The 113,652-nt window shown below is 35.2% G+C and overlaps 14 protein-coding genes and 1 non-coding gene across 24 annotated transcripts; 5 read left to right on the top strand and 10 right to left on the bottom strand.

The window, feature by feature from the left end:
• Window positions 1-2,701: 2,701 nt before the first annotated feature.
• Window positions 2,702-7,001, bottom strand: LOC117922714 (transcription factor bHLH87). Of its 4 annotated transcripts, XM_034840910.1 has the most exons (4): window positions 6,966-7,001; window positions 6,740-6,854; window positions 5,028-5,224; window positions 2,702-4,840 (listed from the first exon to the last, which is right to left on the bottom strand). In XM_034840910.1, exon 4 carries the CDS (start codon window positions 4,785-4,787, stop codon window positions 3,372-3,374), a length of 1,416 nt encoding a protein of 471 aa, XP_034696801.1. In that variant the 5' UTR covers window positions 4,788-4,840; window positions 5,028-5,224; window positions 6,740-6,854; window positions 6,966-7,001; the 3' UTR covers window positions 2,702-3,371. The 4 variants fall into 4 exon arrangements, with proteins under 4 accessions (XP_034696801.1, XP_034696802.1, XP_034696800.1 ...); XM_034840911.1 differs by lacking the exon at window positions 6,966-7,001 and having other exon boundaries at window positions 5,880-6,947; XM_034840909.1 differs by lacking the exon at window positions 6,966-7,001 and having other exon boundaries at window positions 6,740-6,947.
• A 1,710-nt stretch (window positions 7,002-8,711) lies between these two features.
• Window positions 8,712-17,240, bottom strand: LOC117921453 (piRNA biogenesis protein EXD1-like). 2 transcript variants are annotated; one of them, XM_034839315.1, is made up of 11 exons: window positions 17,153-17,240; window positions 16,978-17,048; window positions 13,840-14,015; window positions 12,855-12,986; window positions 12,714-12,764; window positions 11,838-11,934; window positions 10,891-10,937; window positions 10,371-10,587; window positions 9,833-9,962; window positions 9,308-9,381; window positions 8,712-9,198 (listed from the first exon to the last, which is right to left on the bottom strand). In XM_034839315.1, the coding sequence occupies exons 2-10, from the start codon at window positions 17,027-17,029 to the stop codon at window positions 9,327-9,329; spliced, it is 957 nt and encodes a 318-aa protein (XP_034695206.1). In that variant the 5' UTR covers window positions 17,030-17,048; window positions 17,153-17,240; the 3' UTR covers window positions 8,712-9,198; window positions 9,308-9,326. The 2 variants fall into 2 exon arrangements, with proteins under 2 accessions (XP_034695206.1, XP_034695205.1); XM_034839314.1 differs by having other exon boundaries at window positions 9,339-9,381.
• Window positions 17,241-19,398: 2,158 nt separating this feature from the next.
• Window positions 19,399-24,521, bottom strand: LOC117922160 (protein EARLY FLOWERING 3). 2 transcript variants are annotated; one of them, XM_034840195.1, is made up of 5 exons: window positions 23,540-24,520; window positions 21,920-22,797; window positions 21,347-21,398; window positions 20,167-21,212; window positions 19,399-19,878 (listed from the first exon to the last, which is right to left on the bottom strand). In XM_034840195.1, exons 1-5 carry the CDS (start codon window positions 23,753-23,755, stop codon window positions 19,851-19,853), a joined length of 2,220 nt encoding a protein of 739 aa, XP_034696086.1. In that variant the 5' UTR covers window positions 23,756-24,520; the 3' UTR covers window positions 19,399-19,850. The 2 variants fall into 2 exon arrangements, with proteins under 2 accessions (XP_034696086.1, XP_034696087.1); XM_034840196.1 differs by lacking the exon at window positions 19,399-19,878 and having other exon boundaries at window positions 19,997-21,212; window positions 23,540-24,521.
• A 1,939-nt stretch (window positions 24,522-26,460) lies between these two features.
• On the bottom strand, window positions 26,461-36,567 carry LOC117922618 (uncharacterized RNA methyltransferase CT0009). Its single transcript, XM_034840784.1, has 11 exons — window positions 36,151-36,567; window positions 35,574-35,816; window positions 34,488-34,649; window positions 33,219-33,328; window positions 32,507-32,615; window positions 27,994-28,149; window positions 27,738-27,853; window positions 27,494-27,660; window positions 26,997-27,127; window positions 26,788-26,920; window positions 26,461-26,692 (listed from the first exon to the last, which is right to left on the bottom strand). The coding sequence occupies exons 1-10, from the start codon at window positions 36,550-36,552 to the stop codon at window positions 26,813-26,815; spliced, it is 1,704 nt and encodes a 567-aa protein (XP_034696675.1). The 5' UTR covers window positions 36,553-36,567; the 3' UTR covers window positions 26,461-26,692; window positions 26,788-26,812.
• Window positions 36,568-37,642: 1,075 nt separating this feature from the next.
• Window positions 37,643-41,894, bottom strand: LOC117921548 (glycosyltransferase BC10-like). The gene is made up of 4 exons (XM_034839459.1): window positions 41,615-41,894; window positions 41,437-41,516; window positions 40,639-41,246; window positions 37,643-38,586 (listed from the first exon to the last, which is right to left on the bottom strand). The coding sequence occupies exons 3-4, from the start codon at window positions 41,155-41,157 to the stop codon at window positions 37,948-37,950; spliced, it is 1,158 nt and encodes a 385-aa protein (XP_034695350.1). The 5' UTR covers window positions 41,158-41,246; window positions 41,437-41,516; window positions 41,615-41,894; the 3' UTR covers window positions 37,643-37,947.
• Window positions 41,895-51,479: 9,585 nt separating this feature from the next.
• LOC117921651 (40S ribosomal protein S30) lies at window positions 51,480-52,514 on the bottom strand. Its single transcript, XM_034839601.1, has 3 exons — window positions 52,407-52,514; window positions 52,183-52,320; window positions 51,480-51,750 (listed from the first exon to the last, which is right to left on the bottom strand). The coding sequence occupies exons 1-3, from the start codon at window positions 52,408-52,410 to the stop codon at window positions 51,704-51,706; spliced, it is 189 nt and encodes a 62-aa protein (XP_034695492.1). The 5' UTR covers window positions 52,411-52,514; the 3' UTR covers window positions 51,480-51,703.
• A 4,575-nt stretch (window positions 52,515-57,089) lies between these two features.
• On the top strand, window positions 57,090-63,821 carry LOC117922237 (IAA-amino acid hydrolase ILR1-like 4). Its single transcript, XM_034840290.1, has 5 exons — window positions 57,090-57,592; window positions 58,333-58,458; window positions 61,612-61,926; window positions 62,687-62,815; window positions 63,073-63,821. Exons 1-5 carry the CDS (start codon window positions 57,245-57,247, stop codon window positions 63,478-63,480), a joined length of 1,326 nt encoding a protein of 441 aa, XP_034696181.1. The 5' UTR covers window positions 57,090-57,244; the 3' UTR covers window positions 63,481-63,821.
• A 1,647-nt stretch (window positions 63,822-65,468) lies between these two features.
• Window positions 65,469-66,411, top strand: LOC117922204 (jacalin-related lectin 19-like). The gene is made up of 3 exons (XM_034840249.1): window positions 65,469-65,527; window positions 65,640-65,864; window positions 65,995-66,411. Exons 1-3 carry the CDS (start codon window positions 65,525-65,527, stop codon window positions 66,283-66,285), a joined length of 519 nt encoding a protein of 172 aa, XP_034696140.1. The 5' UTR covers window positions 65,469-65,524; the 3' UTR covers window positions 66,286-66,411.
• A 2,015-nt stretch (window positions 66,412-68,426) lies between these two features.
• Window positions 68,427-69,518, top strand: LOC117922202 (jacalin-related lectin 19-like). The gene is made up of 3 exons (XM_034840248.1): window positions 68,427-68,548; window positions 68,673-68,897; window positions 69,020-69,518. Exons 1-3 carry the CDS (start codon window positions 68,546-68,548, stop codon window positions 69,386-69,388), a joined length of 597 nt encoding a protein of 198 aa, XP_034696139.1. The 5' UTR covers window positions 68,427-68,545; the 3' UTR covers window positions 69,389-69,518.
• A 1,903-nt stretch (window positions 69,519-71,421) lies between these two features.
• Window positions 71,422-72,427, bottom strand: LOC117922201 (ESCRT-related protein CHMP1B). The gene has a single exon (XM_034840247.1). The coding sequence runs from the start codon at window positions 72,291-72,293 to the stop codon at window positions 71,685-71,687; it is 609 nt and encodes a 202-aa protein (XP_034696138.1). The 5' UTR covers window positions 72,294-72,427; the 3' UTR covers window positions 71,422-71,684.
• A 2,393-nt stretch (window positions 72,428-74,820) lies between these two features.
• LOC117921457 (anoctamin-like protein At1g73020) lies at window positions 74,821-90,772 on the top strand. 2 transcript variants are annotated; one of them, XM_034839322.1, is made up of 16 exons: window positions 74,825-75,772; window positions 76,510-76,579; window positions 76,745-76,860; window positions 85,455-85,581; window positions 85,658-85,758; window positions 85,849-85,940; window positions 86,051-86,155; window positions 86,271-86,540; window positions 87,610-87,742; window positions 87,837-87,950; window positions 88,040-88,107; window positions 88,221-88,351; window positions 88,425-88,507; window positions 88,608-88,715; window positions 89,907-90,065; window positions 90,195-90,772. In XM_034839322.1, the coding sequence occupies exons 1-16, from the start codon at window positions 75,599-75,601 to the stop codon at window positions 90,324-90,326; spliced, it is 1,983 nt and encodes a 660-aa protein (XP_034695213.1). In that variant the 5' UTR covers window positions 74,825-75,598; the 3' UTR covers window positions 90,327-90,772. The 2 variants fall into 2 exon arrangements, with proteins under 2 accessions (XP_034695214.1, XP_034695213.1); XM_034839323.1 differs by lacking the exons at window positions 89,907-90,065; window positions 90,195-90,772 and having other exon boundaries at window positions 74,821-75,772; window positions 88,600-88,696.
• Window positions 90,773-92,392: 1,620 nt separating this feature from the next.
• Window positions 92,393-95,663, bottom strand: LOC117921458 (60S ribosomal protein L28-2-like). The gene is made up of 4 exons (XM_034839324.1): window positions 95,558-95,663; window positions 95,313-95,470; window positions 94,297-94,452; window positions 92,393-92,782 (listed from the first exon to the last, which is right to left on the bottom strand). Exons 2-4 carry the CDS (start codon window positions 95,463-95,465, stop codon window positions 92,642-92,644), a joined length of 450 nt encoding a protein of 149 aa, XP_034695215.1. The 5' UTR covers window positions 95,466-95,470; window positions 95,558-95,663; the 3' UTR covers window positions 92,393-92,641.
• On the bottom strand, window positions 93,169-93,259 carry LOC117922792. The gene has a single exon (XR_004652551.1). It is a non-coding gene; the product is annotated as a small nucleolar RNA R24 (small nucleolar RNA).
• A 1,817-nt stretch (window positions 95,664-97,480) lies between the features above and the next one.
• LOC117921585 (uncharacterized protein At1g51745) lies at window positions 97,481-104,585 on the bottom strand. 3 transcript variants are annotated; one of them, XM_034839509.1, is made up of 5 exons: window positions 104,544-104,585; window positions 103,768-104,184; window positions 100,794-101,845; window positions 98,894-99,076; window positions 97,481-98,776 (listed from the first exon to the last, which is right to left on the bottom strand). In XM_034839509.1, exons 2-5 carry the CDS (start codon window positions 103,956-103,958, stop codon window positions 97,935-97,937), a joined length of 2,268 nt encoding a protein of 755 aa, XP_034695400.1. In that variant the 5' UTR covers window positions 103,959-104,184; window positions 104,544-104,585; the 3' UTR covers window positions 97,481-97,934. The 3 variants fall into 3 exon arrangements, with proteins under 3 accessions (XP_034695400.1, XP_034695398.1, XP_034695399.1); XM_034839507.1 differs by having other exon boundaries at window positions 97,481-99,076; XM_034839508.1 differs by having other exon boundaries at window positions 97,481-99,076; window positions 103,768-104,109.
• A 262-nt stretch (window positions 104,586-104,847) lies between these two features.
• LOC117921586 (RWD domain-containing protein 1) lies at window positions 104,848-112,856 on the top strand. Of its 2 annotated transcripts, none has more exons than XM_034839510.1 (11): window positions 104,848-104,890; window positions 105,927-105,992; window positions 106,095-106,162; window positions 107,706-107,739; window positions 107,940-108,009; window positions 108,911-108,968; window positions 109,371-109,499; window positions 111,044-111,135; window positions 111,683-111,767; window positions 112,252-112,330; window positions 112,461-112,856. In XM_034839510.1, exons 1-11 carry the CDS (start codon window positions 104,863-104,865, stop codon window positions 112,538-112,540), a joined length of 789 nt encoding a protein of 262 aa, XP_034695401.1. In that variant the 5' UTR covers window positions 104,848-104,862; the 3' UTR covers window positions 112,541-112,856. The 2 variants fall into 2 exon arrangements, with proteins under 2 accessions (XP_034695401.1, XP_034695402.1); XM_034839511.1 differs by lacking the exon at window positions 104,848-104,890 and adding an exon at window positions 104,894-104,980.
• The last annotated feature ends 796 nt before the right edge of the window (window positions 112,857-113,652 follow it).

Below are 113,652 nucleotides of genomic sequence, written 5' to 3'. Positions count from 1 at the left end.
ATTTCAGCATTTTCTTGTAGCAACTATATGAGGACCATACACAAGCAGAAAATGGAAGAGTGAAAAGCTACAGTCCAAGAATGGCCATGTTTAGAAAGTTGGAATAGAGGATGAAAATTGGAAATCAATTCCATTCCCATTCATTAATGTTTTTAAGAATGAGAACTGAAATCAGAAATTCATTGTTATGAAAACCAAATCCACTCAAACGAGGATTTTGATTCCCCTTGTCTACATGATATTATGATTGACCTTCATGCCCATCCCATTTCCATTCATATTCCCAAGTACCAAACACACCCTAAAGAATTATAAGCCGAATAGCCAATAGAACCCACCACACATCTGCATTCAAAATGCCCAAAAAACTGAAAGAGCAAGTGAAATTTTGACAATATGAGCACAACCCATATGGACAAATCAATTATAAAGAGGCTACAATTTTCACAAAGGAAATTTTACGAACAACTGATGATCATGAGAAGGCTTTTTGCAGATGACCCAACAGACACAAACACAATTGGTCATATTAAAATCAAAAGCTTGAGTAAATCATACAGAATGAAACATGAAGAAAGATAAATGCAGAAACAAACGGAGAAACAAACCCTTCTCAATGAAGTGAAATGGAAGGATTTGGGAATAAGGAAGTCCTCCGTTCGCTTCGACGACACCGTTTGAATCTCTCAGTGGGGCACTACAGACCATTGCATTTTCCGTTCATGTAAACGACGTCGTATTAAATTTCACATGCATTCTTCCCCTTCATTTAGATCCCAATGGGCTGAAGAAATTCGAAGTTAAAAAAGGAAAAAATTTTAAAATAAAATAAAATTTTTAAAAATAAATAATTATATTTAGATAAATTGTAATAAATAAATAAATAAATAAATAAATTCATTTATCATATTTAACATTGCTAAAATAACTATAAAAATAGGCGACAATGAAATACAACTTATGTGAATATAATTTGACTTTAAAAAAACAACAATTGTTTTGGTCATAAGTCAATAATCACGAAGCAATCATGACTTATTATACAGTTTGTGCTAACTAATCACTATTACTAAAATATATTTATCAGATCTCAAATTATAGTTTTCGATATGACTTAATAGAGTTACATTCAACGTTGGTCCAATGAAGTAACACTAAAAGATATTTATTAGATCTTAAATTATAGTTTTTGATCTGACTTGATAGAGTTATATTGGAGGTTGGCCCAATGAAGTCGAAGAAGGTTGATACATTCACTAACCAAATTATGGAAGATTTTAGGATACCAAATCGGTACATATTAAAAATGCAATTCCAATCATTGAAAATATACGATGAGATCTAAATTGACTTATTTGGTTGATACTTGGAGCGATGCTCTTAGAGCCCAGCTAATTTTAGCCCAGTCCAAGTTAGTGATTGAGGCCTATTGTGAGCCGAGCCCAATCCAATTCCATTAAGTATTTTTCCAACTCGTCCTTATGTTGACTCTCTCATGACAAGAATGTGTCAAACCTCCCTATTTTGACTCTCATGATAAGAACTACAAACATAACTAACTTTCATAAAATAAATATTATTCTATTTCTAATGGCAATTTAAGTATTATATAGCTTTTGAAAAATAAGAACCTATGAATGTGCTTATCGGTCAATTCCACCAAATTTTAGATTTTAAGCATCACGTTCAAAACCAAAATCCGTTTTAAAGTTTGTTTGATAGTATTTTTAAAAAATATAATAATTCATTCCCAATCGTGAAGATATTGCATGTACCGAACTTAAAGCGTTAGCAACTTTCTTTTCTCCCGACATATTTTCACTAGAAACATTTGAAAAAGAAGCATTTAGACAATTTCTTGAAGTGAACGGATAGAATTGTGTTTTTGCTTTCAACCTTCGGGTATCAACACCGTCTTTAAAACAAACATTAATAGGTCAAAAAATGTACAGGGAAAGTAGGGTGAAGAAGTCAACTATGACTGCCTTCATGCTAGTCTGTTCACAACCACACAACAGCCATATCACAACCGTTCAACAGAGTCAAATCTTATGCTTGTGAACATGGACTTGGTACACACACGCATTCTGTTTGTTAAATGTTTTCAAACTGCCTTGTTTTTTTCTTTTTTTTCTTGGGCAACAACATGTTGTCAAAACTGAAAACAAAAAACAAAAACAAAAAGGCAAAAGCCAAGCCTGAGATCCTGGTTGCTTTTTCACAACAGATTTTCTAAATTTAGGAAATAAGATCCTAACCACAAAAGCCCTCTTTGATCCAAACAAAACCACTTTTGCAATCTTTACAAGACAAAAAAGAAACCAAATATGGTATGACCCAGAAATCAAAAGCCATGAACAGCTAGCTAGCCCATTTCATCATCATCTGCTTGCATTATTTGAGGGTCAGAAAAACCTCACAACTGAAGCCAAACAGGACCCAGAAATCAAAATTCAAGAACAAACCCATTTCATCATCAACTAGAAAAGACCCATGAAAAACAAGGCCATATATTTTTCCATTTTCCCACAGCAAAAGCCAAACAAGACCCAGAAATCAACCCTCCTTTCATCATCTGCATCATCATCAACTCAGCTACAATAACAAAGCCATAAAATTGCATGGTGGGCTCACAATAATATTAAGAAAAAAGAAAAACCCAAACTGCCAAAAGAGAAGACATGGACATCAGAACATGTGCTGAGCAATAAGGTTGGGGTGCTTTCCAAGGGCACGCTTTGGATTGAATCAAGGAGACAGGACCACTGACTCAGGCTCACAATTCTTAAGAGAATGTCTCTTGCATTGGTTTTAGCTAAAATAGTACATTAAAAAAACCCATAAAGATCTCCAATAAAAGTGAGCTTTAAGTACATAGGATGACATAAAAAAGAATTATTAAACAAGATAAAGTGATAATCACTTTCTAGCCCCTCATCTTAATCATAGTGCTATAATTGCAGAGGAGGCTTTTTAGTACTACAAAAAGAAAAGTCATGCATCAAAGCCAAGTCCTTTTGCTACTTCCACTATCTATCTTATTTGGCGAAGTCTGGACAAAATGATAGTGGAAGCAGCAAAAACAGCAGTGGAGATGGGTCTGCCCAACAGTCTAATATTTTGTGCGCTTGGATGGTGGGTGTCCTCATGCTGCTGATAATTACCAGATGTTATCATAGAACGTCGTAATGATGAAAATTATGATGGGTCTTAGATTAGGGTTTTTTTTCCCTGTTTGGTGGGCTAGAAAATGATATGATGATGAGTATGATTAGGGTCTAGAGTTAGGATTTTTTAAACTGGGTTTGAGGGAATGATTCTAGATTAACTTAATTTTTTTCCCTCTGGGTAAGCTCTTGTTTTTTTTTTTTTCAACTCCTGGGTTGGTGGATTGGGCTAGGGTTTTGGAGTGGAAGATGGGTTTGCATGGGAAATGAGTGGTTGAAGGGCAATGCAGAGAAAGGAAGGTTTGTATGGACACAATTCACTGAATCAAGCTTGTGGCCTAGGGTTTCTAGAGCTTTGACTTGTGACCTGAGGAACTTGAGATAATTAGCAGCCTCATCAAGCATTGATGCAGTATCCATCTTGTTTCCACCAGGAACCAGCCTCTGCAAAACCCTAATTCTTTCACTGATTCTCTCCCTCCTTTGCCTTGCAGCCACTGTTTGTGGATCAGTTGATATCCTAACATTCTTCCTCTTGGGCTTCTCCACCGCATCCATTCCAAAATTCACCGGCCTGAAAGCTGCAGCCCGGTAAATAATCTCCTTCATTTGTGCAATGGCCTCAGAATCAGGTTCCTCCACTGAGGACGCCGATGAACTCGGCTGCTGGAAGTTGATGTTTGATGAACTTGGCGGCCGCTTTTCCGATCTCGGCTTCTTTGGTTTCGGTGAATTCTCAGAAATGAGTCGGAAACCGCCATCTGTGGTGCAAGCATCAGACTGGAGAAGATCAAAGCAATGATAATTTGGACTAACTTTGAGTTCATTTTGATCACAGCTTCTCTTCATAGAATTAGGCTTGGTTTCTGAACATATTCCAGGGTTAGCAAGTCGGTCTGAGGAACCCTGAGAGATTGTTTCATCAAGCTCATTTACCGCGCAATGCATCTCCTTCTTTCTTGTATTGAAGCCATTGTTCTCAGAATCTCCAGATGAAACTGCACTGCCAGAACCAAAGTTCCATAAGTTTCTGCAATCAGAGAAGATCACAGAAATTCCATCATCTTCAATAGATGTTTCAGTGTTACTGTTAGTTGCTGACAGCAAGCAGTCAAGAGACTCAAGAGAGCCCGTCGCAGAAACACCAGCTGTGCCATCTTGGAAGCCATTAACAACCTGAAATTGCTGGGTTTTTCCAAAACCAGCCATTAAACTGCCTAATGGGTTCATGATATAAGGCCTGTTGATCAAAGGGGAAGACCCCAATTCAGCTCTCAAGGCTTCTTCCCAATTGGTTCCAGCCACCGACTTAGCAAGCCCGGTATCTGCTGCTAAATTCAAGTTTGAAACAACATGTACGGAATCCGAAGCAAAAGCCGGGGCCAATTGCTGAGCCATTTCACTTACTTTATTAGAACTTGAAGTCCCATGTGAAGGCTGAGCTTTTTGGAGCTCTTGAATTGGATCAAACATGTCTTCCACCAGATGCATCCTTCCCCCATAACCGCAGCAGTTCAAGTTGGTCACCATCAAGCTTTGCTCGACCCCACTTTGCTGATTGCTCCACAAGGACGATGCGTTCGCAACCACTGGTGAGCCATCCCAACCCAAACTATCCATCGCCTGTTCTAAATTTTCGATACTAAGAAACCGTAGAAGCCTTAGACAAATCCCTGAAAATCCAAATTTGGAAGAAGAACAAGAACAGTCTCAGCAAATTAAGCAAAAACGATGGGCTGAAAGCCCATGAATCAATAGGTGATATATCAAACATGGAAGAAGAGCAAGTAAAAAGGGAAACTAGATCAAGAGCTTGAGAAATAGATATATATATAGATAGATATAGATATAAGTGTGTACCAATTCCAGATCCAGCTGCTACTTCCCCAAAGTTTGAAAATCATACAAAGAGCCAAGAGACCGAGGAAGTTCGGTTTTTTCGAGCCCTTTTATTGCGATTAACAGAAGCAAAGTTGGATCAAACCTCAGTTTGGAGTCGCCTTTTGTACAATCTGGTACTGGCACTAACCGCCCTCTTTAATTCCACATCAAGAAAACTGCAGTGAGCAAACAAAGCAGCAAGTGCTAACGTCAGTCTTAGTAAACTAAGTTTTGTCCGCAAATTGTAATGGAGAGACAGCCCATAGAATCTCAAAACTACAGCCCATATGAGTCAAACAACCAAACATGAACATAAGGAAAGAAGAGACGTATAGAACAAAGTTTAGTTTGGTTTTTGATTCTTATTGATTCAAAAATTGAAGAGTATAAAGTAGAGAGTTATTGAAGAAGCAGTAGTAACACTTTTCTACCTTGAACAGCCATTGGAGCTATAGAGTAGTACTATTTGTGATTGTATCTGTGCAATGTTGAAAAATATGCTTATATAGAATGGGGGAAGAGATGGTCCAATGTGTTATAACAGAACAAATACTGGTATGGTAGTGTACTTGAACGTATAAAATATGAGATTAAAAAGGGTGGCTCCAATAAAATATAGCTTCAAGAGTTGAAGGAGGTGTAATGGGTGTTATTAAAAAGATAAGGCTTCTGGGTCAGTTTTGGTGGGGGGCTGCTGTAAGAGTATATTTTTGCAGCTGGGGAGCATGAGATTTCAGAGAAGCATTTTGAATCTTAATTATTTTTCTATCTGTTGCCACTTTTTTTTTTTTTAAATATTTCTAAGTTGTTAAGTGGGGGAAAAGCTCTGACCTCCTTCTATTCCATGCGTCCTGTAAAAGTTTCAGTAAACTGCAGTTAAAGTGAGCATCTTCAGCAGTACCCTCCTCTCTCTCTCTCTCTCTCTCTCTCTCTCTCTCTCTCTCTCTGGGCTTCCTAAAAGATATCTATTAATCATAGTCTTAATCATCACCATTTTTGTTTTCATTTTCTATTAACAGTGCCTTTACTTGGTGAAAACAGTATATATATATAGAAAGAAAGAGAGAGAGAGAGACAGATGATTCCAACTACAAGTTACAACTCCCCCAAGGATAGCCTGATGTTGACAATCCCATCCTCCTTTTGACCATCCCACCCAATCCATCTCAACCATCTTATCTTGCTTGTCACCTGCCAATCCCCTTCAACGACTTCTTTGGTTGAAGATTATACTCCACCTTCTTCATGGTGAACTTGTAATATTGAGCATCTGATCATAGGATTATTTCCAACCCCACTCGGGAAAAAACCAGAGACCATGTTCCTATTACAAGTGTGGCAACTATATATATTTACTAATTCGTGGCTTTCCCTGAAAATCATGGTGGACTATTATATACATATACACATGATCATCTCACACATTATATACATATAATAATGGAAGTACATTCTAACAAACAGTAAGGAATCAAAACGAGAAATTAGAAAGAGATACACAGGTATACGGATATGCAGAGAATGGTTTCTTAGGACTCGAATTTTGAACAGAAAAACAGGTAGTGGGAGGTGTTTGGAACATGAGAAAAGATAGCCCAAGCAAGTTGTTACAGGAATTTTGTCTCTTCACAGTCTTGTAATATATTTTTTGGAGAGAGAAAGAGAGTATAAATCTGGGTTCTGAGTCCTACCCACATGCTTCCCATCATTACACAGCTCAGTGAATGGGTTCCCATTGCATTTCCTCCCCTTTCTCACCCCCTTATATTTGTCAACTCTCATGTTTTTCTTCACCTTCTCTGCAGTCTGCACACACACAGAGCCAAAAAATTAAAAAAAAAAAAAGGTAAGAAAATCAAACCCATTAGAAACTCAAGAGAGATCAAACCAGAGAGAAAGAGTGGGTTCTAGAAATACCCATTTCGGAAAATCAAAGAAAACTAATCGATGTTTCGGGTCTTCAACCGAGAATTAATTGATATATATAGAAAGGGTCTTAATTGATATTTTAGTCTGTTCTACGATTGACCACTGAATCTGAGCCGTTGGATAATGAACCGGAGCCCTGATTGACGGTCGTGATTGAGGGGAAGAATGTCAAAATCTCAATTAATGCCCCTCCGCCCTTTCCCGCGTTATTTCTGGTAATGGGACGTGATTTGTCGGCTCGGGTGACGCCATCACTTTCAAGGGGGGAAGCCGGCGCGGCTAGGCGCCGGGGGGGTGGCTGGTGGTCCCGAGCCGGGAGAGAGTGGGGGGCCAGGGGGTTCGATTGTATTATTACGGCTTACACGTGAACTCAACGCTCTTATTCACACGTGGCGGTAGGTGATTGGGGGGAGAGCTGAGGGGATAGGTATAAATCACATGGGAAATGAAAACAGTAGAGCTGGAACTGGGACCATCTGATTGAGTCCGAATCTCTCTTAATTAACATTATCTTCTGGAATTTTAATGGCGATCCATATCGCCTTTGCTGTGAATGTGCCGCACTGGATTAATATTTTTTTTTCCCCATTTCTCTCTTTCTTTTGGGGTTTAGCGGGGTTTTGTGAGGTCACGTCACGTGCAGGTCACGCACAGGGAAGTGGATTTGGGCCATTAATGTTGTTAGCCATTGGAGGGTTATGGGCCGTAGTTGATGGACTTTTGGCCTCATATGTTTGGAGCTTTTCCACCCTCCAAAAGTCATCAAATTCAGGGCCCACCTAACTTTCTAACTCTCTGATTTTTTTTTCATGACCCAAAGTTAAAAACTCTTGTCCATTTATAGTAAAATATTTTGCTAATTTAAAAGGTACTTGTATAATTAGGATCAAAATGAAGAAAAATATATTTTGTAAAAAATATTATTTTTTAAATAAAATTATTTTTTAAATAAAATTATTTTGATTTATTTAAGAAGTTCTTTTATATTTAATAAAAATTTTATAATATCGATCTTATTTTTAAAAAAAAATTATGATTTTGATTTCAACTATTCAAAATGAGACCGGAATTTGACCAGAATTGAATTATTTGAGTTGATTGGGAGATTGAAATTTTGGATTGATGAGTTGGATGAATCCGGAGTAAACAAAGTCGGGTCCAAGGTCAGAGAGAATGGACAAGTATGTCGGCATGGAAGAAGATAAGGAGAGGAATGCGACCACCACCACCGGACCGGACGAAATAGAATTTACAGTGACGGGGACATGTCGAGATGAATAGGGGCCGTTGGTGCGACATGTGGCAGCGAGGTTTTCATGTACATGCATGAACAGTGGTTTTGTCACATTCAATGGCCTTACGCACAACAACCCAATACACTCCCCCCACATTGAGGGGTCCCTTATCCCTTTCACCCTGAGCCGTCGCTTTCCCCGTATTTTCTAGAACTCGTACTCATCCTAGAATCCCCAAGCTGGCTAAGCCCAGCACCTCCATCATCTCCACTCCCACGTGTGCCACACTTATGCCCCACCAAACAAAATCCGCATTATAATATCTGTCTTGAGACCACCATCCATCATTGCAGCACTACCCGATCCATCCAGCCCAAATCAACTCAATGATTCGCCAACAATTAGGCTCGAGTCGTATTCAAAACCAAACCTTAAATAAATTCATGCTATGCACGTTAGTCTAAAAAGTAAAAACAACCTCCTTAGTAAAGAGGTTATATAGGTCGAATTTGATCCAATCTCGATTATACTCGATCTTGAATCGTATTGGCTAATTATATCAAACTTTGTCATATCTATCAACAACCCAGATGCGCCCGGGGCCGGGACTAATACCGTTATTCAAAGCCGAGCACCTCAAGAAGCAGCCCTTGCATTTGCCTACCTTGTAAAGGAAAACCCAGGAGAGCCAGGCTCACTGGGAGGCCAATGTGGGATGTGGGCAGCAAGGTTTTGAAACCACAAAGAGATTTTGGCACAAGGATGGCGTTTTATTAACAAACCCATCATCTTTGTACATCAAAGATGGGTAGGTGGGGGGGTTTAAGTTCATTACATAAGATGGTAAATACTGAGAGAAAGGCCAAACTCATGCATGCTTTTGGGATAAGTTAGCGCCATCTTCAGCAAAGAGCTCTCTGCTATATCCTCCCCCTCAGAATGGCCTCCGCCTTCCTCACTTCCTTCACCGGTCCAATTATAAACACCTGCACAATGATACGTGTGAACCATAATTAGCTCGGAAACCCGAGTGAATTGGTAGTATAACATGATATCAAAGTACGATAAATTCACATGGAAAATTTAGTGTGAAACCAGAGGCACTTGATGAAGGTTATGAACGAACCATGTCAGGTGGTCCCTTGGCTCCTCCGATAAGGATCTCAGCTCTGCAATATACATTTCAAATTTAAATTAAAAATAACGGTATTCAAAATATCAACTTTACCCTCATCTAATTTTCAAAAATTTAAAAAAAAAAAAAGAAAGGAAAAATTAAGTGGATAATTTTATCTCCCAACTGGTAAGGAAAAGAATAACAGGGCATGAGTTTCAGTCTACTTTAACAACCTCTCAACATCACATTCTGTGAATGCGGTTTTAGAGGAAAGTCAAAGAAAACGGTTCATCATTTTTTACTACACTATTTTGGGTTTCTCTGGTTTCAAGAAAACCGCATTCATTGAACACGGTTCTTAATCAAAGAAAGAAAGAAAAAAATAGCCGGCCTACCTTGTGGGCCATCATTTTTTACTACACTAGTATGGGTTTCTATCAAATTTTCAAATTTTTTCTTGGAAAATATTATTTTGGAAAGAAAACCCAGAGGGAGAAGCTTACTTGCAACATTGTTTTATGGAAAGGATGGAAGCCCCTTTCCTCCCAATCACACATCCCATTTTCCCCTGAGGAATCTCCAGCACTGATAGTATCTCCTCCTCAGGAGCCTTTCCATCCACCATTAGATTTTCTGGAGGGAAAAACAAACTTCAGTATTCAAAGAAAAAATTCAGCAAAGTCCCGGAACTTATATTCCAATCCTACCAAATAAAAGTTGTAGCACATGAGAAAGAGCTTCAACATAGGAATCAAAATAAGATGATTCCAAAAGTTCAACTTTTGTTGATCTTCTGCCATGCATATTGTGTATATCTAGAGTTGCACTACATGTTCTTGATCCAGGTCCAAGCAATGGATTCAAAAGCACCAAGTCTCATTTTCTTAATTTACACTCAGCCAGTCTAGTCTCACCAGTCAGCACCATGGAACCATGGAACCGTAAACATTATGTGCCACATAACTTGAAATTACAAAATATAAATATATATTCCTAGATTCTAACATGAATACATGAGCTTGTTGTATGTGTATAAAAGACCTGGCATATTGGGAAGAGATGGCCAATCTGCATATTCGTTGTCATTCACACAGAAACATCTACAATACAGCGCCCCACGAACTGCAAGTTTCCATAAGGAGTGTTCGTTGAGTTCCTCCATCATTTTGTAGTAGATGTATGGGAGAAAGCGGACATCATCAGCTGCAGCACGGACCATTAATTCTGACAAGGGCCGGTATGTCCAAAATTTTGGATCCTGGAGATGAAGATTGAAATGCATATCATTCTAGAATACAAAGCCAACAGCAAGGCATTTACATTAATACAAAATATCATAGTAAAGAAAACATTTTCGGAACTAGAAACACAAAAGATAAAACAAGGAAAGTGCAAACGGATTACACGAAACTTTTGCTTATGCGGAAATCCTTTTTTAATATTTCATAATTTGTAAACTTTTGACATGTGATAGCTATAAGGAGGCAGCTGCAAGTCAGTTTAAAAGTAATCACAATACCACCATTACTTCCAAACTAGTACCAAGGCTGCTGATACTGACCTGTTTCAGAAGGACGCGGACTTCCTTCTTCTCAAGGTATGAGATACCTACACCCAGATCCTAAAGAGTGAAACTCAAAACAACTGGATATGAATTTATATAGATGCTAATTCCATGCTTTTATGTATCTAGTAACTGATTCTAAACCAAAAAGTGTTAAAAGAGAACCATGTACATATGTAACTACACAAGACAAGGAAAATGTTCAAATCGTAAGTTCATATCATGGAACTTAATGATTAGTTGATTATCATACGAGAGGTTCTTGCATATACGATTTGGACCACTTTTCCATTTGATAAATAAAAAACTTGCAGCTGTGCAGTTCCAACTCCAACAAACTTGTATCTAAAAGTAACATAAATACTTAAACCTCACATATTTCCTGTTTGCTAAATGGCAAAATCAAGAATACAAATAGTAGTACTCTAATAGCGAAACCTGAAAAAAATGCTTTGAACCTTGACTAGGAGACAATAAAGGAAAAATGTAATGCTGTAAGGGTACTCTTTCCCAGGATTTCGTAATACTACTCTGCTGTTTCTCCAGCCATATGTCTACAGGAAGTCATGATGCATCACAATGGCAATCCATGCTTCACTACATAATTGTGGTCGTTGTTTAGTTTATTCCACATGATACCATAGGTTCTGTTTTTTTGACTCCTTGAGGTAAAAAGAAGTCCATGTATTGCATTAAGGACTGGTGAGACAATGACTCGTATATACCTATCAAGAGTGTATCATTACAATAACAAAACAGAAATATTTAAAGCAATTAAATACACATATGAGGCAGAAAGAAGAAAGAGAAGAATGGCTTGGATGTAACCTCAAAAAACATGTAATATTTACTTATTGAATTTAGAAATTTTTTCCATTAAAAAAAGAATAGTAGTTACATGACAAGAAATTAATGATGAAAATGGAACAGTCTCAATTTAGTACCACAATAGCGTGGATCTGCAAGGAGGCCAACAAAAGAAATGTAGTCGTCAGGTGATCTTCTTCGTCCTTGTTGTTCCTCTATTAGAGAATATGCTATCTGTTTGGACATGCAAGTGGAAATGTCAGGCAAAAACTGTCTCCTATTGATCACTCATGATGCAATTGACTGTGAATCAAGAAAAAAAGAAAAAGAAAAAGCATTTACTACTGTAAACGTGATAACTTAAACCAATAGAGGACCGCACAAACATGAAAAAATACTATTAGGTTTACTGCTACATAAAATTTGTTGAAGTTTTGATTTAAGGAAAAAAGAAACACGAGGAAAGCTTGATGTAGAATTTTATTATGAATGTAAAAGCAGGGGTCCCTCCTTTGAAACCCTAAAATACCCTAATATTGAATCGCACAGTATAACCACGGTTAACATTGGTTATCTCATTTATCAGCTAAGACAAAATACAGACACAAACAGTGAGCACTTATTTGAGGGTTAGAAAGGCAGCCTGACATGGCCAAAAGACAACTTTTTTCTGATAGCAGCATTGGACTCATGACTTATCAACAAAAAGCAAAAGGAAACTGATGGCATAAGCAAAAAATGTATCCCCAGTAGTCTTACTGCCATGACCAGGGCCACATGGTCTGGCTGGGATTGAGCAACCAGCATCCCAAACCGATGCCAAATAATATCCACCCATTCCCCCTGCCCCCACTGTCAAGTGCAGTCCTTTAGGCTTGATGAACCAGCCAGTCTCAGTTTAATGACTTCAAGATAAGGGGATATTTAGAAGTTCCAATGCACCAGGAAAGCATATGACAGTAAATGCTTGCAGCAAATTTGTCCAAAAACATAGTAATATTTATTAAACTTACCTGAGAATCCACAACATTATGCAACTTGATGCCAAACTGAAAATACAGTGCCTGCACAATAGGGAAAATAGCTAAAGATAAGCAGAAAATGTGAGAACATGTTATCTAGAACACATAAAGTAACCAACTATTTTGTGAGACCTCACTATCTCGTTTGCAGTCATGAATAACTTTAGTTATATAGGTGGACTCTAGAGCAGGCTTACAAGCTTTCATTAGCTTCTCCCCTCCCTGAATAGCATCAACCAAATATATAGCATCTGGAAAGGCAAGCTGAAAAGAACAAAGGACATTTTTTTATCAGTTCACACTCCACAGAATAATATCCTTATGACAACATACACAGAATGGAGAATTGTATAGGCAAATATATATGCAACATAATATCATAATAAGAACCTAAAAGTTAAACACATATCCGCTAGGTTCTGCCAACTAAAAATCAATAGAATGAATGCCATTCTTAAACAGTAGTTCCTCACAAGAAGAAAGTCATGTCTGAGTGGTAAATCTTCACAGCATTGAATCAAATATGAGCACCACTGGCTCTCAGCCTCAAATGATGCTCATAGTACATACATATTTCTCTCAAGATTTATATCACTTCCATAATCTATAAGACTATGTTTACAATCTGTGAGATATGCTATTCATTTCTAATTGAGGAAAGCACACTTCCAACACCTGAGGTTTAGTTTCACTACATGGATCTTCCCTCTATTTCCAAAAAATAGGACTAATAATCATACTAGATTAGGATATAATTCAGTAAGTTCAAATCCTTCAACTAGATACACAAATAAAACAACAATCTCTCAAATGGAAGAGCTATTAAGACTATAACAAACAAAATAGTAGAATTCCAAGGTTCAAAGTATTACTCCTGTATGTTCTAAGACATATCTGTAATTAGTCTTAATACATGTCTTACAGCACGCATTATGGTATGAGTCATGATATTTATAAGCAGTATTCATATGCATTTCTAAAATATATAATCACATTAGTGATGTTGGCAATTTGACTGGCTTAAATTATCCTCATGAGATTGAAGTTAGGGAATTCTCCAGCTTATGAAGCAGAATTTTGCTATCATAGCTGACATGGCATAAGAATGAATAATCACCTGCATGATGCAAAGACTTCCATGACGACAAAGGTCAACACCCTCACAATCAAATCCAATAACCAATTGCCTTACAGGGGATGGAACAAGAAAGTCTTTCGGCAGCTGAGATGCATGGGTAACTATATATATTGGAACTAGTGATAAAAGAGCTGCATGATCCGGGTGTTGGCCACCTGGAAAACATTTATAATATAGACAAGAACAAAGATCAAGACCAACAGATGGCATCAAGTTTTACAGAAATAAAAAACAAAAAATTCAAGTGCAACAAATATAGCAAAATTATACAGATTAAATGTACTCCCTGTCCTAATAAAGGACCTAATCCTTAACTTCTCTTCAATAACAACGGTCCTGGATGCACAACCTGCTATTCCTTACAATTTACACTTAACAGACGCCCATTTCACTCTGGTGCACTGTAGTAAGCAAGAACCATGACAAGTTACAAAATCATGACACATTTTATTTTATTCCTCTAAACATGAGGAACAAGATAAGGCTGATGCTCACAAGACATGAGAGAATAAGTAATGTTGTCGAGTGCATTAACAAAAAAATGATCCAGAGACCACATCCATAGAAATAACAGATGAGAATTGATGTAGAATGATTCAGGTTTTTTCTTATTGGTGGGTGAGAAGGTAGACAATGGGTGGAGAGGAGAGATGGGAAGAAATTAACCACAACTAAGAAAAAAAAATTGCAAAAGATATGTTAGTACACAAGTAATGATGGTCTTGAAGTGTTTTGCCCAACTGAGGCGAGGAATAAGCCTTAAGGTAGAACAAGGTATAAACCTAAACCTCAATAAATAAACAATAAAAAAATAAAAAATAAAAATACTAATAACATCACAAGAAAATTGAATAATAAAAAAAACATAAACTTCATAATAATAAAACTAATTCTTTGTCATTTTTAATAGTTTCTAATTTTAGTTTATTTTCCTCTCTTTTAAAATTTAGCTTTATATCATAAAAGATGGTCCTTTGACTTTAGTTGGTTTCATTGATTGGGTGGGTTCTCGTTGAGGGTGGGGTTTTTCTTGCTCCTCCATGTTTGATGGGAGAGGTGTATCTTCTTTGTATACTTTGAGTCGCCGTTTTGGTGGCTCTTTTCAATACAATTTTATCTCTTTTACTTATCAAAAAAATTTAGCTTTATCTCATGGGTTCATCAAATAATTGTCAACACTACTGTCACTATCACTAGTAGGATCCTTCAAGAAATATAATCATATCAAATTGCTATATTATCTTCCCCATTAGTGTTGATATCCACCCGTTATTATTCTTTATCCATCAATTGCAATCCTATTTTTCCTTCTCTATCAATAATAAGATAATGATTATATATAAACTTGGCCAAGGGTAGCAACAATTCCCCTATTCCTTCTTTTCAATCTTTTTGTTTCCTCTTTATTTAAAGGATTCATTGGAAGTCAATTGAGCCCTTATTTTGTAAAAAGTTTTAACCCAAATCAGGACCTAATAAAAAATTTAAACTCCATACCAAAAGCCCACCAAGCATATAACCCATTAAAATTCATTGAATATTAAGACTTAAGCCTCTTATGAAATATATAAAAAAATCCACAAAGTATAGAAACCCATTAAAACCCTTTGGATATTTGAGGCTTAAGCCTCAACAACCTGGAAGCTACAACCTCAAAGCTATAAGCCTCAATAGGGTAAGAATTATGCCTCATTTACACTGAAATGAGGCTATAGGCTCAAGGCCAGTTCGTAGAGCGAGCCCCCAAGCATAAGCCTCAATAGCTTTTAAAACAATGATCATGAGTAAATGAATGATTCTCCAACCAATTTATTGAGGAAGGGAAAAATGAAACAAACAAGCAAAAGAGAAATTAGTAATCCAGCAAAGCCTCAATCTAAGTATTTGATGACACCTACATGATTTTGCTTCACTATTTGATTCTATTTATGGCCATATTTTCAATCAAACAACAGGTCAAAAGACCTAAACAAAATAGCATAAAATTTTATGGTTTCCCAAACCTCAAATAGATGAAGCCCAACAATTAACCGTGCTATTCCTAAAGAAAAACTATGCCTTTTGTTTGGTTGTTAAGAAAACGAAAGAAAGAAAAGGAAAGAAAATTTAGTCTTTCCACTTATTTTTGCTTACTCTCCAATAACCAAAAAAAACTCAAACTTGATGTAGCCATATAATTGTTCAAAACAGATTTATTTCGCCCCTTCTGGAATCAAGATAAATATAAATATATAAGGTTCCAATTTTCCTTTTTGTTTTTTTTCTCTTTGGTTACTCGGCCGCCAAACAGGGAATTATGGAAAACTTAGCAACCAAATGTTACCAAAATCAGTTTGTTAGCATCTGGCTACAAACAATCATAGTAATTGTAAAGTAGAAAAAACCAAGCAATAAAATGGAAGTTCCTTAATCAACATATAAACAAAATAATTGACTCAAAAACTGAAATTAATAAAGTAAGGAAAAAAAATAAAATAAAATTATATAATACAAAACCATGAAAACCAATATGAAATCCCACAAAGAAAAATCAAAGGTTTAAGCAGAAAATCATACCCACTGTCAAAAACAAAACCCACAGACCAGACAATGCAATCATAAAAAATACTCCAGAAAGAAAATACATTAAAGAAACTCAAAAGATGAAATGACCCACCTCTAATACCAATAAAACAATGCCCCGGAAAATTTTTGAAAAAATAAATTAAGGCAAAAATAAGATTACCTAATATCAAAATCCAGACCCACATTCAAGAACTGACAATGATCAAAACCCTAAAATAAAAATTCCAAAGAAGCAAAATTTAACAATTAAACTATAAACCCACAAGCTGCAAAACCCAGAGAGCATATAGCCCCCCCAAAAAATCTAATTGAAAAGAACACATACAACACTCAGGTACATCCAAATGATAAAACCCACATGCAGACGCCAGCAGCCATAAAAACCCAGAAAGCAAAAAAATTGCACAAAATTAAGGGGAAATTAAAAAACAAAACAGCTACTAAACCAGAGAACCCACATTCAGAAACTGGAAATGAGCAAAACCCACGAAGCAAAAATCCCCAAAAAGAAAAATAAAATCAAGAGTTAGAACCAAACAGTGGTGAAATTACCCGAGTCAGACGGCAGAGGAATGTACGTCTGATGGGGTGAAGCAAACGCCATGAGACCAAAACCCCCCACACTGACACAACACACAGATCAAATGAGACATAAAAAATGCATGTTCTTTCTGAAAAAAATTCAATTCTTATCAGAATTCAGAGTTTGAAGGTGTGAAGAAGTTACCGGCCTGGTTCTTTCTCAGGCCATGCCTCTACTTTCTCGCGCTTTTTCCTCTGTATTTATAGAGCGTTTGGCTGTTCAGAAATTTGTGTTGTCTCACGTGTCGGTTTTATGTTTTTAGCCATGCATTAATTTCACCTCAAAAAAAGGGGAAAAAAAGAAAAAAAAAAAAAAAAAACCTTATACATTTTATTATTATATTCTTAATAAAGCTAATAATTTAATGAAAATATTTAAAAAAAAATACAATGAAATTTTTTTAAAAAAAAAGCAAATTTAAGAAATGTTAGTTACAATTATTAATTAAAAATAAAAAATGCAAATCATTGAAAGAGGTGAGTTAATGCAAATGACAATTTTCAGTGAAAATAGCAATTTAATGAAAATGTTAAAAAAGGAAAATAATTTGAAATAAATGGAAAAAAATGAATTTTATAGTGAAATTAATAATTGAATGAAAATATTAAAAAGGAAAATAATTTGAAATAAATGGAAAAAAAAAAGTAAAATCAATAAATGTTTAAAAAAATATTAATTTTAATATTTTATTTTAATCATATTTGTGAAAAAACCTAGCAAGTGGAGTAAATTTTTGGAGTGGACATCAAAGATGATAACAGGGTACATTGAATGTTTGATTACTTTATTATCAAATAAAATTATACAAATCGTTTTTATTATTTTATTGTTAATAAATTAAGGAAAAGAAAATGTGAAATTTTGATCAAGTTGAATCATAGCTTCTTTTGGTGATAGAGAAGAGTATGAGGATGGAATAGGACAAAAGTAGTTGAATTCATAATGCAACTTGAATTAAAATTGTATAAATTATTGTTTTTTATTTTTGAATTTTTATTGGAATATTCCACCATCCTCATGATAGTACATTTTTGTTAAGAACTCATGATTAAGGTGTGACGGTTTTAAGCTTTTGGGTCAAATTAATAATTTCATGTATTATCTAATCGGTAGAAAATCACGAGTTTAAACCATTCCAATATTATTGATGAAATTTAAAATTATGACAAATCTTTTTTATATTGAAAAAGGTTATCCATCGATATTCACTAATATTTACTTTTTTTATTTATTAATTTCATCTTTAAGATGTATTTGAGGTGAATTATAGTTTCAAGTTGGAGGGAATAATCAAAATGTTAGTAAAATTAGGATTTGATTTCCATTGCGAAGAATTTGTTTATGCTTGTTCACATTCTAAAAAATAATTTAAACACATTGATAAATAAGAATAAAATTGACTTTTCACTCTCATCCCCTATTTTAACATTCCAAACACGGCCTAAGGATAACAACTAATAACGTAAAGAAGCTTCATGAAACTCTGTTTGTTTTGGTAGTTTGCATGCATCGACAACATCCACAAACGTAAAGAAAGTTATCCATGGGCTAGGGCTAGGTGCCTCTAGCGAACTCACCAACTTAAATGTTCTTCACGTAAAATTACTTTGAGCGAGCTAAGAAATTATGAGTTCCCCCCTTACTTGTAAGAAAACATCTTGGATTTGTCGTCTATGTTATGGTTAAAGTCCTACTCATAATGATCGGGTCGAATTAGGAGAATCTCATTAATTCTAGCCAATTTTTATTTTTTATAAATAAAAAGGGTTATCAATAAGCTAGGAAGTCATGACTTCCAACCTCACTAAGAAGAACATTTATAAGAGTAAACAAATTTATCAATGAGCTAGGTACCACCTTTAGTAAGATAAGAAGAAATCATGATTTGGAACCTCACCAATATTTATTTTTTCCCATTTATTAAGCTCATCTACAAGGAAAACATCTCCAAATCTAAAGAAAATTGCCCATGACCTAGGAAGTCATCACTTCAAATCTCACCAATATTTGCTTTTATGACTTATTGAGCTCTGTCTACAAGATAACACCTGCTAATGCAAAGAGAGTTTACCATGAGCTGTTTTTGTCTAATTTAGGCAAATCTTTGAACAGACATCCCATCTACTAATTCCTCCATCTACAAGTAGGATTTACCCATATTCCCTCACCAATGTTTTATTTCCCATCATTGTATTGAATCCATTTGCAAGTATAAAGAAGGTAACAATGATATGGAACAAGGGAACAGAACTTTCAGGACAAGAAGAGCAAACAGGTGAATAAGTTACCAAGATACTTCCAATGCTCCATATTCACAGGTTTGGCAGACAAAACTGCTGTATTTAGGTGAGTGAACATCATCAAAAGGAAATTCGAAAAAGACATACATGTGAATGAACGGTGAAAACAACTTCTCATTTACATTTTACATGGTGAAAATTTCCTTTGTCGGGTTTGTTAACATCTGAAATGTTTGCTAGAGGGGGAATCTGTACAATTATTCATACTTATGCTACAACAAAATGTACAATCAAAATTCTTTTTACATAGTACTGCCACAAGGTCTTGTGGTCCAGTGAACCTCATTGAGCAGCATATTGGAAGGTTGCACAAGCATTTCAGCATATTTACAGCATTTTAGTTGTCGCATGTTCTTTCCTTTCAGCTTTTATTTTGAAAAAAGAGGGCAGAGGCACAGTTACGAACGAAAAGGACAATGACTAGAAAACACACGACTTCTATCCCTCTTTTCACCCTTTGCTATTCTCCTCAATATCCATAGACAAGTTAGACTAACTTACATGTGCCTTCTGCATTGCTCGTCCACAATACTGGTCATGTTTTAGTGGTTGTCACCTTGAGTACCTCTCCTGCATTGTGTATCAAAACCTTTTAGTATTTCTTAAAAGAAAAATCAGCAAAGAGGAGCATCAAGTGTATAATATAAATGAAAGAAAGGTGAATACAATAAGAAGGAAAAACATTCAATTTCTTGAAGTTATAGAAATATATTAAGATGTAAAATGTGATCAGAACAGTTGGATGCAAACTCTAAAACGTCAAACATCAAACATCTAATAATGTTCAAAAATATGGTTGTTTTCCACTTGTCGTCTCACTGAAAACAAGTTAATTTAAATAGGGTAAACTAATCATACTGATTTCTTTCTTCTTGTATAGAGCGAAAAATCCGGGCTGCTGATTCACTAGCTGATTTATGCTTGTGTGGTACTACTTTGATTGCTCGTGTTTGCTTCTCATTTCCATGAATTTGGTCAAGTTGATCAGATTCCTGAATTTTTGGTGCCACAGGAAAAAGAGGAAGTGCATCTGCTTGTGCTCTCTTTGAGGGAGTACTGGCTGTACTAACCTGTAACTCACTACTTTTGGAGGCCTGAAACTTCCCAAAACAACCTAAGATCCCTCCACTCTTTTGGCTTGGCATGTTACCTAAGCTTTGATAATGCACAGACTGTACAGTGGCATTAATATCCCCTACTGATACATTATTGTTCGGCCTGCTTGATTGATCTCCAACAGATAGGTTCATCTGTTCAACAGCAGAACCAGAAGTAGATGGGTTCACAAGTGGCTTGCCATATGGTGGAAAGTAGGTCTGACCCAGAAAAGGATTACTGGGAACAATCTCAATTCCTTGTTGAAGAGAGATTGGAATACCATAGGTTGTGTTAAAAAAGTCTCCCCCCATTACAGTTAAGTTTACTGGCCTATAGTTGCCATAAAAGGGAGACATTAACCTTGGAGTTGGAGAGCATTGACCTGCATAGGGCTTGTAAATAAGTCCTTCTGATGGAGACATCACTGGAACTAACCACTGATTTCCCTGTGATGGGTGGAAACACCACGAAGTTGGTTGTGTATCAGTAGCCATAGATACTGGTGGCTGATTTTCAAGAGGCCTCTGATTTGTTTGTTGAGCAGCATAGATTTTGTTGATATCCACTGGAGAAGCAAAAGGAGGGTTCCCAACTGCATCCTTGACTGCACCTTCATTGTTAGAGTCTTGCTTCTGAGAACCATTTTTTGGATCAACAATCTGGGATGGTAGTTGTTGAACACTTTCTGAAGGCAATTTCTTTGTGGGGGATTCTGAAGGCAATTTCTTTGTAGGAGATGCAGGTTCAGCTAGATAAAGGTTATTATCAAGCTGCCCTTCTGGCGATCCAGCAATTAATCTTTGCACCTGTTTCATTATCAAGTGATGTAATTCTCTTTCCACAAGCATGATTAAAGGAAGAAAAAGGAACAGAATAAAAATAAGTAAAAAATCTCCTCTTCAAAAACGACAAAGCAACTTAACTAGGTAAACCGGCATACCTTTATTAGTCTATGCAACTCGAATACTTGAACTGCAAATACTCTTTGTTGACTGAAATAGCAACATGGGACTTGGATCAAAGACTAACATAATTTTAAAGGAGCAAAGCTACTACTAGAGATACCATTTTCTTTTCTTTTTTTGAGGGGTGTCTACTACTAGAGAAGGTGCCTTTTTGTTTATTCTCTTCTCACATAGATTAGGCATATATGGTATGCATCGTGTGCACTTTGTGGTGTGTCTCCTATTACATGCTTTAAATACTGATTCTTATTTGCCTATCAAAAAAAAAGTTATGCAGAAAAGAAATGCTCACTCAAATCTTTTATTCAGTTTTTACAGCAATATGAAATATATTTGAAAAGCTTGATATTTTTTTCTCATAAGATCCATCAGGCTATTGTAATTGTCAATAGCAACAAGCATAAAAAAGTACTGAACTTTTCTACAGACAACCAAAATTCAAGATATTTTCAGACAAACAAACAAACAAAATAAAATATCTAATATCTGTTATAAAGGAAGATATAGGGATAGCAAATATACATTAGAACAACCACACAGATACTTACTTGACAATTGCATTCCTTGTTTTCCAGAAATGTTTGTGACCAATAATTCCTACAACATCATCAGGGGAAATGTCAAAACCCAACATAGATCCCACCATGTTGGCATTAGAGACATGACAATTCTTGTCAATGCTTCCCATTTGTAAAGACTCAGATTCTTTTTGTTCTTCAAGTTCATGTTCAAGCCCACCACTTCTTCTATGATCATCTAAAAGTGATGGTTTGGGAGATGTGGAAACGTATCCACCTCCTACAGCCTTGGAAGGATTTGGCAAATCAGCATTTTCTGGAAGAGTCATAGATCCTTGATGAAGCGAATCATGAATATCCTCCAATCTGTTTGTACCGACCACCACATTCCTCTTATTTTCTTTGGTTAAAGATGTCCGTACTCGCTTCGATGGTTCAAAAATCTCATCTCTAGTTAACAAACCTGAAGATGCGGTTGCTGAAATACTCTCTCTAGAATGAGACACATTTAGGTTTCTCTGATGCTTTCCACAAGCAGATTCAAGTTGCACTGAAGAGTTTAGGTCTAAGCAAGTGGCTCTTTCCTTATTGATATTCTGAGGAGCATTATAATAATCTGGAATTATACCTGATTGGCAAAAGGTTGGAACTTCAGAATCATCCTCACCTCTGTGATTTTTCAGTTTGGAGAGTGAATGTGGTTGAGAATAACTGCAATTGGCTTGTAATGGTAACTGCCCTGTGACATTTGGAATATGATAAAATGTCCCAGATTTCTGTTCAAGATTAGTCAACTCAAAGCTCATATTTACTCCACTTGAAGAATGAAAATGATGATTCTCATCCAAATGAGCACTTGTAGGGGTGTAGCAAAATGGAGTAACCACATTTCTCTCATGCCCACTACCCTACAATCCAAATTACAAAGAAAACATCACAAAAATCAACATTTCCTGAACTTCAAAAATAATATTAACATTCTTAATGAAATCGATATGCTTGCAAAGTAATGAAACCTCCACCAAAATTTTCTACAAGACCTCAAAAGTTTCAGAAAGGCAAGAAACTATAAACAAATATCATGTTATGAAGGTCCTTTACCAATTACCACCCTATCTTGGCATTACTCATGCAACACTATGTCAACTGTCATACCATATGGTAAAGAAAAGGCAATAAAAAAAAGGGTGCCATGACAAAAAAATTTCCATTTGGTTGCACCCTGAACAATGGCCACTCACAACAGACCATGACAGAAACTAAGGAAAGAAACAACATAATCCATTGAAACTGCAAAACACTGAAGCAGTGAAACTTGCCGGCTATAAACTAAGTGTCTAAGTAACAAATAAGGAACAAGAAGAAGCAAAAGAAAAACCTTGGTAATAAATTGATTATAAAGGAATAGGAAGATTAACCATCCCAAATCTTATTTGCAAAGAATCAGGCAAACTGAATTCATCCGTTGTCTAGGTGCCATTCTTGTACAGGCACTCAGGCAGTAAACCAACATAAATGTGAGATATATATCTAAATTTTAGACCATAGAAAAATATATTTATAAATCATGGAGTGGGAACAGAAGCCATAGTCATTGCATATATACTAATCAAACACCTTTATGAGCAAAAAATGAATTCTTCAATTCACCTGGGTGGATGGGGCTGAAGGCACCAAGCTGCCGCTGTTATTGGGTAGAAGAGGTATGAATGTTGATCTTGAAGGAACCTTCGGAACAGAAAGTTGTTCATAGAGAGCCATCTTGTTCCTTGGAGGTGCCCTTGGCCCTCCTTTCTCTGCATCATTAACATGAAGCCTAGGGAACAATGGACTCATCACCTTTCCCTCATCTTTTCCTTTTTTCATCTTTCCTTTCCACACCTATACCCACCTCTAGAAAGAAAATACTACACCAAACTCACTGTAGAATGGGATCTTCAAACTCTTTCCAACCAACTCCACTAACACAAATTAAGATATCCAGTCCTCCCTCATCCAATGGAATTCAAAGACAATATAATTTCAGGATTACCTCAAATCATCCCATTTCATAAACAGAGTTTTTAGCTCAACCCAGCAAACTCCCTAAAACAAAATTGATTATGTGAAGGGAAAAAAATTTACAAGTAACCAAATTTAACCCACCTCAAAAATGCAAATCCTTTGGCTGAAATTTGAAACCCCACACCAAGAACACATGTAACTGTAAAACTTTTGAGAACCAAAAACCCAACTCAGAAATCAAATTTTTGAGGAAAAAAACCAAAAGAACCAGAGAAAACACCAAGAATCCAAAATCAACTGACCTACTCAAACTTAATGCCAAGATCTAAGCCACAAAGAAAAGCAACATATGAAGTAATCTGACCAAAACTGCCTACTCAGGAGCAAAAGACACGAAAGTATGATAAAATAAATTCACCAGAAATCAGGGTTGCATTCAGTTTAGTATTCACACAGGATCTGTAACCCAAAAAACCAGAATAAAAATTAGAAGGAAAAAGAACATATAATATAAAAGGGAAAAGTGGAGTTTAGTGTAGGGCCCAAATGGATAGAACTTTGAAGGTGTTGAGAGCATAGCGATCTTGTACCTATCCCCTTCCCCATCCACTACTCCAAAGGTCACTGTGACCCACCAACACCACTGGAGGGCCATATTGAAGTCACTTTTTGTGGACCCCAATAGCAGATATGGGATTGAGATAGAAACTGTAACCCAATCTGTCACATGGTTGTGTGTTCATAATTAGAACCACATGTTTATGTTTTATCTTTCTAAGCTAAAATCTGCCCAATTTTAACTGATTTTCAGTTAAATATTGCCTTCAAATAAGACTGTCAAATCCTGCAGAAGTTCATCCAACCCATAGGCATATATGAGGAAACCCAGAGGCTAAGGAACTGGAGAGTTCAAAACACTTTCTAGAATTTGCAAGAGAAATGTGGAATGTGGCGGCCTGTATCTAAAGTTTGTGGAAGTCCTAGAAATATTATAATATATGAAAGACTCTGAAAGTTACAGAAGACGGTGGATTATACAAGATAAAAATATTTACTTGCCCAGAAATCTACAAGAACACATTTTAGAACTTGCATTAGAAGTACTAAATATGGGGTGTTTAATGTTTATCTAGGGTTTGTGGAATTCCCTTTATTAGTTGATTTCAAATATCTCTAACTAATTTTTATTGCCTAAATTACTCTACTTGATTTGTGCCTATATCTTTTTAAAAAGCCTAAATGGCCTAAATGAGTGACAAGGGCTCCTCTTGCAGCAAATTTCATATTTATATCATACTAAGACTTAAGATATTCTACTACATAACTTGACCTAAACCCGACATCAATAATAATCATGTCGAAAATGTAAATCAAAATTCTATCTAATTATTAAACAAGTAATACGTCGAATATATTTATATTTTAATTGACATATTTATTTAAAAACAAATTTAAAATGAGTCGAACATGGATGAAATGGTTTAAAACTACAATTAGACTAATAACAAGATTATTAAATAGATCAAATTCATATTATATAAGTTGACTAAAAAATTACATATTTATTGAATAAATTAGGCAATCGACACAAATTTAATATAGACCCATTTATATTTAATCAAAATCTAGAAAAAATAAAAAAAATAAAAAAATTATGCTTTGGGTTCAAACCTACTATTCATAAACCTTTTCAATAAAATTTTATCATACTCAAAAAAATTTACCATTTTTAATTCATTTAATTTTTTTCTCATCACTGTTATGATTTTTTCTATTTAAATTTATTTTTATTCTTTAAAATTGAAAATACGTGGCTTAATTTCATATTGACACGATACTCGTTTAACTAAAAATTTCCACCTGTTTTGGAGCCGGCGTGTGGAGAGCTTAAATGTAATGACAAGCTTATGCTCAAGCCAAAAAGCAACAAAAATCTAGGAGTAGACGTCTACATTAAGATAGTTTGGTTGATTGACATATGACACTTCTTGGGGTTGGCATCACTCCTCTAATGACACCTGGAAAGCTTTAACATTTATATGATGTTGAAAGTTTTGATGCTTGATGTTGAATTCTCAAGTGAATTACCAAGAAGGAAACAAAATGCTAAATAATTTTCCCCAAAATAGAAAAGAAAATTAAATAAAATTAAAATTTTATTAGAAAATTATACATTTTTAAATTATTTAATATTTATATAATATATAAAAAATTAAATTAAATAAATTTGAAAAAACATATAAAAATAATTTATTAATTTTAAATTTATTTTTTATTTTCCTTTGTCTTTTACTTCTTTCCCCTTTTCCTTTTTATTTCATTTCTTTCAAATTTTTCAAAAACTAAATATAACCTAAAAGACAGATGATTATTGTTCCGAGAAATCATATCTTATTAAACTTTGAGTGATACTGATTCTAGAAAATATTTTTAACCTTTTTAATACTTGAATGATAAAAAATTTTAAGTTTTAAAAATTTTAAAAGCACTTCCTAAAATCACTTTTGAACAGACTCTTTAGAATATTCTGAAATATGACTTGTTTCATTTCAGCTCTTTATTCCATATTTGTGTCCAAACACATTAGAATATCAACTTTAGCAAATTCTTCATAATGTTATATGATGTACAAGCCTATTTCAAAGCTACAAAAATAATGTTATTGCTATTGTTCTCAGCAACATACAGCCATTACTCATCTCAAAAAATTGTGTTGTACCAAAATACAAGCAGCCTACCCTTCTTTATTCTGAGTCTTCTTCCAACCAGAGCTACCTTCTGCGGCTGAGCTTGGCCATTCTGGGGAAAACATTTAAAATTTTGTTCAGGAAAAAAAAAAATCATCAAAGAAATACGACAAATTCACATCAAATAATGGGTACGAGCCTTTTAACCTTAGCGCTTGGCAACAAGCAAGGATCAACGAAGCTCCAACAGGCAAACACACTCAATATGTGGAGTGTGCGGGAACATGTCCACAGGCTGTAAGCTTTTCAGTTCGTAACATCCTTCAATATTTTGCTCCACCTACATTAAGTTCTCACCGGCTTAAACGATGAAGCTATGGAGATAAGAACCGCCAATAGAGAAGACAGATACATACCACACCATGACAAAGGTAATCAAGGTCGCGTGCACATGTGGCAGGATTACATGAGACGTAAACAATGCGTGGCGCCTTGAGCTTTAGAAGAAATTTAATGAGCTTCATGTGCATGCCTGGGCGGTTTGGATCTGCAAGATTTTTTCATTAGAACAAAGTTAAGAGGCCCAATGTTTATATCCTAATTAAAATGGGATTCGGGATATGAAGCTACTGAGTTTTAGGTCAGTTCATGAACACAACCCCAAGACTGAACTCAGGATGACATGGCTCCTACTTTTACAGAAATAAATAAATAATGAAGGTAGGTCTTAGGTAAGCAACTCATTGCCACCACCCTAAAATTCAAATGTTCAAACCCCTCTACTCTCAATTGATGCTTTCTTTGGACACTATGAACAAGCATCTAAGTATAATATGCCTTGCAGTTTCTAGAAGAGAATGATATTAACATTTCTAAAAGATTATGGAAGCAGGCATCAGATAGAGAAGATCACCTGAAATGACAACATCAGGCTTAGGGAAATCCTTGCCAAAGTTTTCACCAATTTTATTAAGATCCCCTTCAACAAATGTGGCATTACAGATACCATTCAGCTTGGCATTCCGACGAGCATCTGAAACAGCTTGAGCCACTACTTCATAGCCATAAACATGCCTTACCCTGATAAAGTGAAAGCAACAGGCATTCAAAGTCAGATTGATAAAAATTACTAAACTGAACAATTACAAAACATTCACCTTCTGGAAAGTGTTAGACCAATGGTTCCAGTTCCACAAAACAGGTCAAGAACAATTTCAGAGCCGTCACCTCTAAGACCAGCACAATCTTCTATAAGTTTATACAGCACCTCTGCCTGAACATTATAAAGTCTTAGAATTTGCCATCAAGGAACATCCAAAAAGCTAGATAGGAAACTAAAGTGAGAGACTATAGGGACAGAATATCAAAACCAGCATGAGCTGACAGTACATTCAATTTCATCATGCAGCATACCTGATGTGTATTTGTTTGGAAAAAGGAGTTGGCTGAAATTTGAAATGTGAGCCCTCTCAAGAGTTCAGTGATGGCAGACTTCCCATGCAAAATATATTCCTGCTCACCAACAGATGTACTACCAACAGAAGTATTTATGTTGTTTACAATGCTTACCTGTCAACCATCAAAAATAAAAAATAAAAACAAAAAATAAAAAAAAGAGTAATTGATTGCATGAAATGACTATTGGAAGATAATTCAGTGACATTATGTTTTTAGAGAAGGGAACAGATAAAATAAAGTGCAAATACAGAGGAAGGGGAGTTGGGAAGGCAAATGACCGTGGTTCCTTATGAAGCTTAGAGTACTGTCCTGGAATGTTAGAGGCATGCATGACCCAGATAAAAGGATGGTCATCAAGTCGATGGTGAGAAAACACAAGCCAGATCTGGTTTGTCTTCAGGAGACAAAGATGAAGGAAATGTCTGATAGGGTTGTCAAGAGTGTGGGAATTGGGAGGCATTTAGGTTGGGTGTCTTTAGATGCTAGGGATGCTGCAGGTGGGGTGCTTGTAATGTGGGATAAAAGAGTTTTGGAAGGGTTGGAGGTCGAAGTGGGGTCTTTTTCTATCTCTTGTCGTTTTAGAAATTGTGAAGAGGGCTTTGTGTGGGTTTTCTCTGGGTTATATGGTCCGAGCAAAGGAAGGGAGAGGAGGGAGTTGTGGGAGGAGTTAGCCGCAATCAAGGGGCTGTGGAATGATCCCTGGTGCATAGCAGGGGATTTTAATGTAGTGCGGTTCCCAACTGAAACGAGCAATGGAAGGCAGATGTCAACTGCGATGAGAGAGTTTTCAAGCTTTATCGAAGAGTTTGAACTAGTTGACCCACCTTTGGGGGGTGGAGCTTTCACTTGGATAGGAGGGGAAGGAGGGGCCCTTAAGGCTCAGTTAGATCGTTTTCTGTTCTCAGGAGACTGGGAGGAACGAGTGACCGGGGCAATGCAATGTCTTCTGACTAGACCTGTTTCTGACCATTGTCCAATTCTGTTGGACTGTGGTGGGGTGAGAAAAGGTAAAAGCCCGTTTAGGTTTGAGAACATGTGGCTAAGGGTGGAAGGATTTATGGATAAGGTTAAAGAATGGTGGCAGTCTTACATTTTTAGGGGGAGTCCAAGCTTTGTGATAGCGAAGAAGCTTCAGGCTTTGAAACATGACCTAAAGTTGTGGAATAAAGAATCCCTTGGCGATGTTTCAGTTAAGAAGAATGCAGTCTGGGAGAAGTTAAAATATTGGGACAATTTAGAAAGTCTTGGCTCTGTCTCTGAGGAAGATAGGAGGAGTCAAGGGGCAGCCAGAGACGAATTTAATCATTGTGCCATCCTCGAAGAAATCTCTTGGAGGCAGAAGTCAAGGGCTCTTTGGCTGAAGGAGGGAGATAGCAACACCAAGTTTTTCCATCGGATGGCTAATGCTAGGAGAAGGGGAAACTTTATCAGTAGCCTAACAGTTAGGGGTATTAGGCTGAGTAAAGAGGAGGAGCTTAAAGAAGGGATTGGGTCTTACTTTAAGTCTATGTTTGAGGACCCCATAGTGAGAAGACCAGAAGTGGAGTCTGGTCTATTTAATACTCTTGATTCCTTGGATAATGATATTTTGGAGAGGCAATTCTCGATCGAGAAGGTGCTCAGAGCTCTCTCTGATCTGGGGGGAGACAAGGCGCCAGGGCCGGATGGCTTTACGCTGGCTTTCTGGAAGACCTGCTGGCCTGTTGTTGGGGGGGAAGTGATACAGGTCTTTGAGGAGCTCCACTCGTAGAATGTGATCTTTCGAAGCCATAATGCAACCTTCTTAGTGCTGATCCCGAAGAAAGAGGGGGCTAGTGATGTGCAGGATTATAGACCAATCAGTCTAGTGGGGAGTCTTTATAAAATTATTGCTAAAGTTCTAGCAAATAGATTGAAAGGAGTAATGGGAAAATTGGTTTCGAATAGTCAGAATGCTTTTGTAGAAGGGAGGCAGATTTTGGACGCTGTTTTGGTGGCTAATGAGGCGATAGACTCAAGGAAGAGAAGTGTTGGGACAGGCTTAGTGTGCAAATTGGACATTGAGAAGGCTTATGACCACGTAAACTGGAGGTTCCTCATGTCAGTCTTGGAGAAGATGGGTTTTGGTCCAAAATGGCGTGAATGGATTTTTTGTTGCATATCGACTGTGAGAATGGCAGTGTTAGTGAATGGTACTCCCACAGATTTCTTCTCAACGTTTAGGGGCCTAAGGCAAGGTGATCCACTCTGACCTTATTTGTTTGTGCTGATCATGGAAGCACTCAGTAGATTAATTTCAAGAGCTGAAGAGAATGGTTTTATTAGGGGCTTCAAGGCATCGGGAAGACGGGGAGAAGGGGTGTCAGTCTCCCACCTATTGTTTGCTGATGATACTCTCCTTTTTTGTGAGGATGATAGGGATCAGCTGATTTTTTGGAAGTGGGTTGTTATCTGCTTTGAAGTAGTTTCAGGTCTAAAAATTAATTTGCAAAAAAGCGAAATTATTCCAATTGGGGGAGTGGAAGAGGTGGATAGAGCTGCTGCAGTTTTCGGGTGTAAAGTGGGGAATCTCCCTACGAATTATCTAGGCCTACCTCTTGGAGCATCCCACAAGTCGTGTAGAGTTTGGGATGGGTAGAAGAAAGATTCAAGAGAAAGTTGGCTATGTGGAAAAAACAATATCTCTCTAAGGGAGGTCGTCTTACCCTCATAAAGAGCACACTCTCAAATCTCCCTATCTACTTCATGTCTCTTTTTGTTATCCCAAGGAAAGTGAGACTCAGATTGGAAAAAATTCAAAGGGAGTTCTTGTGGGGAGATATGGAGGAAAGAAGGAAGATCCATTTGGTGAGATGGGATGTTATTTGTAAAGATAAGAGGCATGGAGGTTGGGGTTAAGGTACTTGAAGGATTTCAATCATGCTTTGCTCGGAAAATGGCTATGGAGATTTCCTATAGAAAGGGAGAGTTTTTGGAGAAGAGTCATTGTTGGTAAATTTGGGGAGGTACAAGGTGGGTGGACCACTAGAGAGGTGAGAGAGTCTTATGGGACGGGCCTTTGGAAAGACATTAGGAAGGGTTGGGAGGAATTCTTTCTCAGAACTAGGATTCATATTGGAAATGGGAGACGAACCAGATTTTGGTAGGACATGTGGGTAGGAGATTCTAAGCTAAATAATCTCTTCCCTTTGCTGTTTAGAATTGCAGCTAATGATTCTGCAATAGTGGCTGATCTGTGGGGAAGACAAGAAGGTGGAGGTGGGGGTTGGGAGGTGCACTTTAAAAGACCCTTTCAAGATTGGGAGTTAGAGGAGGTGAACCACTTTTTGGGTTACATTTCTACAGTAAGGGTGCAAGAAGGGGAGGATTTTCTGGTTTGGAAAATTGAGAGAAAAGGAACGTTTAAGGTAAATTCTTATTATAGGTCTTTGAAGGAAGACAATAGCCCTTTATTTCCAGAAAAGGAGGTTTGGGGTTCGTATGCCCCTTTAAGAACTCGTTTTTTTGCTTGGGAAGCAGTTTGGGGTAAAATTTCCACTATAGATATGCTAATGAGGAGGGGTTGGTCTATGGCTAATAGATGCAACCTGTGCAAAGAAAATGAGGAAACGGCGAACCACATCCTAATTCATTGTAGTAAGACAAGGGATCTTTGGAACTTATTGTTTTCTTCGTTTGGGGTGGTGTGGGTGCTCCCAGATTCGGTGAGAAATTTGCTTCTTGAGTGGAAAATGAAAGGCATGGGGAAGAAAAGGAGTGTAGTTTGGAAAATGGCGCCTATTTGTCTGTTTTGGTGTATTTGGGGAGAGCAAAATCGAAGAACCTTCCTAGAGGAAGAGAGGACAAATACGAGCTTGAGGAAACTTTTTCTTCGGTCCCTGCTTGAATGGTCTCAACAATTTGTGGACTTGGACTTGGACTATCTCTCTTTTCGGATTTTGTTGGGTGATAGGGTTGTTGTTTAGCTAATCCTTATTAGACTTTATTTTTCTCTTGTTGCCTTGTTTTGGGCCTTCTTTGTATACAGCCTGTGTACTTAGGGAGCGCCCCCTGTTTTCTGGCGTTTTTTTAATCTAATGGTTCTCTTTGTCTATCAAAAAAAAAATAATTTAAGCATTAAATAATGAGATCTTCACTAACACCTCTGTATCAAAGAAGCTACAAGTGAAGAATTTCTTAATAATTATAGTAAGATGCACAGTTTGAAATGGCCAAAAAACAACTAGTAGTACATACCACTACATAATATTGAGGGATTGAAATTAATCAGCATCATTTTTCCTACTCCAAACCCTTAACATGGTAACCAAAACTATCATTTAGAGGGGCAATTTAGCTTGTAGAAAGGCCTCATTAAGTTGAATCACTGTGTAAGGGAGAAAGCACAAAAGCTATATCTGATCTTAAAAGTTGATTAGGACTGGGGAATACATGGATAAAAAAACTAATTTGACTTTAAATATATAAAATAGGATTTGGTCATACAAACCACTTCAGGAATAGCTGAAATCTTTTCAACAAGGGGATTCAGCAGCTCTGGCTTGTAAGATGAAGTTACAAAATTAACCATAAGTTCAGGTAGACCGGTCTTGATATCCCTGAAAAGGAAAAGGTTATGTCAGGCGCTTGTAATCCAAACAATAGTTCAGAATATCAAAGGGAAAAATATGGTATACCATGAAAGTTTTGGCGACCCCCGATAAGAGGTTAAAGAAGAAACAAACACATGATTTAAGAGGTAGAAAGAGGTGGGTGAAAGAACTGAATGCTGTGAGTTGGGTGTCAGGTGTGTGCATGCAAACAGAAACAAATAAATAAATAAATAAGGACTTCTTGAAGCATGTCAAGCCATCAAGAAGCATGTCTAGCCATCAAGAAGATTTTCCTTTTACTGTTTAACCATAAAAATGCAGCCTCCAAATGAAAAAATATCTTTGCACATTTGTGCATAATTTAACAAGGAAAAGGGCCTTTTTTCCCCCTTTTCCCTCCATTCATGAATGACCCAAAATTTGGATTTCACCAAAGCACAACAAATTGAAGAGGGGTTAACATAGTACATAGGTTTGTTTCTTTTGAAAGGTAATGCAGGGGTGTCTTCTGTGCACAACTATGACTATAAGTATCACTAGACTGAACGTTCATAGGAGCCATAAAGCACTAAAGCTAACAATAGAAGAAATTTGTAGAACTCTGAGTACCTGCCCGTTCTTAGTACCAGATGCTTAAGAAATCCATCATGAGAATGAACATTATATGGAGATAGGCCGAATTGTGGATCTCTCCAACATTCTTGAATAGCTGCGAGAACCTATGGATCAGAAACATGACTCAAATAGGCAGGTAGAGCAAACTCAGAATATAACTCAAGTATACTGCCAATAGCCATAGAACAGAGTAACAGAGCTGTGAATATTAGTAAAATACAATTAGATAAGCTGCAAAATAATTGCATAGTCAAAGTAGTTTAGAAAAATGAGGACATCTCTATGTCCAAATGAACCAACCAGCCAGACAATGCTGATGCATAGAAACCACAAACTTATATATCATATGATTCATATCATGCTTGGGAGATCAGATCTTATAATACGATCTATTTGGATAGACCTTTAGAAATTACGGCTAATAATTATTAAAGTTTGAGGGCTTTTCTAAAAAATAAATAAATAAGAGAATGATTGTTATCATATATCTAGCACTCTTAAATTTAGCCACGGGCCATCATCAAGATTAAACAATGTAACAAACTGGGCCACACTATTAACTTCATTAGATAGAAACTGATGTATGTAATGATAACAAGGCTCGGATGGGATTCAGTGCATTAATGCTGGTATGATTGCATCCAAGAATGATAACAAGGTTTGTTTGTATTATGTGATACAATGGTTTAGAAGCAAGACTTAGTTTTGGAAGATAAATATGGGTGAAGCAGTTCCCATTAAACCTCAAAGGCAAACAACAGAAAAGAATAAGTACTCTGCAATGCACATCAAAGCATCTTTGGAATTTTCACTAAAACCAATTGTTTTGAGAACTTACAAAAAAAAAATGTAACTTCTCCATGAATGGAAAGAAAAGCAATCGTAAACAACACAATAGATATCCAAAGCATCTTTTAAACAATGCAGAGAAAAACTGCTTGAGAACTTTAAAAAATAATTTTTATCATAACTCTTTTAAGGGAACTTTAGTTTACTCTTCCCTTCCTTAAGTTAAATTTAGCTCAACAGCTTAAATTGTATCTTTTAACTTTAAATATTGTGTGCCATGCAAATAAGGAAGGCCACTATCAATCTAAAGGAAAGCTAAAGATAGGGTGCTTGATTTCAATGGTACGGAGCAAGTAAGATGTTGCATACAAGTAAGTTGACCTAACATACAGTTTTAGTCAATAATAAATTGGGGACTTTGTCAATGAGCTAACAACATACAGGTTTAAAAAAGATAAATAAAAAATAGCATACCGTATTGGCTGGCTCACTTTGCAATAAGCATTTGTTGACATTCAGAACCCTATCAAAAAAGCCAGGGGCATGCAGTCCCAGTGCATAACCACTGGCACCATCTTCCTTCTCGTGTAACAGTTCTCTAGGTAACCATTTTTGGGTAGCAAAAGAGAACTCCATCTGCAGAAACAGGAAACCAATGATTATTATTTTTTCCATCTTTTATTTTGATGTCCCATTTTTTTTTTTTTTATTGGATAACTAAAAAAATAAAAGATCTTTTACGTCCATGATATGGGAAAAAGTCAATTGGGAGGGAATTTTTTAGCTAGAGATTTATTGTTTTGAAAACTTTGGGCAAGTGTTGGTGTAACAATCATATCTTTGACATTTAATGCTTCTCCACATTTGAAGGTTACCCACATTTTCCTATAGCATGTTATCTAGAAACCACTTTTCAGGAAAGAGGCTGGCAGATTTTATGATGATAAGGTGGCAGTTAAATATCATGTCCAGAACTAAAGTTTTGAAGATCAAATTATAATTTTAAGGCCAAAGATAGATTTATTGAGATATGTATGACCATATTTTATAATTCTGAAGTGGATTCTTTGCATGGCATAGTGTCCAAGTTTGTTTTTTATCTAACCCTTAGTTACACTATCTGGTACCAAGAACCTGTTTGATAGTGATTTTGGCTTGGAAGCACTTCTCTAGAGCCATTAGGTGTTTGGAAAAATTTTGAAAATCACTTTTAAGAATCTAGAAAATCACTTCAGTGATTCCCAAGTGATTACTCAATAGGTGCTACTTCCAAAAATCACTTCTTTATCATATAACATGATACAAAACACTTTTTTGGTTTATATTCAAACACTAAAGTGATTCTACTTAAAAGTGATTCTAATGGAGTTACTATTAACAGAAGTAGCTACAGACTGAAAGCATCTTTACCACAATCATTTCCAAGAGTGTCCTAAGCACATTACATAGGAATGACTAACTACTGGATACTGAAGTCTTTGAAAAGAATAGAAATTAATTATTTCACAATGGAACGAAAACAATGCAACAGCAGGGAGCAAGTTTGCTTTCTTTGCTAACCTTATTCCTGTAATGAAATTGAATATCGCAAGGAACAATTGGCTTCATGATACTAGAGAATTCAGGATCTTTATCAGAAAACTTTCCAACATGTATCACCAACTCCTGGACTTGCTGTTCCTTTGCTCTGACCTGGGCCTCATATGATAAATTTTGTGTCTTACAACCTCCACAATTTGAAGCATATTCACATGGGGCATCCACAATGTCCCAGTGAGGAGATATTGTCTCCACCTTAGTCACCTGCCCATTTCAAAACCAAACCGTCCAAGCCCTCAGAGTCGGGAATAAAAATAAAAGAGGGTTTACAAAATTCACTGTTCGGTTTCTGAGAATCACAAGGATAATGAGGCTTTGGTTTCCAAGAAAATGCTGGAAAAATAAAAGATATAATCTTTTCTGAAAAACAAAAACATCTACAACTGCAACTGCTTGGGTCAGTTCGAAGGGATTCTTCTCATTATTGATAAAACACCTAAAACACACAATATTCAAACTTCATTTCCATAGCACATGAATTTCTCAGCAACCAAACAGAAAACAACCTGGGAACTAACAATCAACGATTCCACCTAACCTCGGCGTAGTTCCCTTTCTTGCGAGTGACGCGGCCAACGAAGCGTTCACCGGGGAGTGCACGGTCGCAGAGCACAACGAAGCCAGTGTCAGCCACCTTGCACAGGCCCTTTCCTTTGAAAGCCAGGGATTCGCAGACGAGCTCCAAGGTCTGACCTCGCTTTGGAAAGTAGGATTGAGTCTTAGGTTTTGGACTGTCGAACTGCGATTCCTCTGAATCCTGAATTGCAGGAATTGCAGAGGAGAGAATAGAGGACCTGCGGAAATTCTGCATCCATGGCCTGCCGGAGTTCAGCCGACGAAGGCCGTAGGTTGGCACCGTCGCCATTGGAGGCGGCCTTGGTTGCTGTTGAACTCCCGTGGCGGCAAAATGAAGGTTTGGGATAAAGGGTAATATCGACATCACAGAAATTTTTGGATTTGTGAGGAAAATAAATATTTTTTAAAAATTACTTTTTATAACAACAATTGAAGTTATCTTTTTAAAAATTAAAATTTTAAAATTAGTTTCATATTTTGAAAAAAAAAAAAAAAACCCCTCAAAATCCATGATGAGTGACTTTCTTTTTTTTTAAAAACAAAGAATTTTTGTGAAAGCGCTTACATTTTCCATAGACACCCAATTCTTTGTTGATCATTCTGTAACAACCAACATTCGATAAATTCATAGTATCATCAATAATAGGATTACAACCCGGGATTAAACTGGGCTATCCTAAAGCAATAATTAGGAACCCAGTACAATTGTTTTGTTTTCAAAAATAAGAATAATAAAAGCTTTTTTTGGTTATTACTTTTTGCAATTTCTTCTAAAAATATTATATTTTTATTTATTTATTAGGGCCCTTTCAAAAAATATTTTGTATAAATATGAAGATTAAAAAATATTATATATGAAGGTTATTTTTTAAAAATATTTGAAAACATTTATTGAAAAATAGATTGATAACATTTTAAATTGTAAAACAACTTTTATAATTGTCCATATGAAAAATAATTTAAAAAAAAACATAATAGATAAAAAATTATTTTTTAAAATATTTTAAAATACAAAAAATAATTTAATAAAATTACATGTTCCCACTTCCCAATTAGATTTTTATTATAAAAAACATTGTAAAATTGTTTGAGAAAAATATGGTCAATAACTATTTTTTAAGCATTTTCACCTCTACTTTCATAAATGATGACACAACAAACCCACGGAGTATAATGTTGAATGTCATAAAAGGTTTGACTTACCTTTATCGAACATCAATTGGTTTTAGATGAGATGGTCAAAACCCGAACCTACACATTCATTTTTTATACATTCATAATTCCAACCTAGGTCAAGAGTATTTCAAATCAATGTTTTATCATTTATGTACTTCCACCCATTTTAAATAGACCAACACAAGTCTGCATCCAATAGCCTCCCAATGTGAACAACAAGAACAAGGTACCTTCTCCATGCACCAAATGCTTCAAGGGTTTGCAGTAAAGACAAGATGTAAGATGAACCATCAAACATAAATGTAGATATTCATTCATAAGATACAGTACAAAATACAATCAAAGAGAATATTATTAAGCCCCATAACCTTGTGTAAGATGTAAACATATAGAATATCATTATGCCCTGGGAGCTTGTCTAAGATCTAAACCTAATGGTAATACATGTTATCAAGGAATAAAAGTGGTAGGGAAAAAGATTTCAGAGGCGTTCACCTGAAACAAGATTGCTTCATGACATGACTCGCATGTTCCAACAGCCACTTTTCAGAGAAAAAATGTAATCGGTTTGCTCATCAATTTGTTAATACCCAAAAACTTCAGATGCTAAGTCTAAGAGTGGTTCCAATGCACTTGGAGCAAACTTTCTTGCAAAAAGGAAACAAAGTGAAGTTGGCTGGTTATTGTAAATGCAGGTGCCACCTTCAATGATTTTCTTGAAGAATTCCTTTGTGATATCAGCCTGGCCGAATGTGGCAGGGTGTGCACCACCCCTTGACCAGTCCACCCAAGTGGTGGTCCTGTTTGCTAATAGGTGTGGAGCCAGGATGGTCAGCATTGTTTGGAAGTAGTGCTCATCCACGTAACATGATGGTCTGCAAAACTCCTTAAATCTTGGGTAGAAAGTGTTGTCTCCAACTATGTCAATTGCAAGTTTCCGATTAACTTCAAACCATTGGGATCCTTTACGCCATTCGGTGAGGTTAACTTGAGGTGCTAGGTTTGGGTTATAGCGTCCCCTCCCAAAAGGGCCATCTTCGTCGAATGCACCAATAAAGCTGTATCGGGATCTTGATAGGTAGCGATAAACAATGCTGAAGTTGTGGAGAGGAATGCAAGACTCTGACAAGAGGATGAACCATTCATTGTCAATATCAAGCAATGCATTAGCTAGTAGTCTCCTCTCAGCATCACACATGCTCATCATTCCCCACTCCACCACCTGCAAATGAGACAAGCACAAGAGTAAGAACTGTTCCAGCCATAGAGTCTAGAGAACATGTCAAATGAGAATACGCTTAAGGGGATGTTGAGACACTGGAAGCCAATTAATATCATTCATTGAATAACCCGCATCCTTTGGACACATCATTTACTGAATAATACGAGAGCATTATTGCATGGAACAAAAAAGGTAGATCAATAGTGGTACATATCTACAATTATTGAATATCTTTCCACTTTCACTCCCAAAAGCGTAGGCTATTTAGGATTATAAAATCCCTGCTAAAGAAAGAGATTCCTTTTCCTGGAAATGTTTTGTGTCTGTGCATTCACATTCAAGGGGTAGTCTATATATGTCAATGCATATCATATGAAAATTTCGCATAAAAATCCAGAACTCCTTTAACTTTAGAAAAGGAAGGAATAGATTAACATCATACAACCAAACAAAAAACAAAAGAACAAGAGAACAGTAACAGTAAAAAGAAAAGTGACCCAATGTGTGATGTTCAAGAATTATGATAGCTGCACGGACCAAACGCCAGCCATGCATTCGTCATTAAGTGTATGTTTTTTTGGTGTTAAATCCAGCGGGATACCCACAGATCATAATTAACTGCCAGATTCTAGCACATATCCTAGCCTGAGTCCACACCATTGGAATCAATCAAAATGCGTGTGTGAGAAGGATTGAAAGAGAAATTATGGCCAAATACAAGCATGTAGCATATTAAGAAGCAATCCAAAAAAATCCTTCTCTCAATTATGAGGTTGGCTTCACAAATCTTGCTCCACCCTTGGAAAGGAATCGGTGGTCAGATTTCATTTACATGAAAAGAGACTATAATGAGTGTGATTATTAAAGTCATCCTTCCCTGATAACAGAGCAGTATTCTCTCCAAAAGGATAGATCCTACTTTGTGTAGGACATAAACAGTGGAGGCACGGAAGGTACTTGTCAATGAATGTGCTCCCAGCCTAATGGTTTAATTTGATCTACACACTGGTGGAATGTAGAGAACTATTAGGAATGATGGTCATCACATATATCAACTAATGTATAAAGAATGAGTAGTAAGAAGCAATATAGGATGCTTAGAACAACCCTAGATAATACTTACTGTTGTAGCCACAAGGGTTTCATGGCTACAAGATAACTTGCTCAATATGTGAAGTTTTCAAAAATTTCAATGCTCATACTTGTAAAGTAACAAATGAAAACAGCCCCTATATTGCACCATTCTCACCATCCTTACATGACAAAAATCCAGAAACTATTCATTATTGCCAAATTCACAGGGCTAGGTGAAAACATCAGGGTATCAATAGTCAAATATCCCAACAAGTACAATCATACTAATCCCAATTTTCTTATCACAAACTAGCACAAACACATAGCTATGACTGTGTTCAGTCAGGAAGCCAACTTGCTCTGCCCAAGTCTACCAATAATTTTCAACACATCAGAGAAACTAAGATTTGAAAGCACAATATCATTCTTTTTTTGGGTATATGCAAGTGTTATTACTTTACGATGTTGCAAAAGAGCTACAAACTTCCTGAAGGTAGAAGTACATAGACCTCCACACTAGATGCATACTTAGGTTCTAGCCATGTACTAAGTTTCTGAAGTTTATGTCAAAACGAAATGTTCAGGCTCTTATGATAACTGGAATTTTCCACTTCTCTTTTCAAAGAAATTGATGCCCATAACAAGTAAAAAAGAAAAGGACATTATCTTTGACCACACAATCAGTCAGAAAGAAAAGAAAAATTGTTTGCAGTAATGTGGGGAATTGATTCAAATCATTTAAGCAAGAAGATTCAGGGTTACGTAGAGTAGATAGGCAAAGCAACTGCAGACAAGATTACTTTGTTCACTAAATCACACAACAATAGTGAGATCTGGCTATATAAAAGGAACTTTGAGCACATTGACTAATCGGCATTCTATCAAAATGAAACCATACGAAATTGAACTTGCATGCTTCAAAAGCAAAGTTAGTTGAATATGCAACTTTATAGCAAAGAAGAGGAAAGAAAAAGATACCTGGCTAGGAATTTGTCTCTTGTAGAAAACCGATGAAGCTGGAAAATCAGCATCATAAGATGGCAGAGAATGAACATATATTGAATATAGTCCCTTGTGGCCCTTGAAGAATCTCTCCCATAGAGGTGACAGTGGCAATGGCCCCTTTGTCATGAACATGAAGGCGATCTTTGGAATTCTCCTAAATGGGTAGTTCTTTATTCCGGGAACAAAGGAAGCTCGCCAAAACAGCTCACTATCATTCATGCTGTGTAACAGTTTGGATGGAGGCCTAATCCAAGTTTCTAAAGTATTTGCCTCTTCAAAGCAAGGTTGAAAATGGGACCGAGCTACAGGGACTACGCTCTCAACTCCAAAATATCGAATCATATTCATACTAAAAATCATAACTCCAAGACCCACAAGCAAAAATAGCAATAAAAATTGAAGGAGTCTAAGTTGGAAAACCTTAGGTTGGTTTGTTCTACTTATAGTTTCAAACTCCTTGCCTTCCTCCCATGACATTACCCTTGTGTGCATCTTAACGACTATTTCCTATCAAATTCTGCTTCTGAGTATAGTCTTTATGCAGAAATCAAATCCGATAACACCCTTTTTCCGATCCAAACCTGCACTCAAATGTAAAAAAAAAAACTGAACTTTCTTTGCTCTAATCTCAAAACCAGCCTGAAATTGTAGCTTACAATGAGAATGGAGAAATGGTTTTGGTTTTCTCCATATGGGTATTTGATCCGGAAGAGTTTTCACAAGAGACAGAGCAATTTAAACATCAAATGGGTGAAGTGGGTCAGTTCTCACAACATGGGTATTGCCCAAACACACGGTTCTGCCCAAGACACAACCCCAAAACAGCAAAACCTTCAGCCAAATCAAGATTTCTGGTACAAGAGAAAGAAAAGAAATAACCAAATGATGAAAGATACCAAAAGAAAAAGGAAAAAAAAAAACAGAGAAAAGTGGGATTTTAGTTGATTACCAAAATGCAGTGTAATGGCATTACGATGAATGTAGAAGAAGGATCAAAGGCCTCCACAGAACTAGAGTAATTGCTCTCACACTTTTTGCTTTGTATCTTGAATTCCGCCTGATTTCACTGAATTTATATACAGTGTTTGATGAGTGGTGGAGTCAGTGCTGTTTTCAGGTGCTTTACTCTCCTCCTCCTTTATTCTTTCCACAGTACATGGGGCTGTTTTATAACTGAGGAAGAGACCCAAAGGCAATGAAGAGAGAGAGAAGCTTATGGTGGGGTGATGGCAAAACCAAGGCAAATGTTTGTTTGGAGTCTTGTCTATTCTTTTTGGTGTCTCCGGTGGAGGTGGACTTCATTCCATTCTTAATTAGGGTTTTTAAAAGTTCTGCTATTATCCCAATAAATTTAAAAATAAAAAATAAAAAATTATTTTTTAATCCATGTGCATATAAGACTCCTTCGATCATGTTTTCTAAAACTTATTCTTAAGTATCGGTTTTTATCTTTTTGATTTAAAAATAGTTTTAAAAAACAAGTTTTAGAAAATATGATGAAACTGTATCATGTTTTTTTTTTAAAAAAAAAAAACAGCTAAAAACTAGTCATATTTATTTTTTAAAAATTAATCTGTATTTCACTTTGTCTTTAAAAATTATTTTTAGAAAACAAAAAACAAAGAACTATTTTTAAATCACAATATACATATTCATAATTTCTTATGACAAAAAAGAAGAAGGTGACAAAATTATAGATCTTTAAAAGGAAAATAATTTCAATATAATTTGTCATAATCTAAAATAATTATGATCTTTGTTCAATTTGTTGTTACATTTGGCATGCATATTTCCATGTTAATAACACATGGAAGTTGAAAAAAAAAAAGGAAAAAGAAATCTTATAAGATTTTAAAGGAGATATTAGAATAAGGAAATGAAAATAGAAATTTATTTCATTTCTTATTTTTTATTGTGTTTTAATTATTTACTAAATTAGAAATAAAATTAAAACAAAATCATTCTCACCAAAATTTAGACATTTTGAACTACTCAAATCCAAATTTCATGTTATCATATTCCGTGTTTCCATATATAATTCGTAATATTTGAAAATGACAATTTTCTTGTGTTTTTTAAGTACATATGTAATGATTATGCAATTAATTTCATATTTAGGTGGATGTTTGATAAAACATCTTAATAACTTAAAGTTAATTAATAATTTAATTTAAGTTATTAAGTATATTTGATAAAATAACTTAATAACATATTTGATAAAATAACTTAATAACATACTTAAAATAAAAAAATAAAAAAGTAATAAATAAAAATAATTAACTTATTTTAACTTCGTATCTTTATTTTACTGTTTTATTTTTATTTATCTTAATTATTTTAACGATCTTTTTTACTATTTCACAACTTTCATTGTTATTTTATATTTTTTTACCCTAATTATAATTTATGAAAATAAATATGTTAATTTAATGATTTAAAATGAATTTTAAGCTAATTCTATCAAACAAACTTAATACTTAAAATAAAAATAAAGTAATAAATTTTATGTCAATAATTAAATATAATTTAACTTAAATCAACTTAACTCATTAATTAATAAATATTAAGTTTTACCTAACACAATGATGTTTGTTTTCTTAACTTTTTACTAAAATCAAATTGTTTTTAGATTTTAAATTATTTGTTTTTATTTTTATTTTTTATTGACTTATTATTAATTTCTTAAAATTTAATTCTTATTATATTTCATGTTACCGTCTTTGATTAATATTTTTACATAATCTATCAATATTCTTATTCTCTAAATTAATTGTTTTTAATTAATAGAATGATTGGTTACCCTCAAGTCAATGACTTGAATGATGCCATTGGAGATAGAAAACGTTGCGTAGGGGTGAAATGATATATTGTTGGTGGTTGGTTATCATTTTTTTGTTTTTTTGACTCTTGAGAACGACTCCAAATTACGCTTACCAATGTGTACAAAATTTCTATGAAAGGTATCCCATAACAACATATATTATATTTTATAAAATTAAAATAACAAAATTACTTATTATATTTTATCACATATATTATTTATTTAAAAAATATATTATGACCATTATTTTTACATATTTTCAAGTTTTTATATTTTTTTATTTTAAAAAAGCAAAATTTAGATATGGGCTTAATTGAGTCCAACTCAAATTAGGTTCGAGTTAGAAAAAAAAAAGTAAAAAACTTAATCCAAGTCTAACCCAACTTAGATGCTAAAATTTTAATGTTTTTATAACATTTTTTATTAATGTTTTTTGAAAATAATAATAATAAAATCTTTCTCAAGAGGCCCATTCTCTTATTGGGTTGTTCATTTCTCAAAATTCCCAATACTGCCTATTAAAGGAAGAGTTCATTTCAAGAATTGATTGTAACGCAGAGCATTTTCTCACCATAAAAACAACCCATGTTGCCCATTTATATCTGATTTTGCATTAAAAAAAAAAGCCCATCCAAACAACCCCTAAGCTAGGCAAGGCATTAATTGATGAAGTCATATTTATTTTTTTATTTTTTTTTTAAAAAGCAAAATTTCGATATGGGCTTAATTGAGCCCAACTCTCGAGTTGAAAAAACGTAATTCAAGTCCGACCCAACTTAGAGTGTGTTTGATAATAATTTTAAAAAATATTTTTAAATATAAATTTTAAAGTATTTTCATTACTACCAAAAGGGCTCTTCTTGGATTGTTCATTTCTGAAAATTCCCATATAACCTCTTAAAGGAATAGTTCATTTCATAATTGATTGTGGCAGGCAGAGCATTTTCTCACCATAAAAACAACCCGTGTTGTCCATTTATATCTGATTTTGCATCAAAAACCCATCCAAACAACCCCTAAGCTAGGCCCCATTTTTTAAAATAATAATAATAGTAATATAATAATTGTCATATTTTAATAAATATTTTTAAAATTTATTTTCATATTTGATGAAGGCATTAATTGATGAAGCCAAGAGCTTTCAGAAGTATTGATAGTCCATAATATACCAAAGCCGGCCTTGCCTTATCAGAAAAATAAATCCACAAAGCGATTAAATGTTTTTAAATTCAAGTAAATGCAGTGTTGTACGGATCAGAAATGAAAAAACTGTAACGGTGTGCTGTAATGACTGTCAATACTGCACACACCATTAGTGAGTCTGGTGGTTGTGGGCTTCATTGATTCTGATTGGGCCTGGACCAAGGCCCAATCACCAACCTATGCACCATGGGCCTTGAATGGAAATGGGCTCATGGCCCATTAAAGGCCCATTAATGCATTGAGGGATGCTCACTATGGTTTGCCCACAAAGCCATTTTGGGGTGGCCATATTTACTGCAAATATGCCTCTTAGTATAGCCGAGAAACCCCACCCTGATCAAGCCCACATGAAATTGCGGAAGATATATTTTCAAAAAATATCTTTAATATAAATTCAATTTTATGGAATTGTGAAAGTCATCTTTTAAATTGATATCTTTAGTATGAATTTAATTTTTTTTTTCAATGTATGGTTTATATGAAAATTATGACGTGACAAAAACTATTGTAGATTCCTCATTTATCTGTTTAATAATTAGGTTTTCCTTTTTAATAATCAGATTAAGTTTTATATATGTTCATATGATTAATATCTCAATCAAATATTTTTATGATTAAATGAACTAATTTAATTGAAAATAAATTTAAAATGAGTCAAATATGGATTAAATAATTTAAAGATATAATTAGGTTAATAGCAAGATTATTAAATGAGTTAATGCAAGTTAAATTCATATTATACAGATGGCAAAAAAATTACTTATTTTATTAAACAGATTATACATGTCAACACGAATTTGAACTAAACTCATTTATACTCAATATAACCCCTTTAACCCCATGAAAATCATGTTCGATTTTGTGTCATGTTCATTTACCATTCCTATCCATAGACCATGAGAGGAAATGGCTATAGACAAGGAGGGGGAGTAACCAAACTGCATGATTGAAGCTTTGTGTTGATGTTTGTTTTTTGGTTGAACGGAAAGAGCCAAAATATTTGACTTTTTTAATTCAGCTAAAAGTAACTCGTTAATATCGTTTAATATAACTAAAGTGAACTTATTGACAATAAATTCACTTTAATTATGTTGGACGATGTCAACAAGTTATTTTTAGTTAAATAGAAAAAGTCAAATATTTTAACTTTTTTTATTCAGCCAAAAAACAAATAACACCTAAAACTTCTTTCATATATCAACCTTTTGGAGCACATGGGAATGGAGCCTGCAATTTGATTCCTTCCTCCAAATGGTTCTTTTGTTTTCTACAATTTATCCTTCTCTTTTAATTTCTCCTCAACTTTAGATTCGTTGTTGGTCCTTCTCAAGGTCAAATTCTTCATGAATGACAGCTACACCTTTCATATATGTAAGAGGAGTTAGAGGAGCTAAACCCTTTCATATTTGTAAGAAGAGTGTTCCAAAAAAAATATCAAAGCTAATTGGATGTTTAATAAAATTTAATATTTATTTTTTAATAGCTTAAATTAACTTTAAGTTAAATTATTTTATTTTAAAACTCATTATTTATTTTTTACTTTAATTATTAAAATTACTTGATAAAATCAACTTAAAATTTAGTTTAAATCATCAAATTGACACAATTACTCTTATTAATTTCAATTTATATTTATTTTTATTAATTTTAAATAATAAATTTATTTATAGAATATTCATATTTAAAGTATTATATATGGATATATAAAATAACTATAAAATATTTATTATAAAAAAAAATCATGAATGTGATCAATCGACTCTCATTAGTGTGGACAAATGAGGTAAAAAAAGATTTTAAATTAAAAATAAAATAACTATTTTAATTTAATATTTTAAAGTTATTTTTAACTTTAAATTATGATATCGAAGTGATATTTATTTTTTTTACGTACTTTTAAATAAAGCTTAAGACTAAATGGTGTTTAATAATATTAAACATTAAGTTGATTTTTTTAATATTATATTTCCATTAGGTATTAAGAAGTAAAAAAAAAAAAATCAATAGATACACTATAGTTACATGATTTACTTTTAACCATTACAAAAAGCTAAACATTTTAATTTTTTTTATTTAACAAAAAAATAAATAAATAATAAATTAAGTAATTATTATTATATATTTTTTAAATTGCTCTGTCTCTTGTGAAAACTCTTGTGGATCAAATATGGAGAAAACCAAAACCATTTCTCCATTCTCATTGTAAGCTACAATTTCAGGCTGGTTTGAGATTAGAGCAAAGAAAGTTCAGTTTTTTTACATTTAGGGCAGATTTGGATTGGAAAAAGGGTGTTATAGGAAATTGTCGATAAGATCCACACAAGGGTAATGTCATGGGAGGAAGGCAAGGAGTTTGAAACTATAAGTAGAACAAACCAACCTAGGGTTTTCCATCTTAGACTCCTTCAATTTTTATTGCTATTTTTGCTTGTGGGTCTTGGAGTTATGATTTTTAGTATGAATATGATTCGATATTTTGGAGTTCAAAGCGTAGTCCCTGTACCTTAGTCCCATTTTCAACAAAATCCGAAGATCGCCTTCATGTTCATGACAAGGGGGCCATTGCCACTGACACCTCTATGGGAGAGATTCTTCAAGGGCCACAAGGGGCTATATTCAATCTATGTTCATTCTCTACCATTTTACGATGCTGATTTTCCAACTTCATCGGTTTTCTACAAGAGACAAATTCCTAGCCAACATGTGCAAACATACTAATCCCAAGTTTCTTGTCACAAACTAGATTTTGTCTAGTTTGTGATAGGCTGAATATAGCCCCTTGTCACAACCGGCTAGGAATTTGTGTCTTGTAGAAAACCGATGAAGCTGGAAAATCAGCATCATAAGATGGTAGAGAATGAACATAGATTGAATATAGCCCATTGTGGCCCTTGAAGAATCTCTCCCATAGAGGTGTCAATGGCAATGGCCCCCTTGTCATGAACATGAAGGCGATCTTTGGAATTTGTTGAAAATGGGACTGAGGTACAGGGACTACGCTCTGAACTCCAAAATATCGAATCATATTCATACTAAAAATCATAACTCCAAGACCCACAAGCAAAAATAGCAATAAAAATTGAAGGAGTCTTAAGTTGGAAAACCCTAGGTTGGTTTCTTCTAATTAAACAAATGGTTTTGGTAGAGTCAGTGCTTATGCTTTCCCCTGTACATGGGGCTGTTTTATAACTGAGGAAGAGACCCGAAATTAATGAAGAGAAAGAGACGCTTGTGGTGGGTGGGCGATGGCAAAACCAAGGCAAATGTTTGTTGGGAGTCTTATGACTTGTCTATTCTTTTTGGGGTGGACTTCATTCCATTCTTAATTAGGGTTTTTAAAAGTTCTGCTGATATCATCCCAATAAATTTAAAAATAAAAAATTGTTTTTTTTTTAATCCGTGGGTATACAAGGCTTTTTGTTTTCTAAAACTTATTTTTTAAATTTGAAAAACAAGTTTTAAAAAACATGATTAAATTGATTTAAAAATAATTCCTATTTATTTTCTAAAAATTGTTATCTATTTTATTTTATTTTTAAAATTATTTTCAAAAAATGATAGATAAAAAATTGTTTTTAAATCACACGAGCAAACAAGCTAATAATTTCTTATAAGATTGTTTTCATTAAATAGAGGGCTTGTTTTTATTAAGATAACTTTTGGATTTTGACCAAATTGTTATGAATTTTGATATCAAATATGAAAAAAAAAATGGCAAAAAGAAGAACATCACAAAATTACGAATCTTTAAAAGGAAAATAATTTCAATCTCAATGATAATTTGTCACGATCTAAAATAATTATGATCTTTGTTCAATTTGTTGTTACATTTGGCATGCATATTTCCATGTTAATAACACATGGGAGTTGAAAAAAAAATCTTATAAATTTTTAAAGCATATTATTGGAAGCATTAGAATAAGGAAATGAGAATAAAAATTTATTTCATTTCTTCTTTTTTTTTTTTTTTGAATTATTTACTAAATTAGAAATAAAATTAAAACAAAATCATTCTCACCAAAATTTAAACATTTTGAATGACTCAAATCCAAATTTCATGTTATCATATTAGATGTTTCCATATATCCTATAACAATAATTTGTAATATTTGAAAATTACAATTTTCTCGTGTTTTCTAAGTATATATGTGATGATTATACAGTTAAGTTCATATCTAAATGAATGTTTGATAAAACAACTTAATAACTTAAAGTTTTAAGTTATTAAGTAAATTAAACATGTTTTATAAAATAACTTAATAACATACTTAAAAATAAAAAATAAAAATAATTAACTTATTTTTAAGTTCATATTTTTATTTTACTTTTTTTAATTATTATTTACCTCGACAATCTTTTTTACTATTCCACGTTCTTCATTGTTACTTAGATATTTTTTACCCTAATTATAATTTATGAAAATAAATATCCTAATTTTATCAAATAACCGTAATACTTAAAATAAAAATAAAGTAACGAGTTTTAAGCCAATAACTTAAGTATAATTTAAATTGAAGTCAATTTAAGCCATTAAGTAATAACTATTAAGTTTTACAAAATATCACAATGTTTGTTTTTTTAATTTTTTACTAAAATCAAATCATTTTTAGATTTTAAATTATTTGTTTTTTTATTGACTTATTATTCATTTCTTAAATTTGTTGATTGAATAGAAAAAAAACCAAAACATTTGACTTTTTTTCTAAATGCTAAAATAGACATGTTAGTTTTTTTTTTACTTCTTAATACTTAATTCAAATAAAATACTAAAAAAAATAAACAACTTAATTCTTATCAAGTTTCATCTTACCGTTATTAATGGTTTCCATTAACGAGTATTAATGGAATTCATAAATAATACTTAATCAACATTTATTGTAACATGTGGTTGGTTATCAATTTTTTTTTTACCCTTGAGAACGACTCCAAATTAGGCTTACCAATGTGTGCAAAGCTTCTACCAAGTGCATCCCATAACAGCGTATAATATATTTTATAAAAATAAAATAAAATAATTACTTATTATATTTTATCACATATATTATTTAAAATTTTAAAAATATTATAACTATCATTTTTAATTTTTTACACATTTTCAAGTTTTTATTTTATTTTATTTTATTTTTTAAAAAAACAAAATTTAGAGATGGGCTTAACTAAGACCAACTCAAATTAGGTTGGAGTTGAAAAAACCTAATTCAAGTCCAACCCAACTTAAATGTTAAAATTTTAATATTTTTATAACCTTTTTTAGTAATTATTTTTGAAAATAATAATAATAATAAATCCTTCTCAAGAGGCCCATTCTCTTCTTGGGCTGGTCATTTCTGAAAATTCCCATACAGCCTCTTAAAGGAAGAGTTCATTTCAGAATTGATTGTGACGGGCAGAGCATTTTCTCACCATAAAAACAACCTATGTTGTCCATTTATATCTGATTTTGCATTAAAAAAAACAAATTCAAACAACCCCTAAGCTAGGCTAGGCTAGGCTAGGCCCCATTCAGCCAAATAATGGTTCTTAAATGCTTTTAAATTCAAGTAAATGCAGTGTTGTACTGATCAGAAATAACGGTGTGCTATAATGACTCTGTCAATACTGCACACACCATCAGTGAGTTGTGGTGGTTGTGGGTTTCATTGATTGTGATTGGACCTTTGCCCAGGCCCAATCACCAACCTATGCCCCATGGGCCATGAATGGAAATGGGCTCATGGCCCATGAATGCATTGAGGGATGCTCTCTTTGGTTGCCCACAAAGCCATCGATTTTGGGATGGCCATGTTTATTGCAAATATACCTTTTAGTATAGCCTAGAAACCCTACCTGAACATGAAAATTGTGGAAGGTATGTTTTCAAAAAATACCATTAATATAAATTCAATTATGAAAAGGATAATTTAAAATGATATTACAAAAACTATAGAAGATTCCTCGTTTAACCCATTTAATAATTATGTTCTCTTTTTTAATAATTAGATTAAGTTTTATATATATTTATGATTAATGTCTCAACCAAATATTCTTATAATTAAATGAATTAATTTATTTAAAAATAAATTTAAAATGAGTCTTGGTTAAATAGTTTAAAGATATAATTAGGTTAATAACAAGATTATTAAATGAGTTAATTCGGGTTAAATTACTATTATATAGATTGACAAAAAAATTATATATCAACACGAATTTGATCTAAACTCATTTATACTCAATCTAACCTCTCTAACCCCACGAAAATCGTGTTAGATTTTACTATCCCAATCCATAGACCATGAGAGGAAATGGCTCAAGGCCCATTAAAAAAAATAGATAAACTCTAATGCATCGTAGAATTAGAAGGGTTAGATTGAGTATAAATGAGTTTAGATCAAATTCGTGTTTGCCTATAATTTTTTCGACAATCTATATAATACAAATTTAACTCGAATTAAATCATTTAATAATCTTGTTATTAACTTAATTACATCTTTAAATTATTTAACTGACTCATTTTAAATTTATTTTTAAATAAATTAGTTCATTTAATCATAAAAATATTTGGTTAAAACATTAATCATATGAACATATATAAAACTTAATCTAATTATTAAAAAGGAGAACCTAATTATTAAATGGGTTAAATGAGGAATCTACAATAGTTTGTCCAATCACAATTTTTTTACACTCTTAAGAGTACGTTTGATAGTGATTTTAGGAAACGTTTTTAGTATTAGAAACATTTCCTAAAATCAGGGCTCTAAATCTACTAACCCATGTCAAGTTTAAACTAATTACAAATCAAACCAAGTGCTACCACTAAACAAGATAGTGTTCTTGTTAGGAAAGAATGCCATTTCCCAGTAAACTGGAAAATCATAATAAAATTCAAATCAACACATCCAATTATGAAAATGCCAAACTAAACCTAACACATTGTTCTTGAATCAAAGAAGCAAAAGTAGAACGAAAAACAAAGAGCTTGAGGGAGGCCAAACCAAATGGCCTCCACCCACAAAAACTTCTTACATTCTAGAATTACTTTTCGGATGAGTTGGGCCCTCTCTTCTTCCCGAATCCGACCACTGTAGAACAAATTACTAGGATTAGAATCAAACCTCTTCATCACCAAACAATCCATGGCCTCAGACTGAAAACATAAACAAATTAAATCATCGAAAATCCTTAAGGTCTGTTTGGAATGCAAGCCTCAAAGGAATTGTTAAGGTGTTTGCATCCTTTGAAATCCAATAAAAACGATATTCCATGCAACCCATTACAGAAAATTTCTTAAAAACCATTTTCAAAAACATGCTTTTCATATCGATTGTTGGTTACAGTTCTAATTTCCACTGTGAAACAGGTCCATGAAAGCAAATTTTTCTTTGTAATTTGGCCATCAAGCGAAAAAAAACAAGCTCGGAACACATTTTCAAGCCAATCAGAATAGGAAATTTGCAAGCAAAATTGATCAATGAAACAATGGAGATCATATGAGCATAGAGAGATAACATTACCGGCGGTGACGAAACGGCGGTTGTACTGCATCCGCTTGTGCGCCCGGCCTCTGGGCTTCTTCTTCTTATCTTGTTTGGCGACTTTTGGGGTTTGCCCTCTCACCTTACCGGCACGAGCCAGCGATCCGTGAACCTTACCTGAAACGCATCATCCCATTCACTACAAACCCTAGAATACCCTAGACTGGATTATGAGTAGAGAAACAGAGAGATAAAGAGATTACCCATTTGTGATTGTGGATGGTGGTGATTGCTGAATTGGTCTCCGGCGACGATGAGGACGATGCAGAGACTAGGGTTAGGGTTGGGTTTTGGGTATTTAAGGGGGTGGTCTGAGGATCTGACGGTGAATGCGTGACTATGTAAATATCGTACGGATGAGAACACTCTATTGTCTTGGTTACAAACGAAAGAGCGCAACGGCGTCGTTTCAACCAAAATTGATTAAAACAAAAGGTGGCCTTTATTAAGGAGGTTGATGACAAGATTATGGTTCATATTCAAATGATTATTATATTATTAATTTAATAATGCAATAAACCAATAATTATTTGATGTATGCATACAAATAAATAAAATTAAAACAATGTAAAGTTTTTTATTTTTCACACCATTCGATATTCATTTTTTAACGAGATAAAATTTGAGTGGAAAACAATAACTATAGGATGAGTTAGTACTTGTTTGGATAATTGGTTTAAAAAATAATTTTTGATAAAGGTTTTTGAAAATTATTTTTTTATTTTTATTAAATAAAAGTTTGTTTAGTATTTAAAAATATTTTTAATATTTTTAAATATATTTTAAAAATAATTTTTATAATTAATATTTTATTTTTAATTATTTTATATATTTGTATAATTACTTCTTAAAACAATCCTTCAAAATAAAAACTCCGAAAAATATCGTTCATTCTAGTTCTTTCCCTACACGTGGATTTTTTCATTAAAAATCAAAGCCGCTATGAGCAGCGTGGCCGTCCACGTGTACCTAACGAACTACTAATGGCATTATTAATTAAACCGAACTAAATTGGGTAGCTTTTTTTTAAAGGAAATATTTTAGTCAAAAACTCCAATATCATATCCTTAAAATTTTGAAATTTTGAAATGTAAAGTGAGAAAGCTTTTTAATTTTTTTTTAATATCGAGAATTATTTTCAATTAAATTTTAAAAACTTTTATCTTTTAAGAAGTGTGTGGATCTCGCATTTCGACTCATGCGTTTCCCACTCGATAGCGAGCTCAATCTTTGTTTTTGAAAAATGATTTTATTGATTAAGAAAAATGACTTGGAGTCGCCACTTATTTTTGTTTTATTTTTAAAGGGTAAACAAAATAAGAAATAAAAACCCTAAGTGTGACTCCTTATTTTGGAAAAGGCGGCCTGTGAAAAATCGGATCGGGTTCGAGGGTCAGGTTACTTATCGGAAAGGTACGGTAAAGACTGTAGCACCCCTCTAAGTCCCTAAAGTCGGGTCTCTACTAATAAAATGAAGCAATCATAACAATTGATGAGGGAATCAATGAATACTCAGGATGATCATGCACATGTGAGGATCTAAACATGCATATAGAAAATGACCTGAGCGGATGTGGATGCGTACCTGGGCAGTGATCCATAAAACGCTATCAATAAGTGAGGTTAGTACACAATTAAGGAATAATTTCAAGCATGTCATAGAGCAGAATAAAATCAATCATGCATGACAAATAAATCAAACAAACAATCAATCAATCATAAGGAAATCACATATGTTGGGCCCCCACCAAAGCCCGATTTATATTGCATGAATTAATCCCATAAATTCCATTATTCGGAATTACGGAAAATTCGTTCTTGCTTATTAAAGTCAAGAGGAGCAGAAGATTGTTTGAAAGCCAAAACGGAATTAAAACTATTCGGGAGATAATTATATTTGAAATTTTAATTGCAAAATCGGAATCTCGAAGATCATTTGAAGGCGGACTTTTTAGAAATGAACAAACAAAATGGTAATAAAAATAATGATGATAACAAATGAGTAACTGGGTAAATACGGTAATCGAAACATTAGGAACTGAAAATTAAGTTCGGAGATAGGACACTTGGAATTTTAGATAGTTAAATTTAGAAATCGAAATTTTGAAGAATTAGACTTTAATGATTGAGATTTTAAGAGAAATAAATGGGTAAATATGGAATAATGTTATTAATTAATCAAAACGATATTTGGACGGATGAATAGTGAATAGTGGGGTTTGTGAGAGTAAAAATTAAATTGGAAAATCGGATTTTGACGAAAGTGATATTTGAACGGATGAAAGTGAGTAGTGAGATTTTGAAAATTAATTTTGAAAGTCAGATCTTTGAATAATTGGACTCTAATTATTGGAATTTTTAGAAGAAAGAAATAAGTAAACGTGGAATTTATAACAATGATCACAAAGATGATATTTGAATGAATAAAAGTGAATGGTGGAATTTTTGAGTCTCAAGGTTAAATTTGGAAATCCGGTTTTGAAGAATTAAATTTTAATGATTGAAATAAATATATAAAAAAGTATGGAATAATGATACTAATTAGCAAAAATAATGTTTAGACGAATAAAAAAAGAATAGTAGAAATTTTGAGATTGAAAATTTAATTAGGACATTGGATTTTTGAGGACTTGGGCTTTAAGGAATGAGATTTTTAAAAGAGGATAGAAAAATACATGAGAAATAATAATAATAATAATAATAAATAAATAAATACTATGAGTAGAACAAAATGAAGGATTGATTTGTTAAAATTGGATTTATTCAAAATGAAATAAAGAAAAAGAATTAGATAAGTAATAATAAGTATGCACAAAGAGGGATGAAGGCACGTATGAATTTTGGAGGTGTGAATAGCCATGCAGTTTTGGGATCACGCGTGTGGGCTTAGGGTGCAACTAGCATTGCATTTTAAAGATGGTTCTAAGTGGAGAAAGGCCTTTAGATGGTGCTCATGGGCCTTGGGTATCCTGGCAGCCCAATAAAAAAAAAAAACCCTCCGCCATTAAAGCTCTTTCTCTTGATCACAACTTCGACGACTCCGATGACGCCATGCAGTCTCAAGCTCCTCCACCGCAGCGCCATGATTAGCATTACCAAAGAGGTTGCTGTTGTCCTCTCCACAAAGAAGGCCGGTGGCTGCACAGTCGGGACTGGGTGCCATTTTAGACTGCAAAAGCCTTAGAAACACTCTCCCTTGCTGAAAATCCTTTAATATCCAAACAACGACCCGTTGAGGATGAATCCCAAATTTTATTAACTATGTCTGATATATTTTCCTCAGATTTTTGTAGATGAAGAAACAGAGATTTTTCATGAAAGAATTGAGAAGCAAATAGTGGAAGAAAAGAAATCCCAACCAAATGAGGAATACAGTGAAAGTGTTATCTCTTCCCTCTTATTCTCACCTTCATAGGACAAACAAGTCTCCCAAGCTTGATGAAGAAAATACAGTGAGAATCAAAGAAGAACAATATTGCCAAAAAAAGTACCGAGGAGTAGGAACCCAAAGCATTATTATATTTCATGAGTGATGGACGGATGACAAGTTGGTAGGAGGAATAGGAAAATCCACAAAATATTTATTCGGTCATCCAATCCGAAAGAAACATGCAGTCATTTACAGAAAGAAAAGAATGTAAGCATCAAAAGAACTAGAACATGGCATGTTCCACTAAAACTCATGCTTATGGCTCTTAATGTTCACAACAAGCAATAAAACCGTATCCATAGATCAGTAGAAAATGAAGCAAGGCATTAGCAAACGGACACGTACCAGGTTCAAGATAAATTTACCTGAAAGTTCACAACGCGACCTTCCTCTGCTCTTTCTTCTTTACTGGCAAGCTTTCTTTTTCAAAAAAAACCGCTTCACTCTCAGATCCTCCTCTCTGTATATGGCCGGAAAAATGCCCTCCTCCCTGCAAACTGAATACCCCCTGTAGATGTCCTCCACCCTACCCTCTTTTCTTTCTTTTTTTCCCAAGTTGATCCTCCGGTCCCCTGTTCACCAGTCAGCAGCATGGGCTTCCAACCACCCTCCCTGTTGCGTACGCCTTATGCAGACAGCATCCAGGGGTCCCCTACCTCTCTAAAAATGTCATGAAAAGTCAAGATAAAAAAAAAACCACTCCCCGGGTCCCTACCCCTAAAGGGGGTCTACAAAGTGTTATCGTATTTGATATCCAAATTATTATTATTATTTTTTAAATAAAAAACTTTCAAATAAAAATAAAAAACCCTAGAAACCTTAAATTTAAGGTAGTAATTTTTTTTTTAATAATTCATATTTTTTAACAATTATATTTTCTCCATACAAGTTTTAAAATTTTCTTGTATCTTATATAAAATCTATTAGTATTTTATTTTATTTAAAAAAAAAGCGTATTTATATGTACACTTATACCTTATTTGGATATATTTTATATTTTCTATTTCTAAAAAGCAAAAAATGATAATAAATTTTATATAAAAAATAAATACAAAAATGTAAATTTACTTTTTGCATTTAAAAATCACTTTAAAAAATTTTAAAATTTGGGATGGGAAATTTCTTTGATGCCTCAAAATTTTAAATATATTTAAAATTATTAATTTTTCAATATAAGTTAATAATTTTTATTTTATTTTATGTAAACATTATTATTATTTTAGTCATATTTTAATTTTTGGATTTCCCTTTAAAACCATATCAAACTAGAAGAAGAATAAAAGCAGGAAAGAGGAAACGAAACTTATATCAACACGTGGGAAATAGAAATTAAGCACGTGGGGTTAGACTGTGCCAGAGGTGATGGATCGACTGCCCAGTCAATGAATCCATTAAGGAAAAAAATAAAAAAAATAAATGATAAATAAGAATGAAAAGAAGCCAAGCTTAGCCGCCACCCAACACCTTCACGGGCCCTATTCGATTCCTACATGGTGCCATTTGCTATATTGCTGACAGCAGCTAACACACTCAAACCCACTTTGGTTTCCTCCTCTTTCCCCTTCCTCCTTGCCCAGAATCGCTTCTTTCAAGCTCAATTTCAACGAATCCATGACCTATACCGAGTGGGTTTCGTGGATTTTCATCCTGTGTTTGTTTGGTCCAACGCCTATCTCCTCAGAGTCTTCTTTGAGCTCAAATATTCCCACAAATTTCCTGAGTTTTGCTAGAAAACAAGAGGTGGTTGACTGGCTGGTGGGTGTGAGGAGGAAGATACATGAGAACCCAGAGCTTGGTTTTGAGGAAGTTGAGACCAGTAAGCTTGTCAGAGCAGAGTTGGATAAGATGGGTATACCCTATAAATACCCAGTTGCAGTTACGGGCGTTCTTGGATTTGTTGGGACCGGAGAACCCCCCTTTGTTGCCATAAGAGCAGATATGGACGCTCTTGCTATGCAGGTTGGGTGGGATTTCAGGAGTTTCTTGCTGTTTTCGCCTGATTGTTTGAAAGATGTTTATTAAATCTATAACGGTTTTTACAATCGGGAGAATTGTATTGTGGTTTTCTTGCTGACTTTGTATGAGTAATACGAGCACTTGGTTTCTTGATAGTTGATACTTGCTTTGGATTTTGATGGTCTCTTGTTAGTTATCATTTCTGTCTGATTGTGTGAAGTGATGTTTACCCTATTAGGGTATTTGAAATTGGGGGAAGTTACACTGGTTCTGGATGCATACCATGAGGGCTTTGTTACTTGATATTTTCTTTGAATTTTGATGGTCTCTTTCCATTTTTGCTTTGAATGTTGATAGTCTCTTCTCATTTTTTGCTTTGAATTTTGATACTCAACGAGGGTGTACAAATTTGGGGTTTGCTGTATGGTGGTACTTACAGAGCTTCTGGATGAGTCATGAGTAGTATGAGCCCTTGCTTACTTAATATTTTCTTTGAATTTTGGTATTTTTCATGTTGTCTCTGCCTGATTCTGCATTAACTCTATTAGCCTACTGGCGTAAAAATTGGGGTATTTTTCGATGTCTACTGGTATTTACACTGCTGTTGGATGAGTAGTATTGTGACTTGGTTACTTTATATTTGCTATGATCTCAAACAAGAGGTCTCTTCTTTTATTTTTATTTATTTTTCCCATCAAAGCAATTTTTTTGTGAATTATTTTGATGGGGTTTGATCTTCATAGGAAATGGTGGAGTGGGAGCACAAGAGTAAAATTCCTGGGAAGATGCATGCCTGTGGGCACGACTCCCATGTTGCGATGCTTCTAGGGGCTGCAAAAATTCTTCAAGAGCATCATGAAGAGTTACAAGTATGTCTCTTGATACTTGCTCAATAATTTGCTTTCCTTTTACCCAAATTTATCTGTTCTACCATCCTTTATGTGAGTGGGTTTCTAGGCTCCATTTCTCTTTATCACTTCTCCACAGGTTCATTTATGTGTTTGAGTTCTAAAGTGAAATTAGGGTTCCCAAAACAAGGGAACATGAGTGCTTGGGGGAGAAGTTTAGCTGAAAATGATATATGTTTCCTGTCCCTTCAGAGCAAATTTTCACAACATTCAGATAAATCATTGGGCTGGTGCTCGTTTAAAATCATTATAAATTTGTAGGATTTACTGACAATGAACACTATCTGGTGTAAAATGCCTAGTAGATGAACCACCAAAAGGTTTAAGAACTAAAAGTATTTCATGAGGCATTTGTTCAATAACCAATTAAACTATTATCTAATTGTTATCAACCAAGAGAGATAAGCAGGAATCATCATGAAATCATGGGTTAATTTTTTTTTTTTTTGATAAGTAAAGAAAATTCATTTATAAAGAGACACCAAAAGAGTGACTCTAGGTATACAACCTATGCAAGGTATACAAACCTATACACCCATCATAAAAAAAGCCAAAGACAAAGAAAGAGACCCAAGCACCCAAAAGGCCCAAAAACCTTACAATGATCCCAACCAATCTATAAAATTCACCAAAGTTTGAGGGCTACTATAAACAGCTTTGCCTCAGACCAAAGAGAGCATAAAAAGGAATATTTCAATCTCTGTATTGATATTTCATCATCCTTGAAAGCTAATCGATTTCTCGCCTTCCACACCGTCCAAAAAATATGAAGGGGAGCCACTCTCCACACCTTCCTGTGTTTCTTGCCCACAGAAGAGATCTGCCAACTAAGCAGAGTCTCTCTAACTGAGCACGGCAACACCCGAGACACCTCAAACAAAGAAAAAAGCAACTTCCATAAGACCCTTATTTTTGAACAGTGAAGAAGCAGATGATCTATGGTTTCTTCCTTTTCCCTACACATGAAGCATCTATTTGCCAATGACCATCCTCTTTTCTGAACAAGATCTAGGGTTAGCGCCTTACCCCATGCGGCCTCCCACGCAAAAAAACTGATTTTGGGTTGTACCCACACCATCCAAATGCAACTAGATGGAAAAGAAGTAGGGCAGTCCGCTTCTAGAGCAAGATATAGAGACTTGGCCGAAAAAATGCCGCTCTTCGTTTCGGTCCAAACAACTGTATCATCTATGTCTCCAAGGACTCTCTTCCCGTGAAGATACCCCAAAAATACTTCCGCCTCCTCCACCTCCCAATCGTTTAGGGCTCTTGAAAAACAAAGGTTCCAACTCCCCCTACCCCCCTGCATCAAGGGATCCCAAACATCCGCCACCCAAGCTTCCTTTTCAGTCGATAAGGCAAATAGGGAAGGAAACGACTCACACAGAGGGGCATCCCCACACCATCTATCCCTCCAAAACCTCACCCTCCTCCCATTGCCGACACTAAAAGAAGTCCGCGCGCCCACCAAATCCCAATCCATCCTTATTCCTTTCCAAAGCCCGATGCCATGCGCCTCTCTCACTTCCTGAGTGCACCAACCCCCTCTATCTTCCCCATACTTCCCTCTAATCACTTGATTCCACAAAGCCTCTCTCTCGTTTGCAAAACGCTAATTCCATTTAGAAAGGAGTACCTTATTGAGAATGGAAAGGCATTTGATCCCTAAGCCCCCGTTCTTCTTGCTTAAGCACACCACCTCCCATCTTACTAAATGTGGTTTTTGCTCCAAATTGCCACCGCCCCAAAGAAAATCCCTTTGGATTTGCTCTAGTCTTCATCTAACTGAACTTGGTAATCTCAGGACAGACATAAAGTAAATGGGAAGATTTGGCAAAGTACTTCGGATCAAGGTTGCTCTTCCTCCCTTAGATAAGTATTGTCTCTTCCACATAGTCAATCTTTTGCGGAAGCGCTCTTCCACTCCATCCCACACTGCCACTGACTTAAACGGAGCACCCAAAGGAAGACCCAAATAAGTGGACGGGAGACTAAAACATGGGTTAATTGTAATCAATGCACGTCTATGTAGATTTTATATGTACATTGCACCTTGTTTTTGTAGGGAATTTGATGTTTAAAAGAGAAGTTTAAAACTTCCCTCATATTGAAAACAGGATAAACCTTAATAAGTATTGATTTGGTAGTCCAAGTTTCCTCAAGATTACAAAATCATAATTTAATAGGTAATTTATAACTTTAGATATTTCCAAGGCATGGGATTATTGTTATGCATTTTGTGTACAAAATGATTCCTACCCATGTTTGCCCACAAAAGGTCATGTCTTCCTAACCTTTTGTAGACGTCAACAAATGAAAAGGAACGATATGTACTCTTCTCAAAGTCAGAAAACAGATTTTTTTTGCTTCTCTTATTTCTTACTCGGGCAACGAGATTTGCATGGTTCAAATAATCTTCCTATGAACATGTGCTCGTGGAGATACTATTTCAAGCCATTGGGGTTGTATCTTAGGGTTGTTGTCAACTGTTGTACATGCATGTAAGGAGGCGATAGCTGCTTTAGTACGTGTCTACACATGTCTCACCAAAACTGACCAACTTTTCGTAAACTTTATCTTAAACATATACACTATAGCTTTGTTCTAAATAATAGTGTTTATTACATATTTAGATTTGAAGTGTTTAAAATTGAAAAATGTTGGATTTTGTTAGATTAGAAAAGGAGATAATTTTCTACAATAATTTATTTGAAAATAAGAGGAAAATTTTACTAAATGTCGTGGAAAACAATAAAACTACTACCGTGTTCTAACAGGTTTTACTACAATAAGAACTTGCTTCAAACGATTTGTTGCCTTGTATCTTGTTTTCTTTATGCTACTCTATTTATTAGTTGTAGATATTTAATAATTTGATTTCAAAGCTAACTGAAGACAGACAGCAAAACTACTGTGGCTCCAAGCATTCTTTAATTTCAAAGTTCCTGCCAATACCATTACTAAAAATAAAATACTAAAATGTATGGAAAATTTTTCATAACTATTATTGTTTTGAATACATTCAAGCTTCCTATTTCTTCCTTCTTTTGTGGATAAATGATTTTATTCCTTTTTTCTTTTCCTTTTTTTTTTTTTCTTCTTTTATATTATCAGGGAACAGTCATTCTTGTTTTTCAACCAGCTGAAGAAGGAGGTGGAGGGGCAAAGAAAATTTTAGATGCTGGAGTACTAGAAAATGTGAATGCTATCTTTGGGTTGCATGTCTTCCCTGACTTGCCCATTGGTGAAGTGGCATCAAGATCTGGTCCCCTTTTGGCTGGAAGTGGCTTCTTTGAAGCAGTAATAAGTGGAAAGGGGGGTCATGCAGCCATTCCTCAGCACTCAATCGATCCAATATTGGCAGCTTCTAATGTGATTGTGAGCTTACAACATCTTGTCTCACGTGAAGCTGATCCGCTGGAGTCACAGGTACCTTCATCTTTCCACATGAAATTTCTTTCCTTTTCATTTCTTATCATTTTCTTCCCTGTCAAATATTAAGAAATGCCTTTGATAATTAATTGGACCTGTTTACTTATAATACACCATCTTTATTTCTACAGAATTTGCTCTAATCTTTTATAGCCTCAACTGCTAATCTTGAAATTTGGTTGGAGGGTTGACTCATGTGGTTTTTCTAATTGGTTTTAGCTCTTTGGAATGCTCAATAACAGCACACTAGAACAGAATATAGAAGGTTTCTGCTTCCATTTCCTGAAAATCCGACAAACCTATTGGAATTATAGTTGAGAAACCAGCCACATTTCCATCACACTTGCTATCTCTACTAATTGTAGAGGAAAGAATTTCAGTTAGCAAGTAAAAAGGATTGGTATCACGATTATCTAGGATTCTAGGTTGTAAAACTTAGGCTGCTGCAGAAAACAACTCTAAGGGTAGTTTCAGCCACTAGGTTTATATATCCGAAGGGATTTTTCTCTCTTCATAGAAAAATTTAGTCTATGCCAAGAAGTCTTTCACCAGAGGTGAAATCAAGAGGGTTCAAAATGGGCAGCTACAAACCTTCATCCATTAAAGTAATTAAGGATTATAACTTTGCCAGTATATGAAAATCATATAACATTCTGCTTCTTCTGTCAATACATTCATTGGAAAATTTGGCTTTTTTTGGTTCCATGAAATATTACCTTATTTATCAAACCATTGACCTAAAACCTACATTTTGCAGGTAGTTACGGTTGCAAAATTCCAAGGAGGTGGTGCATTCAATGTTATTCCAGATTCTGTAACCATCGGTGGCACCTTTAGAGCCTTTTCAAAGGAAAGCATTATGCAACTCAAGCAGCGAATTGAGGAGGTACGACAGTTAAATAACAGTTATTGTAGAACAGAAACTAAGTCTGCGTGAATTAATAACATAGATCACATATATGTGAACAAATGCCTAATTATTGAAGTCATGTGCTTTATTCATATCTAGATGTGTTGCTCCTCCCAACTCAAAATGATTTGTTATCCTGATTTCTCCCTATATTCTTACTTGCAATATTTTATATTGAATTTCTAACTTCTTATGGTATTTTCTAATTTAATACTAATTCTGTTCACTGACAGGTTATCACAAGGCAAGCTGCAGTACAGAGGTGCAATGCCACTGTTGATTTTCATGAAAAAGAAAAACCCCTCTTCCCTGCAACCATAAATAATCCAAACTTGCACAAACACTTTCAAAACGTTGCGGGGAATATGCTTGGTGTTCATAATGTTAAAGACATGCAACCATTGATGGGTTCTGAGGATTTTTCATTCTACCAAGAGGAGATGCCCGGATACTTCTTCTTCCTTGGAATGAAGGATGAAGCACTTGGGCGGCTTCCATCTGTGCACTCACCCCACTTCAAAATCAACGAAGACGCTCTTCCTTATGGCGCTGCACTCCATGCTTCGCTGGCTGCAACATATCTTCTAGAAATCCAGCCGCAACCTTCTTCACGAGAGGGAAAACATCACGATGAATTATAGTGGTTTACAGCCTCATTTACAAGAACGGCTTCATTACCTGCAAATTGATTTTAAGTTCTACTAGAATTTCATTGAGTATTTGGTTTTGATACTCATTATGATCCAGTTATGAAGAAAATGCCATGAAGAATTGTAGACTGCAAATCAGTTAAATGCTACTGGAATTTGATTGAGCATCTGGTTTGATACTTGGATAATGCTTTCTGTTGTAAATATGATATCAGCTATTTACGCTGAACCTTTGCTCTCATGCGCTTTCTGTGATGTTATCAACTTCTTCATTCCTATTAACCATCTGGTATATCCGTTTTTTCTACCTGTTTTTCAACAGGCCAAGACAATCCTTCTCCGATTCTGATGCTTTTTGAAGTTTGTTCTTCTTGCGCTTTAATTGTAGTTTAACTTGAATCCATACTGTGAATCTGTGATATCTCATCTCAGGAAGAAGTTACTAACATATTACATATATAGTCGGTTTCTCTTAACAATGTAGACGGTTTTTACAACCATTAGAGCTCATTGGCTCTAGAACATGTCATTACAAATGATATTAAGATTCTGAGCTGAGTGACCTTTCTCTCAGTTTACCATCATATCGACTTGTTTAGGTATCGTTCAAGATGGTTGAAGTTTGAGTTTACGGTTTTTATGCTTCTTTTTTGGAATGGGTTATTACAAATGGTATTAGGATTCTTAGCAAATGTTTTGAGAGGCTTCTTTCTCAATTTACCATCATATTGGCTTCTTTAGTTGCGGGTCGCCTTTTGGAAACTTTCACTTCACCCTGGAGGACCACACAAAAAGGAAGGAACAGTGCAACGTGGTGTTGTTGGATAGACACCACGTTGAATCTGAAGGTGTCCCACCAAAAAATGCCCAGCAAAACTAAGCAACTTGGTGGAAGAATCTACCCTTATTCTTAATCACATTAGCATCGGAAACACATCAACTTAATGGAAAATTCTAAAATGGTGGTTGATGATTAAGAAAAATGCATTGTGATGACTGCCCAATCACCTATCTTCTTCTTTTTGGATTGCATGAAGTGGTTGATTCTTAGCTGGTAGACATTAACCCATACAGTCGTAAAAAGCACAAGTCATAAGAAGGCTCACAATTTATGTTTGTGGGTACTGTTCCTATTGTGTTAATATTTAGGCACTTGATTAAACTCAAAATAAAATTGTAAAAAATTCTTGGTTATAAGTAGGTTTATAATTCGGTTATGCATAGAGGTGTTGTTCTTATTGTGTCTTAAATTTAGACACTCGATCATATTAATATATGTGTAAAAAATGTCTGGTTATAAGTACATAGGTTCGTAAATCCTATTCATATTATGTCAAAATTTAGGTATTCGATTACGTCAATATATATTTGTAAAAAAATACTAGGTTATAAGTAGGCTTATAATTCATTTATATTTGCAGATCTTATTCATATTATGTCAAAATTCAGACATTCGATTATGTTAATATATAATTGTAAATAATATCAAGTTATAAGTAGGTTTAAAATTCTTTTATATTTATGGATTCTATTCATAATGTGTCAAAATTCAGGTACTCAATTGTGTTAGTATACATTTGTAAAAAAAAAAAAAAATACCAGATAATAAATAGATTTATAATTTGTTCATATTTGCAGGTCTTGTTTGTATTGTGTCAAAATTTAGGTACTCGATTATGTTAATATATAATTGTAAAAAATACTAAGTTATAAGTAGATTTACAATTATGTTTGCGGGTTTTGTTTGTAGTATATCAAAATTTAGGTATTCCATTACCTCAATATATAACCTTAAAAAATGCCAAATTGTAAGTAGGTTTACTATTCGTTTTTGTGGGTGGTATTAATTATTCGTAATTCTATCAAAATTTAGTTACTCCTTTAATAAAGCAAAAGCAAAAGCAAATTCCCATGTAGTGCAAGAACTGGAATCAGATGCTGATTGAAACTTTCCACCACCTGGTGATCTATATCAGCATCACTCACCACCTCATCTCCATGCAGCTCTTCTCATCTATCCAATTGCTGGATCAATATGGTATGAAGTTTACAAATTACAACTCTTTTGGTGATCTTTTCTCCTATTCAATTCTTTTTTTTTGTTTGGGAATGGATTGTTTGAGGGTGGCCATGTTATGATATTTTTGTAGGAAGGTGGGAAGGATCATTCACATGGGAAAAAGCTGAGCATGGTAGTAGGACCATGGGGAGGTCATGGTGGATCGAGTTGGGACGATGGGAGTTACAGTGGAGTGAGAGAGATCACAATATTTCACGGTGGCTGCATCGACTCGATCCGTGTTGTGTATGATAAAAATGGCGAGCCGGTTTCTGGCGACAAACATGGAGGCAGTGGAGGCGATCCGACTTCAGAGGTAGAAGCCGGATGATCTGTACTCATATTTCCCTTCTCCATTTTTGCTTCTTCCTTTTTAACTTCCCAATAAGATCACATACAAACAGTAGAATAGGAAAAGAGAATACATTAATTTTTCATTGAATCAGATCAAGCTGCAGTACCCGGAAGAGAAGTTGATCGGTGTGAGCGGCCACTACCATCCTTTCGGGTTCGTCGGCACCCCTGTAATCCGATCACTTACGTTCAAGAGCACCCGAAGAACATTTGGGCCATTTGGGGTGGAAGAAGGAACACCGTTTTCTCTAACAATGGATGGGGGCCAGATCGTGGGTTTCCAGGGGCGAAGCGACTTGTACTTGGATGCAATAGGATTCCGGTTGTCTGGTACCGCCCCACCCCCAAAATTTCCATGTGAGATGTTTTGTTCCATATTGTAAGCTATCTCGGCACCTCAAGATTGTGAAGAACACTCACTGAGACAGTGAATTACTGTATAATTGTGTACGTGTGGTTTGTACGTGTGAATTACTACTATTAATGACAAAAACCGCTGTTAAGAATCAGTTTGGTAATTATTTTTAAAAATTATTATATGATATTTTGTAAAATAAAAGTTTATTTAAAAATCTAAAATATTTTTAATTTATTTTAATAGTTTTAAAAATAATTTTTATGTCTAATATTTTATTTTTAATCATTCTACATGTTTATATAATTATTTTTTAAAACAATCTTTTAAAAAAAAGTAAAAACAAAAAGAAACAAATAAAATATGTTTTCTGAAAACATCTCGTTGAAAAAAGCTTTTCATTGTTAAATGTGTTTTCATAGTTTTTTGTTTTGCAGAACAAATTATTGTTTTCGAAACTAATTGTCAAACAAACTCTAAGATCCTTTCCTAATTGAACAAACAAATGACACAAAAACACATGTAAAAGAGAAGAGATAAATAAAGTGGAGAGAGAACCGGATAAGATTATTTTCATAGTTTCGATTCACTGCAATGAAGCAAATATAATAATAATGTAGCACACTTATTGTAGTGATTGATTTTTTACAATTTCTAGTATGAACTTTTCTTTTGTAGGGCTACGTTTTTTCTTATAAAGTACTAGAGAAAAAATGTAGAGAAAAATGATTATTTTTCATATTTAGTTTTATCATGAAAATTTTGAAAGAAAATAAAATATAATTAAAATTTGTTGAAAACTTATATAAATTTTTATATAGAATGGTTAAAATATGTGAAATGAGTTTGAAGTAGGGATAACAAATTTTGATACGATTCGTAAACATGACATGAACCCAACACGTTTTTCACAGGTTTGGATCAAGTATAAATGAGTTGGAGTCAAATTTCCATCATTCTATATAACTTGTTTAATAAAAAAGTCATTTTTATGTCAATCTGCCTAACACGAATTTGATCCACATTGACCCATTTAATAATCATGTTATTAACCTAATTGTATTTTTAAACCATTGACGTATTTTTTTTTTTTTTTAAATAAATAGATCAATTAATTTATAAACATGTTTAGTCAAAATATTAATCATATAGACATATACAAAAGTTAACCTAATTATTAAATAAGAGGACTTGATTATTAAATAGGTTACATTTAGGTTTATGTTTTTTACATAATTATTATTTGTGTCCGATTTGAGTTCAGCTATATAATAGAGACCTTAGGTTTTGATATGACAGACATATAATTAAATAGGAGAACCAGATTATTAAATAGATTACACGACATATTACCTATTTAATAATTAGATAGTATTTAGGTTTATATTGTTTACACAATTATTATTTGTGTCGGGTTTGAGTTGAGCTATGTAGTAAAATCCTCAACATGACACGAAGATAACCCACTAATACGAATTCTTAACCCGCATATAAAAATAATTTATTACTTTTAAATCTAGTATAATGCCATGGGTGCACAAGGCACACCCAAAGCAATTCTGAACAATCTGCAAACCATTGTTTTCAGGTGAATTGTTTCCAGGGGCACACTCATTCAAAATTAAAATTATTATGTACATATAATTTTGGGGAAGGAAAAGAAGACTTGCCTCATGTTTCAGCTTTACAGGGAGACGTAAAGATAAGGGATCTGCCTACGGAGAACAAGTCTGGAAGTGATGGCAGGAGGATGGCTGGTGGTGGTGCTACCGACATTGTGAATGGAGGTGGTATGGCCGGTGATCAGGATGGAGATGGCGATGGTGGGAGGCAAGTGCGGCAATGGTGTGTGAACCGTGGAGCAGGCGTCAGATGGGGGGAAGGGAGGTTGATGTAGGGGCACATTGTATTTATTTTTTTTATTTTATATTAAAAATAAATACGATAAAATAATAAAAATACAAATAAAAGTGTATGGGCTAAAGATCTATGAATAAAAACGAGCCTAAAACTTTTGAATAAAAGAACCTTAGAACAAATTTTAGAATCTACACAAATTCAACTCAAGAAAAGCATGCCATATTCGAGTTGGGATGAGGAATTGTATCCCCTTGTTGTGGTCCAAAATGATGGGTACAACGAGGCAAAAGCACTTTCCCATATAGTGCAAGAATTGGAATCAGATACTGCTTGAAACCTTCCACCTACTTGTTGGTCTATATCAGCACCACTCACCACCACAAGCCAAGGCCACTTCCGCAGCTGTTCTACCCACTTGCTCCATCAATATGGTATGAAGTCTACAGATTACAACTCCTTTTTCGGTTTTGCATACACTTTTGATGATCATTTCTCCTATTATTATAAGGGATTTTTAGTTTTTTTGAGGGTGGCCATGTTACGATATTTTTGTAGGAAGGTGAGAAGGACCATTCAAATGAGAAAAAGCTGAGCATGGTAGTAGGAGCATGGGGAGGTGATGGTGGATCGAGTTGGGACGATGGGAGTTACAGTGGGGTGAGAGGGATCACAATAGTTTATGATCGCTGCATCGACTGGATCCGTGTTGTGTACGATAAAAATGGCAAGCCAGTTACTGGCCAAAAACATGGAGGCGTTGGAGGCAATAAGACTGCAGAGGTAGATGCAGGATCTGTGCTCATATTTCCCTTCTCCATTTTTGCTTGTTCCTTTGAACTTCCCAATAACATCACATACAAACAGTAGAATATGAAGAGATAATTCATGTTTCATTGAATCAGATCAAGCTGCAATACCCAGAAGAGATCTTGATCAGTGTGAGCGGCCACTACTGTCCGGTGGTGCACGGTGGCAGCCCTGTAATCCGATCACTTACGTTCAAGAGCAACCGAAGAACATTTGGGCCATTTGGGGTTGAAGAAGGAACGCCGTTTTCTCTATCGATGGATGGGGGCCAGATCGTGGGTTTCCAGGGGCGAAACGGCTGGTACTTGGATGCGATAGGATTCCATTTGTCTCAAACACGATCCACAAAACTATTTGAGAAGGTTCAAAAGAAGCTTCAAAAGATTGCAAGCATGGCTATCTCAGCACCTAAAGATAGTGAAGCAACTCCTCGAGTGAAGAAGAACCGATCAATGAGACAGTGAATTACCATAGATGCGTGTTATCCTATTGTAAGCTATCTAATGTGGTCTTAACCAAATAAGTTCTATACTTCGGGGTTTATCTATTTGATCTTTTGGCTTCTGTATGCTATGAGAAAACATATTCGTGAGACCTAATTGATGTTTAGGAAACAAATATTAGTGTGGGATTTTATACATCAGAAGCAGTTTCCTTCCACTTCTTGATATGCTTATGACCTACCTCTTCGATGGTATAGACGGGATCATCATCATAATTTTGATTTACTACAATGAAGCAAAGACAATATTAATATAGCTCCCTCATCATACTGACTGATTTTCCCTTGTTAAGATAGGTTTGTTTCCTACCCTAATGTTTGGTTCCCGAGAAATACTAAAGAAAAAGATATTTTCATACTAGCCATACATCTTCCTCTATTTCATTACACAGCTCTCAATTTTCTCCTTAAATTTATCCCCAAAAAGTTCCACTGGCTTCTCCCCTACTGAATTATTCAGATTTTTGTACAATTCTCAATCTCTAATAACACAATCAACAATATCTGCTATGTTTTGCCTCACCTACTACCTTCCTAGCTTTGATTCAACTGGTATTTAAACAGTTTCTAATCTCCTATAGCATTTTATAAAAGGTCCTCTTCTCCAATAGGTTTCTATTACTCCAAATCTCAGTATATGATACTCATTGTTTTCAGCTGAATTGATACAATCTCAGTAAAACATAAGTATGATCAATACATTTAGCACCATATTATTCTACGGCCACGGGTCATAGAACATGTGACAGAAACCTGAATAGCTTACCATGGTAGTGTAGGAAATGCAATTGCATCTTCTCACCCATCATATGAAGTAGAGAATAGCATACAATGGGTGGGAAACAAACCTATCAAGAAACCAGTGGCATTTAACATTTCATACGCACAGTAGAGAATAACATATGATGGATGGGAATCAAACCAATCAAGAAACCAGTGGCATTTAACATTCCAAATGCAGATGAACCAACAATAATAAAACTATTGGACTTTACCAAACTTTTCAGAGAATAAAATTTCTTCGTGTTTTCTTTTTAACAAAATCTTTTTACAAATAACACAACAGGTACAAGCAAGACTGTAATAGAAGGCATCAATATCTATAGACCATATATAACACACAGTCTACATAAAATCGCATCACACAAGAAGTTTCTCCCATGGCATTTCATAGTAGGTCCTCTTTTCTACAACAGGCTTTCATAGCTCCACCAAAATTGTAGTTCATTAATACATATATTATTTCTCTCATACAGAATCCCAAGCAACTTGATAAAAGCAAGGGATCCAAAAAAGAGTTGATCAAAGGCATCAACGTCTACATCCATAGAACATAAATACAAGTATTTAGAAACACAAATCACAATTCGGTCAATTTATAATCTTTCAACATTAAATTTAATTCCAAAGACAACCCAGATATGATACCCAATTCCTTAATGGCTAATAAGACAAAAGATAAAATACATCAAACCAAACCCATTAAGGAAACATGATTATATTGAGAAATACATGCTCTGGGAGAGAACCTAAATTGCCTTTCAATCAAATTTGCGGGCATATCACATTCAAGCACGCACACATCCAGGACAAGAATCAAATCACATTTCATTCAAATTTGTGTGGGAACATGTCCACCCCAACAGTCAGGCATTGATCCTCAAATCCTAGATTATATGGGTCTACCCCTCTATCATACACCAGTTAAATGCAGAGGAGGCTCAATCTCAGTACCTCCAGTTTGCTGCTAGAGGAATGCAAAGGAGGCTCAAACACATGGCATCCACCTGCTTCTAGAGGGCATTATCAATAACCCCAAAGGCACACTCATTCAAAATTCACATGATACAAAATATCAGAATCACATTCTATTAAAATTTGCATGAATCTACACACAATGATTCCACATTGCATAAAATACCTAAAAAGCCAAATCAATTTCATCCAATAACATGTTCAACAGTACTAACTAGTATTTCTGAGGAAAAAAACTGATTGGAAACAAGAGAACAGGGAAAGAACATTTGGAATTAGAAATCATCTAAATGTACATATGCGCCTCTTTTCTGCATTGGTAATAAACCCAGACACATATTCAACCGCATGCAAATAGCTAGGCATCAATATCCATATTTAACAAACATTGCTCAAATCCAAATTCGTTTAAATTTACACGATAAGTCTTTCCAATATGCTATAAACTCCATTCCAAATATCGAAGATAACATCAAAACATTTACCCTAGCATTCAATTCAGATCAACCTCTGGCCTTGAGCTCTGCAAGCCTCCTGGAAAGATCGTCCTCGTCAACCTTCTCCGCCTTGGCCGGAACCGCGTGCGCCGCCGGCTGTGGCAGCCCCACCGACACCTCCAGGCCGTAATCATCCGCCACTTGCTGCATCAAACTGTTGACCTCTCCCTCCGGAGTCGAAAGCGAGGTCGATCCAGCCATGGAACTCTCCATAAACTCGGCCTGAACCTCCATGTTGACGAATTGCTTCTCGAACTGGTCCATCGTCTCGGACATCTTCTGCAAATTGCCGGTGGCAAGAGTAGATTCGAGAGACTTGACGATGGAGCCCATGGACTTGCTGATGGTGGTCATCTTGGCCTGTGTGTCGAGGCGGGCGACGACGGCATCGAGGCGAGAGGAGAGGCGGAGGTAATTCATCTGCTCGGTGCGTTTGCGGATGGCGTTCTCGGCGTAGATACGGGCTCCGTCCATGTTGCCCTTCTCGATCGCTTTCTTGACCTTGAGTTTCTCGCCTTTCTCCTCTTTCTCGCACTTCCTCGCCTGGCGTTGGAGGGATTTCGAGGTAAACTTCAATTCCATGATTTGGTTCATCAGTTTCTCTGTGTTTCCCATGGTTTCTTGGATGATCTCCGATCTACGGTTCCTGCGTCAGAAAATTCGATTTCGGGGATTGGTTGTGAGGAATTTGACTCTCGAGCCTTAGGGTTTGGCGTTTGCCTTCCGAGCAACCTCTTAGTTGGACTTTCTTCGAGGAGAAGGCGAATATACGCGTAGATTTCTGAAATTACTGTTTTCTCCTTGACCAAGCTTTGTATTGACAATAAAGCGTAACCCAAATGGGCCAAACCAAGTTCAAATTCGACCCAACCCACTGTCTTGACCTGGGGGCCTATCCCATCTGATGCGTCAAGTGGGCCCCGCTCCCTCGCTCCCTTCCATTTTCCAACCTCAATTTCAATGAATTAACGTGTTGTTTGGATACACTTTCCAATTTTTTATATTTTCAAAATAAAATATAAAATAATAATAATTTTTATAAAAAATAAAAAATTAATCTAAAAAAAGAATTCCCAAAAATAATTAAAAAATATTTTAAAATTTAAGATAGTAAATTTTTTTAATAATTATATTTTTAAAAAAATTAAAAAATATTCTCCTTTCCATGAAAGTTTCAATTATTTAAATATTTAAAATTCGAAATTGATAGAGGGTTTAGGTTTTGTGGATTAAATTGGTTATTAACCTCATTTTCTCTTAAATCACATGAAGAAATCTTGTCCTTTTGTAATAAATTAATGTTTGTTTGTCTTTATTTCATCATATTAATGATATAATCAGACATGTGCAAAAAATAGAGATAAAATATACCATAATAATAAATAATTATAATGAATATACACGTGAAAACACAAACACTTCAAGAACAATAATTTTCAAATTTTCATTAAAAAAAATAGAAATATATTTATCAACCATAAAATATAAAATAATTTCCTATTTTTTGAAATTTGGTATTTTTGAATAATATTTTTTTAGTTAATTTTAGTTATATTTACTTGTTTTTTGTTTTAAAAAATAGTTATATAAAATAAAGTACTATATATATAAAATATTTTTAAAAATATAAAAAATAGTTTAAATCATTTGAAGTTCTTAGACAAATTTTTGTTTTACAAAATATCATCGAACAATTCTAAAAAAAATAGTTTTTAAAAAAATTTTTAAAAATACTTTTCAAATATAACTTAAGGGTGTGTTTGAGAATTATTTTTTAGAACAGTTTTTTGTTCTTTATAACAAAAACTGTTTTTTGTTATCTATTATTAAAAATAAAAATATAATATTTTCAAATAACATCTTTTTATTATTTTATATTGTTTTATCTTATTTTTTTAGAGTTATTTAAAAAAAATAATTATACAAACATGTAAAATGATTAAAAATAAAACATTAAATATAAAAATTACTTTAAAAAATATTTAAAATAAGTTAAAAACATTTTAGGTTTCTAAAAAAACTTTTGTTATACAAAAATCATAAAATAATTTTTAAAATTTGTTCTAAAAAATAAAATCATAGAATAATTTTCAAAAACTCTTATAAAAAATTATTTGTTAAAATAATTTTAAAAAACAACTACCAAGCCTTAAGCTTTTAGAATTAATAGGTTTCTAGTTTTGAGTAGTTTCAAAATTTTTTATTGTTTTTGAAATCTAAAATTAAAGTCAAAGTTATATTTTTTTTACAACAATATTAATTATATAAATATTTATTAAATATAAAATAATATAATAAAATACGATCAAATAAAATATTTTAGAAAAAAATAATAATTTCTTAACTCATGTATAATTTTTTGTTAATGAAGCTATACAAATATGAACAAAAGGGCTTATCTAAGTTATAAATTAGATCTTGACTTTTTATGAACCAATTCAAATATGCTTAGAGTCCACTTTAAGATAGCCTTTAGCTTTTGGATTAAATCCATATTTATATAAAAATCATATCGATATCATGCCCCATTAACACACAAGATCATTTCTTACATAAATTAAAATAAAGCATTAATAAGAAATAATATTTTAAACGATAATATTAATATTATAAGAATATTATTAAATATGAAAAAAAAAAACTTATTATATAAGACAAAATAGAATTGTTATAAGAAATAACATTTTAATAATTTTTGGTAGGTCAGAAGGTTTGTAAGCAAAAATTACCAAATGGGTATACAAATTTTTATTGAAATTTAAAAACAATTTTAAATTTTCAATTTTTTTAAAAGTTAATGAAAATAAGATTTAAATGGTATTTTTTTATTGAATAAAAAAAATTAAATATTTAATTTAATTATATTGATTGATATCAATAAATTATTTTCAGTTAAAATGAAATTCAATAAAAAAAAAACACGGACCTTAAAAAGCTCGTTCCAGCTTCATTGAAATTAGGATTAAGCATTGAAACAATATTCCATTACCCCTTAAGACAACCCCAAATATTTTAGTTTTTTTACGAGGAATGTGGGTGGGTGGGGAAGGGAAGAAGTTTCCAACCTTACAAATTCAAAAACCCACTCTTTATTTCATTTGAATTTCAAATAAAAACATACATACATTAAATGATTGTATCCAAACAGGATCTCCTTCATAACAAGGTAACGTACCCACCAATACTCTGCAGACAGAGCCTCCACAGTTTCACCTTATCGATTCTCTCTGTCACCTGTCCTTATTGCAAAGCTTTCAACCCTATGGTTAGTAAATAACCCAACCCCACAAAAGAGAATGAAGGAATATAGAACAAAAAGCATTACAGATGCTGTATTGTAGTGTTTTTTTTCATGGTATAATGCTTGAACCCCCACACCTTGCTTTCAGCTCATCATCGCCTGCAAATTGGGTATAGGCTGTATAGCAGAGAGAGAGAGAGAGAGAGGGGGGGGAGAGGTGGGTGGTCACGAGTGGATCAAGCAGGCATTATATATCACAGACACCGAGGATACATAGAGAATCGTACCTCGCGACTCACCCAAATGATTACTCCACAAAGGGACATGCCCGGATCCACGTGTCCGTCGCCGTCCATAGTTCTTCCCCAATCCTCGATTTTGCAGACACCTGTTTTCTCAATCCATGTTTTATTTTTTTCAATGTTTTCAAGGACCCATTTCGTCCTTTGGCCAGAAAATTAATCTCTTTGGTTGATCGAGTATTGATTTGAGCTTGGCCGTTCTTGGGTGTTCCTGGCTTCATTGGGGAGCTGAGTACCGGTTATTTCGTCTAATTGGTTGATGCGAGGTTTGTTCTGGTTTGAACAGGGAGACCCATTTGGGTGTTTGGGTTATTGAAGCCGTTTCTGGTGTTGTTTTGTTGAGGTTTTGAGGTGGGAAGGGTGGATTGGGCAAAGAAATGAATGGGCAAGGAGAGGAACGCACTGCTTTTGAGATAGGGGTGGTGGTGCCAAAGCGGGCCGTGAAGGAAAGAGATGAGAGTTTTGATTGCGTGGAGGTTCTTGTAGAGGAGTTTAAGCAGGCGGGTTTGATAGTTGAGAAGGTTATTGGCATTGCAGATGAGTTTATTAAGGTTTGATTTTGTTCTTACCTTTGTAATGTTCTACTGCGTTGTATTTTCTCCCTATTGTTGAATTTTCCATTTAGCCATCTTCTGGTTCATGCAATTGGAATTTTGTTGTGCTTTTAAATTTTAAGCAAATTATTTCTGATGAAAAGATTAATAACTCTCTTGTGATTCATGGAATTTCTCATGAGAATATTGGTTTTATGTGTGTGTCTGGTATTGAATGTTCTATCCCTCAGGTAGCTTGTCTAAAGCCTATAGGAGGGAAGAGGATTGTGGAAGGTGGATGGCCACCAAAAAAGTCAGTCACCCCAATGAATTTAGAGAATTTTATCATGATTATAGTGTATTTAGGGTTTTATACCAATATCCAATGATATATGGCCTCTTGCAGTGAAAAAGGAATTTTATGGTATGCTGGTTTGGTCTTTGGATGTTTCTGATAAGGCAAATTAACTGCATTGGTTTGCAAAATTCAGTGGAGTCACCAGGTCTTGTTCCAAGTTATTCTTTTGCATTTTTAGATCGATAGTTCTTTCTGATTAGGAAATTTTGAGTTTTATGTTTGCTATATTGTATGGATTTAGCATGTTATTTTTCTAGGATATATATATTTTAATGGAATTAAAGAAAGAAATTCATTTTGTCCCTGTTCGGATTAATTGTCGTTTCTGTACTTTGTCTAACATGGAAATTTGGTGCAATTGGGTAACAGTTTTGATTGTGATTTATTCTTCTTCCAGCTGGCTGCACCTTTGGAAACTTTGGGGAGGGCTGCAGCTGAGTTGCAAATAAAGAAACCAACTCATATTGGTATACTATGCTGTTTTCATTTTATCTTTTGGTTTTTATTGTCCCTGGTTTAAAATCCTTACTAATGGATTTTCATAATAAAATTTCTTGATTAAAAATGCTGATTTTTACAATTATGGTTTCTTCCACATAGGAGTAATAACTCGTACTCACTTTCGCTCTCAGGAATGGATTTACAATTTGAGTGGGATGAGGTTGAAGCTTTTGTGAGACAGCCGGATGGTTCATTGTTTAGTTGGTGGGAGCGATTTCGTTGCTTCAATCACTTAATCTATGGAATTGTGAGTCATTCACTGTGTACTCCTTTGTTTCTCAATTTTGAGGCGGTTGAACTACGGTCATACTGTGCAGTTTAAGGGCATTTTGCCAAATAAATAATTATGACCTAAACAACTACTTTTCTACCTTCATGTTTCTCAGTTCCTTTAGTTTGCTGTTATTATCAGTTGGTATTGTGCACTCTAACTGGCTTTGTGCTCTAATGGTCAAATACTATATATTCTTCAATTTTGTTTTCTAATTGGCTCTGTGCTCTAATGCTCAAATACTCTATATTTTTCAACTTGGTTTATTATTAATAAGTGACACAAAATATGGGATGAAAAATAATAAGTTCTGTCTATTAGATTGACTATACACACAGTTTATATAGGAGATTACAAGAGAAGAAATAGGAAACAAGAGACATAATAGGAAACTAACTTATTCCTAAATCATAAAACTATCTATTTACATAAATAGAAAACTAATAAAACTATCTATTTACAGAAATAGGAAACTAACATAATCGGAAAATAATTCTCCTATTCTATTTACAGCTCAACACTCTCCCTCAAGCTGAGGAATAGATGTCTTCCATTCCCAACTTGAATACAAGATTGTGAAACATTGAACTGTTCAACCTTTTTGTTAGGATATCAGCTAATTGATGTTCTGATGGAACATAGGACATACACACTACTCCTTCCTCCAATTTTTCTTTGATGAAATGCCTATCAATCTCAATATGTTTTGTCCAATCGTGTTGTATAGGGTTATGAGCAATATTGATAGTTGACTTGTTGTCACAATAGAGCTTCATAGGACCATCTCACTTGATTCTCAAATCATCTAGAATAATCTTCAACCAAAGTAGTTCACACAACCTTTGAGCAATGACCCTAAACTCTGATTCTGCAGACGACTTTGCTACCACATTTTACTTTTTACTTCTCCATATTACTAGATTACCCCCAAGAAAAGTATAATACCTTGTAGTTGATCTTCGATCCACTAGGGAACCTGCATAATCAACATCGGTGTATGCTTCTAGAGTAAGAGTATTGTTCTTCTTGAACAAAATTCCTTTCTCGGGGTTGTCTTTCAAGTAATGTAGCACCCTACAAGCAGCTTGAAGGTGAGGTTCTCTTGGATCATGCACGAATTGACTGACTATGCTCACCGAGTAAGCGATGTCTGACCGAGTGTGAGCAAGGTATATGAGCCTGCCAACCAGCCTTTGGTACATTTTTTTATGCACCACTGGTTCTTCTTTAGCTTCTCCCACCTTGTGGTTTGGATCCATTGGGGTAGAGACTGGTTTACACCCAATCTTCCTTGTTTTTGCCAATAAATCAATCACATACTTTTGTTGAGAGATGAAGATCCTTTGTGCGGAATATGCCACCTCAATACCGAGGAAGTACTTCAGTTTCCCTAGTTCCTTTATTTCAAACTTTGTTGTTAATCTCAGCTTTACTTCATGTTTTTCTCTCTCATCATTTCCAGTCACTATGATGTAGTCAACATAGACTAGAAGAGCAGTTACTCCCCTTGTAATCGAGTGCTTAATAAAGAGAGTATGGTCATCTTGACTTTGTTTATATCCAGACTCTTTCATGACTTTTGAAAATCTCCCAAACCAAGCCCTAAGAGATTGTTTTAGCCCATAAAAGGGCCTTTTTCAGCTTGCACACCTTGTTACCTGTGTTTCCCTCAAATCTCGGTGGGATGTTCATGTAAATCTCTTCATCTAAATCACCATGAAGAAATGCATTCTTAACATCATATTGTAGGAGTTGCCAATTGTAGTGGGCAGCCAATGACAACAGGATTTTGATAGTATTTATTTTTTTGCAACTTGAGCAAAAGTCTCCTAATAATAAACTCCATAAGTTTGAGTGTACCCTTTGGCTACCAATCTTGCTTTATGTTTCTTAAGAGATCCACCAGCCTTATATTTTAGTGTGAAAATTCACTTGCAATCAACAATGTTTTTCCCTTTTGGTCTTTCAACAATCTCCCATCTTTTATTGTTTTCTAATGCACTCATCTCCTCTCTCATAGCATCCTTCCATTCCTTTTTTGTCAATGCCTTAGAAACAGTGTTAGGAATGATAGTGGTGTTTAGACTCACAATAAAATTTTTGTCTGCTGGTGATAGGTGCTTAAGAGACACATAGTGTGATAGTGGATAGAATGGTCAATTAGTGCATTCTCTGTTGCCTTTTCTGACAGCAATGGGAAGGTCTAGGTCTAGGTTGTCTGTTAAGTCAGTGGAAGTTTCACTAGGTTGTGTATGTAAAGGTGGGTTTGATCTTACAGTGATTTTATTCCCAAGGTCTGAGTTGGATTCTTGGACCTGCTTTTGTTTTGGAATAACCTTTTCCCTTGAATACACCTTAGGAAACTGTGGAAAATTGCGAGTAACACTAGCTGGAACAGGGGATGACACGGGTTCATTGGTAAAATTGGGTGACTCAGGTGTGATTGACTCGGATGACTCAGGTTTTTCATCACCATGGGTTGAGACATGAGGAAGATCAAGAGGTTCAAATGACTCACAAGGACTATCTTCCATCATTGAAATCTCCCCCTAAAGAGAGGACTTGAGGAAAAAAGGTTTATTTTCTGTGAAAGTGACATCTGCAGATATGTAAAAATTTTTTGCTGAGGGATTGTAACACTTGTATCCTTTTTTAGTGGATGAGTAACCAAGGAAGACACATTTTATGGCTTGGGGGTCTAGCTTGTTTCTATGTTGGCTGTGGACATGAATGACACGAAATATGGGATGAAAAATAATAAGTTCTCTCTCTATTAGATTGACTATACACACGGTTTATATAGGAGATTACAAGAGAAAAAATAGGAAACAAGAGACATAATAGGAAACTAACTTATTCCTAAACTAACTTATTTCTAAATCATAAAACTATTTATTTACAGAAATAAGAAACTAATAAACCTATCTATTTACATAAATAGGAAACTAACATAATAGGAAAAAAAAATTCTCCTATTCTATTTATAGCTCAACACTCCCCCTCAAGCTGAGGAATAAATGTCTTCCATTCCCAGCTTGAATACAAAATCGTGAAACATTGAACTGTTCAGCCTTTTTGTTAGAATATCAGCTAATTGATGTTCTGATGGAACATAGGACATATACACTACTCCTTCCTCTAGTTTTTCTTTGATGAAATGTCTATCAATCTCAATATGTTTTGTCCTATCGTGTTGTATAGGGTTATGAGCACTATTGATAGCTGACTTGTTGTCACAATAGAGCTTCATAGGACCATCACACTTGATTCTCAAATCATCTAGAATAATCTTCAGCTAAAGTAGTTCACACAATCCTTGAGTAATGACCCTAAACTCTAATTCTGCAGACGACCTTGCTACCACATTTTGCTTTTTACTTCTCCATGTTATCAGATTTCCTCTAAGAAAAGTACAAATACACTGTAGTTGATCTTCGATCCACTAGGGAACCTGCATAGTCAGCATCAATGTATGCTTCTAGAGCAAGAGTATTGTTCTTTTTGAACAAAATTCCTTTCCCGGGGTTGCCTTTCAAGTAATGTAGCACCCTGTAAGCAACTTGAAGATGAGGTTCTCTTGGATCATGCATGAATTGACTAATCACGCTCATCGAGTAGGCGATGTCTGGCCGAGTGTGAGCAAGGTATATGAGTCTACCAATCAGCCTCTGGTACATTCTTTTATCCACCATTGGTTCCTCTTTAACTTCTCTCAACTTGTGGTTTGGATCCATTGGGGTAGAGACTGGTTTACACCTAATCTTCCCTGTTTCTGCCAATAAATCAGTCACATACTTTTGTTGAGAGATGAAGATCCCTTGTGTGGAATATGCCTCCTCAATACCGAGGAAGTACTTCAGCTTCCCTAGTTCCTTTATCTCAAACTCTGTTGCTAATCTCTGCTTCACTTCATGCTTTTCTCTCTCATCATTTTCAGTCACTATGATGTCATCAACATAGACTAGAAGAGCAGTTACTTCCCCTATAGCCGAGTGCTTAATGAAGAGAGTGTGGTCACCTTGGTTTTGTTTGTACCCAGACTCTTTTATGACTTTTGCAAATCTTCCAAACCAAGCCTTGGGAGATTGTTTTAGCCCATACAGGGCCTTCTTCAGCTTGCACACCTTGTTACCTGTGTTTTCCTCAAATCCTGGTAGGATGTTCATGTAAATCTCTTCATCTAAATCACCATGAAGAAATGCATTCTTAACATCATACTGTAGGAGTTGCCAATTGTAGTGGACAGCCAATGATAGCAGGATTCTGACAGTATTCATTTTTTTGCAACTTGAGCAAAAGTCTCCTAATAATAAACTCCATAAGTTTGAGTGTACCCTTTGGCTACCAATCTTGTTTTATGTTTCTTAAGAGATCCATTAGCCTTATATTTTAGTGTGAAAATCCACTTGCAATCAACAATGTTTTTCCCTTTCGGTCGTTCAACAATCTCCCATGTTTTATTCTTTTCTAATGCACTCATCTCCTCTCTCATAGCATCCTTCCATTCCCTTTTTGTCAATGCCTCAGAAACAGTGTTAGGAATGATAGTGGTGTTTAGACTCACAGTAAAATTCTTGTGGGCTGGTGATAGGTGCTTAAGAGACACATAGTGTGATAATGGATAAAGTGGTCGGTTGGTGCATTTTCTGGTGCCTTTTCTGACAGCAATGGGAAAGTCTAGGTCTAGGTTGTCTGTTGAGTCGGTGGAAGTTTCACCAGGTTGTGTATGTAAAGATGGGTTTGATATTACTAGGATTTCATTCCCAAGGTCTAAGTTGGATTCTTGGACCTGCTTTTGTTCTGGAATGACCTTTTCCCTTGAATACACCTTAGGAAACTGTGGAAAATTGTGAGTGACACTGGCTGGAACAGAGGATGACACAGGTTCTTCATCACCATGGGTTAAGACATGAGGAAGATCAAGAGGTTCAAAGGACTCATAAGGACTATCTTCCATCATTGAAATCCCCTCCTGAAGAGAGGACTTGTGGAAAAAAGGTTTATTTTCTGTGAAGGTGACATCTGCAGAGATGTAAAATTTTCTAGCTGAGGGATTGTAACACTTGTATCCTTTTTTAGTGGATGAGTAACCAAGGAAGAAACATTTTATGGCTCGGGGGTCTAGCTTGTCTCTATGTTGGCTGTGGACATGAACAAATGCAGTGCACCCAAATACCCTAGGAGTGATCCCATTTGAGGTTCTGAAGTGTGGATAGAAACTCTTAAGTATCTCGACAGGGCTTTTGTTGTCTAAAACTCGGAATTCTATTTATCATGTATGTGGCAGTAAGAACAGCTTCCCCCCAATAGGACTTAGGAACATTCCCTTGAAAGAGTAAGGCTTGGGTTGTGTTGAGTAAATGCCCATTTTTCCTCTCGGCTACCCCATTTTGTTGGGGTGTGTTAACACATGATGAGTCATGGAGAATGTCCTGTGATTGAAAATAGGGTGACAAAATCTAGTTGAAGTAATCTCTAGCATTGTCTATCCTAAAGCTTTTTATTTTAACCCCAAATTGGTTTTGAACCATTGAGTGGAAATTAGGTATAACAATGCTAACATCAAATTTTTGTTTAAGAAAAAAGATCCATGTAACCCGAGTGCAGTCATCAATTAAGGATACAAACCAACGAGCGCCATAAACATTAGGTATAGTCGAAGGACCCCATATGTCACTATGAATCAAATGAAAAGGATGAGAACTTCTTTTATTGCTAATAGGAAAAGATACACGAGTATGTTTTGCCAATTCACAAGTTTCGCAATGAAACTCAGAAATATCTAATCCTTGGAACAAATGAGGAAACATGACCTTTAAAACCCTAAAAGATGGATGACCTAGACGTAGGTGATACAACCAAATGGTATCTTTATTTGAGGAACTGAGAAGAGACAACGACAAATTATTACTAGTTTTCTGAGATGATTCAAGGTGGTAAAGACCGCTCCTTTCCTTAGCAAGTCCAATCCTCCTCCCCGAGCCTTGTTCTTGAAGAACACAATAAGAAGGGAAAAAAATAGCATAACATTTAAGATCATGGGTAAGCTTTTGAAAGGAAACAAGGTTGGCCGACAATTTTGGTACATGGAGGACATTTTTAAGAATAAGGGTAGGTGTGATGTATATGTCTCCGAAACCTGCAACAGTAACTAAAGAGCTATTGGCCACTACAATTTTCTTGTTACTTGGGCTTGGGGTATAGGTATTGAAAAGTTGAGATTTGGAGGTCATATGGTCTGTGGCACCGGAATCTATTATCCAAGAGTCATTATAAACTCTGTGTGAGGCATTTATGTAAAAAAAGAATGAAGGTGTACCTGAATTTTCCAACATCTTCCACGAAAAAACCTGATCTCTTGGAATTAAGGCAGATCGCAAAACAAAAAAATCGACAACAATGAAGGCTGGTAAAAGAACACGTGAATAAAAAAAAATCCAGCTATGAAGGCCAGAATGATGCCTAGGTCTTAAAAACCTACAGCTCTAATACCATGACACGAAATATGGGATGAAAAATAATAAGTTCTCTTTCTATTAGATTGACTATACACACGGTTTATATAGGAGATTACAAGAGAAGAAATAAGAAACAAGAGACATAATAGGAAACTAACTTATTCCTAAACTAACTTATTTCTAAATCATAAAACTATCTATTTACAGAAATAGGAAACTAATAAACCTATCTATTTACAGAAATAAGAAACTAACATAATAGGAAAAAAAAATTCTCCTATTCTATTTATAGCTCAACAATGAACAAATGCAGTGCACCCAAATACCTTAGGAGTGAGCCCATTTGAGGTTCTAAAGTGTGGATAGAAACTCTTAAGTATCTCTACAGGGCTTTTGTTGTCTAACACTTGTGAGAGAATTCTATTTATCATGTATGTGGTAGTAAGAACAGCTTCCCCCCAATAGGACTTAGGAACATTCCCTTGAAAGAGTAAGGCTTGCGTTGTGTTGAGTAAATGCCCATTTTTCCTCTCGGCTACCCCATTTTGTTGGGGTGTGTTAACACATGATGAGTCATGGAGAATGCCCTGTGATTGAAAGTAGGGTGACAAAATCTGGTTGAAGTAATCTCTATCATTGTCCGTCCTAAAGCTTTTTATTTTAACCCCAAATTGGTTTTGAACCATTGAGTGGAAATTAGGTATAACAATGCTAACATCAGATTTTTGTTTAAGAAGAAAGATCCATGTAACCCGTGTGCAGTCATCAATTAAGGATACAGACCAACAAGCCCCAGAAACATTAGGTATAGTTGAAGGACCCCATATGTCACTATGAATCAAATGAAAAGGATGAGAACTTTTTTTTATTGCTAATAGGAAAAGATACGCAAGTATGTTTTGCCAATTCACAAGTTTCGCAATGAAACTTATAAATATCTAATCCTTGGAACAAATGAAGAAACATGACCTTTAAAACCCTAAAAGATGGATGACCTAGACGTAGGTGATACAACCAAATGATATCTGTTTTTGAGGAACTGAGAAGAGACAACGACAAATTATTACTAGTTTTCTGAGATGATTCAAGGTGGTAAAGATCGCTCCTTTCCTTAGTAAGTCCAATCCTCCTTCCCGAGCCTTGTTCCTGAAAAACACAATAAAAAGGGAAAAAATTAGCATAACATTTAAGATCATGGGTAAGCTTTTGAATGGAAATAAGGTTGGCCGACAATTTTGGTACATGGAGGACATTTTTAAGAATAAAGGTAAGTGTGATGTATATGTCTCTGAAACCTGCAACGGTAGCTAAAGAGCCATTGGCCACTGCAATTTTCTTGTTACTTGGGCTTGGGGTATAAGTATGAAAAAGTTGAGATTTGGAGGTCATATGGTCTATGGCACTAGAGTCTATTATCCAAGAGTCATCATAAACCCTGTGTGAGACATTCATGCAAAAAGAGAATGAAGGTGTATCTGAAAGAGCCAAAGAACAAGTTCTAGTAGGTTGGTTAAGGGATCCCAACGAGCTTCTCAGCTTCTCCATTTCTTTACTATTGAACAAGTTCCAATAGGTTTGTAAAGAACACGTGAATAAATAAAAAAATCCAGCTATGAAGGCTAGAAAAATGGCGATGAAGGCCAGAATGATGCCCAGGTCTTAAAAACCTACAACTCTGATACCATGACACGAAATGTGGGATGAAAAATAATAAGTTTTGTTTATTAGATTGACTATACACACAATTTATATAGGAAATTACAAGAAAAGAAATAGGAAAGAAGAGACATAATAGGAAACTAACTTATTCCTAAATCATAAAACTATCTATTTACAAAAAGAGAAAACTAACATAATAGGAAAATAATTCTCCTATTTTATTTACAACTCAACAGTAAGCTTATTTCTTGTAACAATTTGAATTTACTTACACGTTTCTTGGCTAGTTTGCTCATGTGCGCATGGTATCCACTCCCAATGGCACTGAAAGCAATAAATCATCTGTCTGACAGTTTGAACTAATTTATCATTGGAAAACTCCTATGGAAATTTTCTATCCATTCAAAATTCATGAACCATGCATCTCCAGTTGATTCTGACTGAGGTTTACAGGTGAACAAGAGAAATTCAGCTGTTAGTCTAAAATTTGATGGCAAAGAGTTCCATTGGGAACTTGGGGAATCTTTACTTAAAAGGTTGGAAGCAGAGGGCATAGTTAAGCAAGTCTTTCCTTTGCATGGTATGCTAATCTATATTGACCATCAAATTACCCGCTACTTTGGTGTCACTAAAGAAATATGAGTTTTGGCTTATAGATGAAATAAAAAGGAAGCAGCTGTTGAGGAATTGGGCACTGAACTGGTGGGACTTTACAAGTCAACCAATTGATGATATCTATTCATATTTTGGGACAAAGGTGAATGTTATTGCAGTGTTACTTGCCTTTTGAAGTTCATTGTCAAATAATTTTTGCATAATGTTAAACAAAGGAATTTATACTTTCTAGGTTGCAACCTATTTTGCTTTTCTTGGAATGTATGCACGCTGGATGCTCTTTCCAGCAGCTCTTGGGATTATGTTGCAATTGGTTGATCTAGGGTGAGTCCCACTACCTCTGAACATGCTTACCGACATTATTTCCCCAATTTCAGCATTTGACACAGTTGTACGTATAAACAACTTAGGTTTTTGTTAATGTTTTTTTCCAGATCATCACAGTCAATGATGCTTCCTATTTTCTTTATAAGCATAATATTATGGGCTGTAATGTTTTTCCAGTTCTGGAAACGCAAAAACGCTGCCCTTTTAGCAAGGTAATATTTATTATGAAAACCAACTTTCTATGTTATTAGACCTGCCCATTTATTTTGTTATATTTAATTAGTTTTTAATTCTGTGTGTTTGGGTGTGTGTGTTTTGGTGGTGCAGATGGCAAATTAGTTACTCAGTTGTAGCAGATCCGGGCTGTAAAGTTTTGGGCTTGGATTGGAGTTCTCTCCAGTCCCCTGTTGAACTTGTAAAGAAAGTGGGGACTGATAGAGCAAGAGAAAAAGAAGTGTTCCAAAGAGCTGAATGGTTTGGACATATGATGAGATTCAGAAACGATGTTATCATTTTCTTGACTATAATATGTCTCCAATTGCCGTTTGAATTAGCTTATGCTCATCTTTATGAGATTACCCGTCCGGATGCTTTGAAGTAAGAATCTAATCTATACTCTTTTGTATTTCATTATTCTTTTCTTGCTTCTTAATGAAAGAAGTTATGGTCATCATTTTCTTTCCAGGTTCTAGAATCTGTGGTATGGAAGTTCTCTTTTATAGGTTCATGGGGAAAATGATGCCATGCTTTAGCGTTGCAACACATTTTTAAAATTTTCAATTTATTCCCCATTCTCTTTATCTTATATCTGTGTTTTTTATTTCAAGGAAATTCTATTTCCTTCAAGAATCAGGTATGTGTTATCATCATCTTAGGAGCCTCTCAAATGAAATTGTGTCTTGAATTAGTTGAGATTCATTGCACCACTCTTTTTCTTCTCCCCAGTTCTCAAATTACTGAAAATCATTAAATTCCAAAGTTTCCTGAAGCAATTCTAATTTATTTATTTATTTTCTTTCTGATTTTATCAACCAAAACCATTTTAGTTGCTGAGTGGGTACGCTAGCAAACCTCATCTTGAGCATGAGTCAGATTCTTGCACCACAAATTTCATAATATATGAACTAATAGTTAATTTATAATGTAAACACATTGTATTTAAAAACATTTTTGTCCTATCCATTCTGGACTTATATAGCCCTCTTCCCATGTCCACTGGCCACCCAGTTACTAGCCATGCAATGCAGACGGATATCTTTCTTCCTTTCTGAACTTTTGGCCACTAATTATTAAAGGAGGCCAAGGCCAAGATATCTTTCACAAAGTTTGAGTATTTCCTTTGTCTCTTCCATTAGTTCTCCATTCTTTTTCTAATGGCCTCACACAATTTGAAGAACACTGGTTAGTGGCTTGTATGAAGTTTTATATGTGGGATGGTCTAGGATTCTTGAGTCTGTCAAACATTTCCTTTTCATGCAAGATAACATATCTATGAGGTGAAATGCAATTGTCCCTCTTTTGCATCATTGTCAATTCAAGTTCAATATGCCAGGGTTTATGATCTTTCCCTCATTCGTTGTACTAAATGTTTCTGTTGTGTGGTCTTTTTATGCATTTACTGCAAGAATATTATGGGTTATGACAGACATGCAAATTTGGCTTTCAGGTTTGGGCTTACAGCCATATATCTTCTTGCAATTCAGTATTTTACAAAAATTGGGGGCAAGATATCTGTCAAGCTCATTAAACATGAAAGCAATGAAAGCACAGAATATAGGGCCGACAGCTTGGTTTACAAGGTAATGGGCAGGAATTTGTACATGCCATTTTATTTTTGTTCTACCCTCTGAGTCTGGGTAATTTCTCTTTAAAACAATTTACTTTCTCTTCCAGGTATTTGGTCTTTATTTCATGCAGTCATATATTGGGGTCTTCTATCATATCCTTTTACACCGTGACTTTAAAACCCTTCGCCAAGTCTTGATTCAGCGTCTGATTGTGTCTCTGGTAAGAAAAGAGTTCTTGGTTTCCTTTCTGTATCTCAGATTTTTCTTCTTTTTAGATTTGATGTGCTCTTGACTGGGAATGTTCTCCAGGTGTTGGAAAATCTGATGGAAAACTCTTTACCCTATCTCAAATACAGTTACAGAAAATATGGAGTTCGGTATGCTTCTTTCATTCATTATCATGTTCTCAGCCCTTGAATATGGCATGCCTTTACCTTCCTACGAATTATGGAACGCATATGTATGATTCATGCATCTTTCCTGTTTGAAGGCACAAGAAAAGACATGAGAAGGGATCATCAACAGGGAAGATCCAGTTCACTTCTCGGGTAGAGAAAGAATACCTGAAACCTTCTTATTCAGCAAGTATTGGAGAAGAACTTGAAGATGGACTTTTTGATGGTAATGCATCAAACCTTTGGGGCTCCCGACAATTCTCAATTTCTCTGGCTGATTCAAATAAAATTAACTGCAGACTTTCTGGAGTTGGCGTTGCAGTTTGGAATGATTATGATGTTTGCCTGTGCCTTCCCCCTTGCATTTGCCTTTGCGGCATTGGTAAATAATTCTTTTAGTGCTCCCTTACACCACAGTGCAGAGTTGTTTTGAATGTCAAAAGTACATGAAATCTGAAGTTTTGTCCAAACAAGTTGTGCAGAACAATGTAACAGAAATCAGAGCAGATGCGCTGAAGCTGCTTGCCATGTTGAAGAGGCCAGTTCCTCGTGCTGCTGCAACAATTGGAGCTTGGCTTAACATCTTTCAGGTATTTGTCTTTTGTTTTGGGCTTGAAAAGTATTGTCATCAATTCACTTGGTTATAATTACTAGTTTCCAATGGTGTTTTAACATGTTTCCCGTGCCACCCAGTAAACACAAATGCAAACTAGCTTTGCTGAACTCTAAAAACCACCTTAAAAGTTAGACCATCATGCAAGCTTTTTTCCTAGCCATGTCAGAAAATTTCTTGATTGAACAAGTATCATGAAAGCAGGGATCACAGCTGAGTTTGGAAGATGGTTTTTCCATATTTACAAAATGAAACATGAATAAAAGAAAAAAAAACACCAGGATGAGATTGCACTTCTATATTTAAAAGGATCATATTGCACCTGATATTAATTGTACCACTTTCTTATAACTTATATGGGTTAACATTTATAAAGACTGACATTAGATATGATGTTCCCCTCATGTTCACATGGTTGCTAAATACCAAGTTGACCGGATTGTGTGTGGGAGAATTTCGGGAATTGCATATTCAATTCAATGATGCATTAATTTAATTTTAATTCTAAATGATATAGAGTATAATATTACCTATCATATATATATATAGAGAGAGAGAGCATAATATTGAGTGGCATCGGACATGATAAATTTTCATCATCTGACTCGAAAATTAATTGCTATCACATTTGTATTGTGCATGAATGCATAAGTGCTATAAATTGGAGTTCCACTTTGATTGTTTGGTTACTTATATCTAATCAGCTTAACATTTGGCCAACACATGGGCCATAGGGATAACATCTAATTCACCGGTAAACTTCCTAAAACATGGACTGTTTAAAAACTTATTGAAGATGTAAGAATAAGAAGTTTTAGGTCAGCAGTTATTTGATCCTGACACAAAGTTGTCAACAATTTGATTGAAGAAGAATTGAATCAATTAGGGACTTTGCGCATACTAGTGAACAATTCACACAATATTTGTTGACCCTTCACAAATTATCTGCAATATTGGTGGAAGAACTCTCAAATTATTGAACTATATGTAATAAGAAAAGGGTGATGAGCTCTGGGGTAATAAATCTGGTATTACTTGACGCTTTCAGAAACCATTTCATATTTTGTCTTGAGCCGATTGCAGTGTTCCCATTCTGTTTTTTTTCTTGCTAATAATTCGTCACTTAACATCAATCTTACTGAGATGGCCCTGTCTGTTGGAATTTTAGTTTCTGATAATAATGTCGATATGCACCAACTGCGTACTTCTTGTATGCTTATATGATGTGGAGGGGAAATGGAAAATAGAGCCAGGACTTGCAGCAATCCTCATCATGGAGCATGTTCTCTTGCTGATTAAATTTGGGTTCTCTCGCTTTGTTCCTGAGGTAAGCTTCTTCACTTTTGCATCCATGTTCTCTCGAATTACTACACATGTTTCCTGAGAAAATGTTTCCAAGAAAAACTTCAATTGTTCCATCATAAATTACAGAACATGGAAATCTATTTTCTGACAGGAACCCGCTTGGGTAAGAGCCAACCGAATGAAGAATGCAACTCACGCACAGCACATGTGTTCAAAGCAGCTTTTAAGGAGCATTTCTGGAGGAGAAAAGATGATCTTGGGTGGAGGAAAGAAGACTGAGTGAGCGCATACTCAGAGAGACAGGTGCCCTCTGCTGGCACTAGCTAGAAAAGAGCAAGAATCAGAAGAGATGATGGTCTCCTTTCTCATATCAGACACCAAGTTTTGAAGTTCCGGCTACAATTGTGAATGGGTAACTGTAATCACAACTGAATTTTCTTTTGTCTTCCCATTGTGGAAAGATTTTGGTAGATACAGATCAATACTGGAAGTAGAACACATGGGTTTTTTCCTTAATTGGATTGTGGTATCACTCAAGGGTTCTCTTCTCTTCATTATGGTGAATCCAAACAACTTCTCCCACTCTCTGAGGAAACAAATTCATCCCCCCCTCTGATAATGTTGTCCTTGATTTCAATCAGGCTCTTATCTTTCCACACCAAGATTATTCCCACAGTCCTGATCCTGTTGGATAACAGTAGTTTATTGAATGGTCTGTCATCAAGAATATATACATTTATTAATCAGAAACAGTAGATTACATTGAATGAATTCAGAAAGAAAAGAATGAGAAAATATACACATTGCACTGTAACAAGCTCAAGCTATTCTTCTCTCCCTCCGAGCTTGAGCTCGTTTCATCTGCATGCTACAGTAAGCAACAGAAAAATCTTCAATTTCATCATCTTCACATCTTCAATCCAGGTTCATGATCAGCCACTCTGGCTTCCAAAATGGCTGCTCACCTGGCGAGCATAGGTCACAACGGCTTTAGCCCATTTCTTGATTTCAGTTTTCAGCTTGTTTGAGTCCATGTCCTTCAATGATGATCCTGGTTCCATCGAGATCTCCATGAATGAGAAGCAATGATCAAAACGTCGCCGTTTTGCATTAACATCACCGTCACCCACAACGGCTTCATCGTCGCCAAGAGCAAGAGGGTATTTAACAGACATGGCTGTGGGCTCTTCTGGCGAGCTTTCTACAATGGCCGCTCTCAAGCATAGCTTTGGGCATTTATAGGTTGAAAGGACAAAGCTTGCAAGAGAAAGCAACTAGAACGCGTGTACCAAACTACTTGCTTTTGACTTTGACATTTTTTCAGTATTCCATAGGAGTTTTATAGATCATAGTTATAAACCATGAACCATACACCTTCTGATTAATTGTCATTTCGAAGAGGGATCTTGAAAATTAAATTTTCCGTCGGTCCAATATGGACACTATTATCAAGTGAGGCAGAGCATCTTGACCAGCTTATTTCATATTCTAAGAATGGATGTAGTTTTGAATCACGGGTCACAACTGCTAGTCTTACTAGTTTGAGAATTAGGCCAAATCATGTGCTAATAGCATACGCATTTTCGGGTTTTATCTCATTCCGTAAAGCATATAAAGACTTCATTTGGGTTTTAAAGAACTTTTGACCCATACAGAAAACAGGGACTATAGACCATAATTTTGATTTTGAACAAAAATAGAACCGTGGGGTACGAGGTTATGTGCACGTTTGGATTTGAGAGTTTGAGATGTTTCTTGGATGGAGGCAAAACCCTTTAAAGGTAGATGTGCTTGCTGGCTAAGGCATACTGAATTTGATTTGGTCCAACGATTACTAGTGAATTCTCAATTATTCCTTTTTGACAACGCATTTTTTTTTTATTGTTATAATTGTTACAAGAGTGGTGATCGATAGAAGTGTTCGTTTTTTAAATCACCACCTTTTCATAGGAGAAAAGGTAAGCAAATGGATGAATTGAGAGGGTCAAAAAGAGTTGCCTTGACAAATGCATCCACGCAGCTTGTACCTGCAGATTCCTAAGGATCAACACAGGCCAGTTGGCCCAATCTTGAAACAACAAAACTTTCTGACCCAACATGAGAAAATAGAATTGCCTTCAAATGAACTCAGAATGGTAGCTTTCAGCCGGTGAAGGTAGAAATGTTAGAAAGGCATATTTTTTTTTTTTTTTGATAATTATGTTAGGAAGGCATATGATGATTGTAGACATTAATTAATGGCTTATAGGCTAACTCAAGATTAAATAAGACCTTTTTATGTTTCACACATTCATAGCCGACCTACACAAAAGACATTCAAACACAAAGCAGAGCAGGCATTACAGGTCATGAGTGTAAGAACCCAAAGCAACCATATCTTAAATCAAATAAACAGTCATTTTAATTCTGGCCACTAGGTAAACTATAACATCCTGATAAAAGGAATTCAAACAAAACAAAACCAAAACCAACTTTCCTCGTCCAAGGAAAATGAAAGGTAAAAAAAGAGCTTTGGGGGTCCAGAATGCAAGAAAATGACAAAAATATTGATGGAAAAGGAGAAGCCTGCTCATGTCATCTCCACACCCTACTAGAAACTCACTTCCTACCGCAGCTCTTAACAGCCTGCCTGTTCCTCTTCTTGACACCAGATTTAGCCACCTTAAGGCTTCTGTGCACAGCACTCAACCTTGCAAGAGCTGCTTTCTTTAGATCTGGTCTGTAGTAGTTATCTCCCACCTGCAAGAACTCATAAAATAGCCAATGGTCATTTCAACATCTGTACCATTCATCAGACTGTTAAATTTGGGAATGGAACACCATATTCAGATTTCAAATAAAAAGATCAATGAATCAAACCCAAAAAAGGGCAATCAGGATAAAACTTCCACTTTGGAAGCAACTACTTGTATGAACTACTATTCCCCTCCCAACTTAACAGAATTCACATAATGAAGTACTTAATATAGAATAACCCTAGAGGCAAGCTGGGTAATTTTCTAGCATCATATTGCAAGCACATGATTATAACCAACAAAGCCCATGAACGTGATAGTAATAGCAATATGTCAACTATAATTAGCATTACTACAAGAGATATGCACCAAAGCACCAACTAAAAATGGGAAGCTCAGAAGCCAAGCGTAACAAGTATATCTCATTGAAGAGACCATCAAAGACAGTTCTTCTTATATGTTAGCAGTTCATCACGGCTTCAAATAGGTGCAAACAGAAAGTGATGCGATAAGAAGCCAAGACCAATAAGTGCATAGTTTAATAACAAACTTTCATCCTCATTTAAGCTCCAATGAGATATAACATCAAGAGCTGACACCAACTATCCATGCATCTGAACACCTCTACCATGTGGATAGTGATACGCAGAGAAGAGACAAGCTTGCATGTGTCAGTCTATATTTAATTGATAGTTAGTTTCTCAAAGATGAAACACAGAAAATTCTCTAACAAATCTGAAACACATTTCAGCAGCTAAAGCAAACAAGACTTTTAACAGCTATTGAGTGGAGTAATGCATTGTTTTGCATATCTTCAATCCCCAATAACTGCACATGAAAATATCTTTGTTTGGTGCAATGCAAATAGTTGGCTTTATCATAAGTAAAGAAACCAAGATCCAATCATATCAGAAACCTAGTCAACCCTAAATTTAGATTTCAAGTCTTCCTTCAAATAGACAACAACAATACAAAGCACGAATCCAATAATGATCATCCATAAAGAATGCCTTGCTGAGTTGAGCTCAGCACCATAGAGATCTGCTTCCTTTAGGGTGAGACAACCTCCACTCAGAATTCCTATTCAGCATCAGGGTGTACAACTAATCAACCTTTTGTCATGATATTACAAACTAGATGCCACTGGTTGCACCACACTTGAGCACAAGGAAGCACCAATTCAGCAATTAACCAATCAAACTACTGACATTTTTAGCAAATTAGCAATTCAACAATTCATTTATCCTTGGGATACATTTAGCTCAAGTTTAGATTATATTAGAGTAGACCCTCAACTTTAAATACAACAGCTACTGAACAACCTATCATCAAAGACAGCACTAAACCAATGGAATCTGCTGCTCAACAATTGACCTCAAGAAGCAAGGAATTCGTTCAAATACCAATCAGACTACAAAAATTTCTTTTACAATTTAACAACTCATTAATAAACAGCTGAATCATATGAAATCAAACAAGGACGATAAAATCTTAATATCTTTAGTAGTTATCTCCCACCTGATTTGAAACTGCCTTTGCCATCCGACGAAACTCCTTCTTCATGGCAGACTTGTGAAGCAAACTACCAGGCTTGTTCTGTTTCTTGGTCTTTGTTGTTGCAAGCACCACTGCATTATCTTTGCCTCCTTGAATAGTAACTGTTTTGTGGTTTGCCAACCCTAGTACATCCCCACAAAGAAATAAATAAGCCTAATGCACGTTCCATGAACCCAAAAAGCTAAAAGTTTCCAAATGCCTAGTGGTAAACACTGTAAACCCACATCCTACATTTGACTGATGAGGAACCAAAAAATAATTGAGACTGCAACTTGTTGAGTCTGGGCATGAAATTGATGCCTTGAAAATGGAGTTAAAAAGACTCCAATTTTAAATCCACATTTTGGTTGCTTTAGAGGCCAGTTGATTTAAATTCCTTTATAGTTATGCCGATCCTCATTCACAGAAATTAAAATAGAAATATATTCCATATGATTAGAATCTGAACCATATTCAATTCTTATGCAACGACACAACCTTCAATCAAGTTCAGTTATTCTTTTCCTCGAAACTGAGGTCTAAGGCGATGTTTAGTTCCATCCCCCAAAGCATTTTTCATTTCCAGAAATGGAGGGAAATGAAAATGAGGCGGTAATATTTGCAAGTTCATATACGAAATGCCCGTCAAATATTTCTCCGAAAAATGGTATGCCATGAGAAGTACGCATCTTCCATGCTTTAATTTCAATTTTTTGTTTAAACCCCCTTTTGATTAATGATCAAAGGGAGGAAAAAAACCGATATATGACATATTATTGAGTCAAAAAATCACAAGCTACCTCAATCCACATAGTGGTTTCAGTCACAACTAAGTATAAGTTCTTGCCCCGCTGGTTTTCCAAACAGTTAGAAGAAAAATTCTTAAGCTCAAACATTTGGAAACCAATGACATCAACCCGCTCTAACCAACAAGATCAAAAAACCCAATTTGCCATAAAATAATTTTCCCAGAAGGTAATGGTATGATCGACTAATACCAACCCAGAGTGCTTGTAGGAGTTGACGTTGTAGAGATTGTTGCTCTCTTTGCTGAACTGCACACTGGCGGTGCCGTTCCCGAACTCCTTCACGAGAAAGGAGGAGTTCTTCTTCACAATCTCCCAAATCAACTGCCCTGGAACTGTCGCCATTTCACCTTTCCCTGCAATAGCACCATAGACGATTCAGATTCACTCAGAAAAGAAGAAGGAGAAGAAGGAGACGAGGAATGAGAGAAAAGGACCTTTCCCTGCTAGGGTTTTCTGTGGCTGCAATAGGCGAGCTGTTGTGGGAGATTTGGAGAGTGAGAGGAAAAGGGAGCTTAAAATTCTGATTTATACTGAAACCCTAGTTCTGTGGTTTTTGAGACCTCAGGGGTATGCCTCTTTTAGCTTTATTACGTTGCTGTCCTTTCCTTTTTATGACCATAATACCCTTACTTAACCCCATATGCTCCGCAGTATCAGTATGGTAAAAAGGGAACAATTTATTTCCGTATTAGCGTCTCTTTGGGTAGACATGTTAATATGTAAAAATATATAAATTAAATTTTTTTTTAAATCTCTTTTATTATTAAAAAAAAAACATTTCACTCCTCATTTTGTAATTTTTTTTTGTTTTAAATATATTTCATATAGTAAAACACTTGCTATTCATGTTAAAAAAAAAACCTACAAATTTTATTTATTTTTTATAAATGACATATTATCTTTCAAATTTATAGTGGAAATGAAGAGGTTATCGTGTTATTTTCATAGCAACTCCTACATACTATATCATGGAGGAGACGGTAAGGTTATTTTTGAAACATGTGGTCAATTATTGATGATTACTAAAATACATCAGAAGTGATCCCAACCTCTATTTCACTAGAAGTTTTGGACGGAACTCTTTAATATGATGAGGTCGAAACTTCATTTTTCTATATACTTTTACCTAAAGACCAATGAGTAAATGGAAATGATGAATGCTTTGCTAAAACTATACTTGAAGCACTTAGTATGTACAAATCAAAGGGATTTGGGTAAGTTGTTGGATATGGCTGAATTCTCCTACAGCCTACAAAGAAGTGAGGCAACCAGTTTGTGCCTATTTGACTAAGTCGTGTTTGGTGTCTGTTTTAAAAAACAGTTATAAAATATGATATTTGAAAACAAATTTTAAAAACTTTTCTTTATGATATTTTGTAGAACAAAAGTTTATTTAAGAACCTGAAATGTTTTTAACCTATTTAAATATTTTTATATTTTAGTGTTTTATTTTTAATCATTTTATATACTTATATAATTATTTTTTTAAATAATTCTTAAAAAAAATAAGTGAAAACAATATGAAACAATTAAAAGATATTTTTTGAAATTATTAAATGTGTTTTCTTGTTTTTTTTTTTGTTTTTTGTTTTGGAGACCAAAAAATCGTTTTCAAAAACAGTTGCCAAATGGACCTTAAGGCACTAGTTTGAAAGTGTTTTCGAAAACTATTATAAAAAATAGTTTTTGGAAACGGTTTTTAAAAAACATTCGACGGTATTAAAATAAAAATCCATCTCAAATTTTAAAATGTTTTGACCTATTTTCATTTTTTTTTTTCATATAATACTTTATATTTAATCGTTCTCTATATTTATATAATTATTCTTTAAAAAACAAATAAAAACAACTAAAAAATATTTTTTAATAATACCATATTTTTATATTTTTAAGAATATTGGTCAAACATGTTTATCCTTTTTTTTTAAAAACAAAATACTATTTTTGAAAATTATCAAACAAACCCTAAATCATCACCAACATATCTCTGATTATATGCAGCAAATAGTAAAGAGAACTAAATCAATATGCATATGCAGCATGTAAACAGAAACCCCATACTCTTGTTTATCAGATTGGGAAACCATCAGCAGCTTACTACTTGACCTGTTGATCTATTCATTTCCACCTACAGAAAATATCATTCATGGCATTACCATAACAGGGTATTCTTATGGCCTGGCCACAAGCCTGTCTGTCTCATCACTAATCCAAGAGAGAGTAGCAGCTTATAGAAAGGGCTTTCCTCAGAGAGAGAGAGACAAAAAATGAAGCTTAAGGAATTTATGGGATACAGTGACTTCATCACCATGAGTAGGATATAAACTAAAACTGATCAAAAGGCTGAACGCAAAATATACCAGCAAAATTTAAGAGAAAAGTTGGAATTCCAAGCAATAAAATAGTCTGAAAATGTGACTTGGAATAAATAGCTAACTGTGTTTGACACCAGTGTACCACTGGGATATCAAATTTTAAGCCCTCCAAAATCAAACCCAAATTCCTGAAATGAAACCTAATATCAGACCCATCATCTTTACACCTCAACTAATGTTACACTATATACACAAAAAGCAGCCTATGTTGATCTTACTCCTACCAGCTCCCAACTCCCAGCTCCTTTCTACGGCAATTATATATCATGGCATTATACAAAGGGATTCTACCTTGAGGGCAGAATGTACATTGCAGGAAATTGATTGTAACTAAAAATGTAAAGATGAGACTAGGCTGCCTAAATTGAATCAAAATCCCTAGAAAACCAGAGGCTGTGGTTTTCTAGCTACCCCAAGCTCCCCCAAAATGGCAATTTCAAGGATCGCTTGGCGTTAGAGCATGGTGTGCTGGTCGTGCTGAACTGTTTACGGCTTCATTTAACCTACTGAACACCAGTTTCAGTGGGATACAAGCTATAGCAGGACCCTTAAGCTTGTCCACTACTGGTTTCCTCTCTTCATCTCTTTTCTTGTGAGAACCAGTTAGTGAAGATAGTTTCCTGATCTTTTTTGACAAGAGCCCTCCTTTCTTCATCTTGGGTGATTTACTAGGTGAAACACGCAGTTGCAATGTTGAATGCTTGGTGGGAAGTCTTCGAGTTTCTGAATTTCGCTTAACTGCATAACCCATCTCATCTCCTTCCGAAACAGACATGTTAGTTGGGTCATATTCAGAGTCACTCAGCAGAAGATCGGACAAATCATCTAAAACCTCAACTGTGAGAGGGTGACCAACAATGGCTTTTCCATTCAATTTGCTCATGAGGGACACTAATGGCACATGCTGGGGCCGGTAGTTGGCTTTCACTTCCAGATTAACATCATATAAGCAAGAATTTGAGTAAAAATTTCTGAAGGGAAGATCTGGCATCTGATACCTGGGGTTAACTGTAAAACGTGAATGCCGATAGGGAAGTGATCGTTGAGGAGTCAAAGAGCAATCAGGCAAACGTTTCACCTCAGATGTTGGCCCCCTCAAATGAGGTTCTCTGTGAGAAATATGCCTGCTCCAATTCCGGTGTCCACTTTCCTGGTCATCTATAACTGGCTTGGACTTCCCTTGTAAGGTACAACTGTCTGAAATGACAGACCCGCCAACGGGATTGCAATCAACCTTTTGATCAGAACCTAGAGAGAATCCATCCTGGTGCTCTATACCTGCCAAATAAGCATCTGATTCATCATCCATGTCCACAGATTTTCTCAAGTTCTGTTTTCTATTTTTATTTATATGTCTTGAGTTCCTCTTTCCTTTTAACTGCCACTTTGAAGTACCTTTCTCTATCCTCTGGTTGCAATTACTGGTGTGAACAGCTTCTGAACTCGTAGAACCAGATTCATTAAGTCCCTCATTTCTCAAGGACACAGTTTCAGCTTGACTACTTTGACTAGATTGCCTTCCCAAACCACCAACTTGAGGCTTTCCCGATGAACAAGATACAAATATGGGAGAAAAACCTGGTGAAATCAAATAATATATAAGCAGAAGAACAATATATCCTCACTATTTTGTGCCAGGCCTCACATTGAGATACAAAGAAGACACATAAGGAGGCTTTGTTAAGCAACTACTGTAACTGCAGTATAAAAGTACACAAAATGCAGGTGTAGAGAAAGAAATAGGAAAACTCATTATCAGTTATATAGGGGTGTAGTTGATTCACAACAATAGACTGGGTACTGGAAATAACGAGGATACAAGTTAGCATCACAGAAAACAAAGGTAAAAGATACATTAATACAAGTACAAAACATAGATGGAAGAAAACAAAGCTTCACATACAAGCACTAGAAACAAGTACAGTTCTATAAATGAGAATGCACACTATAATATTCCAAAATTTATGTTATTCTATGAGATCCTATGAATTCTATTTTACGACAGCAAATATGTTGAGCTCTAAGTAAGGCATGGATGTTGTTTTTTGCATAGCCCTTAAGCTGTGTTTGGCCTTTTGGAGCCTCTGAGGGCTTGTCCAAAATGTGTCTAGATAAAGTGCTCGTCCAAAAGAATGTACAAAAGCCTAAAATGTGTTCAGACAAACTGCTTGTCCAAAATAAAAGGCTTGAAGATAGTTCAGCAGATAAAAAAGCTTGAAAAGATATATCCTGTTTTTTCTTTTGTCAAACATGGAGTCTTAAATGAGTAAACAACATATTTATGTACTTCATCTTCAAACATCCTTTTTAACAATGTTTGGGCAGGCATTAACTACTTTTTTAAGACTATCCTTTGCACATAGTTATTCTCCTATATGGAAGATAAAAAACAACCCAAATCTTAACAACGGAAAAAAAAAAAAAAAAAACATTGCATGCTGATCAACAAGAATAAATAGTATCTTTAGAGAGATCTTGAATAAATAGTATCTCTTGCTGATTATCTATATAAGAAAAGAACTTTAAATTCCATATACAAGAGTTTTACAGAGACCTTGAATATTGTACTCTTAATTCACTCAACTCAAACAAGCTTTCTGTCCCAACTCTGAAGAGCATCTCTAACTCTCAATGCTAAAATAGCAATATTAAAGCTAGTTTTTAGCATCAACAATTACTCTCTTGATGCAAATGCTAAAACAGAGATGCCAAATTTTAGCACATTACTTCAATGCATAATGCTTAATGTAATGCTAGTGTTGTTTGGCATATGAAATGGCAATGCCAAATTTGGCACAAAAAATGGCATTGCCATATTTTAGCACATACATTGCACATTTTTTTTTTATGAGAAACAACAGTATAGTATATTAAAGTAAGAATAAGTACAATAGATTGGAGCAACAATACTAAAGGCAAATGCTATATTTTGAGAATAGCATGCCTTTTTAGCATCCCATTGGAGATGCTCTAATGTGGTTGGGTAATGTAGAATACCCATTCTTAGGAACACCTTTTCCATTGTGAGAAGTGGAAATGACATACTGAACTGGTTGAATATCATTCAAAATGGACTTTGGTCATTTGACCATGGTTTATTAGGTCAGATAAGCTCAAAGTAGCCTCCTGCTTTTCCATGGTACAATGGTTTTATGGCATTAGGCAAAGTTCAACTACAAATACTGCTAGGTTGGACATCAATAATAATAGCTTACTTTGCAAAGAGAGACATGGATTACAGAAAAAAGACAGTATACATCAAATTGAATTACTTTGCATTTGCAATCAACCATACCTGCGGAATGCTTTTCCTCCCCAACAAATGGCACATCAAATAACCTGTCTGAGGAATCATTCTCATGCAACCCAGACATGCTGGAAATTTCATTCTCCTTCAGCTTATAGGGAATATGGGAAACATCAGAGGCATGTTCAGAAGCATTTAATGAGGCTCCATTCTCACATGAAACTCCAGTGCTGTCTGAATTATTGTTAATTACCATTGAAAAGCTTCTTTTTGACTCATTAGATTCTAATCCAGAAACCTTGCCATCAGACACACCACGTAGGGGTGATCCACTTGAACTGGCTAATTGGTCACACATAACAGGAACAGATACCATAGCAGTACTCTCCAAAACCTTTGTCAATGGACGACGGCGGTTTTTCCTTTTTAAGAATTCCTGAACATTAGCCACCTGAGTTCTCTTTCTTTTCAATGATGTGAAATAACCTTTGCTCCCATTTACAGGACTTCCACCAGGTGTACAATTGCCATTATCACATAATGCAACACTGTCTTGTTGAACCAGCTCAAGCACGCCTCCAGCCTGAACCTTTCTAGTTGAGACAACACCTAGGCCCAAGTCCTCAAGTCCTTTCATACGCTTAGCTCCTTCTGTTCCATCATCCTCTGAATCATTTGGTGTTCGTCGCCTCCTTCCCTGCACAGATTGCACCTTAGGAGCACTAATGTGATTTGGCTCTTCAAATGAAATTCCAGATTGGGACAATTCCTGAGCTGAATTTGAATTATCTTCAAAAGTACTCACTTCGTCAGCCATATCATCATTTTCTTTGTCAGGATCAAACATGGCAGGTGATTCCCTTGCCCAACTACCATGTTCTTCTGCTCCTGAGTTATCTGAGCAAACGTCCAAACGATCTTTGGATTCACGAGCGTTTTCAATTTCAAGAGCATGAAGAATGGCATCTTCCCTCCGAGCATATTTCACTGCTTTCTTATTAGAATTAGCTGCAGAAGCTTTGGCTTTTTCAATGCATTCATCATACTCCCCACAACGAAATGCTTTCACCCGCTTAGATTTTTCAAGATTATACCAGTCCCTGAACCCTCAAAAAACAATCTTGTCAACAAACTCAGACCATGTGTGCATATCAATAGAAAGCTAAAATCCCCAAAATAAACTTTTGAGCTTGAGTGTGAAAGAAAAAGTTAAATTCCGGGAAGAAAATATGCAACCTTGAAAATAGAAAAGCAAATGACATCGAGCACCAAGAGCACCAAATTGTTGAAAGCCACAAATATAGTTGCAATGCAAGCAAAAAAGATTATGAAAGATGTTGGTGGATACCAAGCAACATTTTAGTATGTTCTAAAATTGTGACTGGTTGGCCAAATTTTCTTTCCTAAGGGAACCTGTTTAAATTTTCACCACTTCAATAATTTGGGAGAAGTACAAAAAATTAATCTACCTTAACATTTTTCATTATGGTTTTCTATTTGGAAGATAAATAGAAAATAGTCAACTAAATTAAGAAAAACCAAAAACAAAACAAACAAAAAATTCATAACATGATTACCTAAATGAAGCATTTCAAACAATTTAAATTCAAGCTAAGAAATATTTACCTAGAACAAAAATAAACAAGAAACATGTATGCATATGCACACACACATGTGTGTGTGTGAGAGAGAGAGCACACGCGAGGGAGAGAGAAAGAGAGAATTAGACCACCATAGACTAACAAAATCAAATTAGGAAAATTAGTACTGAGTTTTTTTCACAAATAAAGTCTCTTTTTTATGGGCAAATCATGAATAATTTATATTAGGAAAAGTGCCTTAAGGACAAAACAATCTTGCTACAAACTCACATCACATTACATAAGTTTAAAATAAAAAATAAATAAAAAAACCCCTTTGCTAAGTTATGAAAAACAATGTTCTGATTCAAGACCACAACCCCTTCCAAATAACATCTAAATGCATCCCTATTGTAAAATAAAGCTGAAGAGAATTGAAGGTGTTTTTAATTTTTAAATCTTGCAAATTCTTTTTAATTCAATGATGAGATCCTAAATTTTTGTTACAGTATGAGACAGAATCTCACATACAGTGAACCTCACAACATTGGTAATCAGCCTTGGGGATCGTCCCTAAGTTGGCCAATTTGGACAACACAGACAGTGCAGTCTGTTACTCTTCATAAGCACAAGGCTTCTCTCATAAGACAGAAACACCATCATGGTCTAGAAGGTCTATCACTGATTCAACTCAACCAACTCCTAAGGTAATATTCCGGAAAAACTCAAGCACTTGGCTTCCTAGAATGACTCTGCCCAAAAAGTCAAAAAACTGAACAAAATGCTGCTAGTAATAGTGACATACACTTCAACCACTTGTGTCCTGGGTCTCTAGGAGAACAGACAAAACTTTTGCTTGTGCATAGCGATGTCAATAGCGGAAGCAGTGACAAAAGCACTGGTGGTAGTATCATTAGATGAGCAATATCAGTAGCAGTTCCAAAACTATGCAATACCACTGAAAGTGTGGTGAAAGTAGCAGACTGAGAATTCATCATATCACAAATGCACTTTATAATGAATAACAAATACACAGCCAGTGATCAAGAAAACTTCAACATCGATCAGAGACTACATTACATATTTATGTATCAACCAACATTGGTTGATACATTGGCCACAACAAAAATTAGATGAAGCGGTTAAGGCAGGTGAATATCATTTATTACACAATTACAGAGAAAAAAATTTGCAATCCATTGCATCAAACAACTATTTAGGGGGAAAAAAACCAAACAGCACAAAGCATTACAGCATAAGCAAAAGGTTGAGTCTTAAGCAGCAACCAACTTTAAAACCCGAAAAAATATACATGAACCTAGTGGATAAAATGAACAAAAGCAATGCAAGTTATCAAATCTAAACAACACAAAACAAAACAAAACAAAAACAAAACAGACGCTATATTAGAGGAAGTACTGATAGAAACACAAGCTACTCACACACTGGCATCTTCTCGACCTAGAAGCTTCACCGGAGTTCCCGATCTCGGCGAAACCAAACAACTTTCAGAGAGTTCATCCAAACCCATTATCCGACCCGGCCACCATGACCCGTTTCTCCGTCGGACCCAAACCAACCCGCCCACCGACGGGTCGATAGCCTTTGTGTTTGGCTCACCAGAACTACCCATCTCTCCGCCACGCCACACTACACTACACCACAACCCAAAAAACCCAGAAACTGATCTCAAAAACCAATCTCAACCATCCATTCTCAAACTCAACAACGCCTCAAAACATCACAAAAACCTCTCTTCCGTTAACAAATGTCATGCCCTTTATCTAAAAAAATCAGACAAGAAAAACCCAAGAAAATCAGAGAAGCTTCAGCCTTGCATGCAACCCAGAACCCTGAAACTATATAAAAAAATAAACCAAAAAAATCATTAAAAAAATCAGATCAGGACAAAGACATGAGAGAGACACCTAGAATGGAGGGTTTATGCAGGAGATAGAGATCTGACAGAGCGAAAAAACAAGGACCAAAAAATGGGAATTAGGTTTAGATACAGAATCCGAAGATCCTCCGCTATTTTTCATTCAAAATAATGATTTTGTGAAAAAATTTGTGCTTGTTCTTCAATTTTTGGTGTGGTTTTTTTTTTTTTTTTTTTTGGTGTTTTTTGATTTTTCTTTTTGGGCTTTACAGAACCTTTTGGGTGTGGTTTTAGAGATATGAAAAATAAGAGCGCAGCTTGTGTTTGGATCAAACGTACCTTTTAGTATCTTAGAGGGAGAGAGGGAGAGGGAGAGAGAAAGAGGTTTCACACCGAGAGAGAGAGAGGGGGGAAGGGGAGAAACAGAGAGAGAAACAAAAAGAAAAGTGTTTTGATCAGGCACTACATTTCTATGTTTTGTTTCTACATCTGTCCATCATCGTCTGCCACGTAATCAGTGTCCAGCTCCATCTGATACCGCCACGTCAGCATTTAGACAGATGTGCATGGGTCCAACGTTTTGGGCCCTACCTTTTGTACCATCAATTAAATGAACGGCTGTGATTACTCGGTTGGAGGCTCGTACCTTAGCTTCTGTATGAGGGATAACTTGTCAAAAACAAAAGGTAAGTCAGTGAATCAGTGATCACGATTGGGGCTCTAGGTTTTTTTCAGTTTGTAGACAGGGTTGCGATACCAGAAAGCAGCCATGACTGGTAACTTCGCAAAACTCTATCTTTGCTTTCTGTTTGGTTGGTGAGAAAATTCAGTGACAAGAAAGGAAATTTTTTTAATCTTTTCTTTGACGTGTTCTATACTTCTATTTGTTTGTAAAAGAATGAAGAAGTGAGCCGAACACAGAGAAAGGATTGCGGGTTGTTTTTGTTGCGTTCAATGATGAAAATCGGGGATTTGCAATTTTAAACTCCTTGTTTTTCGGAGATTTCTTCAGCAACCAAACAGAATATTTTTGTGTATCATAGGGGTAGTAGGGATTACCTTTTGGGTTCCGAAATTGAAACTTTGATTTTTTTCCCCCTGTATTTTCTAATCAACCAAACGCAGCAAAATTGATGAATTCAAATGGGTTTTGTTTCTTTGCCACCTGCGGGTTATATGATTTGATTGCTCTGGATTAACTTTTTGAGGCTCAGAATTTCAGTTCCACCTCTTGTTCCGCCTTTTCTCTGCTGACAAGCAGAGCAAAATTAATGAATTCAAATGGGTGTTGCTACTTTGACTATACGTTGAGATTTTAGGAATTTGAACTTGGTGAGAGTGTGTTAACAGTTAACACACTCTCTTGTTTTTACCTATCAAATATATATATATACAAAATCACCTCATCGTGATTCAAGGTTTTCGAAAATTTCATATTTCTGGTTTATTTGGCTTCTTGGGGCAATGCATGGGACCTCTGTGTTGTTGCATTAATTGAAATGTTGAGTAGTGCTGATGCCCCAGAACCAAAATGGATTTGGATTCGGCAGAATTAAGTTTAGAATATAATGCTGAATATTACACTTGTGAGAGTCTAAAGACTTGTATAAAATAAGATTTCATATTTACCACTTTCTATTGGTTTTTGAGATTGCTCTGTGTCAATCAACATGATCTTCAACTCTTGAACAATGTGTGTTTTCCATCTTTCTACTTCTACAGACTATGTGCAGGAGCAGGAAATGGAAATTGAAGCATTACAAGCCATACTTATGGATGATTTCAAAGGTTTGTCTGTTAGGTTTCTGCCTTTTCACTTATATTGTTGCCATATTTTTAATGTCTTTATAAATTTTTCCCTCAATTCCTCTCTGTGGTGCTTTATTCCAGAAATTGACCCTAGTGAGAGTGGGCTAAACACTTCCAATCGATGCTTTCAAATCACATTGTCTCCACAGGTACATATTCTCCTCTCAGCCTCAATTTCCTTATTTTGGGTTCGTTTTTCTAAGGGAATTGTGATTATTTTTAGTCATGAGATACCAGGGTGCCCACTGATATTATTTTGAATTGACCATCAATCAGATTCATCCTTTCTGTTGGAGATTTGTTTTTCCCTGAGAAACTTACATAAAAATCCCTAGCTCCATCCAGGATAGTCCTTTTGTTGAGATGATGGTATTGAAAGAAATGTTGCAGGGTGTTATCTCTTGTTGTCATAAGAGTAACTTCTTCCCTTCTTCATCTTGTCGTTTCATGGGAAGATGACGTGCAGAAGAAGTAAGGTTATAAGAGTAGCATGTCTTCTTCTTCTTCTTAACATGACAAAGGAAGTTCTTAACATTGGGATTTCTCCAAGTTCATGAGAGTAAATTCACCCTCTTCTTCTTAAGAGTAACTTCTGCGCCCCCTCTCTCTCTCTCCCCCTCTCAGCTTCTTCTTATGAAGAAACATCATGTTTTCTCCAATCTTCTTCTACTTCTTCTTTGTAGAATCAAGAATGATCGGAAGACATATGATGAAGTTCATAACAGTAAATTCCTTTTTCTTTTTTTTTTTTCATATGAGTAACATTGGAATTTCTCCAAGTTCATGAGAGTAAATTCGCCTTCTTCTTCTTAAGAGTAACTTCTGCACCCCCCCCCCCCTCTTCCGCAGCTTCTTCTTCTCCAATTTCATAAGAGTAACTTTGGCTTTACTCTTCTTTTTTTCTCTTCATATGAGTATCATTGGGATTTCTCCAAGTTCATGACTCTTCTCTAAGTTTACAAGAGCAACTCTTCTTCCTCTTCTTCTTCATAAAAAGTTCTCCACTATCATAAGAGTAACTTCTGCTTCTCGTCCTTTCTTTTGTGTTAGTTTCCTTTTTCTTTTTCTTTTTTATAGGTAAATAAAGAGAGTATTGTATAGAAAAAGTGCCAAACGAGCACACCAAATATACAAGACACCAGCAAAAAGAAAGAGAGACAAAAAAAAAAAAAAAAAAACTACTTCCTCAATGAGAACCAAACCAATCAACGGAGTTAATAAAAGACATTGGCCTTCATCTATATACTCCTTTCTTTTGTGTTGGTAAATGTGCTTTTATTTCTTTCTTTCTTTTAGGTTGGTTAATGTGTTTTTATTTAACTTATTGTAATCGATTCATCTTCAGACATTTTTCAATGTCAAAATATACTGTTATCATATTGAATTGAATTATTGTGATACTATCTTTTGCTTAATTTTATTTATTTATTTATTTATTGGGAATTTATGGAGTTGCAAAGCAAAACAATATGATTAAAAAAAGGAAATTGTTGGGAAAGTTATTATAAATATCAGCGTTAGGGAGGATAACTACTGGAAATCGTTTGCTTGCATCTAGTTTTACAAAATCAATTACACCCTCCTCTGTTTTCTCTTTATCATATGGCTTATTATTCAGCAGTCATTATCAAACACCAATTTATTTCGCCTTGGATTTTCATAAATGTAATGATCTTCATTTATGTTTAACAGGAGGATGAGGCAGATGAGGCAACCACCATTCCAGGTTTTTCTTTGTGTCTGATCCAATAATTTGGAGAATATCCATCCCTTTGTTTTTCTCATTCTAAAATATTATTCAGCATAAAAATTAGCATGATTTTTTAATTTTTTTTTTTCTATTTTTGAGTTATGTATTCTTGCTTCAAAGTTTGTTATATGTGGATGTCCTGTTAACATAAACTTTTGGCCAAATTTGTGCCGCAGTTCAGCTAGCTTTGATTTTCTCTCACACAGAAAAATATCCAGATGAACCGCCACATCTGAATTTGAAAAGGTTAGTGATACATCCTTCTTGATATGTAGTGTTAAAAGTACTATTCAGTACTTAAATATCAACCAAATAAAGAGCTATCAGCCACTGTTGATCTCACCAAGTTGGATACTGGAAGGGGTAAGCTGGATACATTCCCACCTTTCCCCATTTTTTCATGAAGTGTCTTTATTTGTGCTTGTCAGCTCTAGACTTTAACAATGCACCAGAGAATTAACCCTCCTATTTTTTCTGAAAAATAAGATATATGGTATGTTGGGTTTTTCATAAATTAATACATAGTGATAAATAAACTATTGATCAAAATGTGTCTAATTTAAAGAAAAATCCCTCTCAAATTCCAAGAATTTAGATGTTGGAATTGATCTTCATTGAGCTCTGTGGTTAAAGTACATAAACTTGAGTGTGTGTAGTTTATATTCTATGATTTGGACAAGTATTTAAAGTTCCAGTTCCTCCACAAAGTGGAATCTTTATCCTTATTTTGGGGGGAGATTTTCTATGGTGTTAAATGTGAGGTGAAGGAATGTTGATGATTAATGAATTGGTGAAGAAATTTCAATGATGGTGGCAGCAAATGGGATGCTTGATGTAGAGATACTGCTGATGAGGTGGTGGGTTGGTGGTAAATTAATGGTGATGATGCGATGCTGGTAGTGATGCTTGTAGTGCCTTGAGAGTGGTGGTGTCTCTTGGCTGTGCAGGTTAGTGGTTGTGGGATTGTAGTCTAAGTAGTGAGGCCTTATTTGACAAGATTTAAAGGATAAGAAACTCATTTTGATAGTAGGAGCTGTCTTCTATTTATATTCTTTTGAAGATGGATTACTGATAATTGATATCCGCATGTATGCAACAGCATTTGAAATTAACAATTGTTTTCTGATCCCTAGTTTATATTTTTCAGTCTACGAGGAATCCAATATGAAGATCTACGGAATTTGAAAGAAAAGCTTGAACAAGAGGTAGGGTCACACCCCCCTTTTCTCTTTTCCTTTTTCCTCTTGGGTACTTGCATTTTTATTTTTTTGCATATTCTAAGTTTCAAATATAAAATACGTTTAGGTTGTTGATTTAATATGCCGTGGAAAGTGAACCGAAAGGAAAAGGAAGATAGTGATGTTGTTGGCAGAGTGGAAAAACATTCAGGAAAGTGAGGAAAATTTCCTGCATCCCTTTTCTTCACTAGGAGAAAGGGGTTGCTTAAAAACTGAGATGCAATACCTCACATAAGTTTGAAGAGCAACTGAAAGAACTGATATCTTGGGTTTTTAAACATATTCTAGGTTTTGTACTGTGAATTGGTTATACAACTTCACAGAATAGTGGAAAGTTGTTGATTTTGACTTGATATCTATGTTCCACAGGCATCTGAAAACCTTGGTATGGCTATGGTTTACACATTGGTTACATCAGCGCAGGAGTGGCTCTCTGAAAGATTTGGTCAAGACGCCAATGTTGAGAACTCCGAAGAAGAAGAAACAGAAAAAGATGATGTATGACCATACGTCCTGCCTATCATTTCCACTGCTTTATGGTTATAGTTCTCCTAATTTGAAGTGTCAATATCTCTGGTGTTGGAAAGCATTCTTTGGTACACACTGTCCCTGCTTGATCCAAAAACTTTTTAACCGCATACTTTTGCTTATGTATTCCATGCATACTTATCAAAAAAAAAAAAAATGCTTATGTATTCTATGTAGTGATTTTCCATAATTGGCAGTCATTCTTGCTTGTTTGTGTTATGTTGTCATTCACCTTGTCCTAGTCATCCAAGTTGTGCTAGAGGCAGGAGGCAGCATGGTGCTGGCATTTAGGTAGCTATGTGGGGTGTGGTGAATCTCAAAAAAGTATTCTAGAGAATCTGTTTAATATCTGATGTGTATGTGCAAAGCATTTTACAAGATGAGAATTGCTTAAAGGAGCTGAATATGTTGAAAGAGAAGAAAATGGATTATTACCCATCTGGGTGGTGGGGGGAGGGAAGAAAAAGAACATATTTTAAAATAAACATAGTGAGACTCCATGGGGTGTAGCTCAGCAGTTGTGCTCTATGTCAATCACCTAGAGATCTCCAGTTTGAGCTAAGTGGTCTAGGGTAGAGGGCAGACCCATATCACCGGGGGATTGCTTTGTTGGCAATTGGCAATTGAGGGAGGGAGGGTGCCCGGGGGGGGGGGGGGGGGAGAGAGAGAGAGTTGGAATAAGGATATTCAGATTGTGAGACTCCATGGGGTGTAGCTCAGCAGTTGTGCTCTATGGCAATCACCTAGCGCTCTCCAGTTTGAGCTGAGTGGTCCAGGGTAGAGGACAGATTGCTTTGTTGGCAATTGAAATAAATGCTTTGCTGTCAAGGTGGATTCTCTGTTATCAAAGAGAGAGAGAGAGGAGAGAGGGAGGGAAAAGGGGGGGGGGGGGGGGGGGGGGGGTGGGGGTTGGTGCAGGGAGGGAGGGAGGGAAAAAGGTTCTCAGTAGGAGTAGAGAGTTTATGACATATAGATTGCTTAGAAATTGAAAATTCATATTAAACAAGATTTAACTTTGTCATTTTGATTAAAAATAAACCTTGGTCAGTTGTCATTTTCACTATAAAAATAATACACATTGCATTAACAAAATGTTGTATACTTTGCAAATGTTTTCCTCAACTAGATTCTGAGGAATTCAGAATGGGTTTTGGATGAGAATTTCTCAGTAATGACAGGAGACATTTATCATTATATGAAGTGTTTGGTGCAAGAGAATGATCTTGGCACTTGTCCCAGATGAGTACTACTTAAAGCTATCTGTTATGAAGGAGCTTCATAACCAATGATGCTGAATTTTGCCTTCTCCATGGGTCTCATGTTTGTACCATGTTTATTTTTCTTTATGTATTATTACTTTTACATTTGTATGGATATAAAATCATTTTATTCCTATAAGTTCACATGTTTATTTTTTTTGATAGGTAAATAAGAGATTGTATTAGATATAAGTTCACATGTTTATTGTGTGATTTTGTTCTTCTAACTGAGGAATTGCTTTATATTGGGTTCAGATAATTGTCCCCCATGGGGAGCCAGTCACAGTTGAAACATTTTTGGCATGGAGAGAACGGTTTGAAGCAGAATTGGCACTTGAGCGAGCCAAGTAAGTTGTATACATTAGGATTATTAATATTGTTACAGTAAACCATATAGCTGCTAATTGGAATGTTGGTCTAGTGTCTTTCCTATTGATATGCCGTTTTTGCTATAAAAAAAATGGATCCTTAAAAAGGAGGATATTTTAACGGTGGTTCAGAAACAGGGAAATAAAATCATTACATTTTCCTATTAATGCAACAGAATAAAAATTTGATGTTGGAAAACCCTTGAAATATCTGCCTACAATCATGTGACGGAATGTTAAGGTCTCAATTTGGAAGGGAAGGTGATTGGGTTATATTGGCCATGGTTTAAGCCGGCTTATGAGCTGAAATTTATAAGAAAAAGCTCGTTGGAATTTCTGGACTGTAAGCACTAGGTATGATTTTAGAACTGGGCTGATGGGGTTAAGTATGATTATTTTTTCTAATAAAAGGGTAGAGATTTAGGATAACGATTAAGATTAGTGTCTATATCTATGTATCATAGATGATTGTTTATTCTTTTGAACTATATCTTCATGACAATTAACTCCATCCTCCAATTTTCAGGCTAATGCCCGAGTCTGCACTTACAGCTCCCAAGGAAAAGAAGCTCTCAGGCAGACAGTGGTTTGAAAGTGGAAGAGCTGTAGCGGTACTTTATCCTCCCCCAAACTTTCCTCTCTCAGATTGCAGATGCATGGAATTTGTGTTCTTCACATTTGAAAACTCATATACTATTGTTGAAATAAAATGACCACCACCCATGGATGAGAAAATGATTAAATGCAATTGTGGAAAGAGTGATGACCACAAACTCCGATTTGGGATAGGGAGCCATAGAGCTCTAACATAACAGACAAGTAATGTACTGTCTCATGGAACCGAGGGATTATTGTTTCACCAACAGTTTGGAACTATCTTTAGAAGTTTACAGTACTTCATATAGAGGCTCAAGTCCACGGGATCGAAATGCATATCCACTTCTCATGAATAATTTTAGAAAGCAGTTTTTTCTTTTTTCTTTTTTCCCTTCTTTTGGCACATGGAACCTTCCCATTCCCTCTCCAACCCAACCCTTGCCACTTAGATAAGCCTTAGAACAAACTTTTATTTGACTTGCTATCTCTCGTCCACAGAAAGGTGCAGTGCCAGTTAATGAAGAATCTGATGAGGATGATGATGAAGACATTGATTTTGATGACGATGACTTTGAAGGTAATTCCCCTAGCCCAACAGAATTAGAAAAAATTCTCACACCAACACCCATATTCGCATGATATATTTGTATGCATTATTGTATTTGGTTGCTGATAAAGAAACTAATTAATCTTTGCTCTATCAACAGATGATGAAGAAGATATGCTTGAGCACTATTTGGCTGAGAAGTCAGATTCATCCACTCATTCTTCAAGGCGAGCCAATTAATCAAAAGATTGTGCTGCAGTTTTGGACACATTGGATTTTAGTTAGGCTAAGTTGCTATCTGGCAAGTTGGTTTGGTCTCCCATCCACACTTATTTGGCCTATTTGGTATACTTGAGGGGAAAAAGAATGGAAACTTGGGTTTTTCATTATTACTGATTATGCTTTTCATTCACTTCAGTTAAGTAGTGGGGAGAGAGTGATTTATAGAAGAAACATCTTGGTTGTAATTTGAGAACATTGGATTCGGTGTAGAGCATTTTCTGTGAAGAACCTTAAGATATGTAATGAATTTCTTTGATGAGGACATTTCTTTGAATTTCTTTGGTCATTCAAATTTAGGAGGTGAGCATATCCTTCTCACACTGAAAATTAATCAAATTTCAAGTTACATTCATAAACATTAATCACTTTTCCTACTTGATAATTTAGAAGAATTCTGTGTTTGCATACCCTAATGGCTAGGTTCACCACTTCATTGCTATATTTCACCCTTCTTCATTGGCTTAACAAGCCAATTTCATCCCAATCCACCCTGCAATAGTTTTTCACCATTTACCTACAAACTAAAATTATATACAGTATGCCCATAGATAATAAGCTACTACTAAGATGATTGAGGGAGATGGAACCACACTTTATACTACTAATGATTAAGGGATGATTTTTTTTTTTTTTCAAGGAATCCATCTTATTTCATTTTCATGTTAACTATTCGCTAGTTAATTTTTTTTATTTGATAATTGAATATATATATTATGTTTCTAACCTTGGTTAAGTTTATAAAATCATTTTTTATTTTTTATTTATTTTTATTAATTTTCAGTAACAAAAAACCTTGTAGAGATTGGAGGTTTTGAAGTGGTGGGTGGGTTCAAGAAACCAACCTTGGATCAAAGTTTGTTAGTCTATCTAGCCGCCTCTTCTAATTGATCCTATCACAATTTATTATGGTGTTATTTAGTACTCTTAACACTTCTTTCGGCTCTTTACTATGGCCTCTTTGGTAGGGTACATAGTGAAGAATGTGAATGCTGAAATGAAATTTAAGTTTAAACAATGAGTGAAATGAAGTGAATCTTATCAAAAAAATTAGAGAGACTACCAAAATTGTC

This window comes from Vitis riparia, chromosome 9, assembly GCF_004353265.1.
Source record: "Vitis riparia cultivar Riparia Gloire de Montpellier isolate 1030 chromosome 9, EGFV_Vit.rip_1.0, whole genome shotgun sequence".
Taxonomy (NCBI): Eukaryota; Viridiplantae; Streptophyta; class Magnoliopsida; order Vitales; family Vitaceae; genus Vitis; species Vitis riparia.
This window is presented reverse-complemented; position numbering and strand designations above follow the sequence as displayed.

Bases quoted from the DNA above. Each gene is read 5' to 3' on its own strand.
- LOC117922714 (XM_034840910.1), bottom strand. From the start codon at position 4,787: ATGGATAGTTTGGGTTGGGATGGCTCACCAGTGGTTGCGAACGCATCG.
- LOC117921453 (XM_034839314.1), bottom strand. From the start codon at position 17,029: ATGGCGTTTGCTTCACCCCATCAGACGTACATTCCTCTGCCGTCTGAC. The intron at 12,765-12,854 runs GTCTCACAAAAT...CCTATTGTGCAG, and splicing joins ACTGCAAACGAGATAGTGAG to GCACTGTATTTTCAGTTTGG. The intron at 10,938-11,837 runs GTACTAAATTGA...ATCTGGGTGTAG, and splicing joins TGCAGATCCACGCTATTGTG to GTATCTCATACCTTGAGAAG.
- LOC117922160 (XM_034840195.1), bottom strand. From the start codon at position 23,755: ATGAAAAAAGGAAAAGATGAGGGAAAGGTGATGAGTCCATTGTTCCCT. The intron at 21,213-21,346 runs GTATGCCGGTTT...ATAATGAAACAG, and splicing joins AGTTGCATAGACTAATAAAG to GTGCAAAGATTAATTGCTGG. The intron at 19,879-20,166 runs GTATGATTAGTT...TACACAATGCAG, and splicing joins ATACAAGAAGAAAGAAATCA to GAGAGGTACTCAAGGTGACA.
- LOC117922618 (XM_034840784.1), bottom strand. From the start codon at position 36,552: ATGTCGATATTACCCTTTATCCCAAACCTTCATTTTGCCGCCACGGGA. The intron at 35,817-36,150 runs GTTAGGTGGAAT...TGAAATGGGCAG, and splicing joins AGAAAGGGAACTACGCCGAG to GTGACTAAGGTGGAGACAAT. The intron at 27,661-27,737 runs GTGAATGTTTTG...TCACTTTATCAG, and splicing joins GGTCTAACACTTTCCAGAAG to GGTAAGGCATGTTTATGGCT.
- LOC117921548 (XM_034839459.1), bottom strand. From the start codon at position 41,157: ATGCACACAAGGGTAATGTCATGGGAGGAAGGCAAGGAGTTTGAAACT. The intron at 38,587-40,638 runs GTATCTTTTTCT...TCTCATTTGCAG, and splicing joins AGAGACAAATTCCTAGCCAG to GTGGTGGAGTGGGGAATGAT.
- LOC117921651 (XM_034839601.1), bottom strand. The intron at 51,751-52,182 runs GTAATGTTATCT...TTTGTTCTACAG, and splicing joins CCGCCGTTTCGTCACCGCCG to TGGTCGGATTCGGGAAGAAG.
- LOC117922237 (XM_034840290.1), top strand. From the start codon at position 57,245: ATGACCTATACCGAGTGGGTTTCGTGGATTTTCATCCTGTGTTTGTTT. The intron at 58,459-61,611 runs GTATGTCTCTTG...TTATATTATCAG, and splicing joins AGCATCATGAAGAGTTACAA to GGAACAGTCATTCTTGTTTT. The intron at 62,816-63,072 runs GTACGACAGTTA...GTTCACTGACAG, and splicing joins TCAAGCAGCGAATTGAGGAG to GTTATCACAAGGCAAGCTGC.
- LOC117922204 (XM_034840249.1), top strand. The intron at 65,865-65,994 runs GTAGAAGCCGGA...TCATTGAATCAG, and splicing joins GAGGCGATCCGACTTCAGAG to ATCAAGCTGCAGTACCCGGA.
- LOC117922202 (XM_034840248.1), top strand. The intron at 68,898-69,019 runs GTAGATGCAGGA...TCATTGAATCAG, and splicing joins GAGGCAATAAGACTGCAGAG to ATCAAGCTGCAATACCCAGA.
- LOC117922201 (XM_034840247.1), bottom strand. From the start codon at position 72,293: ATGGGAAACACAGAGAAACTGATGAACCAAATCATGGAATTGAAGTTT.
- LOC117921457 (XM_034839322.1), top strand. From the start codon at position 75,599: ATGAATGGGCAAGGAGAGGAACGCACTGCTTTTGAGATAGGGGTGGTG. The intron at 76,861-85,454 runs GTGAGTCATTCA...TGAGGTTTACAG, and splicing joins ATCACTTAATCTATGGAATT to GTGAACAAGAGAAATTCAGC. The intron at 88,352-88,424 runs GTAATGCATCAA...AATTAACTGCAG, and splicing joins TGAAGATGGACTTTTTGATG to ACTTTCTGGAGTTGGCGTTG.
- LOC117921458 (XM_034839324.1), bottom strand. From the start codon at position 95,465: ATGGCGACAGTTCCAGGGCAGTTGATTTGGGAGATTGTGAAGAAGAAC. The intron at 94,453-95,312 runs GTATTAGTCGAT...GTACTAGGGTTG, and splicing joins CCTACAAGCACTCTGGGTTG to GCAAACCACAAAACAGTTAC. The intron at 92,783-94,296 runs GTGGGAGATAAC...GAGTTCTTGCAG, and splicing joins CAAAGGCAGTTTCAAATCAG to GTGGGAGATAACTACTACAG.
- LOC117921585 (XM_034839507.1), bottom strand. From the start codon at position 103,958: ATGGGTAGTTCTGGTGAGCCAAACACAAAGGCTATCGACCCGTCGGTG. The intron at 101,846-103,767 runs GTGAGTAGCTTG...TTGAGGGTTCAG, and splicing joins GGTCGAGAAGATGCCAGTGT to GGACTGGTATAATCTTGAAA. The intron at 99,077-100,793 runs GTATGGTTGATT...TGATTTCACCAG, and splicing joins GGAGGAAAAGCATTCCGCAG to GTTTTTCTCCCATATTTGTA.
- LOC117921586 (XM_034839510.1), top strand. From the start codon at position 104,863: ATGAGGGATAACTTGTCAAAAACAAAAG. The intron at 105,993-106,094 runs GTTTGTCTGTTA...GCTTTATTCCAG, and splicing joins ACTTATGGATGATTTCAAAG to AAATTGACCCTAGTGAGAGT. The intron at 107,740-107,939 runs GTTTTTCTTTGT...TTTGTGCCGCAG, and splicing joins TGAGGCAACCACCATTCCAG to TTCAGCTAGCTTTGATTTTC.